The sequence below is a fragment of the Rhamphochromis sp. 'chilingali' genome (genome assembly GCF_963969265.1).
Source record: "Rhamphochromis sp. 'chilingali' genome assembly, chromosome: 15".
NCBI classification, from domain to species: Eukaryota; Metazoa; Chordata; class Actinopteri; order Cichliformes; family Cichlidae; genus Rhamphochromis; species Rhamphochromis sp. 'chilingali'.
This window is the reverse complement of record NC_137942.1, coordinates 7,586,158-7,729,333: the sequence shown is the minus strand read 5'-3', so window position 1 is coordinate 7,729,333 and position 143,176 is coordinate 7,586,158. Positions and strand designations below refer to the sequence as shown.

The following is a 143,176-nucleotide window of genomic DNA, read 5'->3' as shown; positions in this document are numbered from 1 at the left end:
AAACTGTTGTCACTGACACTGGTTTTCACAAGTGTTCTGGAGCCCATTCAGTGATTTCCACTACAGTGCCATCCCCATTTCAATACAGTATTGGTGTTAAAGCCTTGTCCTTTACATAGAATAAAGATTTCTCTGGGTTCTTTTACTGATATTATGTAACATAGATGATGAAATCCCTACATTCTGCAGTTTGACAATGAAAAGGGCATTCTTTAACAATTTCCCAATGCGGTTTCTTACAGAATGTTGAACCATTCCTTATCTTTAATTCTGAAAAATTAAGCCTCTCTCATGGTTATTGACCTGTTATCAATAAACTTTAATAGCTATGGGGATTTCTTTTCTAGCTTTATAGAAATTCGTTCTGCCTTTTGTTCTCTTGTCTGAACTCTTCTGAAACATATTGCTGTCACCACAGATGAGCATATTTTGAAAAAGTAATAATTTTACAGTTTCAAATTTTCAATATGTAATATTTTGTCAAATGAAGAATACGGCTTAAATGATTTGAAACTGCGACATTTTAGATTTCATTACATTTTACAGTCCCTCTTCTTCTTCTGTTTCCTCTCAACAAGTTGAGTCTTCAGTGGAAATTGAGTTGTAGACATGTTCTACATAAGCATGTTTGTGTTTACTGCATACAGATCTATAGAGAGAAAGACACGTATAAATCCACAAATACACAGAGAACACCAAATTACCAAAACTCATCTGAGAAAACTCATCTAAGACAGATGCGTCGCAGCTTAAAGTAAGGGTTTTTTCTAAGCGTGAGGAGTTTTGGTCCTGACAATTATGGCAAAAAATGTCCTGAGTAGTGGGCCAGACAGAAGTGACCTTTTATAATGCAGAGGCAGACAAAGCAGGATGAAGAGAGAGGAGGTGGGCAGCCGTCTAAACACACTCCAGCCTTTGCGTCATATTGGAGTGTGTGCTTAGGGCTACATAGGTCTGATTAGGAATGGATCGGTGACTTTTTCCGTACCAATAAACCAAGCATGTCCACATTTTCTCTCTCGCTCACTTGGTTTTTTTCTCCTTCCTCTTCTTCTTCTGTTTCCTCTCAACAAGCTGCACTTTTTGTTTGTGCTCTGAGTGACTCACCTCTGCCAGGTAACTGACAACATATATTGGACACCAGTGAGCCCATTAGCATTCTGAAGCATCACCACCGGAACAGTTACATGACGTCAGCGTCTCTGTGGAAACTCATTCGGGGATAAGGGTCAGATTCACATTGTGCCGCAACCATATTAAAATTCCTTCTGTCAGGTTGTCAGAGAACACACTTTGAATAATGTTGTGTGTCTCTCAATCTGTTTGCTGTTCCCATAATAGCTATCATTTACAATCAACATTGTTGTTCTGTGCTGCTGCTGCTGATAAATAGTCTGAAACACCTGCAGGGCACATGTATAGGAAGAGAAATCCAACCGCGGTGAGAGGTGACAAAACACCTCACTGACTCGCTAATGTGTGTTTAATTGTCCAAACCAGCCTGAAAGCTCATATGAGCAGGAGGACGGATTTCGGCCTGAGATTAGTTCTGTTCTGTGATACATGAGTGGACAAGGGTTTTATTACGCCGTACTCACCCCTACTGAGTGATTGAGACACTTTTTTCCAGAGACAATAAATAATCACAGCCTCGTTTTCCTAGCGCTGGGATAGCTTATTTTCATATGCAGAGACATTGTAGCGTGAAGACCTATGGACACAAAACTCAACTTTATTTCTTACAGATGAATTCATTATCTCTATGGACTAATGTATTTTTCTTTTGCTTTCTGTTTGTCTATATTAGCATCTGGACAGATGGCATCAACTGGGACATTCATGAGGGATTATAATCCGTCCAGTATCCATGGCCAAGAGAGTGGACATTAGCAAAGGTGGGCTAGTGCAGACTGGCCAGCACACCGCTGTCTTGCCGCTAAGTTGGCTAACAATGCTAACAAAGGAGTTATCCTCAGTGACAGACTCTACAGTTACACTCAGGACCAAACAGGATGAAAGGCCTCACACCAACCAGGCTGAGGACATTGCATTTCCATTGAAGTAAGCTCCCTCCTCTTCTTCCTGTGATATACACAGCATGGTGGGACAGATAAGGGCGCCTCCTCTTCATGGATGCTCAGCGACCAATGAGTGGCAGCATTCGCACCAATCCAGGCCTGCAAGGATTGGATTAGTTGATTCAGGGTTGATGTGTGAGGTCTGCATGAGTGTGTGTATGGGGCCCACAAAGGTATAGTATTGAAAAAAGAATAACTTCAGAAGTGTTTAAATCCAAATTTTGCAAGTGACTGGTTTTTTTCTGTACCTCAGTAAAAAATTCCCTCAAACGCCATCAGTATTTTTTTAAATGCTGTGTGTTATGTTTTCTCCATTGTTAAATTGCAGAAATGTGCTCTGAATGGTTACATCTGCTATGCGTGGCTCATGTTTCTATTACATATCAATGTTGGTGGAATAACAGCAATAATAATTGTGTGTTCAAATCACAAGATATGCGGTTAAATTGGTTTTAAATCACATCATCTGCACTTTTGTTAACGTCAGCATAATTTCACCACACACATCTTCCACAACAAAAGCCACAACCACTTCATCCCTAGTTTAAACATCATTGAAGATTATATTTGATTGGTTGACAATACTTGTATTTAGCTATGTGACTATGTGCTGCAGGGTTCAGCAGCTGCCTTATCTATCTTAATTATATCTGTCTCTCTCTGGGGGTGGGGGGGGGGGGGGGGGTGCCTTTTTTTTGTGGCTGTATATGAAAGACTGTTTTAACCTTGAAGATAATAAAATTTAAATTTAAACTTAGACAATATCATCATAAGGACTGCTGAATGCAATGCCATTTTTCTTGCATATTAAATATCAAAATTAATTAGCACTTACTACTGAAGAGGGCAACAACAAGGACAAAAGTTTTATTTCCAACTTTCTGCTATGCCTTAATATTGCTGTTCTTTTTCCAACATAATTTATTGACAAGCTTCATGGCAGAAATATAGTGAGCTGATTACACTATTGATCAGACATTTTCATTTTATCTACCTGTGGAAGTGGAAAAACAAAATAGCCCTACCAGTGTCTCTAAACTACTAAGCAGCTTTGTAGTGCATTAGATTGAAGGCCAATAAGACTAAAGGTGGATTATGTAAAACTGTTTGTTAAGCAACAGCTTAAAGTTTAACAGTTTAAAACATTTGAGAAAATAATGACTGGTCTTTTATTTCAATCTGGTTTCATTATTTTCTGGCTATATTCCTTCACTGTGTGTGGATAACAAGTTGAGAGGAAACTGGAGCAAGAGTGTTCTTCTTGACAAGTCAAAGTATTTGTGTTTAGTATTTGTATTTTCGTCACATATGGGCTCAATTAAATCTGGACTTCACTGTCGCTTGATTTTTTTCACATTTTGTCCCAATTTCTTTTAGCACTGATTGTTGTTTACACAGCTGTTGTTTACTTGGATTTTTAAATATATTTGTTGATGATGATAATGCAACAGCATATGCTCGTATCTAATTCAGTCATCATACACTTACATTTGAAAAATTTTTGTGCTGAAGAATACCTCAAACAGTTACAGGCACCATTGGCGAGCAGGAGTAAAAGTAGACCCAGCCAATTAGATCTTATGCTCTTATTCTGCTTTTTACATCGCTTACAACGGACCCTACCCCAGTAGATGACACTGAAGACTAGAGGCTGAAATCCTGTAACTCCTACAACAGAAAATCATGCTGGTTGGTTGTTGGATAATTTCTATGCTGCTGCACAACATCTGAAGAAGGAAGACATCACCATGTCCATGTGCCGCAGAAATTAAAGAAAAACAAGAAACCCCACCCATTTTTTTTTCTTTTTACATCTGGCACCTTTAACATTTTCCCTTTCATAACTACTAGACATAAAAATGCTGCAAACTTTAAAATCCACTTATAAGTAAATTCCATTCATTGTGCGACTCGCATGTGGGACATAGTCCACTTTCTATAGTAAACATTCTGCGTACCCTTGTGCAGTATGTGAGTCAGAGGGTGTGACAGCTTAAGGCCCTAAAGAAAAACATGTGCAAGCTTTTGTAATGTGTTTTCTTGTTATGTATTCTCTGCTTTTGCTCACCATAAGCATCTCTGCTGATCCTCACTATAGATTTTAATCAGCCCCAAAATTACTTTTATGCTCTGATTATATTTTCTACATGAGCTGGCTGACTAAACTATGAAAATAAAGCAATTATAAGAAGATATTGATCTCTTTCAGGTGAAACTGAAGCAGTGTAGCAGTGATAGGTGAATGATCTTACTCCATTTGACAGAATTAAATAGATATTGCTCTCCCCATCCTTAGAGATTGACAGTGACATGGCCTTTATTAATGCACTAAACCCCTAGCTGCTCCACTCAAGCTGCTCGGTGGCCAAACAGTGAACAGCTTAAAGGGCATCTCCCTAATGTGTCACTATGTAAATGGGAAACACCCTGCAGCAAATATGACAATTCCAACCTGGAGTGGCTGGTGGGGGGGTGGGGGGGTTGTGTTGGGATTTATTGACCCACTCAAGCTGACACAAACAGACGAGAGACTATTTAAATAAACTGTTCACCTGCATTGTTGCACTACACGCAGGCATAAACTGATAAACTGCAGTAGTATCTGTGCTAGCCAGCTGTCTGTCATCCTGAGTAACATTTACATCCTGAGTCTGGAACATTTGAAGGTGTGTGTGCTCAAAGAGTAATTAGTGCTTGCCAGCATATAGTGTGATGAAGGTAATCTTGGCCCACCTAGATGTTTTTATGTTTTGTCTTGGCCTCTCTGCAGTTTCCATATAGACCAAATCTGAGAGTCGATGCTCCAGAGAGCTCAGTCACATTTAGATAGTTACAGCGGGAGAAGTGAGGTGATCACCTTCTTTGAGTTCCCAAGTGCATTTAACATGATTCACCTGCAGCTACTGAGAGAGAAACTGCAGGAAATGTCAGTAAAAACATCCAACATCATGCACTACTGACTACCTGACAGAAAGGCCACAGTATGAGATGGGCCAATGCTCTGTCTGATTTGGAGATGTGCAGTACAGGAGCTCCACAAGGGACTCTGCTGTCTCCATTCATGTTCACCTTGTACATCTCAGACTCTCAGTACAATTCTCAGTCACGCCACCTACTCTGATTATTCTGCAATGGTTGGATAGATAAGGAGTACAGAGAACGAGGGGATGATATTATGGAGTAGCCTTGGAGGAATCATCTGCTTCTGAAAATAAAACCAGAGAGATAATGATTGAAATGGACACCAGCATGACCTGTGTTTTTACTGGGAGGGGATGCTGACATAGTGAAGTAAGTAACCATAACTGCATGCCAACTGCATGCCAACATCAACCACAGGTTGAACAGGAAGATTAATACAAATGAGCAGGTGCATGAGGTTATGTGTTTGGCAAAGTGTGTGGTGAAAAATGATGGAGATCAGTCAGCTGTGGCGAGTGCAGTGGTCTGTTGAGGGAGCACCATTGGAGTTGGTGATACCAACAAACGAAATAAAGCTGATTAGGAAGGCTGGCTCTGTGACTGGCTGCAGATTGGTCAGGTTTGAAGCTGGTGGTCACTAAACAAACTGTTATTCATCGCGACTGATCCTGACCACCTTCTCTAACAATTACTGGACAGCAAAGTGGAAAAGGTTCTCTGACAGACTAATTCATCACAGCTGCCATGAGAGATATAGCCTATGGTATTTCTCATTTTCATTCATTCATTTTCATATTTTTTTTTACTATACTAACCATGTTGATATGGCATCTTTGGCTAATGAGAAGAGGTTAGACCATTCTTTAGTATATAGAGCATTTTTTTTTATTTTTGCAAGCAGTTCTGAGCCTGGTTTTCTGTCTTGAACTCTTGGTTAGTATCCATAAGTTTTATACCCCACCCTCCACCCTGTGAACCTGGATTGGATAAGCAGAAAAGAATAGATGCTTCCTAATGTGACTTTTTTGCAGAGTTATCTTTGTATTATTTCCTGTTTTACTTTAATAGTTGTTTCTTGTCCATTGCTTTTAGCTATATTTCCCTCCTGGTCTCATTGTATAGATTTAATTTAGCTGTGTCTCGATGCCCTTCTGTTTCCACCCTCCCTTTGTGTATCAATAGCCCTGCCTTCTATTTAATATTTGTCGCTCAGCTGTTGTACTTTCCAGTGTGTTTACCTTGTGTACTCCTGTGATTGCTTTGGGTTTCACTTGGCTTGTTTTTGGACTTTGTGTTTTCTTCAATAGCCTAATAAAATGTCTTGCTTTTTATTAATTAAGTTTCTCTTCTGTGTCTTCCATCTGTGTCATGATATTGCAATCTCTGAGAGAAATGTTTTGGTCAAAAAAATAAAGTTGTTCTGTAAACTGCTGCTGGAGCTCTGACCCCATTAGACTTTATGCTCTTTGCTCTGGAATTAGGTGAATTTGTGCCAGAAACCTCTAGTCTGTTTCTGCGGCCTTTGCCAATGAAAAATAAAAATTAAAAATTAAAAAAAAGAGTAAAGCTAATAATGATGGTACTAGCTTAAAAGAAATTAACTGAATCGTGTATCAAAGGTCTACAATTTTCTCTAAGGGGCACTAATTAAAGACATTTGGATGCAATTGGAGTAACACTAAGTAGCTGTTGGGTTATTTCACAGGATAATCGAAAGTTTTGACCTCCTGGCATTCCTCTTCTAGGATTCTGTTGAGACTTTCATGGCAATTTATCAAATAGTTACAGAGATATATGTCTAACTTTTAGTCCACCTATTGAGAAGAACACAGCCCACATCAGCTGGCCATGAATTTCTTGATAAACTCTCCAAATTTGTTTTTCATAGTCATGGATAAAAGCTGGTTTATTCTCCATTGATGCCCTCCTTGATGTCTCTCAGTCTGTGGACTCCAATTTAAAAACTCAAGCAGTGGATACTGAATATCATTGCCAAACCTTCCCATCTTTTTCATCTTATCAGACCTCCTCTTGCACAGCTCAGTCACACAAACAACACACACACAATCTCTAATCCCTCTGGGAAATTTGTGCTCACCCACCTGAGAACCGGTGATGGAAAAACATTACCCACAAAATATCAATTACTCCTATCAGGCAATCTGTCCCTGTTTTACTTTTGATGTTGAAAGGCATTAAATTTTTTTCTCTGTAATATCAGTCTTGTCCCAGATGTAAATTCAGACAAATACAGATAAAGACATATACACACACACAAACACACAGGCAAACTATTTGAAAGCGCACACTCACACATTTTAATTAGCAGCACTTTAGTGCAGAAAGCACTAAACCGTAGGCTAATTAATCTCCACAGTCTGCGTTTTCGCTGCGAAACCACCTTAGGGAGGGGTCCAGGTTTGCCCCTACGTTAAGGAGTTTATCTGCTGGGAAACAGGAAACAATAAAGTTGAAAATATTATAAGGCAACAAGGGAAAGGCCATCAGATTAATATGCTGTTAAAAGTATTTGCTTATGCAGTACACTGATGGTCAAGTCCCGTGCCATGAATGTGGAATGTCAACTATCTCTGCTGGCTTTCTGTGTGTGTCTGTTTTGTGTGAATATGTGTATGAGCGTGTGTGTGTGTGCAGGTTATGTGTGAGTTCAGCTTGGTCACATACTGCTTCTCATTACAAATCCTCTCATGACTGTATGCAATTTGTGCCTCTGCTCTGTAGCCTTTTATCAGCAGGCAGGCCAAGTACCATCTCTCTCTGTCTCCTTTGGTCTCCATCATCCCTCCTCAGTGCATATTTGTCAATCACTCTGTTTCTTTCTCTCTCGCTCGCTCTCTCTCTTTCTCATGCTGACATTTCTGTGGACCTAAAGTGCAAATTGTAGTAATTAGCCAAGAACATCTACAATTGTTTGTTTCCTGGGCGAATGACGTCAGTTCTGGCCATTTGAGGATAAGATGACTGGATTCTCTGTGCTCGTCGGAGCTGCTTGGAATATCGGAAAAGAGAAGAGAAACTCAAGAATGCAAAATCAGAGCATGAACCCACAAAGGTACTTCTAATCCTCCTGGCGTCTCAGCGGTAAAGGGCAAATGGCTGATCAGATTGCTGAAATTAAGGCTAGACATCCTGCAGTAATAAACCTGAGTGTGAGTGGGAGTAGATTGTCAAGATAAACTGCAATGGCAGTCTAATTTCACAAACAAAGCAGCAGTTGATTTGCCTTCATCCAGATGACATGTACAGGCTGTATTAATGTATGGATGGCTGCCTTTTTTTGATGGATATGCAGGTTGATGGGGAAATGTGGGCCAGTGCAACTGAGATGATTTTGCCCAGTGCCTCCACCATACCCACAACCCCTCCCCCATTAAACACACACACCCAAACACAGATAGACACACATCGGCACCATAATACTAATCCTCTTAAGTGTCAGTCTGAACTGTAGGGGCACAACAGGTCTTGTGCCCCCACTGTGTGTGCTGGCCTTATTTCCATTGCTCATTTCCTGCCCTGGGCAACACCTTTCTGCAGCTATTCTGTGACTCTTGTGTCCATCCAACAATGCCCCACTTCTATTTTTTCTGCTCTATTTCTCTAATATTTAAAAATGAGATATTTACTTCCTTGGGGGCTTGAAATGTGGGCAGTTCTAAGCGAGCACCTTTGTGGGGCATCAAAGTGGCTTTACTAAAATCTTCGCCTTAAACACAAATTTGCCTCAACAGAGATACTAATAACTCAAAAGTATACAAAATAGCAGTAATTCAGTAAGGACCACTTTAGTCAAAAGAAGTGTCATTTTCATCTACAGGTATTGGTAATATTTGGTAGTATTGCTGTTTTCTGGGACCCCCACACAGAGTTGAGCAGACATCAACAACAACAGACATGCCATATCAGACACAGCACAGATATTGGGTTAAGATAGGTTGAAAAGTGTTTTGCAGATGGAGCAGCAGCTCTGGGTCATCTAAAGCAACTAACAGTGATGAGATCTGCCAATAGGATCTGTAGAGAGGTATGAATTTAGCCAGCAGCAAAGTCTGGGGCAGAGCCCAGCTGTCACTGACTGACGTACGGGGATTACAGAATTTGGTGCGTCTAAACTGCGGTAACGGTACATTCAATTTTACTGTTTTTGAAAAAAATCATGATCTGAGGGCAATTTAACCAAAGAGGAATGTTTCACTTCAAAATAGGTATTGTGTGTGTAGCTGAAATGTATTTTTTTTTAAATAGCCTGACCCCTGGCAAGACATTATCACTTTGAATACTCAAAATATTTTTGCGACCCAATCCTTTAGCACTTCCCCCACACACCTTACACTTTTTTTGTTTTTACGTCTTGGCTTGTTTCTCTTATTATCTAATCCAGCTTCTCTGACATTCACTCCGTCTGTGGAGCTCATCTTGTCTATTGTTTAATGTCTAACAGGGAAACAACAGCTGTTATAAAGGCAAAGCTTTTACTTGCTGCTTGAATGATGTGACTTACAGGCTTATCGACTCTCACCTCCACCTAAGAATTGTTATAATACAATGGCTTCTCAAGACTGCAGGTCTTGCTGCCAGAAATGAACTGACCAGCTGACTTTTATAGGAACAAACTATAGAAAAAAAACCCAAAAACTTTAAAGTATCTGGAGTCCCAGCATCAGCTGGATGCTCTCTGTTGATTGAAGAACTCACGCATCATCTCACCTAAAGCTTCTGAAACAGTATTGAGTCAGTCATTTAAACAACAGCACATCAGTGCTCTGGTGCTGATGCAGTGCAGTTCAATTTTATTTGTGCCAGCTGAGAGGTCTTCATAGTGTGAACAACACCTTGAAGGACTGACTCACTCCCCTGGCTGCAATGTTGTTTATCTTGCAGGGCAACATGAGAGCACAGAGACGGCATTAACACAAGAAATGGGCAGTTAGCTTACAAATGTCATTTCTGAAGGCTGGAAGAGGAAAGCACGTGGAAGTGTTTAACTACGCAAAAATTCAGCACTCTGAATGATTTATTTGTTCCATTGTGATGAGCATACAGTCTAAGATTTGCGATGGCATTTAAATAACAAAGATCAGGAAAGAAACTTCAGCCAAAAATGATATTTTCCCCAATACAGGCAGGCTCTTGCTTTATTTTAGAGTTTAGTCAAAGTACAACAAAATAGCCCTAACATTTTACCACTTATCTTCCACAAAGAAACATATTTAAAGTAGCAACAATAGCATTCATTACAGTGAATCCAATTGGCATGAATGTAGCTGACGAGGAAAATGCTGTTAAATGAGCAAAATAAAATCAGATACTTTGCTTCTAAAATGCACTTGTGGTAGTTATGCTCGCACACACCTTCATGGTTCTTCACTCAGTCTTAAAAAAATCTAATTTTAAGCTCTTAATTTGCCATCATTCACTAGAATTCCTTTCCAGCATTACCGTACATACAGGTTTTTCTCATCCATGGCAACAGGAAGCAGTGTCAGGCAGAAAAGTTAAACAACGACTCCGCATGTCTGCTGGACAACACTGCCTTTGTTTCATCTCCAGACATTCTGCTTCAACATGGTTCCGCGCACTCTCCGTCAATACGCCGCCGTGCCATCCCTGTTATTAGAGCCGTTTCAGGAAATTAATTCCACTTTAATTCCAGGGACTAGACAGCACATCCACTATCACAGCTTCCTCATGTCCAGAGGCTTAGTCCAATTTGCCATAATTTCAAAACAAGACAAATATGTAAACAGCTTATAAAGTATGCACACACGCAACAAAAAGGAAAGAAATCCAAAGCATTTGTTTCCACAGTGCAGTGTTTCTTTTTTCTCACTCCTCTGCAGTGCAAAAAAGGAAAATACGAGAAAAAAAAGCATCAAATAATAAATAGACTTTCTCTTTCATATATATATTTCTGTGTTTATACATATATATATATATATTTGTAATGATAGGTCTCTACATGAGCACACAGCTCTTGGCCCGGTCCTTCCTCATGGCCGGGGCCTGGTCTATTTGCTCAGTCCGACCCGGCAGAGGTGGAAGGGGCAGTTGCGAGACTCGTTTCAGGCCTCTGCGGGAGCTGCTGCGTTTTAGCTGCGGCTTGTGCGGCCGTCGCACTGACGCCAAGGTGGTGATGTGGAACACATCCCGAACACTGTTTTCAGAAACCTTGGAGGTGCACTCCACATACGCCACCGCTCCCATCTGACGAGCTATCGTGCTTCCCTGGAACATGGAGACGGGCAAAGAAGAAATGAAAAAGGAAGCAAAGCTAAATTTGAAAGTACAAGAAGAAGAAGACAGGGGAAACACGCATCATTTTAACAATCAGAAATCATATGGTGTAAATCCTCTTAACATTCATTGTCCTCTCGTGATTTTGAGTACTTGTGCATTCTTCTTTTTTTTGTATGTGAAATCCTGAATATCTCTCAACAGTGGCTTTTCATTAGTTTCCTCAGGCTTTAAGAGGTCGTGTAAGACATAAGTTTCCTTCATGTCCTTTTTCAGTGTTTCAAAAAGAAAATTAAATATCCCCATATGCACTCCATCCTTCATTGTTTCTTGGCACAAGCAGACACTATAGCTCAACAGCAGAAAACTAAATGTCCCCCAAAAAAGAGGCAGCAATTCTGAGATATAGATGTTGATCTAAACTGATGACTGAAAGCCAGCGATCTGAACATGTCTGTAGATAAATGAATTTCCTCCAACTGAAGCATGAATAATGTAGATGCTGACTCCTCAGTCTGCAGTAAAACAAAAGGATGGGAATCCGCTGGGCCAGTTTTGATATGGTCTATGAGGCTATTTACAGGGAAGACATTCACACTAGGTACCAGAGCTTACCCCTGAGTAAACTTACAATAACTGAGTTATTTGAAATTGTAAATTGTTTGCTCGTGATCAAATCAGACACAAATTTAATTTGAAAACCCCTGAGCCCCTGCCTTCATTACAGTACTACATATCCTCATCTGTTGTTTAATGATCAGAGTTTAAAGCTGTTTTCACACAGGATCAGCACATGCCAAGGATCTAACAGATGAGACAGAACTGCATTTCCCATGACCCCTACAACTGCATGTTCTCCAGCACAGAGAAAGCTTTTCATCTCAAGTGGAAGTGGTTTGATTTTCATCACAGCTGCACTGAGGCGTGTATAAGAAGCAATGAAGGCCTCATTAGGTGAAACAGCAGATTTAGATTCCAGGGTGGCGGTGGGAGGGGAAAGAGGTAGATTGTAGTGACAAGTGGAAATGCTCGATCGAATCTCGGGCAGATTAGTGTGGAAATGTCTGGAGTTCACCCAGTGGTCATTCGCAAGGCGACTTCTCAGCTCTGTTGGAATTCAATTTAAAGATCAGCAACAGGATAGCAACACAGGCTATTAGATTAGAGCACCGAAATGTTTATTGTGCACAGCCTTGGCATCTGCCATGTGACACACATTTTCTGGGCATATTAGAGAGGCAAACAGTAGGTGTCTCAAACCAAAAGAGAGACTGAGAAGGACCATGACAAATGTTTTCTATGGTTCTAGCCAGTAAATGGTCCCAGCTATTTTACATTACCTCCGTGGTTTGTCACTCTTCTTTTGTTTATGTGTCTTATTTATATGACCTGTCTGTTTTTTTCAGTTGCTGAGTTTTTTTAGAAACAGCATGCTTTTAGCCTCCAGTAAGCTCTTAGACAGTAGCGGGAAAAAGGCTCCTTTGTTTTGAGGGCTTTTGTATGGTGGTGAAAAAAGCCCCTCCACTTTTTGTATGTCGAACACAGGAGAGCACACAAATTGAACACACTGAAAGCTGATTAAAATTCACAGATTTACAGAGCAGTTTATCATCCCCTCCCTCTTTTCCCCCATCCCCTTGGCTTAGAGGTCACGGCAGCATGTGATAAAAGGACTCACTCATTTATCATTGTCCATTTTCTATTCATCCTGCATTTTGAAAATCTGTAAATCTGCATGAATATTTCATTTCAGGGGGAAAAAAATGTTTCCCTAGACATAAACTAGACTAACCACTTGTGCTTCTTCCGCAGCCCTTGCCATAAGCAACATTACATTCCCTGTCAGCAAATTTTGGCCAAAACGCCAACCCCAGCAACATGTCCCCGAGGGGTTTAATGCTGTTCTAATAGCAGTCATGTGGTATTTTATTGTGTTGCATGAGCCTTTTCTCACACTCCTTTCCTGTGGGACCGCAAAAGAGAGGTAATGCCTCTGCTGATACAACACAGAAAAATCTCATTTTATCGCTTTATTGCTTTCTAATTTCTTTTCCACATCTGTTTTCAAATCTGTCTGTCTTCCCAGGGCACCTTGCAAGTCTCAATCTTATTATTTATCTCACTCCATTCTCCTCTAATATCCATCATCTGCTAGCTCTCACCTGCTCGTGGGTGACAGGGATGAGGCGCTGTTTGGAGAGTTCCCTCAGGGTGTTGACGTCTGTCCTCATGTCCAGCTTACAGCCCACCAGCACCACCTTGGCATTTGGACAAAACTCTTGCGTCTCTCCTTGCCACTGCAGGAACGTGAGCCGACAGAGAAAAACTGAAAGACACTCTTGATTATGTCAAACATGAGCACTGAGCGCTGAGCTGCCTTTGCTGAAGTACAGAGATGACCTTTTGGCTACTCAGACACTGGATACCTGAGTTTGAGGGAGATTAATGCTCTCTTGCTAAAAGACATTTGTTCAGCTTAGCAAACACAGCAAAAACAAATGCATAACTTTGGTGTGTTTTTTTGTGGGAATTTAAGTCCAGCCTTCAAAGGGTTGGGGATTTTGGTTCCCAGTGACCTTTCTTATGTCATTTTGTTCTCAGCAAATTACTCAATGTAATTCAGTAAAGACTTTTTAACTTGACTAATCCATTCATCCATTGATGTCTGTTCTCTTTATTTTTTGTCAACAAAGCCATTCATCAGTCAGCAAAACTAAATATTTTGTTCCAGTCATTTGTCAACCACAAATGCCGGAGGTTGTGTTAAGCTTCTGCTGGATACCGCTGTATGATGAATATGATTTTTTGTTTTACTTTTGTTTGAGATAAACAAACATTTTTGAAGACAATCCCCTTGGTAATTGTACCAGGTGGAATGAAAAAGTTCAACTATTCTGCCAGTAAACATCAAGCATCCTACTTTCTTTGAATTTGTCGTCACCACTTCCAGCATGGCTGCTATTTTCAGATATTGCTCCTTTTAAGTCCCTTTTTGTGCGCTGAATCCCCTCACTGTGTCAAAATGTCAACTCTTCAGCTTTCATTTCTTTTTGCAGTAGAGGACAAAGTTGCGGGAAGCCAAATCTGGCAAGCAGTGTGGATGAGCGATTATTGTGTTGGTGTCGCCAAAAAAACTTATCACTGTTCTGTGTGCTGGTGCACAATGACACAGTGACGAACCCCACAGTTCATATGCTCTTCTTCAGACACCTGAGAACATTGAGAGTCTGACCCAGGGAAATTAATTTACAGCGCACAATTCCGAAAATCTCAAAATTAAAAAAGGAAAAATAAAACAATGTACATTCTTTTAGTTTGTACATCTGGCCTTTATGAACTGCCTTTTGGCTTGGACACTGCAGATATGCAGATCTCATCAACAGGGAATATCCTCCACATGAAAGTCAGTTGAGTTTGATGTTTGATTTCCTCTCAAGTTTGGGCTCCATGGTAAAATCTCATATGAATAAAAGGGCAAAACAGCAGCAGTGCTGGAAGTGTTTCAGAGGTCTACAAACAGAAGACCTTAACGGTGCAATGTGCCAAATTTAAATTGGGTATGTTTGGGGTTTTTTGCATTTTTTGTTTTATTTTTTAAATGGGCAGATTTGTGAAATTTTACGAAAGCAGCTCATTATTGGCATTTTCAGCGCAAAACAGACAACTAATTAATCTTAAGTGTGATGGAAAGGGGTGATAACTGTAGAGATTTATTTAAAGTTACATTCATTGTGGGTACATTTTACATTTTCAATTGTTTAATTAATGAATTGTCAGACTGTTAAAAAATTCATAAAACAAAACAAAAAGGACGGGAATGGAAAAATCTTGGCATAAAATCTGTAAATTATCATGAGTAAGAAGCTAAAACTAGAAATATTTGGCAGTTTTGCTTGAAAAATGGCTCAAAGATGAAGTGATCAGCAAAAAAGCCACAGATTAACTGGTGCTGTCAACCATCCAGGATTAATCAAGTAATTATTTTACCTCTAATCAGATTAAAGAGACTTCCTGTTTTTTTATGATACAAGGCAATGTTCACTATTTTACTGCAACAGCTATAGGGCCACGTACTGTGACTTTTTCACTCGTGCCAGCTTAGTTTGGACGTCTGTGTGGTGTGTTATACTTTCCTTACTCAGTCTCCATCAACAAAATCTATTTCAGGTTCTGTTCCGAAAAGGTTGAGCAGTCTTCCTTCTAAAATCACCCTGAGATTAAATGTCACTACTGAAACTCAGCTGAACCAACACAGTCTCCTCCTGGCAGCACAAATACATGACAGCACTGAAATATTCCGCATGCCATGTGCAGAATGTCAGGGTGTCCATTCATCCCTTGTACTGAAAACAACCTCTGACCTTTCAGGCACATCCCCATTCTGTCAATGACATCCAATCAAAACCTTTGATTGTTTAACCCTCTTTCCTCCCCCAGCTGTCGTCTAGAAATATTGGTGACCCCCCCCCCCTAGCTCCTGGAGGTCAAGAGTCTAATTTAGGATGGTGATTGTGCAACAGGTTTTCCATGTGCGCCTGAGTTTCAGGGATTATTGGGATGACAACTAGGGGGCAGGGGTCATGGCAGCCCCCTGCCAAGTGATGCATGGGAAAAGCTAAAGCTGAGGAGCAGTGCTGCTTCCCCTGTTGACAGATTCCACGGAGGCTGGAGAGATATTGGCGGGTTAAAGAAATGGCGTCCCGGGTTAGATCTACAAAAGTCTGCAGGGGCATTTTAGCAGCTCCCTTCAGACCACTAAACACGTCAACAGACCAGCCATGGGAACTGTCTTCAGCTCACAAGGGGTGCAGTTCAAAGGCAAACTCACACACACATGGCTTCAAGATGAGACACCACTAAAAGGCACAGGTCTGCTTTTCGTGATACACATGCATGCAAACAGACCCATTAAGTTGGGTATAATTACACCATGGGTGTTTCACTATACTATGTGGGCACACAATCTGCCACTGGCTGTAAAAACACGTCCAAAACCACATTTGATGACGCCACCCGGCTATTACACCCATCCCAACTGCACTGTTCCCAGCCATTAGCCACCTTGCAAATGTTAACAGACACCAACAAGTGAAGTATTCAGCATAAAACTCAGATTTTATATTTTAAATGTTCACAGAAAGTCTGTTTCTAACACTCCTCAACATTCTCTGAAATGTCTTCTCTGATATGTCTGGTGTGTCTAATATGCGTATCTGATATTCCTCTTGAACCCACCCGGCTGCAAGCCCTCTTAGTTCATTCTTCGCATTGACCTTCTATTGCTTGCAGGGACACGGGTCAAGTATCCATGGACGTTTTGATGAGATAAAGGAAAGCGAGACTTTAACCTCAGTGCTGATTTGCTCCATTGTTAAGCCGTGAAAAGCTGCTGGCACAGAAATCTAAGTCGATACAAGATGCTGATCAGGAAAAAGTGAATTGAATTGGTTTTTCGTTGGTTCTCCACTTTCACTGCGATATTAAATGCTGATCCAAAGTATTGAGAGGGGGAGTAAAAAATACTGACCTTCTTTATGACACTGTCCAAAGTCTCTGGACGGCTGATGTCGAAACAGATAAGCACTGCATCTGAATCAGGATACGCCAACGGCCTCACATTATCGTAATAAGAAGAACCTGTGAACACACAATAACATATGGTGTAAGGTCATGGTGTCTTTGGGGAAATTCCTAACTGTTTTTAACCTGATTTAACCCTGCAAGACTCTGCATCCCAACCATATGGCCTACTCTGTCAATTAGAAGCATACTGCACACCCCCGGAAAGTGATCCAAAGGTCATTAATACATGAATAACCCATTAAAGCAGGCGGTGTGGCACACACATCGACATGCTGCAGCTCGAACACACTCTCCAGATGTAAATGAACCTTGATCTTAGCAGTTATGTGCACATATTTGTGCATCTTTTTCTCTTGGGCTTCCACACAGCTGTGCCTCTTCTGTCACAGTACTTCAGGAGGAATGTTAAAGAGTTAGTCATAGCAGCACACACACACATACACACGCATACACACAAAGGTGAATTATAGTGGCTTGAGAATTGGAGGACTGGTACATACGATCCATAATCATCTTGAAACGACAGCGAATGCCAGCACAAAGGCCAAACTAAAGGTTGAACCCCTTAATTCTCTCATCTCATCCCTCTTTCTGTCTCACTTGCAAATGGTCCTTGATTTAAAATCTTCCATTTTCTTTTAGACTCTATGAGATTCACATGCGCTCACACGCTTCTCACCACTCTTGCTTTTCAATTTTGTACCTTGATCAAATTTGAGGGCAGAGTGGCGCCTCTGTACTTCCACAAGTTGCTCACTTCCACAGTTCCTGCTCTCTTGCAGCTCTCATTAGGAGGCTTGTAAAAATATCTGGGCTCTCGTGGATGTGTGGCTGCGGCCACGGGCACCCTCCCTCCTACCGTCAGAAGCTGCTGTAGACCTTATGTTCTGCATAAATTTCAAGCCTCCATAACTCAAAGGTTTGTCACATTGTGCATCAAATTTGCCAAAATTAGCTAATCACATTACACCGTAAATAAATATTAAACGCTTTGGAAGATTAAACATATGATTTAGGTTCATACAAGCTGATGATTTTTAATATTTATACAAAACCAAAGTTTATGTTTGTTTGGTGTGTCTGTGCTTCATACCAAACCTGACCTGCCACACAATAAACAGACTGTTAGAGCTGCATGCTTTAGTCTGGTGTTCTGCACAAAAGCACTACACCCCGCATCACTATGTTCTCTTTGTTAATGATGGAATGAGTATGTGACAATAGCTGCACGCGGCCCGCAACCCCATCATTCAGCTTGCTTTCCTGTAGTGACCTGCTCATTGCTCTTTGAGAACAATGCAACAGGCTGCCTGTCACATCCTCACAAGCTGGAATGGTTTTGTTTAGTGACATTTGTTTGTCACTAAAAATCCATATTAACATCAAACGCTTAAAAAAATGACCTGAAATATCAATTAAATCAGAGAAAAAACAAGTATGCTTTGTTTACAGTGGCTTCAGATTTCTCTTGGTTTAACACTACTGACTTTGATATCATTGTTTATACAAATTGCTACCCCCTACAGCTGGCAATAATACATATTACCACATTCTCACAGTGTGGTGACTAGATAGTGCGTTTCAAAATAGCATTCAATTAATTTTTATAAAATCTTGCTCACCACATGCACACAACCATTAATCTGCTGGCTGACTCTTTAACACATGAATGATGCTTGTCAAAAGAAGATTATTGTTTCCATTTACAGTAATTTGTAGTTCTTATATGGCCCTGTTTAGGACCTCCCTGCCCTTCTGAATAGTTGGAGGTGGGAGGAGGAACAGTAGGAACCCAGCACAGACAAATAGAGGTGGGTTGCAAGTGAGCTTTCAAGTGGATTGTAACCACAAGTAGACTACAGCAGCTTAAATAACCAGTAATACATGTGTTTTGTTTTGTTTTTTAAATTTGATGCATAGAAACCAAGTTTAGCTGCAGCACTGCACTTCTGAGCTAATGGCATGTTTGATCAGCTTTGCACATCCTCATGCACCTGGACATAGAACAGAAGACACAAATAATACATTAAATCTAAATTAGGAATGCTCTCAAGCAGCAACACCACAACAATTGAACTCTGCAAAATCCTTAAGGATGCTGGGCAAAATACATTTAACAAAATTCCTTTGCTAACTTTAAAATATTTATGTTGCAATTTCAGTGCAATATACAGGAAAGAAAAAGTAATTTTAGCCTACACCTTGCAGGGCATTATCAGGAATTCATAGTCTCCTCTTCATCTTATTAACACAATATTGCTACAGTTCTGTATTGCTGAGAGAGCAGGATTAACACAAGCACACACAACCACATCCCCAGAAAAGGATGCCAAGTCCGACACTCAGCAAAGCTCACTTTGTAAGACAGCAAGCTGTGATGGGTAGCGGTCACACATGAGGTGCTGTAGCTGCTGAAGTCAGTCTTTAGTATGTATCGCAGTGCAGCAGACCTGTACTAAGGTTAGAGATGAAGAAGAAATGAGACACCCCTGTGGGGGTGGAGTAGGGACAAAAAAGATTTAATGAGTTTGATGCCGGAGCTAGGGCGTGTAGCGGTTTTTTGCAACAGAGAGAGAGAGTAGCAACCACGGGATTAAAGCAAAATCAAGATGAAGAGAAAAAGACGTCAGATGAAGCAAAGTTGAGACAACAGTACTAGTTTGACTCAACATGTAATTAGAAGCTGAAATGAGGCCATTGGGATCAATTTGTCAGTCCCAAAGATCAAAATGATTGACAGGTCATGGTCACGGCAGGGCTTGTCACAGCACAGCAATTCAGAGCTCCTCTGCCCTGAATGACAGGAAAGCTACCTCAGCACTTTTGCAAAGTCGGGGAAAAAAAGTCCTCTGAGGGAGCGGAGAAAAGTGCTGTGTTTAAAAGAAGCCGAGCAGGCACAAATAAAAACCAATCAACATAACAATCAAGAGCACGAGGGGAAAAAAAGGGAGAAAGCATTTTCTCCTGCCATTTCTCCAACAAAAAGACATGACCAGAGATAAAAGAGGATGTCACTGAGGGTAGGGTTGGAGTGGGTGTTTGGGTAGGTAATGAAAGCACTGGACTCGGCAGGACAGATCAAATAAAGAGGTATGAGAGCTCTGGCTGGGTTGGCTATTGGTGAAGTTGGCCTGTGCCCATTCACTGTGAGGTGGAACAAAAGGTCAATTGAATTTCAGACATAGGCAGCATGAGATGGATGGGCCAGATGAGTGTGGGAGGGGAGCGTAGCCTGGCAGGAACCACTAAAAATCATCACGCCTGGCAAGAAGCGGGGCCCTGCCACGCCGTGCCAAGGACAGGCATAAAACACCCCTCACAAAACCTCCTTAAACATTAGCATTAGCCTAGCATTAGCCTAATTTAGTACAGGAGATCTCTCACAGTGGAAAGTGGATTTCTGCATTTATATCCACAGGACTAATTAGTGCAAAGCCACACTGCAGAACCACACAAGAGGTTGCACCTAAACATAATGACAGAGTTAGGAGGAAAGCAGTCCTTGTCTGCCGTCACTTGAGCTTCATCAAAGGCCAGAAATGTCCCAGAGGATGCTGAGGCGGACAGGAACTTAGTGGAGCGCTAATGTACAGTAATAAGACTTGAGGGTTTGCGGTATGACTTCATTTATGCCTCCTGTCCCTTGACACATCGACTCTCCTGTAGGGACAATCTATCTGAGACATGACAGCTCTCTATCTGCTCATTCAAAAGCTCTTCTGTGAAAAACTCATTTTCTGATAGAGCTGAGAAGAAAAGAAAAATCACAATAACACACAAACAGAACATGTAACAGGGCAGAGTCTTTGGGAATCCAACACTTCAAAAAACCTTATATTTTTCAATACATTAATCTGTAATATCACAGCAGGAATGATCTCCTTTCTGTTTTTGTTGCATGCTTATTTCAGGCGCAGCTAAAAAGCCAACCATTATGAGCGTGTGTGTGTGTGTGTGTGGGGGGGGGGGGGGGGGGGGGGGGGGCTTTGCCTCTAAGCTCTCTGATGTGTTCATGCACATATGGCAGGTAGTCAACAGCAACTAAGAGCCTCATTAGGCCATATAGAAATCCTGAAAAACACCCATGCAGACAAAGGCAGGGTAACGAACACCCTCCCAAATGTGACCAAATCGCCAAATTAGCGAAAACGGGATCTTTTTTCTTCTCCTTCAGCTGTTTTCCTCTTGAAATCCACCTTCAGTGTGAAGGGAAAACATTTTAAGTCGCGGTGGCAGAGTATCTTAGCAACCTGGGGGATGCAAATGGCTTCATTGCGAGGCCTTAGAAAGGAAGAAAGAAAGAAGAGAGCAGGAGACTGAAGACACTTCAGTGCATTGCTGATTAGAGGTGACTAAAAGGAGAGTTGGTGCTCCAACCTTTAAGAGGTTGAGAAGACTTTCAAACACTGAAGCTCCAAGCTGTGTTGTGATTTCTTCTCAATTAAGGCTCAGCTCAAATAGAAGTAAACATACAGCTGCCAAGACACCCTTTGAGAGGAAGTAGTTACTCTGACCTAATGTAGCCTACTACTGTACAAGACAGCGTGTGTTTTATGTGAATGTAAGCCTGCGTTCTTTTGAAGTCCACATCTTGAAGCCATACAGGTGCACATCGAGCCACTGACCTTATCTAAACTGTCATGCAAAAAAATCTAACCAGTAGATAAAAGTACGACATATATTGCAAATTCGAGATTTTTTTTTCACTTTTAATATCATCTGGTTTTTCATAAATACATATTCAGAAGTACTGACAAGCAAGTTTGGATAATTTATGTTACATTTTTGATAGAGCCCGACCAGTATAGGATTTTTAGACCGATATCAATGCCGATATTTGGTGATACAAAAATCCAATATTCTGATATATCAGCCAGTATTTTTATTCCCTATTATTCAGATACACAAAGCAAACTGGTTCCTGAACAATTTTTATGTGTATTTATTTAGTCTTTTTTTTCCCAGGTGGATATTGTGTTTGTAGCATTCCAAACACATCACCAAAGAGGGAAGCTGCAGAGTGCCCTCTTGTGAATAAACTATGCAATGTCAACACTCCTAACACGATTGGCTGTTTCTCTGGTCTTTAATTTTCTGCAATTATCAGCAATTATAAAGGATACTACTAATTTATCAGTAAATAACTGATATTGGCCAATAATATTGACCTGCCAATAAATACTTCTAATTTTTACTCCTACATGATATGTTTCCCATGTCATACTGGGGAAAGCTAACATGTCCCTGCTTCAGCTATTTAATTCATCACTGACAAGGTTACGCTGGTTTGTGCAGTGCTAAATTGTCATTTCATAATAATGCTGTTTAAAGAGAAAGATAACATTTTGGGAAAAAAAGCAAAGAGATTATGTTTGCAATCTTATCCGTCCATCAAAGAGGCATCAGATTATTACCAATCTAAATTTGCAACAACACACAACACATTACAGCCAAAGCAATCAAGACCCATCTTTGAATGATAAGAACAGAAACTGCTGCAACAAGAGTGCTGCAGCTGTAACAGGCAGAATTTGCTAAGGAAACATGTGGTCACACCAGTTATCGGCTTGATTTTGCATTTATCTGTTTACTTTCTTAGTTTTAATTACAAGTTTAACACACATTTATAACATTATTTTTAAAAACTTTGCATCTCACTGTTCTTGCTTAAAAATCTTTGTAATTTTAGTTTGATGAATCCATGCAAAAATGTGTAAAAATATCACATTGTGATTTAACACAATGTTACTGTGCCAGCCTATTTCTTCACCAGGTGAAATAACTTTTACTTCTGTGCCTCCAATTTCAAAAACAGACTACCTCGTGTGAAAGAGTTGTTTTTCACGTGGACTAGTGTAAATTCATCTGCATGTTCAGAGTTTCATGCCATGATTTCATACTCATTCATACATGAAAAATCATTCATTTCTTATCACCTACAACTAATTCATAAGTACCTATATGTAATTCATTAATAGTCAAAGAGAAATTAGCTATGTTTAATTTTAGCTTTTAAATATATTGTAGAGACTTGACCTTGTGCGTATCCCATCAAAATGTTGAAAGTGTCTAAAAAATATTGGACCTGAAAGCTAATACTGCAATTGCAACATTCATATTACGCCACGACATGAAATCTTTGCCAGATTTTGTGCAATATCTTAATTCGACTATTTACAGCTCAGACATACTTGACATACACTTTATATGAGAAGCTTGAGGCAATGAATTCCTAAATGAAAACGAAATGTAATGAAGTGAAAAAGATGGAACACATGTAAGCCAATGAACTGCAGCTATTCTTACATAAATTTTAACACTTTTCTGGTCTTACTGACCACTCTCCACCACATTCACGTTTTTTTATTCATTGCATACACCTCTTTCTTATCACACACACACACACAAACACACACACATCCTAGGGAGTTTTGGCATTCAGTATATTGACAGTTTGTCGTGCAACCCGGAAAAGCTAAGGATCGAATCACTGACCTCCTGCTTGGCTGATGACCTGCTCCATCTTTGGAGCCACAGCCACCAAAAACAAGAAAAATAATAATCCTGTAATTACCAAACCCCGGCTGGCCTGAACTCTGATCTATGCTTACATCTTTTGCTGCTCTTTCAGGTTGACATATATTACACACACACACACACTTCTCACACACAGGTAAAGCTACCGATTTGTAATAGAGATGGCTGTGTCAAGTTTTCAAAAGCATTAGTGCACAGCCAGGACAGTGGAGGTGACACTGGGTTAAATGGCCATTAACCTTGCATGTCTGCAGCCTATACGCAGAAGATATTGATCAAAGCCCCCACACTTTCCCTGTGGAGGAAGTGCAGCCTTTGGAGAGCATAAAGCACCTTCCACAGATCTGCTCTGAGCTCTGCTGCCAAGGAGTTAATACCTGTGTCTGTCATCCAATCGAAGATTGAAAAGAAGGGCCAGCCAAAGTACTGACAGCGCAGGCTGGAGACAGAGCAGCATTACTGTCTGTCTCCTGGTTGCCCCAGGGGTATAGAGATAGAATACTGTGTCCCCTTTCAGCTTCTCCTCACCCCTACTCCTTGCTTCACACACAGACACACTTTCATTCCATCACAGTAACAGCTATGCATTTCATCTCCTGTGTCTGTGGTTCAACTTGTGTTTTTCTTTTAAAGATCACTATGCTTCTTTGTCTCTCACTTCATCTTTTGATATATTAAAAAAACAACACACCAGATGTGTCAGTACTTTGGTTTTCCCCTGTGAACTGTTTGAGAAATAGGTGACTGGTGTGGGAGTCTACATTGGGCTACTCTTAAACCTTTGGGGATCTTTGTGTGTTTAGATGTTATAATATAAAAACTCCCAAGCGTTTGTTTGTGTGAGGAACTCAAGTAGCTGTGAATGACTTCTGGTTATGTACAGGAGGCACGCACACACCCAGTTTTCATCTTTTTTATAGTCTCCAGGCTTACCCCAATCATCGAGGTTCATCTGCTTCAATAGAAGCAGCAGACTGGTGGGTCCAAATCCACCAAATCCAAATAAAAAAATAAAAAAAACAGACCAGAATTAAAGGACAACAAATACCATCTTCATAACAGTTTTTTGTTTTTGCTTTTTTTTTTTTTCCATGCACAGTCATTTTGCAGCTCAAACAAAAATCTGGTTTAAATATCTCCGACATAGATCCATCTTTTTGTTTTGCTTTTGTCGGCTCAACTTCAGATAGAGAAGAATCTTAGAGGAGGAGTAATTTTTCACAAGGATCATTAGCTTGTAGGATTGCAATTTTAAACCCTGATTTTTAAAAAAGGACTTAAAAATGAGATAAAACAAAATAAAACATTAGTTATAAAATTAAATCAGTGATTTTCTGACCAAAATATAGAAAACTATTTGAGAAGAAGAAAATAAAATCGATGTAATGTTGCCATACTGTGTACATTTTAACTACATGGTTAAAAATCTTCTGCAAATTTGGGAATTTAAAAGATAATTTCACAGTCGCTCAGCACGATAATTTTTTTGTTGTTGTCCCATTTGGTTCTTTAGCCGTCAGAATTGTTGTCTGAAGGCCAACAAGGATACCCAATGGATTTACTTTGCCAAGTGGATCATCACGGCCTTGCCGTATTGGTCCATTTGATCGACCTTTTTTGTTATTATTTATTTTATTTTATTTTCAGTTGTTACAGACGGGACAGACATGACTAGGGGATAGGAAAGGGAGAAGGAAAGATGAAGGAAAAGAAAAACAGAGAGAAAGAGGAACAGTGAGAAAGGGCACTTAAAAAGAGAGAGAGAAAAAAAACTCCCAGATCACCTGTTGAGAGAAAAAGAAGAGAAAACAAGCAAAAAAAGAGAGCAACATAATAAACATAACACCATCGCATTAATCTAGCTAAGTGTAAACAGCAGTAAATATTGAATGTTGTGGAGCAGCACGCAGGATAGACAGCGCACAATGTGCTTTGAGGTAGCAGCCAAGAAAGGTGTAGTTTATGTCTATGGACAGTGAACACCTGTGAGCACACCTGTGTGGATCAGCGCACTTGTATTCAAAAGGTTTCACCATGTAACGGTCTTCTAGAGGGTGTAGGGAGCCATAGCCCCGTCCAACCAGGGCATGAAGCAGGCATGGAGGAGATCCAGACCCCAGACATCCAGAGGCCCCAGAGTGCGAGAGCCCAAGCACTCTGGGGCTCAGCACGATACTTAATAGATAACCTGCTTATTTAATACCTGCTAATTTAATCAAGTTTGTCAACACACACAGCTCGACCACAAATCCACCCATTCATCCAGGAAATGAAACTCAACACCAAGCCCTATGCTGCACATAAATAAAAGAGGCATTTATCCTTGCAGATTATACACACTAGTTTAAACTTAGTGGCAAAGACCAGGGCTGATCTACCCAGCAGGTGGATTCTGACATGGGCTGGTGGGGCAGCAGCTGTCTACCAGGCTTCACCTCTCCTTAATTCCAGTCACAGAACTCAAACCGCCTACTGGGACTGTGGTGTTAAAGCCTTTTGGAGCATATTTAATGCAATTTTTATGGCTTGCCGTGTGGAGGATTGTGTTCCCAGTACAGTTGTAGTGAGTGATTGTAAATTACTGAGCACTAATTAGCAGGTATTTATGTTTGTTAGCCAAGTCTACCCTATCATCCACACACGTTCACTTCTGACCATGCAAACATGATGGTGCCAAAATGCTAATGCTGAGGCTTCTAAAACCAGTGTGTGACATTATGGTGGGTATGTCCATCTTTCTTTTTTTATACAGTCATCACTTGACTCAAGGTTAAAAATGGTTTGAAAAAAGTTGGCTTAAACCCCAGTGGCTGCAGTTTTCCGAGTCTGTACCACCTTAACACCACCATCTGGTGAGGACGGAGAATGTGTTTTGTTTTGTTTTAAAGCGCCAATTCTGACAGTCTGTGAAAACTCTCCAAGTCGTTTCAAGTTATCTGCCAACGCTGCCAGCATCACCCACTGACACCCAATTCTTTGAGCACTGGGGACTGCCATGCCACAATGAAATCTGCTTTGAAAAGCTCTCAGCCCTGCTCAAATATCACCTCTCTCTCTCTTACACGCACACACATACACAGTATTCAAATTCATGTCTTTATATTCCTTTTCACCTGTAAAAAAGGAGTGATCACATCCTTTATTCCCACTCCCCTACACCTTTGAGTTTCATACTCTCCGTTCGGAATTTGTACCCAGTCTGGAAGCTTTTCATTAAAACTTGTAATAACACTGACTGCGGCTTCTCTGTCCACAGCTGTCAGTCTGATAAGAAAGCAGAGGTGAGAATATTCAGTCAGCAGCTACAACCACATATATATGAAAGGAAAACTTGAGTGAAAAAGGGGGATCCTCTGCTCCACTTCCTCTGCTGCACAGCCATGCAAGCGCATCTCTATCATTCAGCTATCTATGCACCCCCGCCACCCCAGCTCCCCGCTCTGCAACCCCCACGGGAGGCCAACAGATAGACAAGACACTACTTCAAGTGCAATTTCACATCCACAAAAGTTGCAGCAGTGAGAAAAAGAGCGGGCTGGATCTTGTTTATAAATAAAGTCATTCATAAATGATGGCATCTGTCAAGTGTGCGTGAGTGAGGTGCAGGTGAGAGGTGAAGGATGGAGGTGAAATATGGCCTCTCTCTGTGTATCCCCTTACGCTCGGATGGGTTCCAGACAGATGCTGAGAGGGTTTTGCTCCTCTGGAGGTGGAGGGCCATCAGGACTGAGAGTTAGCTTTATGAGAAGCAGAACGAGTCAGTGTGGCTGTTTGAAGTGAATTGATCAAAGCTGGGGCGGAATCGGGTACAGTTGCAGTCAGCAGAGTGGAGTGGACTGGGTGAAAACACACAGAGCCATGGTTCTCTGGGTGGCTTTCCCATCTGACTGAATGACAGAGGAATTCACTGCTGCTCCTGCCGCTGCTGCAGCTTGAAAAGGAGCAAGCGTCTGATTCAGTGTCAGGGTGGATTAGTTTGTGTCCCACATGAACAGTGCTGGAGGGGTATTAGATATTACTGTAATGCTATTACTTCTCCAGGTTACACAGTGATTTTTTTTTTTTAGTCATTACATTTTTTAAATAAAACATGCACTCCTACTTTGTTTTATATTACATTCTTGTGAGACATTTAATTAAAACCTGCATAAATATGTATTAAGCGTAATTAATTTTTACTGTTACCGGGTAAGATTAAACAAGCACAATTCGCAGCCCAAAAAAGTTTTAATAGAATTATCATCTGTTGTGTATTTGTTAAATTAATGATTAAGAAGAACATAATTTCCTCTATGAGAATATATAATGGGCAAAATGATGCTTTTAACCAAGCTTAATGGCCAAAGCATATTTGGGCAATAATAATGTAGCTACAATATATAAGCTTACATTTTAAACTAAGAAAGCTGCAGCTCACCTGGTCATCTTAATATGCCCTTCAAGTAACTTATATATGATCAATAATTTCTTGGTGTGTCACTGGATTCTTTTGTGTGGGCAGACACTTAGAACGAGTGATGGAGGACATTAAAAAGACATTTTTACTTCCCTTTTTGTAGTCACTCACCATCTCTTTAAGGATAATGCCGACACAGCCAATCACCCTCTGGAAAAGACTGAGGTGCACAGACTGAGGGGGTGCAGCGAAGTATAAGACAAGACATCAATGTGTATGTGCTGCTGATGAGGGGAGTAGGTAGAGTGCATTATGATGACATAAAGGTGCTTTATGATTGTATAAATATTTAAGCACCAACCGCTAGTACTGAATCTACTTTACTAAGTGGATTGGGTAATATTATTAGGTAATACTAGTAATATTCTTATTATTGGTGCTGTTTTTTACGCTGGCTGGCCACTTATACATGACTTATAACACAGCGTTGGATCCTCTTTATGGCATAAATTCAGCAAGCTGTCAGAAACATTCCTCAGAGAATTTGGTCCATGTTGACCTGATCGTCTTAGTTAAAGCAAATTTATCATCCTTGACGTCACTCTCCCATTCCACCACATCCAATAGCTACTCTATCGAAGTGAGATCTGGTCACTGTGGAAGCTGTTTAGTACAGTTAGTTCGCTGTCATGTATAAGAAACCAGTTTGAGATCATTTGTGACATGGCATGTTATCCTGCTGGAAGCATACATGAGAACATGGGTACACTGTGTCATAAAAGGTAGAGATGGTCAGCAACAACAAAGACAATGTTTTTCCAGTGTTCTCTTGTCCGATTTTGCTGACCCTGTGTAACTTGTACCTTCAGTTTCCTGTTCTTAGGTGACAGAAATGACATCAAGTGTCATCTTCTGCTGTTGTAGCCCATCTGGTTCAAGGTTTGATGCGTTGTGTGTTCAAAGATCCTCTTTTGCATACTTTGGTTATAATGAGTGTTTATTTGAGTTATTGCTGATTTCCTGTTATCTGGAAGTATTCTGGCCATTCTCCTCTGACCTCTGGCATAAACAGGGCATTCTCACTCAGAACACTCACTGGACATTTTCTCTTTTTCAAACAGTTCTCTGTAAATCCTCAAGACTGTGTGAGAAAATCCCAGTAGATTTCAGAAATCCTTAGACCAGCCTGTCAACCATGCCACAATCAAAGTCACTTAAACCATCTTTCGTCCTCATTCTGATGTTCAGTTTGAACTTCAACAGGTCATTGTGAAATTGTCTACATACCTAGAACCATTGGTTGTTGGGGTGTCATTGGCTGATTAGATATTTGTGTTAAAGAGCAGTTGAACAGGTACACCTAATAATGTGAGTGTAATTTTACCTTGTTTAAGTAATACAATAAAGCCTTTGTAAGAATCATTTTGAAAGTGTGTTTGGAGAGTTGATTTTTAGAGATACAATTGTTGGAATGGGGTTAAAGGAAGAGGTACAGTATATCTGTATCATTTACATCCTTTTAATTCAGGTCAGTGAAGGTTACAGAATTGCAGAGTTAACAGAATCAACTGATACAAGCACTGCAATAAATTCATAATGACTCTTTCATATTGTCATATGTATGTATAGACAACTGTTTGGAGAGGTTACAGCAGTTTGAAAAAAAAGTGGCATTTGTGTGTCAAGGACCAAGGAATGGGACAGATCCCCAAAGACAAGCCTTAAAACACAAAGCCCACAAATGTGGGAAAAGCACAGATGTATACCTCTCCTTTTTTGCTCCTTCTGTTTCCTTTCTCTAGATGTCAATCTAGTGAACACTTCCTGCTCTCACAACCTGCTCTCATGGTAAACACACCCACTATTCTTTCTAGTCACTTCAAGCCCTCATTCCCCCAACCTCTTTGAGTACTGATTGAGGCAGCAGATGCACTTTTCAGCCTCATTGTGCCCCAGCTGCTGCCTGTGCGTCCTTCGACAGCACCCATTATGTCTCTGGTCAGCTGAGAAACATTAAGATTAAAGTGTCAACGCTGTAGCTATTCCCATCGTCACTCGATCACACGATATCCATGACTCGTTTCTTTTTTTCTATGTATTGTGTGCTTTCTTTTAAAAAACACAAATATCAGAAAGAGTATCAGAAAACTAATCTTAATTTAGTTAAATCTGCTATTGCTGCTATCAAATTGCAGTATAAAAATAATGGAACAATATGATAGGCACCACACACAGCAATGAACTTTATGAGATTTTCAGTCTGTCTGCAAAGCTCCAGACACAGTCACATAGCCTAAATAACAGACATTTCCCTTAGAAGCTGGTACAGATCAAAAATAGAGACAGAAGCAGTGCGTCTTAAAGCAGATAACTCATAAATTGGAAGGGAAATGGCATCTCACTAATTAAGAAAATTTTCATTTAGCCTGGAAGAAGAATTAGTTGCTCTATATAAAAAAAGCCTTCCATAAACCTAGGACATCTCACTATTCATCACTGATTGAAAACAACAACAACCCTAGGTTTCTTTAAGCACTGTAGCCGGGCTGACAAAAAGTCTGAGTTCAGTTTAGCCAAGCATTCCTTTAACCTTAACTAGTAATGACTTAAGGAATTTCTTCACAAATAAAACTTTAACCATTAGAGAAAGAATGCTCATAACCACCCCAGACATATCATTATGTAGAGGTATTTTCAATACAACTGATATTTTTTTAGATTCTCTCTCCAATTCATTTTTTTGAGTTAAGGTTTGCAATTACTTCCTCCAAACCATCAACATATCAATCAGATTCCATTCCTGCAAGACGGCTCAAAGAAGTCCTACCATTAATTAAGTAATGCTTCAATCTTAAATATGATCAATCTATCTCTATAACTGGGCTACGTACCACAGGCCGTAATTAAACCATTACTTAAAGAGCCATCACTTGACCCAGCTGTCTCAGCTAATTATAGGTCAATCTCCAACCTTCCTTTAATCTCACAAATTCTTGAAAGAGTAGTGATAAAACAGTCAACTGAGTTTCCATCAGATTTCAGAGCTCATCACAGTACAGAAACAGCTTTAGTGACAGTTGACTCATCTCTGTGCAGGATTCAGTACCATTCACCATAATATTTTTACAGAGTTTCGAGCATGCGATGTTAAGTAGTGTTTAACCCTTGTGTGGTGTTCGTATTTTTGTTACTCAGCCAGTGTTCATGGGTCTGGTGGACCCGCTAGAGTTTTGGCTTTCCAAATTAACACTATCAAACAATTTTATGTTAAATTACTCAACAGATGTTTACTTCATCCCAATTACAAGACATATGAACAGCAAACATGGTTAATTTTTTCCCTTTACCTTTGTTAGATCACATTTATGAATTAATGTGCTTCTCGTTTTTCTTTTATATAAAATGTTATAAATAAATCAGTTATAATCAAGTGGAGTGAGTGGAAAGACACAACACATTTACACGTGAAAAAATAATTAATTGTTTAATTTTTCTTTTGAAAAAAACTGAACACGGGTCTCACAGACCCGAACACCATACAAGGGTTAAGTTACTTCGCTGCAGTGGTTTCTATCATATCTATTTTAGAGACTCCAGTTCGTTCTTGTAAATGGAGAGGCAGTAGTCTCACACACTAAGGTTAACTGTGGATTTCCACGGTTCTGTGCTAAGACCAATTCTGTTTACATTATACATGTTTCCCCTAGGCAGTAACATTATATGGCATAGCCTTTTCATTGCTATGCAGATGATACCGAGCTTTATCCATGAAGCCAGAAGTTACACAACAATTAGTTAAACTGCAGAAATGTCTTAAAGGCATAAAGTCCTGGATGGCCTCTAATTTCCTAAATTCAGATAAAACAGAGGTTACTGTATCTTTTTACTGTGTTTAACCAGATACTTACTTCTGGAAGGCATTACCTTGGCCTCTGTGAGGAATCTTGGAGTCATTTCTAACCAGGATATTTCCTCCAGTGTGTATATTAAACAATTATGTGGGACTGTTTTCTTGCATTTACACAGTACCTCAAAAATTTGAAAAATCGTGTCTCAGACTGATGCTGTTCATGCATTTTTTTTACTTCTAGGCTGGATTATTATAATCAGGTTGTCCTAAAAACTCCCTAAAAAGCCTTCAGTTGATCAAAAACGCTGCAGCAAGAGTATTGACAGGGAGTAGAAAGAGAGAGTATTTTTCTCCTATATTGGTTTCTCTTCACTGGCTCTCTGTTAACCCTAGAATTGAATTTAAAATCCTTCTCCTAACACACAAAGCCTTGAATAATCAGGCACCATCGTATCTTAAAGACATCGTATTACCATATCTTCCCATTAAAGGACTTTGCTCTCAGACTGCAGGCCTATAATATTTAAAAGTAGAATGGAAAGAAGAGCATACCTCTCTTTTTGAATGAGTTTACCGTTAAGGCTGGATCAGGTGACCCTGAACCCTCCCACACTATATTACAACAGGCTTGGGGCTAGGCAGGAGGCTTTACATAATGGACCTTGTTTCACCTCTTTTCACTCACCATGTGTTTATACAGCACTCTGCATTTAATCATGAGTTATTATTAATCTCTGACTCTCTTCCTCAGTCTGTGTTTTGTCCTGTCTTCCACCCCTCATCCCCAACCAGGCATGGTCTCTCCCTCAGCCTGGTTCTCCCAGAGGTTTCTTCCTGTTAAAAGGGAGTTTTTCCTTCCCACTGTTGCCAAGTGCTTCCTCATACGGGGTCGTCTGATTGATGTGGATTTCCCTTTTTCTTTGCTCGGCCTTTACCACTGAATTGTATTTCATTGAGAGCTAATGGATAACTCTGAACAAAGACTACTGCTGTTGCAGTTTGCAATCATGATGCACTAGGCGGCACGATTTGTTTGTGCTGCCCAAGTGTGGTTCAGTTAATCGGATATTGAGGTTTCAAGTTAAATAAAGTCACAGGATGCACATCTAGGCTGACCTGGGAAACAAAATTAAATTGTTTTTTACAAAAACATTTCATTTGCCGCATCTAACAAAGGTGTCAAATGCATTTTCTTTTCAAATAAAATAGCTGTACCTGCTCATTGTCTTCTTTACTGCCCTCACTGCCTTCAACTTTCAATCGACAGAATAGCAATAACCAGTAATAGGAAATGTGTTTTGCCTGTGTCCTCTTATGCATACACAAGTATTAGGAAAGAAGGACAACAAACACATTTAAGCATTTCTTCATATTATCAATCACCTGTTTGTATATTACCTTTTATCCAGGTTGTTACAGTTTAAAGTGCTTCACAGAAGACTGATAAGACAATAATTAGACATAAGAAATAAAACATCTTACCACTAGTTGTGAAAAACTACAAAGAACAGGCCTATTTATAAGTCATGATATGTGGACTACCTGTACATATACATTTTAAATAACCTGTAATATTAGTTATATGCCTTGTCATATGGTTTAGGCAATATTAATAAATATGCTATGTGATATTTTTTGTACTCGATATAATCTTTTTTAAAAATGCTTATTTATAGGTCTTATCACTTATAAGTATTGTCTAACATTACCAGTTCTATCAACCACTGAAAATAATATGCATCAACACTATTAATATTAATATATTCTCATGTTGCACTCCTCGTCCCTTTGATTCTGTGTCATTTTTAGTAAAAACAGCTGCAATCAAAATTTGATTACTTTTTGTGCATCTGTCATTATAATAGCTTAAGCCTTTTCTGTCAGTAGCACAGCGTGGCAAGACTTAAGAGTCCGTATGAACTCATCAAAAGCTTTAAGACTCTAAAAGACTTCTTTTAATTCTATCCAGTGAATGTTCAGTGCCTAATAACTTATCACTGTACTTAGTTAATATGTCATTGTATAAATGTGCTAAGTAAAAGCCATATGCAGCCTATCAGCAGTGTGCAGTACTGTTCAGCAGTGGACATACTATTTAAGCAGATTATACACTTTTGCCTGGTGCTCCACATTAAGCTGACAGTTCACGGAGGCTGAGATGCGGTGAAGGAACGTGTGCTGATGAGTCTTAGCTTATAGCTGTATCCATGGGCACATTTACAGGTTCCTCTCACTGAAGAAGGTCATAAGGACTCGGATGCTACAGCCTCTGGGACCTGCCAGAAGTGCTGGGCAGATGGGCATTTGGACAACTCGAGGTGCTTTTGTATGCATGTAAAAATGGGTAGGAATATGTAAGCACATGTAGTACAGAACATCAGTTTGCACTCTGTGTGTGTGTGTGTGTGTGTGTGTGTGTGTGTGTGTGTGTGTGTGTGTGTGTGTGTGTGTGTGTGTGTGTGTGTGTGTGTATCAAAGTTTCACTGAGAGAGCAGACATTTTGTGTGGTAATTACAGCCTGTTTGTTCCATCAGTGTGCCTGGCTGCCTTCATGCAGCATTTCTGCACACCTCTTGCTTAACACATTCCTAACTGCTAGTGACCCCAACGCAGTGATGTCTTGACTAATGGGCAGTCAGAGATGGAGAACATCGACAGCTGAACAAAAAGAGGGGGGATAAACCGATAGTACACAGATAAAGATGCATGAATTCAACTCTTCACTTGTTCTCTTTTAGCTTCCTTAATCTTCTCCCACACCTCCTTTAATGTAAAGAGAGCCATTGATTATTGATTCCTTGATACAATCTAACTATAATTCACAAAGTACTGCTTGCCTGCTCCAGAATAAAGGCATCCAGCCCAGAAGCCAGGAGTGCCAGCTGTCTTGAAGCGATTGTTTACAAACCCACTCACAAAGTCATGGTGCAATGGAGTGAAGCACTATGCACAAGGCCATCATTTTTCAAAAAGTTTAGGGGTAGAGTTTGTTCTAAAAGACGAAGAAGAAAAAGGAAGCAAAGATTAGTCTAAATTTCTCTCAGTTATTTACAACACGAGGTAGACCTACCTCTCTATTTCTAAGATATAGTATTATAATTAACAGGGTTTTTGTTTGTTTTGCAGGTTTATCTGCTAACTTTATTACCAAAAAGACTGCAGGCTCATCCCAAAATTAAAATCATGTGGTTGACATAAAGGGACCAGAAGATACATTCTGTTATCATGCTCAGGAAGCCCTAAAGGACTGAGTGATAGACCCTCCTCCAAAAATATCCTCACAGGCATTTCAGTATCTGTGTATGGAGACTGTCAAAGGGCTTTACCTTACACCAGAAAGTGTCTTGAGGCAGCTGTTGTTATGAAATGGCATTCTATAAATAAAACTCAATTAAATAGAATTGACTTGGAGGTACAAAGACCAAAATCTATTTACAAGCTTTGCAAAATTCCAACAGTCACAAATCTAGTATTTTTCCCCAAACCGTGCCAATCGTGCTTCCATGAAAATAAAAATAGCCAGTAAGCTTGAAATGTGGATTCTTTTCTACAAAAAAAATATCCAGAGTTACACCTGAGATGAATTGTTATGCTTTATCTAGAGTCTGCAGCCAACATCATTATCCTGAAAAAACAGAAACATAGACAGATGTTGACATTGTTTATAGACCATTTTAACATACATAAATAAACAGAATTTTTAAGCCATTTACATTTATGTACATCTGAGTTCTGTCTCATCTGTTACACGGTTGGACTGTTACAACTATTGCCTCTCTGTCCCTGATGTCAGTATGATAAACCCATTGATGCCAGTGCTTCAGTGCGTTCAAGGACTACCTCGAACCGTCATTGAGGTAAGGTGCACAACATCAGTTAAACTTTAATTTTGGAACAATTTAAACATAGAAAATGACAAAAAAAACATCAGCAGATGGTTGTTCAGAGTTTAAATGTTTGCCGAGTAGCTCTTTGATGTCTTACTTAGGCACTGAGGTGCTCTGCTAAACACTATAATGCTTACAAAGTCAAAATGAATGTCTTTGTAGTAAGCTTAAACGCTGTCTATCTTGATCATCCTGCTAACTGAGACAAAAAAGTATTAGTCTTAAACTAATCTCTCTAACTAAGGGCATGAGTTTGAGATATTAAACTAAGTACTTTCATCTGATCCCTTATTTCCCAAGTGTTTAACACAGCACATGGAGCTAATGCAGGACTCAAATTGGATGCCCTTCCTGACACAACCACTTGCTTGCGGTCCTCTGATGCTGGATTTGTGCCTCCTCCTTGTGCCAAAGTGGGCATCTGTTGCATGCAAGTTGATTGTGTTAACCACTACACCCTGCAACCATCAGTTTGAGATATAAAACTGAAAGTCATGTTAACGTCATTCAGTATAAATCAAGGGATCATCAGTGGATCCTAGGGATTCATCCACCAAGGATGGTGCGTGCCTTTGTTGAAGTAATCCAAATTAGTCACCTGGATGAAAGTAGAATACTTACCAAAATGCCAGCTGATGACTTATCACGCCCTAAAAAGTAACAATTTGTTACTTTTCTTGTCTCACATGTTAGTAAACTGAATATCTGAGAAAAACCAAATAGTCTTTTCCGCTAGCCAAGTGGCCAGTGGACCAGCAACAGCTAGTTCTTGGGCTCTTCCGGTGTAGCCAGTGAACATCCAGGTTACAGCTTCTTTTTAAATCAGTTTTTCACAAATGCAAATAAATTTAAAACAACTAACAAAACAGTGAATGGTAGTTTTAAAGCTTGATGGGTCACCAGAACATGGAATAAAGACAGGCTATTAATGGGGGAAAAAAAACCAAAAATCTGATCTTTTACTCTAGATTCTACAATATTAAGGAAATATCTGATCATAGGAATGAACTATTTTGTAACCATTTCTATAACTTCTTTAAAAATTGAAATAATATAAAAGATAATTGTCGCATTGTATGCTGTTTGTGAGCAAAAACTTGTGTGTGAAACCAGACTTTTTAAACTTCTTCAACAATTGTTTGTTTAATTAGAGACACAAACGGTTATTTCAGGTTACAGTATTTCACCAGCCTTGCACTTCTTCTGTTTACTCATTACCTGAAACTGTCAAGCTGGAACAGGTTCCCAGTGCAGGTGAGTGCCTTCCAGCTTTCTGTGCATCATCAAAACCTGTTTTCGTTTAGGCAGCTATTGCCCTGGGCTGGTTCAGCAAAGAGTATGAACAACTTGTGAACAGCGTTTGAAATGATGTCGTCATCCTCCCATCAGGGTGTTGACAAAAATAAACAAAAGGTGCATTTACAGTCTGCAGCTACTTTCCAACAAGTCCAATGACCTATAGAGCAACTAAAATTGGAACTTGTTCAGAGGAAAGTGAAGAAATCTAAGAATTTATGTATTTAAATATTTAATGTTGAGTCCTGCAGTGGTAATTCAGAGAGGGCGAGCTGAAAGACTATACAAGCCAAGAGCAGACAAAGTTATCTCTAGTGATCAGCATAGTCCCTACTCAGATAATATCAGGTCTGATAGAACATTCTGAGCATCCTCCACCTCCAGTGAGCCGTAGGTTTGGGTGCAGAGGAGACTCCGTTGATTTTATATCTGCTCTGCGTTGTGATTGTAGTTCATTCATTGTCCATTAAATATTAATCAAGCGGAAAGTGTTGAGGAATGCAAAACCCACTGAACACGGAATGTTTTCACAGGCCACTGGATGTCCTACCAGTCCACTGCACTAAGTATGTGGAGTTTAAAGAGCATAAAGACACCAGGAATGTTGGAAGGTTGGTATGAGAGGAGGGAGACAGCCAGACTGTGACTAAGGAAGCGCTGGCACTGGGAGTGGTGTTACACACTTGTTAGTGTCTCTCAAGTCAAAAACAATCACACCTCTGACTGTGAAAACACACGGAAGCTTTTTAATGAGAACGCGCACAACTTCAACTGTGGAATACTCATTAGAGGCTAGGGGCTCGGAAGCTCATAAGAGTGGTAATTTAATTTAAGAGTCTGTTATCCAGGTGTAGATTAACAATCTGTGACATTTTCATACAGATAAGTTCCTGCTTCCTGTCTTCTCTGCAGAGCACTGCTTCAAACTGAAACAAGTTCAACAAAGCTTTTATACATTTTGTTGTGAACAGCCAGAGTCAGGCAGGTCTGTTGCAGGAAAAAACATCCTCCACAGCACTGCAAGTGATGTGCTTCAGTGTTCCCAGCAGCGACAGAACTTTGTTGGAAATAAACAGAGAAAGAACAATGTGCTTGGAATCGGAAACTATAGACAACATTGCTGATCCGACACAGAAAAATCAACAGAAGCTCAGAAATTTCATTTACTGAACTCCTCAGGTTAAAAGTGATGAAGATAGGATCTGAATGACAAGCGAGCTCGAGGAAGTAAGTTGCAAAATAACACCACAGCATGAGCGATTAGTACTAAAGATGTCAGCAAAAGAAGAAAGGAAAACAAGATGCCTGTGGACTGCCACTTAAAAGTGTTGGGCTTCACGTGAGAATCAGGTCAGTACATAATTGTGTGGATGCTTTAAGCATCCACACTCTTGAGTTCCTCTTGGGACTTCCGTACACTTTTTGGCACTTAACTACTTCCACAATTTTCAGCCGATTTTCACCGTTCAAATTTTAAAATATTCTGCTATTTCTGCTAATTCCTGCTATGTCTTTTGGTATTTTTCACTATTATACTTTTTAAAATATTAAGCTTAATTTGTCCCATTGAAATGAATGGGAAACTTCTGCAATTCGGCTAAAATTTGCTTGTTTCTGAAACTTAACTACTTCCTCATATTTTCACGTAGAACAACCATTCAAACTTTAAAATGTTCTCAAATTATTGGGCTATTCAGGTATGATTCAGCTTTTTCAAATCTTTTACCGTTTTACCTTTATGCCTCTTAAAGTTTTCAGTTGCAAAATTGTGATTTTTCACAAAATACATGCGTTGTCATGGTTGCTATGCACTTGGCTTCCAGTGTGCCACTGAAGGTTTTGCAGTCTTCTCTTCATGTCCGAACAACTTCTTGCTACTTGCTCAATCTTCACTCAACTTCCACAAATTATACATCAAAACATAGGTATTTTTGCTGGGTTTCCGAAAATGTCACTATCATTGTTGTGGTATTCATAGAACTTTCGCAAATCTCCTCAGACCAACACAATGTCGGAAAACTCTCCATATAAAGTCAATGGAGAGTTTGTTCAAAATCACCGCTGCATTTCTGTAATGAGAGGCATATTCGAATCGTCATATCTCCTTAACGAAGCAAAGTTAAGACATGAGGCTTGTCCCGGTATATCTTCAGACACTCGTGACGCTCACAATTCAAGAATTTCTTTCTCACGTATTACCGTTCTGAAATGAGTTGGACTTGTTTGAGGGTAGGAAATTCGTCCGTCGCTCAGATTTCTTCAGATTTCAAACCCTGGAAATGAACCACTTTTTTCTCTCGTCATAACTTTTTGTTGGATTTCCACAGAGACCTGAAAATTTCCATGACTATTCACCAAAGCCTGCTGTCTCTTACGGTGAAAGAATGATATTGATACTCCAAATAGATTTCGAGTTACAAAGCGTTGTTTGAGGGCAAGTCAAGCCAGTTTTTGCTTCGCTCTACTCAGTTATGGTGCATTAGAAGTCAAATATCTTTAATAATTCACATTTTAATGATAAATTGCCAACACTGGAAGATTCCCCCATCTCTTCTGAACAAAACGGTGTAAGAATGACCGCTCTAGCCCCTACGGTTAGGAAATTATGGTCATTTGTTTGAGGGGAGTCGTCACTATGAGAAATAGGCTGCAATAATCCTGTGCCTCTCTGTGCTGCATGTGTAAATAGATGCACCTGTTTTGGCGGGAAAAAGTACACAGGCTCTCTGATTGGTGGATTCAAATTCAGCAGCTCCCAGGCTGACCTAGAAACTTACTTCTCTCTCCCTGTGCATTTTTTTGCTGATTTTTTCATTTAACAAGTATATTTGAGGGACCCTCAGCATGTTCAGCATTTTTTCAGCTGTCCATTTTGCTTTTCCAATTTTTCTGTTTAACTTATTACTATTGTGCTAAATCATACTATTTCTGCTATTTTATAAGATTTGTGCAAAATATAATATTTCTGCCAAATATAGTATTTCTGATTATTTATAGTTTTTCTACTAAATCATAGTACAGTATTTCTGCTTTTTATAGGATTTGTGCTAAAACATAGTATTTCTACTAAATGTAGTATTTATGCTTAATCATACTATTTCTGCTTTTCATAGAATTTGTGCCTAATATAGTATTTCTGCTAAATTACAGTATTTATGCTTTTTATACTATTTGTGCTAAAACATAGTATTTCTACTAAATGTATTTATGCTTAATCATACTATTTCTGCTTTTGATAGGATTTGTGCCTAATATAGTATTTCTGCTTTTTATAGGATTTTTGCTCAAACATAATATTTCTACTAAATGTAGTGTTTATGCTTAATCATACTATTTCTGCTTTTTATAGGATTTGTGCTTAATATAGTATTTCTGCTAAATTATAGTATTTCTGCTTTTTATAGTATTTGTGCTAAAACATAGTATTTCTACTAAATGTAGTATTTATGCTTAATCATAGTATTTCTATATATTTCTGCCAGGTCCCCAGGCAGCCAATCCTCTGTGAGGACTGAGCCATTCAAATTTTCAAATCAGGGCCTGCACGGCTTCCCAGCCAATCATATATGTGTCCTGAGGCATTCAAATTTGCATATTGGGGCCTTCATGGCTTCTAAGCCAGCCAATCATATCTGAGGGCTGAGGAATTCAAATCCACAAATCAGGGCCTGCACGGCTTCCCAGCCAGCCAATCATATATGTGGTCTGAGGCATTGAAATTTGCATATTGGGGAATTCGTGGCTTCTAAGTCAACAAGTCATCCATGTCATATATCTCTAAAAATTCATATTTTAATGATAAATTGTCAACACTTGAAGATTCCCCCATCTCTTCTGAACAAAACGGTGTAAGAATGACCGCTCTAGCCCCTACGGTTAGGAAATTATGGTCATTTGTTTGAGGGGAGTCGTCATTATGAGAAATAGACTGCAATCCGGTTGTTCAGTGATGACGCGATGAATCCTACTTCCGGGTCTAAAGTAGTCTGCGTTTAATATGGCATTTGTGTTGTTAACATGTTTAATGTTATGTATTTTCTTCTATTTGATCTCAAAAAGCTCCTAAAACAGTCAGCGATCACTGTTGACCTCCCTCGGCTTTTATTACCGCTAATCATTTATTTAAGCTCAGTTTTTAAAACCTTAGGATGTAACTACAGCCCAGCCCATGCAGCAGTATATGAATGACTAACCTCGTATTGTGGATGGATTATCTCAGTTGTTCTCCTGGCTGAAGTTTGGTCCGTTTACAGCATCCTGCCATGCAATTACATTTGTTCCTGACCACCGAGAACACTCACGGTAACTTTTATCAAGTGGAAAAAAAGTTAGCTTGTTTATATTATGCTAACATAGCTGTGTCGCTAGCGGTCACGTAGCACATCATTATATACCAGCTAGCCAAACTTCAGTAACCCTACAAACGTCACTGCTGTTTAGCTTTCTGTCTTCATTTATGTTGGAAGTGATAACAGAGCTGTACGTTTTAATTTGTTTCCAAAACCCCGCAGTCAGGACATGCTATATTGTATTTAGATAGAAGCTAGCGAGCTAACTCCCTGCTAACTTCTAACTCCGTTAAATGTCATAAATTCTGTTTTCATGGATGCCTGGATGTTAAACTCAATTGTTACACCTGGTAGAGCAGAACGCTGATCATTTTATTAAAGATGAAAGACTTTAGACAGTTTTTCAACTCACAGTAATGCCATAGTGATCGTTTGATATATGGACCTGCAGCGGAGTTTAGACCCAGACACGGCTAGTGACGTCAGACTGAACAACCGGATAATCCTGTGTCTCTCTGTGCTGCGTGTGTAAATAGATGCACCTGTTTTGGCGGGAAAAAGTGTACAGGCTCTCTGATTGGTGGATTCAAATTCAGCAGCTCCCAGGCTGACTGAGCTAGAAACTTACTTCTCTCTCCCTGTGTGTGTGTGTGTGTGTGTGTGTGTGTGTGTGTGTGTGTGTGTGTGTGTGTGTGTGTGTGTGTGTGTGACAGAGAGAGAGAGAGAGAGAGAGAGAGAGAGAGAGAGAGAGAGAGAGAGAGAGAGAGAGAGAGAGAAGGCCTTTTAATGGGATGATATCATTCTAAGATTCAAATTCAATATATTTGGACTGGTTGACTGAATTGGATCTTGTGTGTGTGTCTCTCTGTGCATGTGTGTTTCCTTATGTGTACATATTTCTGATTGTGTGGCTGTTATATATTTTTTTTGCTGATTTTTTTCATTTTACAAGTATATTTGAGGGACCCTCAGCATGTTCAGCATTTCTTCAGCTGTCCATTTTGCTTTTCCAATTTTTCTGTTTAACTTATTACTATTGTGCTAAATCATACTATTTCTGCTATTTTATAAGATTTGTGCTTAATATACTATTTCTGCTTTTAATAGGATTTGTGCTTAATATACTATTTCTGCTTTTTATAGGATTTGTGCTTAATATAGTATTTCTGCTAAATGTAGTATTTATGCTTAATCATACTATTTCTATATATTTCTGCCAGGCAGCCAATCCTCTGTGCGGACTCAGACACATATCACATATCAGGGCCTGCACGGCTTCCCAGCCAGCCAATCATGTCTGAGGTCTTCCGTTTCCTCTCTCGTCATATCTCAGCGACGGTTGTACAAAGAGCAATGAAAATCGCAGTCAAAGTACACCAAAGTCCGCTGATTCACCCAGTACAAGAATTATGCCTCTAGTCCACCTAGTTTTTGAGTTACACAACGTTTTGTAACTCCAAAAAACGGCGTTTTTCGCCTCTCACCGGGATCTAATTCTGACTGCTCATCACCCTGTTTTTCAAAACGGCTCCTCTCTTTCCCAGCGGCGCAGTTGGTAATGACACGGGTCTGCAAGCCAAAGATCGTGGGTTTGATTCCACCTTGGTCAACATGTTTTTTTCCCTACAAATTAATACACTGTCACAGACCAGTAATTCATATTCATCATTTATTACAATTCTGCAAACTTTTATGATTTTACCAGCTTTTCTAATATGGACCTCACATTCTTAACACTCCATGGCACAAATACTCTTCCCTTTAGGCTCTGTGTATGTGTGTGTGTGTGTATCAATATTTCTCCCATTTTAAAGTATTACTCCTCCATAATTGTATTTCTGTTAAATCAAAGTACTTTTACTACATCTTAGTACTTCTGCTCAATCATAGTATTTCTGCTAAATCATTGTTATTATGCTATATTGTAGTATTTCTGCTCAATCATACTATTTCTACTATATTATATTTTTCTTTCTAAATATAGCATTTCTGCTATATAATTGTATTTCTGCTATGTTATAATATTTGTGCTAAACCAGAGTATTTGTGCTGTATCATAGTATTTCTGCCAAATTATAATATTTGTGCTAAAACATAGTCTTAATTTAAAATTACAATATTCATAGTTCATCACAGTGTCTCTGGTAAATCACAGTATTTCTGCTATGTTGTACTATTTTTCTAAATCATAGTGTTTCTGTAATGCTTAAGTATTTTTGTCTAAATATATTCTTTCTGTTATCTTATACTATTTCTCCTAAATTCTTGTATTTTTGAGAAGTTATGTTTCTGGTAAGTTACAATATTTCTGCTAAGTTCTGCTATGCTATTGTATTTCTGCCAAGTATTATGTTTCCTCTAAGATATTGCAGTTCTGCTAAATTATTCCATTTTAGCAAAGTTCCTTTGCTTCTGCAAAGTTTTTACAATTTCTGCAACTTTTCAGCTTTTTCAGCTACTTTTTGCATACAGCTTCAGCTTTAAAGCATCCACACTGCATTTTCGCAGGAAATGCAAATTTTTCTAGTTATAATAAAGGTCAATCAAATGGACCAATATAGCAAGGCCATGATGATCCACTTGGCAAAGTAAATCCACTTGGCATCTTTCTTGGCCTTCAGACAACAATTCTGATGGCTAAAGATCCAAACAGGACAGGCAGGAAAAAAAAAAGAATCAGGTCAGGCATTAGAGAGACAGCTGTGAAGAGAAACACAAACAGACAAGAAGGTACTGCTGTGGGAACTTTGGGAAAACCCGACTTGTCATGAATTGGACTTTTTGAGAAACAGCATGCACACCTCTCACTGAAGTATTACTCTCAGGCCAAAGCTACAAGAAATCTTTCTCAGGCACCTTTACCATAATGGGAAGAGAGGATGAGTGCCTCATTGCCTCAGGCTCAGTAAAAGCTCCTGACTCGCTGACTACCAAAGAGGCCCACGAGCATCAACAGTTATCACTAACGATCTCTGATAAGTTATCACCGACCCACGCTGACATTTTGACCACTTGACAGCTTATGTTGCTTTTAAAATAAATTAAAAAACAGATACAGCACTGCTGAAACCGACTACACCATCTATCACCATGTCATGTAACATGGACACACATTTATCCAAATATAGTGTGTTTATTTTCTCTTTTTATTTTCTCTTCTGAATTCCATTCAATCACCGTCTAATTGATTTAATTCTCCAGATGGTCTAGAGCCGAATGCAGGGAAGAATACAAAGTACAGCTGAAGGTTGCCCTCTGATTCCCATAAGCTGTCTGACCTCCTTGTTTCTGCTTAATACGTCTTAAAATACCCATATGTTTAGGGAGTTCTATAAAAATTGCACATGAACAAACGTACAGATTTACAGGGAGTGACGACCTCAATTAGATAAACAGCTTACCTTTGTTCTCACCCATCCTGCAAAGATGAGACCTAGTAGAAGAACTGAAATTATGGTGACCACGTGAATCAGTGGTTGACTTCCATGCAAGAGTGAACGCTGGGAGCATTTCTAAATGATTATATCCATTTATCCTTACTGGAGAAATGTGAAACAGGCGAGAAGCAAGTTGTTTAAATAGCCTCGCCTCAAACGGCAATCAATAATGTTTTGTGAACTGAGCCCGGCCACAGCGTGCAGACTACAGCAGCAATTAAAAGGGAGACAAAAGTTTATGAGAAGAGGCTGAAAGTGAGACAATAATGCGTGTATAAATGGAGTGGAAAAAATTGGAGCGCAACGCGAAAATTGATTGATGCAAACAGGTCAAAATGAAAATGTTCAGTGGATTGTAGTTGCACCTGTACAGATAACAGCATGTGTTTACCAGCTATTGGTCTTTCATTATCTGTTCCCTTTAAGGTCAGCTTTGTCAAGAACACTTGCAAGAGCCTCACAGAGTAAATTCACAGGTCAAAGTTCACCAAAGATGACTGTACGCCAGGCATGTCAAGACATTTTATAGCACTGATCACTGTGATTTTACTTAAATTAACTGATAAAGTCTGAAATACTTGATCAATGATAAATGATAAATGACTGTGTGACCCAAGAGAGTCCCAAGAGTCTCTGCACTGAACTGCTGGCGACGGTGCTTATGGTACATGAAAGAAAATTAAAGCAGAGCATGAGAATGGGAGCCGTAGGCGGAGAGAGGGTGAAGCAATAAAATACTCAGACTCAAATAAAGGAACGATGGGAGACATGCTATTCTTTTCAGATGAAAGCCTTTTCCATCTAAGTGTGAGCCAATTATTTTTCTTGTTGAGAGAAAATATGAACATCTGTGTTTGCCGTGAATCAGTGAATAATGGCAGACCACCAAGGACCTCTGAATGTGCACACACACAGAAGCACATAGGCAAACAACCACACATGCACACACACATTTGCCCTGTGGGCTGGGTGACGTCATGTTTGTTGTAGGGTGGGCGGCTCCTGATTGAAGATTAACGTCTAAAACTGCCAAAGGTGCTTTAGGCGTTTAAAGATGGACAGAAGCACAACATTCCCACATTAGACTCTTACAGCTGAGAGATAAGGAACTCTTCTAAGTTGTAGCCCTGGGCCTGAGAGGGCCTGGAACCCCTGACTGACAGGCTCAAGCAGATTTACTCTCTGGAGCTGACATGAGGTTCAAGAAAAAACAACATTCTTTGGCTGACTGGTCTTGTAACATAAAAATGCTCTCATAGTCTCTCCCAAGACAGTTTTAGGTTTGGGAATGTTTATGGTAACATAAAAGAATTCCCTCTGGAAGGATCCCATACAGACTGCTATAACTACTGAGCCATGTCACCGGTCAGATAACTGGCAGGAGCCTCTGGCATGAGAAGACTGTGACATGCAGCATCTCAGATCCACATAGCTGTAAATCTAACCACACTGACAAGACAGGGATAGATCCTGGCTTCCCATGCAGGAGTCCTACAGCCTGGTCATACACCACTAAAATAAAGATGATTTGTTTTCAGAGAAAGTTCCACTGTGATTCAACAACACTCCCGACATGTGGATTCCTTTCTATGGAACAATAACACTTATACACTGATATCACTGATGCTGTTATTCAGAACATATCAGCATGTTCAAATTAGACATTTTTAATGACTGAAAAAATTAAAGTTAGAAATAGAGCAGGGTGATATGATCAAAAATATTTATCACGATATACATTTGAAAATTTGCGATAATGATATAACTGACTATATAATTGACACTAGACAAAACTCCACAACTTTATTAATGCAAAAAAAAAAACATCAATGTATTTTCACTTAAACAAGAAGCTGTTTTTTGCATTAAAGTTATATAAAAATTTAACAGTGCAAATTCCTTGCTGACAGTTTAACCAAAAGGCATTTCCAGTGGAAATTGGCCGACATATCCTCAGCATAACCATGTATAATATCCAGAAATCTTAAAAAGAGGTTATACACACACAATACGGTAATATTATGTTGAAGCACAGTACGTATCACTCAGCGAGGCTCCTGCCTACTATAGTTGTAATGCTCCGACAATCCATCAAGCAGTGCAGCTTCGTAGCTTAGCAAAGTCGTACTAAAACATTTGACAGATTTTCGAGCGCTGTGTACATAAAATCATTTCGAGGTGAGTAAACACAACCAGAATTCATACATAAGGCACACGGGATTATAAGGGGCTCTGTCGATTTTCAGAAAAATCAAAGGATTGATTTTAAGTGTGCCGTATTTTCCAAAAAACACGGTAATAACGACAGCCGCTAGCATGCTCTACCAAAAATAGTGCTTTGTTGTGTATCTGACAGACAAAAGCTAAACCAGTTCCACACCACTGAAGTTGCAGCATTTTTACAAACCAATTCTGGTTCATCCGTTTCGTTCAACGTTCCGTTTTCGCCCTTCTCATTCTCTGTCACCGCAGTGCTTTTTCCGCCATGTGCATATGAAAACAAAGGCACTGCGCATGTGTGTTTTACCCATATTCTATCACGATATTTCATTTTCTTATCGTTGCCCAACATTATACCGGTATTACCGTGAACGGTATGATATGGCCCTTAGAAAGCCCCTGAAAGTAATGAATGTGTATGGAGTTGAAAATAAACGTAATTAATTAATTTCGCACAGGGTTGAGGAATGAAGTCCATTCATGAATTATTTGTCAGCAAATTACTTAATAAAATATCCAAAGGAAACAAAACTTTATATAAATCTTGATCGGATGTCTGAAAATGTGTAAAATGGGGAAACTTAATCAAACGAGCAGACAAAGATTAGCCCAGTACTAGCCAGTATGTCAGCCAACTGCTGCATCCATCTAAATCTGAGGAAAGCTCTTAAATGGTTATAGCTGTTACGGGTCCCTTCAGGCCCATCCTGTCTGAATTATCCACGCCATAACCCCTTTCACCTCCCCACAGTTGCCTGACCCTGAGCCAGATCATGAGAAGAGGCAGCCACACACAGTGGACAACTCATGAAAGAATGCACACACAAGACACAGAGAGACATGGCTGGCACCAAAGTTTCCAGCACTAGCAGATGTCCTGAGTTAAAAAACAAACAAACAAACAAACAAACAAAACCGTCTAAAAACAAAAGGCATCTCGAGTTGGCTAGGTCAAAGCAATTTGTCAAAGAGATGACTGCTGAAAAAGTTGGAGAGGGAGTTGGAGGCAGTGCCACCCTGTCGCACCCAGGGACAGACACCACGGCAGGGCTAGGAGACGACTGATTTAATGTCAGCCTCTAAGACACAGCACAGACAGAGACGTGAAATAGTCTTACCTGACGTGTCCCACATATTCAGTTCAATCCGGTGCTTCTCTATTTCAAAACTGGCTGTGTAGTTTTCAAACACTGTGGGCACATAGTTCTGAAAATAAAAGATTTATTTTAGTTACCCGATGAAAAGGGGCATAATAAGCCTCTGTTTATAGTGACTGTGATTAGACTGCTGAGAGTATGACATTTGAAACGATGCAGCTGACAAATACAATAAAGGCAGACACATTTCACAGCTGGGCTGCCTCAAATGCTTTCGGGGATATTATGTTTAGAAACACAGCAAAGACAAAGCCTTAAAGTTTTGTAGTCTGTATTGGAGACACTACAGTTCATTTAGTCATTTTACAGTCCTTTATTTCATGTCTGCGCTAAGGTTCTTTCTCCTTCTCTTCTTTGAGCATTAGTGTGTTTAGACAGGTGGATGTAACCTGCCGGATTAGTGCTGAAACTGAGCTGCCGAGTAGAGCGTTACATTTAAATGACGGTGCTGTAGTTATTCATAAACTCCGCGGTTCCCTCCTCTACAGAAAGACCGAAGTTTCGACTTTTTTTTAATAGCTGGACCTACCTCTGGGTAGCAGTCCTTGGCAAAAACGTGCAGGAGCGCAGTTTTCCCACATTGCGTATCCCCGACCACCACAATCTTGCAACGGCTCCCTAGACTGTCCATGGTTTGTCCGTCAGACGTGTATTCTTGACACGGAAAGGTGTTGCATCCAGCATCCGATAAGAGGCGCAGCGGAATTCAACACTTTGAAGAAAAATTAGCAAATACATGCGCAGAGCCGGTGCGCTTTATCCAGCTTCTGCTGTCCGACGCGCAGTGCCCCGGTCCCACTGACACACTCCGTCTGACACTCCGCTCCCGTAACTGCGAGCAGGACGCACACAGCCCACCCTGGAAACTCCGCTACTTTGGTTACTGGCCACGCCTTCCTCATTTTCACATATGAGCCACATCGTTCACATGTTGTATGCTGCTCTTATTATTATTAGAAATTAAGGTCCAACTATACAAATGGCTCACAGGGTTTGTTTTTCTCTTGTATGATTTCACTGAAAAAGCGACCCAGTGTTCATGGAAACCAATCAGTGCTATTTTATGCCTGTAGTGATTGTATTCTGTTGCATCAGAAACCTAATTAAGTCCACAAAAATGATATCACTAGGGTTATGACTAACACTACTAGACTACAGCTAATTATCTCAAAGTTAATAAGGACTCAGTATCATGTCTTTATTAACTTAACTGTGTCATATTTCATGATGAAACGCGTTTAACATAAAATTGGAGCATCTGCTTAAATCTGCCTTTTCCCTTTTTAAAAAAAAGGCCTATTTAGTATAAAATGAATAAATACGTAATAAGAAAAATTCAAAGCCTGCTCAGTAACGTTTTGTGATGGGTTTTGACTTACTGACCAGCTACAGGGGAGGAATTATACTTTTTGCTAATAAATTATTGTAAATAGGCTTAAACTTATGGATGTGTTTATCATCATTTTAAATATAGAGCTATAACTATAATGTGAAAAAGTTAAAGGGGTAAATTCCAATTTCCCATTAAGATTTACATGGTCTTATTAGCCCTAATGTGTCTTTGAGAATATACATTATTAAATGTTTGTTATGTAATATTTTTTAAATGGAGGGATAGCTGTTTGTCTTATGATAATTACCAAATGTAAAACCTTATTTCACTGTTGGCAAAGCTGCATAAATGCTCAGGACATTGTGCCCCTCGATTTAATGCCAACGTGACCTTTTAATGGTGATACAATAAATGCAGCATACCATGATAAAATAGTCCATCAAATTAAGTAGTTGGAGGTGAATGGGCTGTTTTATGGCTCTTGCAGCCCTTCAATTAGTTGATATCCCTTAGAAGTGCGTGCCCCGCAGGGGAGTTAATGTTTTTGTGAATGAGATAATGAAATGACGCGGTACCACGTGCCAAGACACAGCGCTTGACTCAACTCTGGTTGTTTGAAGACCGACACCGCCTCCTTGTGGACGAAAAAAAGTGTCAGCTCATATAAATGTGGGCTATACAACAGCAGTGACCCCAAGTCATAAGCGTATAAACCAGGGGTGTCAAACTCAAATACACAGTGGGCCAAAATTCAAAACTGGAACAAAGTCGCGGGCTAACGCTAATATTTATTGAAAAAAAAAATCTTCCTCTAGATATAAGAATGAATCTTTTCTTATGGACTCAAACAAGTTTTGCTGAAAAACTGAATATGGAACAAGCAAAGCTTAATACTAAACAATATATATATTAGCTGTATAATACCAGTAGGTCAGCTCTAATAGTAATTTGGTATGGCTTCGCGGGCCAAATGTAATTGGGCTGCAGGCCAAATTTGGCCCGCGGGCCAGAGTTTGACACCTATGGTATAAGCCAATACAAGTTACCTGAAACTTAATCAATCAATCACACTTTATTTGTTTAGCATCTTTAATGCAGGTTAGTGCAGTTCAAAATGCTTCAAAGATTAAGGACAAGCCAACAAGAGATTAGACATATCAAGAATTAAGAAAACAAAAATATGCAGCAATAAGCAACTTTAAACTACTCAAAGAGTTTGTTTGTATTAATGAGAGAAATAAATCCGAATAGGACTATGAGCAGACAGATGCCTCTGTTCAGTAAGTTTTTCTAATCCTGGATGTAGATTTTTAAAAAAAGTTCATTGAAGCACTTTAGAATATCACATTTTTCACCTAAATTACCTGAATCTTTAAGAGCTGACATCTCGTCTGTGGTTACATCGCTGTACAAAGTTTTATTATTTTCCAAAAGGAGTTGGGATCATTACGGTGTTCAGTGGTTTTTGAGGTAGAATTCTGATTAGGCCTTTTTTAATTAAAGAGGTTTAAGAGTTTCCGAGCTGTCTAAAAATCAGCCAGTGTGCCTCAGATTTAGCTTTTCTGGCCCAGGTGGCATCTCTCTCTGTGAGGAGATGGAACAGAAAAAAAAAATAAGGATTGTCTCAGCTTTTTTCTCTAAATTTGTGAGAGGGCACATGTTTATCTATAATTTTGATAAAAGCATCATAAAAGTATTTTTACACTGGGTCTACATCAGTAAACCTAGTGTGGTAGCTAGGTAGATTCTATTCTAGTCACAGCCTGTAAAACGTGGGAGAAAAAAATCAAGGAAATGCTTACAATCGTATTTAAAATATTAACTATTTAACTATTTGTGGTCTTGATTATGAGGGCTTTGACTGTCTGACTGTAGCTACCACTCAGTGTTTAACGATATCATTTGCAAAAATACCAATACCGGATAAATTGAAACATCAGTACCAATTACTCAATCAAATCTTATTTTCTATAGCACATTTGATGAATCTTAGTGCAGTTCAGTGCTTCACAGATGACTAATAGGCCAATAATTAAAACTGCAGAAAAAAATTAATAAAATTACAATGATTTGCAGTGATAAGCAATTATATAAATTAATTAAAGAGATTAAAAATCAGACATAAGTCTTAATAATAAATACATCTGGGGAAGATTAGAATATAGAATACAGTAATATAGAGATAATACTGATATATTTTAAAGGTGGAAGTAAGTGCTGAAAAAACAAGGCTCTAAACCATATGAAAAGCTCAAAAAATGTAATCTGGGTAAATTCAGAGTATCTTTGCTTTTGTCAGATGATCTGTTTGGTTACCTTGTATCCATCTTTTGTTGATATTGCTTTTTGTGCAATATTTTCATTTCCTGTCTTGCTTTACCATCGTTTTTGTTCATTTTGCCTTCCTCTGCATTCTACATTGGATAACTCGCTTATGCACACCTGAGCTAAATATTAACATTTGTGTTACCGTGTTTCATTATGTATCATACCACAACAATATGTTGAAAGTATTCTGCCAGGGTTTATATGTTATCTTGGTTACAGGCCTTCTGTAACTGTTTGCTCTAACTTTACCAGTCTAACATTTGAGTGTGTGTGAGTGTGTGTGTGTGTGTGTGTGTGTGTGTGTGTGTGTGTGTGTGTGTGTGTGTGTGTGTGTGTGTGTGTGTGTGTGTGTGTGTGTGTGCTTTTGTTTGGGATGTCATGGAATGAATCAGTGTTTTGTCTAAACATAACAAAAAAAACAAAGGATCCATTTCAAAATGTCTCTTTAGGCAATTTGTTACAGACTGGGGGTTTTTTGCAAAATTACGATTTGATGCCCTTTTTTTTTAGTTGAATCTATAAAAAATGAGAAAGATAATACAATTCGACAGTTTTGCACCACCAAGGCAATTCCCCAAGAGCTATTAGCTGAAAACTTAGAACATCTCTGCATAGTGTGCAAATCGTCCTTAAGAAACTGAGGAAACTCGACAAATAAGGAATAAAAGAAGAAGTGGCAGGCCTAAAAAACTATCTACAGCATTTCAAAAGTATCTAAATCTCATGTCCTAGAAACAGGAAAGAATTCAGCAAAGACCAAACACAGGACCTGAGAGATGCATGTGGCTCTTCAGTTTTCAGAAGCCTCATTAGAAATGGTGTCAATAGACGAGTGGATGTCAGGAAGCCATTCCTAAGGAAGAGAAACAGGAAGAAAGGTTGAAATATGCCAACATACACAGGAACTGGATTGAAAATTAGTGACATCAGGCCTTACGGTCTTATCAATCCATATTTGAACATTTTCATTCAACTTATCATCAATATGTATGAAAGAAGTCCGGAGAAAGGTAAAACTGTGATTGTCTACGATTATCTGTAAAACATGGTCCTCTTTCATAGTTTGGGGCTATAATTTAGCAGTGCTATTAAAAGCATACCTGAACAGAAAAACAAACAATGGATTGGCTTTCCGAGAGCTTGGACCTCATCTTGAGAGAGAACAGAGCAAAAGACATCCAACATCCAAAGAACAGCTTTGAATGTCCCTCAAGAGGCCTGGAGAACTATTCTTGAAAAAAGAAATGATGAGAAAGAGAGTTCAGGCTGTGCTGAAGAATAAAGATGCTCATACCAAATATTGACTTTCAAACTTGTTGGAATTGTACAATTTGTTTTGCCCTGTGTACTATGTATATTTATTTCAATTAATTTGAGTGAAATGAATCTTTAAAAAAGTAAATGCTGTTGGAGTCATTAGAGCAGCAGGTGGCAGTATTCATTCATTTTTAAAGCAGGCTTTTGTTTTGTTTTACTCGGGGAACAAAGACCTGTAGCATGCAGAAATTTAGGATGTTTTCAAGATCATTATCAGTTTAAGAAAACTTGTGTACATTATAATAACTATATCTAAAGATTTCATGGAGTTTAATTTTACTTAAACAGCATACCTCTGTTAAGGGACCTGGAGACCTGGTTTGTTAAAATAGCTGAACACGAGGGAAACAATACCTCACACAAGAAAAAGAGACAGCCTTACTCTGCAGAATGCACAAACCACTCACATTACCCACATTGCATTTATTTGCATAAAAGTGTTTGTAGTAAAAAGTGGGAGATTTGCATTCACCGTAATGTTGACGGTTCAGTCTGCTTTACCTGCCATTGCCAGTTTATCATTATGACTGTGCTGAATACTGCTAAATGCTAAGAGATGCTTGACAGTCTACTCAGCCAGCAAATTCATTACACCCATGGATTAATAGTGCAGATATGGCAGTGGATCATTCGACACCAAACTATAACCAATTTTTGGAAATGCCCAGTGGGTGATCATCTTATTTCCAAGCTTTCAGTTTCTGTAAATGTGCCAAGTACAACTGATTGAGACTGAAGGCTTTACAGTGAAATTATTACAGTCTGCATTTTATTTCAAACCCAACATAAAAACTGAACCGTGTTGCCTTTTTGCTTTGAAATACTCGCATTTCGAACCTCCCTCCAGGTCAGCCTTTGTGGCAGTTGTACCTGTAATGCTAAGATCAAAAAGTTTTGGGTGGATCTAATGGATTAAGGCACACACATACACTTTTTAGCACAATTAGCTTCTTAACCTCCTCCCGTCACAGAAATTGCACAGATCATAGGTCTGTCACGGAGATTCTGATTCTTGGGGTTTGAACTGGTCAAGATAAAATCTTAAATAGTGAAAAGAATTTTACTCTTCAAGTCCCTGAAGAGAATCGATATGATACAGCCAGAGTAGGATAAATTCAAAGTAACAGTTTAACTTTTCACAATCCACAGTCAAAAATAGTTGCCTATGAACCTTATCTTAATGATAGGGTTCATAAGCAAAAAGGGCTGAAACCACAGATTAAGCAAGAAGCCAGTTCTGAAAATGATTTCCTCCTCAAGGATAATGTAACCAAACCATACAGGAAAAAAAACTACCTTTGTTTTATTAACAAGGTAAAAACATTCACCAATAAGCTGATAAGTCACCATAGCCACACAGCTGTATTCATTTCATACATTTGCAGTAATAATTCATGCTGACAGCCACGTAGAGGGTTTAAGTGAGCTCTCATTGATTTTTTTTTCTCATAGATTTGTTGTTAGTCCCACAATTTGCCCAGTTTTAATGGAAATGAAAATATGTGTGTGTTTGTAGTTCACACACACACATCCTCGGTGACTAGCCAGACTCCCTGCAGACTCGGTCTATTATTTCCTGGCAGTGTGGTGACACAGTACTTTATTCAGGCTGAATTACACCACCGAGCAACATAGTGCATTCAGTAACCTACTTAGACAATAGAGAAAGTCTCCACACTACACCAGGTGTCCAGTACATCTTTGGTCCTACTTTCCTTTAATTGCAAGCCTATTCTGTGATGGACATGTTTTCGAAGCCCCTTTGTCGCTGCTACATGAAGCCATTTTCCTGACTTGTCATAGTTAAAGTGAAGAAAGGCCTCTCAGATGTGAGAAACCTGAACATAGCGATGTACAGAGTGGCTCAGTGCTGTTGGGAAACAATAGACATCTGCCTTATAACATTGTGTCAAAGTGACAGATCAATAATGCCTGCATCCTACATCATTACACTGCTGTGGGATATTGATTGCTGAGTTTGTGCTGAGTGGCACTTTACAGCCACAAGGTGTCTCACCACTCCTCTTGTGGTCACAGCTCTCTGAACACTGGGCTAGGCCCTCAACTCTAAAGGCATTGAGCTGATGAGTGGAAATGTTTCTGTTTGGGACAAAATATAAGCAGCTACGTGTGCTACTTGCTGTATGTTTTTGTTCGCAACAAGCTTCTAAAAAATTCTAAAATTATACAGCGAATAATATTCACAGTAAAGCTGGGAATGTTATGAGTGCCAGTGTTCCACTTTTGGAAGAGTCATCCTGCCCCGTGGCTCTGGATCCTCCTTTCTGTGGAAGGATAACACAAAGCAGGTTATATCGTTTCATCAAACACTGGCTTGACCTCAACACAAGCTCATATTTTTTTCTGAGCTGTCTGTGCAGGGAAGTTACAACAATGAGCAGTAAGCAGGTCCAAAGTTCCTGCAAATCCTACTGCAGAATAGGCAGCATAAACAGACGTTTCCTGTGGCTCCTGGTGTTCCACAAACCTCACTGTTAAACAGGCTGCAGTAAACAGCCAACACATTCCTGCTAAAAGAAATATTAAATAAACATGTTTATATAATTCAGTGCCTAAAATGAAAAGCCTACTGAGTCTATGGTGGTATTTTTGTGTCACATGGTGTAGTTAATCTTGTATTAATCTTTAACTGCAGCTTTCTTTGAAGTGCTTTTCTATTTTTAAAGCTACTTTTTCCTTTAACCACAGCACCTTAATATTCTTAAGAGGATTGGAAGGAATAGCAGGCTTGAACGTTTTTCCAAGGATTGCTTTACTTGCCTTTCAGTCTTAATTGACATTTTTTGTAAATCATCCCTCTGCTTAATGCAATATAGGCTCATTCTATAGTCAAAGACAGACAGCCAAATCCACCCAGTCATACAAGCCAATCCCCAAGCTTCATCAGCACTCCGTGTTTTCCAGACTGCCTATGTCTCGTCCCACTCACACTCTCTGTCAGAGCGCGGCGTTGACAACCACTGGCCACTGATCAGCCCACTTTGCACGGGTCGCGTCTCCATGCTAGACTGCTGAAAAAGGAGCTCTGTCCCTCACATTTTCTTTTACTTGCAAGTCAAGCATCTGACTGAAAGCAGCAAGCCCGTCCACGGCAACAAAAGCACAAGAAGTCAAAAAAACCTCCAAGTGATTTTCTAGGCTCATCACTGTCTGCACAATGTCTGGAGAAGACGCACCTGCTCAGCAGCAAAACGCCGTGGACCAAAAGCAGGAAACCAAACCTACCGAGGAGCCCAAAACCGAGCCACCCAAGACGGAGTCCCCACCCGCCGCCGCCGCAGAGGCAGCGGCCACCCCGGCGGCGACCACCGAGAAGGTCCCTGAAGAGGAGACCTTCACCTACCGCGCTCTGGTGCTCACCGGCTACGGGGGGTATGATAAAGTCAAGCTGCAGGTGAAGAAAGGCAAGCCGACACTCAAGGCTGGTGAGGTCCTGGTTCGGGTCAAGGCATGCGGACTGAACTTCGCCGACTTGATGGCCAGACAGGGGCTGTACGACCGGCTGCCGTCCCCGCCGGTTACCCCGGGAATGGAGTGCTCCGGGGTGGTGGAGGCTGTAGGGGAGGAAGTAACAGACAGAAAAGTAAGCACAAACTAGCTGTTGCCTTTTCTTTCTTTTACTGTGTCATATTAAAACAAGCACAGCAAGTTTTTTTTATGTTTTGGTGATATGTATTTCATTCAGTTTGGGGCCGAACTGTTACATCTGGGCATGGGCGTGTCAGGCTTTTCTCCCTTCACTGGAAAAAAGTAGCGGTCGGGTTTCCATTTCCACGATTAAATTAATTTAACGTCATCAATCGATTGCAGGGCAATTCATCCAAAATACGGGGATAATATAAATCGGCTTTTTGGTTTAATATTGAGCTAATGTGGTTTCACATCCATTCATTCACTTCTGCGTAGAAAGCAGATGGCACTTGTTGTCTTAACGTGAAAAGCAATAAAGCATGTCAGTGTGCTCATGTTGATTTTTCATCTCTTTTGAAGAAGCCAAAAGTGTGTTAATGAGGCAAGTTGTGCACAATGCGGCCAACAGAGGCGTCGCCCCTCTTGTCTCCCCGGTTTTCGAATTGCGCTACCAGTGCGCACTTAGATTGAGCAACTTCAAGTACAAACTAGTTGCTGAGATTGAGAAGGATTCTCTGTTCACACCAAACATTCATGTTGAAAGTCTAAATCTATATAAACACATGTAATCTGTGGGATGCCTTCCATCCTTGCTGCACCTACGCTATGCTGCGCTTTGATGTGCGCCATGGTGCGGCGTGTTGCGTCAAGTTAGCTGGAGACACCGTGGACAAGACCGGAAATGAGTGTGTTCTGCCTTCAGAATTAAAGCTACTAACGCGTTCATGTGTTTATTAGCCTATCATATTTTGTTAAGAAAAAGAAGGAAGCAGTTAGGTGTAAGAAAACGAGCACTTTTGATGGAAAATTATTTAAAAGAGTGGCTAATGGGTATACAAACATGGCTCTACTTGCAAAATGTTAGGCTAATTAATAGGCATTTTATTTTGGAGAATATGGAACGCTGTCACAGTAAATATTATGACTTGACACCGGTGGCGGAGACCGAAGTCACCGAAGCCTTTTGTTACCGGGAGCGACGATGGCGCACACACGAATGGAAAGGGCGAGGCGCGACGCAACAGACAGCATGGTGTGAGAAACTGAATCAGTCGCACTATGTTCCAACAGATATCGAATCATATGTCCTGTGCTCAGAGATCTCTTTAACCCAGTGTTTCAACATCAAAAGTTCAAACCAGTGCGCTCTCAGACAATTAAGTAAATTAAACAGAATATTGAAGCCCCTTCCACCTTGATTGTCATCCACAAAGAACGATGCGTTGTGATGGCAGCAGGATTATTGGTGTCTGTCTTAAATTGCACGATGAGCCATATGAATCTATGTCTTGTCTCCTAGCAGCATGGCATCACCACGGTAACGCCTTTTAAAGGTTTTTAAACAAACAAAAAAAAGAACCCAAGCGTTACAAAGCAGCCAATGATGACTCACGCTGCTTGTTGTACTAGTACCAGATTTTCTCACATCGTCCAGTTAATATCTGTGGACAACACCATGTGATGCAAGTGCAGAATCAGTCCATCTGACAGGGAGTGGCACATATGTCTGTAAGGTGTGGATCCCTAGATGGATGGCTAATCTATTGCAGGATAACAGTAATAGGGTTAATTAAATGATTGGTGATGGGTGAACTTACAGCAGCCAGACATCATAGAAAGCGAAGACCCCTGTGTTTCAAGAATACTTCATTGCTCCTTTCCACATTGTCAGGGATGTTGATTTGATTTAAAGGTCACAAAGCACACATAGAAACACACAGCCTATCGATACGCTCCTACATCCCCTTGCGGCCTTTAGCTTATAGAATTAGAAGACAATCTTCCTAATGGATAGAGATCACTGCAATCTTTTGGCAGCTGACTCACATGGAATGTGCTGACCCCTGATGGCACAGAATTTTTGGGAGGCTCATCACCCACTGCTGCATTATTTGTCTGCCCTGTATCTCTCCCAGATAGACATATGCACACAAAGACATTCAACAGTGGGAGTGTCTGAGTGTCTTTCTTCCCATATATAATACATAAAGGCAATAAATTTATTGCTTCTTAATTAAATAAAGTAAGATAAACAGTGGTTAAGTAGAGTGCAATCCGTTTTATTTCATATTTCCAAAACATTGATATAGCATATTAGATATGCAATGCTTTAGGTTAATTTTTGAAATGCATGAGAACTGCTTTAAAATACAGAAAACTGTGTACAGTAGTGTTTTTGAGTCTTTTTAATGCTTCTACACTTTCTCCCCCCTTTGGCGAGTGCAAAGACTCGTGGGATTCTAAATTTCTCACTTCAAAGCATGACTTTAAAAGTGTTGTTGTGTTTAAACAGGTGGTTTTGTATTTAGACTCTGTTGCCGGTGTGTGAATGGGTTTTTGGTGTTTGTCTGGCCAAAGAGAGAGTTAAGGTTTATCTAGTTATGGGCCACCCTGACTAAGACACCCATAGCAATTAATGACATCTGGTCAGGATTCATCTTCAGGAAGTTTGTTAAAATGCTGAATAGGACAGTATTCACATACACATGTGGTGCAAGAAGTAGGGGAATTGCAAGAACACTGATGTCCTGTTATAAGAAACTTAAGTAAGGAAATGCAGCAAGGACATGTAATTATTCATTAAAGTAATAAACTGTGAAGTTATAGTTTAGAGCTCTCAGCTCTTTATTGTAGTTTACTAAAATTCTTGAAGTATAGATAAAGGCTATTAAACATTTTTAGATTATGTTCAAAGATTAAGCAATATTTGTTTTGAAACTCAAATCAGTACATGGATCAAACAGTCCCGTACGCTGGTTTTTCCTCTATCTTGACCTCCTTTTATTGATTTTTTTTCTCCTCCATTGTCTATCAGTAACTTTCCCTTCAAAGAACTATAAGTTGACTGAAGTATTACAGGAGTTGAGTCACCTGAAATAACCCTAGCAAGCAAATGTGGGGAAAAGTAAAACACTGAGTAAGATCAGAAAAATCATGAATCACCCTGAAGCTCCCGTGACACTAAACATCAGCGTTTTTTTTTAATGTTTTGTTTTTTGTTTGTTTTTTTTACATCAGACCAGCTTTAAAAATGTTCTCCCTCGGTGAGGATCTCGCCCATATGTTCTCAATTATCTCCCTGGCCCACATTGTCAGTCTGGTATTTCCTCCATCAATCCTCCCCTGCCTTTATCTATAGCTTTTTTCCCTTTCATATAAGCTCTTAATTCTGTCTATGACCGCTGGGCTATCGGCGACTTGCTCTGTCGTGCTGCCTTCACTTATTCTGGCCTTGTAACAGTTGCTGGCTTTCTAAAGAACAGCTTTCTCTATTGTCTTCTTGAGCTTGTAACGCGTGCTTTCCTTTCTCTTCTGGAAATTTCTAAAGGTGAACAACTAGACTTTCTTAATTCATCTGAGGGGAAAAAAGATGATGGATAAAATATAGAGATGCAGCAAGTGAGTGCAAAAAGCAAAAAACAGCTTGCAGACCATCACGTAGTTTGCTGGATGGGAGCTGGGTGTGGCCTTAACACCATACAAACTCCATGTTGAACCTAACGCCTACTGATGCAGCAGAAATATGTATGCTTTAATTTTATTCACAGGAGTCACAAGAGCTGTGTGGGTGTTATGTTTAGCCTTTATCTTTCGCCTGAACCTGACTTTGTTCAAACTTTCTTTTTTTTTAAACTTGATAATTTTTTTGCCTACATCATCAAAGCTCCAAGCCACAAAGCAGCTGACTAGGAGGCTTGCATACCCCAAAATTGAATCACTATCTGATTAAGTCCATTCATATACAATGTCTTTGTTCAAGGTGCCTGCACTCCTCACCCTAACTACATCTGATGCAGCATGAAGGCAGAGAAAGGAAGTGCAAGAAGAGGCTATGCGTTTGTCACACTGTGAAGATGTTGTAACAGAAGTGTCACAAGGCTGGTTTATTTGGCCTTGAATGTTCCTACGCAGCTTCTGTGTGACTGACAGTAACTCACATGCTTTACATGGGCATGGAAGAATGGCTGCAAATGCATTTGTGAGTCATGTTTGTTTCCTGTAAACGCCTGAACTCCCCCGCGTATCGATTTGTACCACACTGCACCCCCAATTAAATCACAGAGGTTGATGAATTTGAAGATCCCAGCGGTAAGAAAAGACAAGGAGATGGAAATGTGAGAGAGCTGTCAGCAAGCCAAGGGAAGTAGCCCGTGGTAAAAAAGTGATAGTATACTCTGAAATATACCAAACGACTCAGCCTTTAGACAGAAAGATGAGGGTATGAAAAGAGAGAGAGATCTCTCTAATTGGAATGGATAGACAGCGAGGCGCATGGCTCCCTCCAGACCATTAGAGAAGCCCGGGTGGAGAGGGTTTGTTCCCAGGAGGCGAGAGCTTGTCTTATGCTCAGCCATGGGGAAGAATCTGGCAGGGACTGTGATGGTGGAGAGAAGCCAGGGGAGAAGATGGGCCCCATTGTCCTGTCTCACTGATGAGGAAGAGGTGATACGGGACACTCCTCACAAGGGAAAGAAGAAAAAGGATGGTTAAGACAGAAAGAGACAACGGAGGATGAAGAACTGGTGATGAAAGAGGGGATGTCAAAGAAGTCACAGACAGGATGAGACGCGGGACTGGAGAAGGGGAAGGAAGACATTCTATAGTTATAAGAGGAAAAGGAGTCAGGAAGTGAAAGAGAAAGAAGGGAAGAGAAAAAGTGGGGAGAGTGGAAACGAGGTGGGAGGGTGAGCTATGTCAGGAGCTGTGGTTAGGGGGGAGGAAGAAAACAGGAAAAGATTTATAATGCTACAGTTGTCGTTGTTTCTTGTGTCCCTCGACTAAGTTCTCCTGATTGGTTAGTTAGCCCGCTGGGGGGGGGGGGGGGGGGGGGTAATATCATGGCTAATTGTGGCTTTTGCGAATTGGAGGATCCTGCTTTGATAAGGATAGTCTGAGAGCGGTAAAAGGACAAGATGGTGATTAGGATATGAAACACACATTGCACCTGGGACCAAAGTTGTTCTAAACCAGTACACTGGCAAAATTATTAAATGCTTCTCACATGTTTTCTCATATTAAGAGCCAAGAGGGCACTTATGATGTAGTGATTGTTTGGTTTTTTCCCCTTCTTGAGTGTTATTTCCTGATCGCATTTAATACTTTAATTCTTTCTCATGTTTTAATACGATGCATGTTGGTTTTTAAAGCTAACAAAATCTTCGTGCAAGCAGTTAACAACTTCAAATCTTTTTTTTCTTCTTTTTCTTTAACTGCATCACTGTTTTTCTTCCTTTATAAACTCGGCGCAGCTCTGGTTACTATTCTTATTCTGCTCTAGTTTATCGCTTTCCTTCTTTGCTTCCACACTTTAAAAGCAAAGTGTTTGAGTTTGGTGACCGAGGTGGCCGCATGTTTGTGTGTGTTGCTATAAGATAAAAATAAACCTTAGTCTAATTATTTCTGTTCTGTGGATTGCATCATTCACACTGCACTAAGGACTATGAGACAAAGATAGCAGGAGATGAACAGACCAGCGCCTCCAGCAGTGAAATGGGTTCATCTCAAGAACTCAGTCGGTTAAAGTATTGCAGAATTTAGACCTTATTTAAGAAAATTGTTTAAAAATCTGTTATACATACATTATTGTAATGTGTCACTCTGCAGTTGATACAATATTGACCCAGAGACAGAAAGGAGAGGTTTTTCCCTGGCTTACATCATTGTAAGGTGGTCCACGGGATTCAGATATATTTTAGTGGGAAACAGATATCTTACTGATTTTCCAGTGCTTTAGGACTTTGGTGTCAATCTTTTTTGTCAGGTGGGATGAACTCAAAAATCCCCTCATCGACACTACTCATCAATAATGCGAATGTGTTCAATTAAATGAATTTTAAATGGGATCTTATTTTAATTCTGCATGTTCCAGTCATTTGTAGAGCTGCAAGTTGCACTGGAAAACTTGTAACCATTTCAGTGATTTATCCATTCATTTTAGCCTACATTCCATTCATCTATACCTTTAGTTTGCTGTTTAAAGTATTGTCCATGATGCTAATTCACTCACTTGTTTTCTCTGCATCCATAATCTCTAATTATTTTTAATGCAGATTCGTTAAGAAAATAAATTGTTCACGTGTTAACTTAATATGTGCATGTAATGTAATCAGACCGTCTATAATAACTATTCATTTACCCCCTAACAAGCTCTGGCCCCCGGGTTACAAGAACTGAATTTACAATTTCTTTCCACCCATGTCTTGCTGTGCTCTTTGTTTCAGGTTGGTGATAAGGTTATGGTGCTGAACCGCTTTGGGCTGTGGCAGGAGGTAGCAGTGGTGCCAGCAAACCACACCTTCCTAATCCCAGAGGGGATGAGTTTTGAGGAGGCAGCAGCCCTGCCTGTCAACTACATCACCGCCTACATGATGCTGTTTGACTTTGGCAACCTGCGACCCAACCAGAGCGTGCTCGTCCATGCGGCTGCAGGTAAAAACTAAGCAGAAACCAGTTTTCAAAAATATAGAGAAATTTTTATGCCCATGTGGAACACACAGACTCCTTGTTTTCTGCTAGGCATAGGTTGAAGATACATTGATAAAAGGGATTGTTACTTCAACCACTGTGCTTGCAGCTTTGAATAATTGCCTGCATTCCAAAAAGGTCATATGTAAATAAATGTAATCCTACAGCTATTTGTCAGTTTCATCTTAGTTTGCACCATCTCTGTGATTGTGAACTGTGTTTATATCAACCTCTTTAATAGAGTTAAAGAGACCATTTTACAGTTCATCAGAAGAACACAAATCAAAGATACAAAGCTGGTATTACAGACTAAAGAAAACACCCTTTGGCACTTTCACTTCTTGACTTTCTCCTTCTCTGCGTGCCCTGTTTATGCATTTTTCTTTATGAATTATAGCCAATGGAAAAGGTCCCAGACTTCATCTGTATGAGATATGGCTCAGTGTTTTACTCTCTCTAGGACTCCACTAATATAAGAGCACCTGCCACCTGGAGTGTAAACGGTCAACGTTCAGAGCGAGTGGGTGGGAGGGAGAGAGATGGGGATTGAGGGAGTAAAAGCACCTGTTTTGGGGTGTGATCCACAAAGCTTGAGAGCATTTAATTCTGCTCTGTTTACACAATCAGGCCAGCTGGAGAGAACTGAAGAACACTAGCCAAAATAAGACGCTCTCTCATTCTCCCTTCCCCTTTTCTGCTGTCTACCACTGCACATTTCTCACTTTTTGTCTTATTCCCACTTTAATTGTGTAGAGGGAGCAAGAAAGGGGTCCCTCAGCTTTGGGAGCAGTTTGTGGGTGAGGATTGCTAAGAAACCTGACTGCCAGGTGAATGCATCCCTTGACATTAACACTGAAAAAAGAATGAATTTGTAAACTAAACTGCGATATGCCCCGAGCTGAATGACAGCTAACGTGCTCATAGTTGTGGAACTGGTTGTCTACAGAGGAATCCCAAATGTTTGCATTAATCATATCATCTAGTTGATGCAATTCATCCCTGTGAATACAAAAACTGTATGGCCCAAGGGTTCCTGTGCAGAGTGTGTTGTCGATGAGAGGAATGCTGTGTGGTGTGGTGTAAGACACATTTCCCTGCTGGTTTGGTTGATGCGGCATCTCTGGTTTCTCAGGGCAGGCTGCCAATCCTGGCTCGCCAGCTGTCCGGACATCAGGATTGTAAAAGCACATTGCTGAGGCTATGACAAAAATATTTGCTGAACAGTCTTGCCAGTGCTCTGTCATTCCTTGCATGTGTAAATAATCATTGCAAATAGTGTACGTCCTGCTGCACCGCTCTAAAAGCTAGCAGTGTGTATATTAGTAGTGCCTTTTCTGAATAAGGTGTTAGAGCGTGAGAGCTGCGTGCATCCTTCTCTTAACATCATCATCGGCTGCGTGGCTCAAAGTGCGTGTGTGTGTGTGTGCGTGTGTGTGTGCGTGTGTGCGTGCGTGTGTGTGTGTGTGTGTGTGTGTCCCACCCTGAGTCTGTCAAAATTGTTCCTGATGTTCTCTGATTAGTGTGATCAAAGGTGTCTGCTGTGACAGGGTCAAAGAGAGATGGGGGTGGGGTAAGACTGAGTGTCTACAGACCTATCTGCGCTGTTCTTTCAAGTCTGTTTTCCAATAACAAGAAGGAGATTAAAGCCAGGGGTGCTTATGTTCCTTACAAAATGTATTCCACCATTCCAGTGCAACTGGTTATTTCAAATTAAGACCTAACAGGCTTGTCTTTCAACCATCAATGGAAACCGGAGTAACCAAGAGAACTCTCACAGACACAGGGAGAACACACAAACACCATGCAAAAAGCCACAAGCCAGCAGGCTTATGGATTCAAACACAGGACCTTCTTGCTGTGAGGTAACCGTGCAAACCACGGCACCGCTGTGCTCTTCCGCTCAGACAGTAATGAAACTGAACAATTTGCTGTATGTAAGTGTGCGGAAGCTGAAATTTCTGGCCCAGAGTAAGAGAGTGCGTATTCAAAAAGCTTGTCTATTTTTATAAATATATAAAAAATAAAAAGTGGTATCAAAAGTATGCTAGTACATATTAGTCTAAAGCCTTTTACTAAATGAAAGTTTAGCTTGCACAAAAAGACTTGTTGCTTTTATGTCATTCATGTTATTGTAAATGAAATTTCTATAATTTCTGACAGAAAAAGAAAGTGATCTGATGATCATGGGAAACTTTCAGTACTTTCTAACATGTTTATAGACAAAACAATTACCACTTTGTTTTTAGATAATAAACAACTTAACTGCTAACACAGGCATTGCTTCTAGCTTTATAGTAAAGTAATCTAAGGCGATGGTTCCCTTTTTTGGCTAACACTGAAGCAATGTTTACCTGTGACCCCTTTTTGCAGTCCATGATTAAGCACATCACATGATTGAGTTCTGAGCACATCACAACTCAAATATCCCTGGTTTCATTTTGACATGGAGGGGGCAGGGGTTATGACTCTTAGTTGGACTTTCCATATTGTTCATACTCACAAGGCACTCTTATTATGTGTAGTAACTTTGAGAAGATTTATCTTTTATAACATCATTTGTTAGTGCTGGTGTTTGTTATCATCTGTTTCCACAGGTAAAATTAATCGATATGCAATTCCAAGGTACATGCATCTTTTATCCTATGAAGTTATGACACAATAGTGAGTTACAGCTAAACCTTTCTCACAGCTCCACCCATTTGACTAGCATAAATAGGCAAAGGGATTTACATTAGACTCATTAGACTGTCTCAAAATTTTGCAATTGCTGGGTGCATGTGGAAGTGCACCCAAACAAACAACACTGATCTTGTGTGTAAGACATGTCTGCATAACACCACGTTCTTGCAACATTTGTTTATGTTGAGCAAAGATAATATAGTGAGCTTTAAGATGAGATTAACTGGGCCACATAACCCAGGAGTAGCACAGGCAGTGATTGGTTTTTCAACCTCAGTGACAAAGTACAGTTGTAACTACGATATAAACTGGTTATTTTTTCTTTTTATTGAAGGCCAAGATCGACAGCTTTTTACCACATAGACTCTCTGTTTGAGTAATTTTCTTCATTCCTCACCTTCATGTCTTTCTAGTAAATTCTTTGACTCTGACTGACTGTTTTTCTTTCTTTCTTTTTTTTTCTTATAAGAATCTAATCCGCTAATTAATCGCTTTGGAAAATGATTAATTAAATTATATTTAAAGCGTCCCTGAAGGTCCTAAAACCTTTAGTTGAACAATAATTCCTAATAATGAACATCTAATCATATCATTTTTGACAGATTTGGGAGTTTTTCTTATATAAAGGTTACTAACATTGATGTATATCATAGTTTGGATAAGAAGAATAAAATGCAAAAAAAATCTTTAAGTCAGGGGACAAGTAGCAGAGTCCTGGAAGACCAACAGAAGAGGGATCTCCTCTTCTAGAATGGATTTACAATATAGAGAAAATTATGTCATTAAAAAAAAGTTGGTCCCTTTCAAGAAATAATCTGGCTCTTAAATGGTTAACTTGTAATTGTTCCACTTTATTTTAAGACCTGATGAATGAGCTGAAGAAATACTGGTAGGTATACTGGTAGGTTTGTATACTTTCGGATGGAGGAATTTTTTATGCTATTCTAACTCACTATATGTTTATTATAATGACATGAGGGTCATTCTAATTGTTAAACTGTGCATGTGAAATTTCACAGAATCCATCCATTCTCAGCTTCTTATCCTTTTCGGGGTGGCGGGGGAGATGGAGCCTATCCCAGCTATCTTGGACGAGAGGCTGGGCACACCCTGGACAGGTCACTAGTCTGTCGCAGGGCTAACACACAGATGCAGACAACCATTTAGACTCACATTCACATCTATGGGCAATTTAGAGTTTCCAATTAACTTATCCCCACTAATTGCATGTCTTTGAAAGAAAAAGACATCCAAGTAACCGGAGTAACCAGAGAGAACCCATGTGAACATGGGGAGAACATGCAAACTCCACACAGAAAGACCCTGGCCTGATGGTGGAGCTGAACTCAGGACCTTCTTGCTGTGAGGCAACATTGCTAACCACCGTGCCACCATATTTCAAGATTTAAAGATCGTATGAAACTGAAGTAAAGGTTACCGGTAATGTCAGAAATAATAACATAACCCTTCGCAGCTGGTTGCTTTGAATCAGTGGCTTCTAAAAAAAATTTGCCAGGTCTCACTTCAAAAGCTGGAAAAAAGTTCACACCACACATGTCAAAAAGTTTTATCATTCTGTAGAAATAAAAAGGATTCAACAAGTATTTCAGTGTAATGAAGGCCAGCACTTATTTTTTTATATTTTGGCCTCTATTTTCCCTATAAAAATAATTTATTCATTAGTTTTACTCCAAATTTCTCCCAGGTCATTTTCAACCTCATTTTGTGAAAAGTTGCATTAATGGTGGTGATAAATTTTAATACTCTTGCTGATGGAAAGCAGTGACAGATGTTCATGGGAATAACCTGCTGAACTCTGTTGTGAGCGTCTTCAGGGATGGATGCTTTTGTGTCTCCATGTTTTCTGGTAATGTCACATCAGCATGAAGAGCAACATTTCCTCAAATGTATGGTGACCTTAACCCATCAGGATCAGGTGACCAGATAGGAATGCCTGCCTGGTGTTTAGACTCTGTCTGTCAGTCAGGCCTTTATGTGCATGTAAGTAAACTCTGGTGAATAGTCCTCAGCTGCTTCTCTCGTGGGTCCGCTCCTGTCCTTTCTCTCCAAACAATGGCTTTTTGTATTTCCTCCCATCGTGCCTCTCTACTCCACTGCGTTTCACATCTGCATCCTCCGTTGTCCTCCTCCGCCTCCGGCACTCCGTGACCTCTGCTCCCTCTGCTTGACCTCTCCATATCCGTGCTCTAGTCTTCGTCATCGGGGAACGTACGCACGTTTCCCCTTTTGTTTTCCCCAGAGGGCTTGGGTGGGGACGAAGTTTAGCGGCATTAGGATGCATCTCGTGGGTTTTTCACTGTACCCAGCCAACTGCCTTTCCTCTGACCTCTCCCTGAACTGGCCCTAATGTTTATGAACCCTGGCCAGTCGTCGCCCCCCCCACCACACCCACACTACACATTCCTGCATACATATGGGGCTCCACTGCTTCCAAACATGACGTCTACCTCTGTTTTATTTATGACTGACTGCGGTCCAGCATTAGGTGTCACGCATTGTGTTGGAGATGTAGAATGCATAATAAGAATTAGGTGGCGCTGTAGGGGAGGATTCTGCTTCTGTGCTTCAGCCATGTCCCCCATGAATGCCTGGATTTCCAGCTCAATCTTTCACTGCTTAAAAAAAAAATACTCTGCACACTAATAGCACTGTAAGGTGCTTTCGTCTCCATCATATGTTATCAATTATCTCGGCTCATAAAGTTTGAGGTTCGTGTTTTGGATTTTATTTTTCTCAGCGACCAATTATGGTGGCTGCTGCAGCTGCATCTTCCTGGAGTGTATAGGATAGCCTTACGCCAGGGTTACACTGAGGATTAGCTGGCAAGAGTTGAAGTGAGAGGCTTCCAGCTGCTGTATGTTGGTGAAATACACTCTTGACTGTGATGGGGGACAGCAGTCACAGCTGAGGAGTTAAATCCTTGTTAATGGTAATCTGTAGAGCTGATGGTCCTGGAAGTAATTTCTACTCATGTAAATTTCAGCTTGAAAGCATGCTTTTAATCTCCATTGCGCCGTGTGAATTGTGAAAGCAATAATGAAACAACTGAAAGTTTCTTAGACCATTTTTTACCTTTGAATCCCTCATGCCTCTGCAAACAACTAATGTGAAGGGATGTTATTTTTAACTGCTTTCATACTTGTCCTGCTTTAGAAGCAGCTGTCGGACAGTTCTCTACATAGCACATTGAAAGGACTTGGGGAACTTGGGTATCTGAAATAATTACAACTTTTCCTTTTTTGTGGGGGGGGTTCTATATGCACCTCAGTATTGCAAGTGTACTGTCAGTGATCTCTGAATGCTTAGTGAGTGAAACAGGTGGCTGGATCTCTCGGGTTTGGTAAATGAGAACCATATCCTGGTATAGATCTTCATGACTGCTGTCAAACCTTCAGGCAATGCCTAAGGCATATGTGTAAGCCACCAGTGCGCAGTTGACTGCAGATGGGACTGGCAAAATGTGTGTTGTTGTTTTTTTTGTTTTTTTTTGTTTTGGGTTTTTTTGGGGGGGATGTTGTATGATTCCAAGAAAGATTCTTATTTCAGTGTAATTTTCTCCTCCCAGGACTCCCTCACAGATTACTGTTCTCATTAATTATTTACCAGCTAACAAAGTCCCTTGCTGTTTAAGCATTAGCTCATGCGTACTTACATCTCTGGCTCTCACAGATTTGTTGCTCCTTGGAGTGATTACAAAAGTCTGTGTCTTTATAAATGATTTCCCTTCCTCTTCTTTCCAGTCTGTGTGCACAGGAGGTCGTACCCTAGTTTAGCAAATGCTAATTCACTCTGACCACTAAGCGGGAATCTGGGCTGCGTGGTTGAACCGTCTCTGCGTTCCCTGGGCCTGGCATTGCCGGCAGGCAGATCAGCTGCACAGATAGGAAAGAGAAACCAGGGCAACCTCCAACCTAACCCACCAATCACGTTGCTTGTTCGCGCTCTCATTGCTGTAGCCGTTGACAAATGACCCCATCTACCCTCATCCCAACCACCACATACAGTCACAGGTGTATGTGAAACCTTTTTCAGGACACCTGTTTGTGTGATCGTATCTGTATCTGTGTGGCAAAACAGAATAAGTGCACACCAGCTTGTGTTTCATTTTGCGACAAGAAAAGAAGGTTATGTCTATACCTTTACATGCATATTATTATTTGGTCTGTGCTGTGACTGTTTTTGTTAGTGCTACGTGAGAATCATTACTCAGGAAATTACAGGGGCCACCATCACATATGTGCAAGGGATGTTTTTTTGTTTTTTTTTTTTAAATTCACTCACAGTAACTAAAAGTGGATTTCCTGTATGAAACACAGAATTTCAACATTAGAGAGAGCACATTAAACTGCTCTTCAAGCCCACAGTGCAAGTACACACACTAGAACAGTCATTCCAGAAAACACAGAGTTTGTATAATGTAGTATAATACCTCAAAAGTACACATTAACAACAGCCAGCCACAGCTCCTTTTGTCATTACAGGAGTTGTATCTGAAGTCAATTATAGAGCTGAAAAGAACAGCAAGAATCTCAACAAGTTTATTTGGTTCAACTTGTTGAGATTGTAACCCTGCCATGGTGACTCTGGGTAACAAGAGATTCCTGTATTTCATTCTTTGTTAGCCACTAATGATAGGTTAAGGAGGACATGAGTCCTTCTGTGAAGAAATCCCAGAAAAAGAAACAAGGACCAGGGACTAGTCATCTTCTGGTGTTGACAGTAACCGTACGGCCTCCATCCGTCCCCATACTAACACCTGAAATCACAGACTGACTCATACAATTGAGTAACACCGTGACGTGTAAGATGATCTTCATTTGGGCAAGTAACACAAAACGCTGACAAGGATATGGCTTTAAAGTTGATTGACGCTCGACGTGGATATTTCATTTATTTTTATAAATCTGAAAAATATTTCTCATGTCCCCACCCTCCCCTGCTGGTGAACTCTGGGTGTGGAGCAATAATAGTGGCCTCAGTGTCAGTTTGGATTCCACTGTGTTTTGGGGAAAATTCCTCTTCACTCCTAACTCATATTGTGGAAGCCAAGTGCAATTTGTGCCAGAATGTTAGAATGTACGGATTCAGGGAAAGACAAAAACCCTACTGTTTATCCAGCTTCTCCGGAGAGGGAAGAACACAACAGATAGGTGGATGCTTTTTGACATTTCCTAATCGCCGAGTGTAAACAATTCAATTGAATCTTCAGGAGAAGAAATGTAATTAGCAACAAAAATGTACTTAAGCTGCTTTTTGCTTCCCTGAGCAAATGGATCAGTGTTTGTGGCTGGTTCTAAATTAACATGAATTCACACTCTGCTCCTGCCAAGAAACATTATTTTAGTTAAAAGAAATAGATATAAAGGGAAGACTTATAATTCAGGAACACAAGCAAAAGCACTAGGTTAATAAGAGGTTAATATTTTAATCTTGGCATATTTGTGAAGATTAGCAGATACCAGCAGCCATTAAGAGCTGTTCAAAGCTATGGCCCCACTCCTCTCTCCTTTGTGATCTGTGCATGTATCAATGTGTGTGTGTATTTGCGAATCGAGATGGGGTGCAATAAGGGGTTCTGGCACAGCTCAGGAGTCTTGTGATGGAGGATCAGGAGTTTGTTCTCATGGGATTCAGAAACAGGTACCGTTCTCCTCATTGGCCACAATGTTTCTTTGACTGGAAACATTTGTAACCAGCCAATATGAACTAATTTTGTCTTCTCTCGTTATCAAAATATGGGTGTACAATATCATTAAAACAGACACTTATTGCTACGTTTTCCCCTCACTATGTATTACTGCAACAGAAGGGGGAAAAAGCCATTGACTAAAAACAGCTCTTAAACCTCCCACATGACAGGCGATGCATATTCAACAATTTCTCACTTTGTCTGCCTTCCCCTCTACCTCACGTAAACTGTCGCGTGTGCACTAGTGCAAAAACTCAAGTCAAGCAGGCATGTTTGCGCTGTGTTCGAATGTGTGGAAACATGCATGCAGCTTTGTGATGAACTGTTTGTTATCACATATTAATTATAACGTAAGATATGATACTAATGACAAACTTGCCCAAAGCAAGAGCAGTTATTGAAACAAAATGGCTCCCTCTGCTCAGTCATTGTCGGCAATTTGGCCGAGGTTTCCTTGGCAACGCAAACTTGGTTTCTCACTGAGGACAAGGAGAGACGGTGCTGTTATAACGCAGCCGTGACGGCACTCACATCCAACAGCAACAGCCTCGATTTTGTTTTCTCGTCAGTTGTACCCTCGGTGTCAGCAGGCGTGATTATAGTAACGAAGAGCGGCTGATTCATCTCTCCTGGACTCGGGCTCTTACATCAACAAAACAACACAATACATTTCTTTCTTTACACTGAAATGAAGGTTTGTGAAGGAAGCAAATTAAAATGATTTGGATTTGTCTTTACAAGTTTTTTGACCCTTTTTTGAACCCTGTGAAAGATTCAAATCTAACAGAAAATGAGATCAGAATCATTGCTGTGAACCATGAAGTGTTTGTTTTAAGTCTTTTGAACTGACTAAAGGAATTATTGTGATTTTAAATATGCCGTTCGCTATGCCGTTTTTTTTTTTTTTCTTTAAAAGACGCTCCTTGAATGATTTTGGTGACTGTGTATCAAAAAACAGTTTATTGTTCACTTTCATTTTTACTTCATGTCCAGCAGCAAGAGCTTTGATTCTCATACCCTTCAATAACGTTGGTGTCAGTAGGCTTGATAACACCAATGCAGAGTGATTGATTCACCTCTCCTGGTCGAAGGCTGTCAAATTAAAATCACAAAATAAAAAGAATTTCTTGTCGTCACATTGAAAATAAGGCTTTTGAAGCAGTTGAATTTTAAAAAATTCGGCTTTTATTTCCTGGTTCTTTCTCCTCTATAACACATTTTAGTTACAAAACTTTCATTTATTTTTAACACGGGAGTAAAAGCAAACCTTTTTTTTTTTTCATGCTGGTAAGAGAATGGGGCCTAATCCTATCATTAAATCTTGGTTCAGTTTATTTATTTTTTGCTGTTTTTATGCAATAGTGCATCCGCAGAGAGGAACTGCTGAGACGTTGCTCTGAAAAGACTGGTTCACTGGCTCAGAATAATCTTTACGTTTATATGAAGGGACCAGAGGTGCATCAGTGTCATCTGATGCACAACATTCGCTCTGTGCATCACAAAAGAAACGAAAATTCCAACGTTATCGAAAGCACTGAAAACAACACATCCCACGGCATGTTCAAAACACTTTGCTACTGTGTGCATTTTATCACTGTATGTAAAGATAACTTATTGACAACAATCAATTCCACAAGTCTAATCTTTTGCACAAGGGCAATCAAATGTGTGCTTCTCATGCATGTCTCTGTCTTCCTGTCTTTAAGATGATCTTGCTCTTGATCTTCCATAGTCTACTAAATATTTAAGTGTAGATGTCTATGTAAGCATGCAAATTATTCATCTACTCCAAACCTTTCTAGCAGACAGGCAGCCCAACTATGCAATTAAAAATTTGTTATTTAAATATGTTTTGCTTTACTCTCTGATTCAGATAAGATGCACTCTTTACTTGGTCAGGCATGAATGACCTTTATGGATGCCTTTCAGTTCAAGTCCTCAAGTCAGGCCCTATTTCAAACAAGCCACTGCTTATCAGTAACCTATTACTTCTTGCGCTGGCTGCCTTTGCAAACACTGGCAGAGGCTTTTGCCACAACTATGTACACACTTTGGAATACAGCACACAAAAAACACAGATATCCAAAACATCCAATCTGTCTTTAAAGTCTTGGACAGTGGAGCCCTTTTTGTTTTCAGCTGACATGATCATAAGGAACTATTTCATTTGTAATCCAACTGTCATTTTCCAAATGGTGGGGAAAAAAAGACTTGAGCTACTTTTTTTTTTTTTTTTTTTTTTTTTTTTGACTTTGGAATTTTTGACAGGTTGTTTCAAATAAGAGAACCAGAAATTCGATGTCATTTGAGCTACAATGGCTACTTTCTCCAGACCTGGATGTGTGTGGGTGTCTATTCACCCCAGGCCAGCTGGGTTAATGTGATTGTGTTTAATGCGCTCCTTACATACCCCTGAGCAAAACACATTCACACTGATATTGACTTGCTTGTTTGGGAGAATTAATAATTAAAATCACATTTACCTGCCATAAGTATGTGTAGAATGGAAATTCCTAGATGCTTGTGTTGAGGTATGTTTTGTTCAGGGTGTTGCCTTGAAAGATTAAGTTGGTTATAAATCCATGCCAAATAGAGTTTGCACTAGAATTCATTACAAATCGTGTTTTTTTTTTTTTTTGTTTTTTTTTTTGTTTTTTTTTTTGCAGTTCATGATTTCACACATCAAATTAACTCTTGTCTTCCTTCAGGTGGTGTGGGGATTGCAGCTACTCAGCTGTGCAAGACAGTGAAGGATGTGACTGTGTTTGGCACTGCTTCAGCCAGTAAACATGAGACCATCACCCAGGGTGGAGTTACGCATGCCATTGACTATCGCACCAAGGACTATGTGGAGGAAGTCCGCAAGATCAGTCCAAAAGGTAAGAAAATTAGCCATATGCACTGTTAAAGCTGCCTAAATTCATATTGAGACTGTTTCATATTTGAAACTGAAACAATCTGAAATTCAGATTGATATTTTCCCCTGGCAAGAACCAGTACTGTGTGGCTGCAAACACTGAGATGATACATTTTCAACCACATTGTCTTTCTCGACAGAGCTGGCTGCAATGTGCACTAGACGGATAGCATGTAGGGAGTCATTTTCCCTACCCAGCAAACTCATTTCACTAAACAGTGACTGTTTGGATTCTCACTGCCACCAACAACGTATCCACACAGTTTTATGTAGATGGACTCGCCAAGATGAGCACAAAAGAATTCAGCTTTTCAGTAAAATGAAACAATGTTCAGTTCCTGTTTCTCCTTCCAACTACTGCTGTGATCCTAGCAGGATGGAGACTGTTATTATGCTGGTGGCTCATTTCATAGTCCCCTCTTCAGGCCGTCTCTGTTCTTTGTAACATAGAGTTAGACAGACAGGCATTACAGAGACAGATAGCGAGAACTGACACTTTGGACACAATGTATCTAATTAGAAGCCTGGATCAATGTGCAGTCCTGCTCTCTACCTTTCCCTCTGTGTCTTTGGCTGCCTGTCAATTTATGTGTGCTGTGGTCAAGGCGGAGTCCTGCTGTGAGCCTCCCACAATCAATAAAAGCAGGGTTTAATAGAGCAAGGAGGGGTAGCCCAATTTGAGGAGTCCCCTCTGGCGGAAAGGAGCATCATTAGGCCTGAGCTTATATAGTTCACCATTAATAAGCCACAAAGAAACCTTCATAGTTAGATTGCCATCCTTTACCATCTGTTCAGAGGGTAGGTTATTATTCTATCCTCCAAGGAATGGACAGCAACAGAAAGTCATTGTATCCCTCTGGTCTGATCAGTGACAAGAATGAAAGAACATCAAACAAGCAGGCCCTTACTCGACTCTTCTTCTTACGTCTCTTGGAATATATGGGCTCGTCTCTGTGCAAACATGGTGCGACTTGGCCACACTTGCTACTCCCAGTGAACTCTGCCATGCAGAGGTGGCTGCTGAGGAGACTTGGCAGGCTGTTCTCTCTGAATTCACACCAGTGATGACTGTCCCTTTCTTCTCTATTCTGCTCCAGGGATGGACATAATACTGGACCCTCTTGGAGGATCAGATACCCATAAGGCCTACAACCTGCTGAAGCCTATGGGCAAACTTATTACCTATGGTAAGTAGAAAAACAAGGCCAATGCTTGAGAGTCAGTTGGTAATTTTCACGAGACAGCCATCCACAACATTGCTTTGGAAGAACAGGCCAATAATTTGGGCTGTAATTTTTTAACTATACTATTAAGTGGCCACTTTTTTTTTTTCTTTTTTTTTCTAAAACTTAAGGTCTAAACCAAAATGTTGGCCATTATAATTGTTGGTGACCTTATTATAGCGTCATGTAACATTAGTAGGAATGCTAAGGCTTCAATTTACTGCTTCATTTTTTTTAACTGCAACTCTACAGCTTGAAATAAAGCACATCAACAAAAGACAATATACCCAATATAAGACCGATGATGTCAAACCTTTAATTTGTAGCAGACTAGTAGAGTGGTGGGCAGAATAGAGGCCCATGTCATCGGCATGCTGCATGTCATTCGTGGGAAGCCCTTTACACTAGCTGTGTTGAGATGCCAAACTCGAACCAGTATACATGCAGTGGGTGGGGTCGGCATCCATGGAGAACAGGGTGCTCCCTTTGCATGTTGCTCAGAAACCTACTACCCAGCATGGTGCCCTCCACCCTCGCCCATTCATCCATGTCACCCCCACAAAACCCTCCAGCTCCACCCCACCATCCTCTCCCTCAGCTTCTTTTCCAGCTTATCAGAAGTATGCATAGCCGAACAATGAGTGTTTTATGCGCAAGAAACCTGGAATGTGTCTGAATGTAGCAGACTGGGTCCCTCTTTCTGTCAGAGCATGCTTTGTGTCCCCTGTTTCCCTTGAGAAAAGCTCACACAGTGAGGCCATAGGCTACATGAACGCAGGATGAGGGGGAATAGGGATGTGTTGACAGTGACAGCTGAAGTGCTAAAGAGGTTTTTTTTTTAGGGTGGAAGGTGTAGGTGAGAGTTTGAGGACTGAGGGGAGACAGAAGGGAAACAACAAACTCGATATAACAAGGTGCAGCACTTGACGCTTGACAGAGATATTCAATTTACAGTGACGTAAAACAGCCAAAACGGCAAATCTCCACACTAAATGACCAGTTAAAAAGAAACATTTGTGATCTTTTTGTGTACATTACTTGACAAAAAATTACCTGTCGTCCAATTTTCTGCTCATTTTTTAATACATTAATAGAGTGGGTCTTTCACCACTAAGATGAAAATAGGTTATCAGGAAATGAAAATAGGTTATCAGGTGGGTAAAGCTGTTGCAGATGAAAAAAAACTGAGAAAATTGGTGGGGGACTGGGAAATTTCATAATTGAATCTCATGGCAAAATTTTGTCCTGGAGAAAATACTGTATTATTACTACCACAAAGAAGATTTAGACTATTTTGGCAGGCGTGCATGCATGTTTCTGTCTGTGGAAAAATAAGTATTAATCCTCACCACTGAGGATGAGAAGTTGAGATCAAAACTGAGGTGTAGTTTGAAAATGGGTGTGGTCTAACAAAAGAGTGCAGAATAAAGGGTTCCAGTTCCTTCCCCATCTATTTACAACTCCCCATATTATATATCTTAATATCTATAGACATATAAATTTGCCAGCCTCAATAACAGTTCAATGGTAGGAGCCAACACAAAGAGTTTTGAGTAGTCTGTGTTTCATGAATTTAAGGTAGTCACAAAACCTTTGACTGCAGGTATGTAGCTGGCCTGCTCTAAGTTAGTTTCTAGTTGAAAGTCTTTCTTAAGCTTTTTATTCCAGTGATAAGCGATTTAAGCTCTTACTTTTTCTGCCAGGAGCGGCTAACATGCTGGCAGGACAAAAGAAGAACCTGCTTGCTGTGGCAAAGAACTGGTACCACCAGTTCTCCATCCACACACTCAGCTTGATTCAGGGAAACAAGTCGGTGTGTGGCTTCCACCTTGGCTACCTAGATGGGGAGACAGAGCTCATCACCGAGGCAATGAATACCATTCTGGATTTCTACAAGGACGGCAAAATCAAACCCCGCATTGACTCTACTTGGCATCTTGAGCAGGTTTGTGTCTCTGTGCTTGCCTATTTATGCCAGTAATTACTATTAGTCTCATGTGGATTATGTCTTGGTGGATTACGTTCTTTATTCTCACATAAAATAAATTTATAAGTAGAGGCTATGATCGGTTAAATACTATGAGATTATATCATTGTTATTTTTTTTGTTTTTTGAAATTTTGCTTAAAGTGGTCAGTGTAGTTGAGTAGATTAGGTCATTGCAGGGACTATTACAGTGTAGCCTTAGAATTTTTGACATTACATTAATTTAGTATAAATGTAATGGCTTGTATTTATTTAGTTCATTTGTTAATCTAAATTCTATTTTAGATGAATTTCTGCTAATCTTTACAATTTAGCAGAAATTCATCAAATTTTTTTCAAAACTTATATTAATAATAGAAAATCTTCTGTATTTTACAAGATATATGCAGTAGTTTTCCTTTTTAGCTGAATTTGCCACTAAACAGTTTCCATTTCATGTCCTTTATATCTTTTTTTTTTTTTTTTGTAAGACCAGATGATTTATCACAACACTGGTGCATTTACACCTCTAATATATATGCTTATTGACTCACATTTACAACCCCCCCCTTTCTTAAAATGGATGTGAATGCCAGGTGGGCCTGTGTCTGTTTATGCATTTGGTGGTAGGATCTGCAGAAGCTGGGTGTGGCCGTGATTCAATAGGCCTCCCATTCAACAGCCAAAGTTTGTGCAGAAGAAGCGCTCTGTCTCAGTCAGACAGACACTCAGATTGTTGCTGACAAAATTAACGCTGCTAACAGATATGAATAGAGATGGTGTGAAAAACACAGATAGACGGAGAGAGAGAGAGTCAGAGGCTGATATCTTCTGTTGTCAAAGTCAGTATTTTGGCTGTGTGACTGGGACCGGAGAGAAACACCCGCTGCCTTTCTCCGCCATCTGACGCTCTTTCTCTGCCTCTCCATCTGTCTGCTCTTTCTATCAGATTCTTTTTCTCTGTCTTTAGGTTATTGACTCCCTCTCTGTCTCTCTCTGTCTCGCTGTATTCTCTCCTTCTCCCTCCTCACAGTGTATCTTTTTTGCTCTTTCTCTCTTGTTGCTATGGTGACATCCTTTAGTCAGCGTGTGCCTCTGTCTTAGGGAGGGGCCCTGATGTATGAGAAAGAGACTTGGAAGGAGAGTGGAAATACACAGAAGAGAAGGTATAATCTCTGTCTGGCTTGGAGCAAGTTTTTGGACAAAGTCTGCAAACATGGGTTAGATTTACATGAAGCCTAATGATTCTGAAAGGTTTAAAAGCTCCATACAAAGAAATATGAAACGGCTGAAACTGACTGAAATTTAAAATGGTTGCATAGGGTGGGACCTTTTCATAAACTGATCAGAATTTAAAAAGAAATTATAGCACATAAATGATTCCTTTTTTTTTTTCTAAACAAAGGTTGTAAACACTTTTTACGATTTTGTAAAAATGGTGGTTTGAGCTGAATTGGCCCTACGTGGAGTTTGATTTTAAAGAAGATAATAATGGAAACTGCTTCAGATCAGAGAGCTGCTCCAACACCCATCAAAGGGATAAGAACTTTCACAAGAACTTAATACTAGGAGAAACCAGTTGGATCATTACTCGTACTTGGCATGAAGCAGGTTATGGTCTGCTTTGAATGCCTTCTCGCTTCTGGTAATACGCCTGTAGGAAACTTGACAACCACTCATTTGCTGTACATTCACTCTACTTTTGGCTACGTCATCTTACAATGGCACAGTGAAATATCACAGGACCAGGGAGCTGGCAGGTCAAATTCCGATTAATGTCCAATCCAACTCTCCAATGTTCTTTCCTGGGTAATGCCTGTAAAAATTCAGGGCTGCAGTTTGAGTGAAAATGACTCTGTTTATTACTCTTATGCATGTTACACTGTCCCAGTTTAGTGTTTGTGCATCCATGCATGTAAAACTCAGACCATATTAAATCACATTCCATGTAAACAGCTGACCTGAAATCTTCAGTCAGAAGATGTAACCGTAGCCAGTCACACTTCTGCTAGTAGAAGTAAAAGCTGTGGGTTAATAGGGTTATGTTTTAGTGTACTTTTCAAACGCAGGCACCAAGGCAGAAGATGCATTGCAGAGTATATAATTAAGTTAATTAATTTACAGATGGAGGGAGAAGACCATTAAAGTTAAGGTTTGGGGCAAAGAAATCGATACAGCTTAGTATCCTGATATTTTATGTGGCAATTACGTGGCGATACAGGGAATCCATTTATTTTATTAGATAAATAAAAATACTCTGGGAAAACGATGAACAAGAGGGCTCACCTCATGCGCCACCATCCCGTGATCATGCAACCCGAGCAAATTTACATTTAATCGGCTCAGCAAACTAATGGCTCAGTCATACAAGTTAAAATTGTCCAGAGCTTGGAGGTGTTACGGCCAGTGATCGTGATTACACAGGTCACTTGATAGGAGGCAACCTTTCTGCAAACAGTTGCTGTCAGACTTGGACTGACTGCAATCACTCTGTGGTTGTCAAAGGTTTCATATATTTGCTTAAATAATTTATAAATGCGAACGCACAACTTGAGAGAACTCGACTCAAATGGCTGCCAGGTTGTAACCAGGTTAAACTCATATAGAACAGGTTGCTGAGTTCAAATGTCAATTTATTTCTGGAGAAGAAAAATTAGGGGATTTTTATGATAATTTATCACTGTTAATAACAACAACTTGACCACATGGCAACATTTATGACAGGTTTTAGTGACACTGTTGGTTTGCTTCAGTCTCATTTTGCAGCAAAAAATAAATAACTGAACTGAAAAAACTTTTATCTTATTGGATAAAAATTTCCAAACAGGAGGAGAAAAGAAGGGGAGTCGCCGACAGAAATGGGGAGGGAAAAGTCACAAAGACTAAGTAAAACAGGTCTAAAAGTACATAAAGTAGAGCAGGATGGCAATCAACAGGCGAGGGGAAAAAGGCAAATCAGACCATAAAAATATTGGAAAAAATAATAAAGGCACGAAATAAAATGGACACATACACAACAGAAACTTACAAATAAGAGGAGTTAACTGAAAAAAAGAGACATGGAAAAACTAATGACACAGCAGACCATGACAGATAGTTGATCGATTTTTATGACCTCGGTTGAAATGCCACATCTTGACCCCATTCATCACATCCCATCCCCCCCACTGTCACTCTTTGTTTTTCCTCCAGTAATCAATGAACATGCTAGGACCATGTTTTTTGTAAATTAGACTGTTCCTTCCTTTCCTGTAGTTCCTCAGGATTCATTATCTACATCTGCACCGATTTCCAAGAAGATAATGGTCATGTAAGTAGCCACAAATAGCACACCCTTATCAAGATGCCTGGGAGTGAGAGAGGTTGGCAGATCTTAGAGAGTGAAGCCTAGAAGTCGGTGGAGTCGTTAAAAGGAGGCAGTCTGTGACTTTCATTCACATCGAAGATGATTCTTATAATTCCTGGACTCACCCCTCCCTTTCTTTCATTGTCTGTTCTTCATTTGTGGGATACCAGTTGCTCCCTCCGCCTCCTCCTCTCCCTTTCCCATGTGTCTAAGTCGTCAGGGCCACGTTTCAGCCAGGCTTTACGTTGCTAGGAGATGGCCCTGTTGCCGTGGCATTGGTCGTTAGGTGGTCTGCCTGCCTCGCGCAAATAGCGAGATTTGAGGAAGGAGGGAGGGAGATGTGATGGAGACGGGAACAGACAGTGAACAGAGCCCAGTGGTCAAGAGGAGGGTGGGGCCAGTCTGGCTGGGATTCTCCACTCATCATTATGATGAAGGAGCAGTAGGACCAACATCACCCATCCATCAATATGGAAAGGGGAGCCTGAGGGTTGTAATCTCATCTGTCCCCAACGTGAAATATTTAGTTTTTGGAAAGAAAATCTCATAAATATCAGATTTGCCACTTCATACTTCTTCTTTTTTCTAATCATTTTAACCCAATAAGCACCTCAATAGGACGGTGTAACATTTTTCCAGGCCAACCTTTCAATAAGAATGACATGCCAAATTCTACAGTACCACATATTTTGGTCACTATAATCCTGTTCATTCTAGCCAGCAAAGAAATCTCTTCTTAAAAGAAATTTTACTTGAAGTGATGGAGCATAAAATCCTCAATCCTTGGTCTTAGGAAAGAAAATCAGTTCTTAAGTTTAGGCTTAACGCTTCAGCAATCTGAATTACACAATACTTTGAAAGTTTTACTGCAAAATGTATTTTTAGTGGAAAGTTTCCTTGCACAATATTTCCAAGCTGAGCTGTAGTAGAACCATCAGCTATTATGAAGCTGATGAATGTTTATAAATGTAGATTACATTTTAAAAAGCAATACCTAAGTTGTCATCAGTTGAAAGCCAGTGGCTTCAAGTTTGCATTTCAGCAAAGTATTCCCTCTTTTGCTTTAAACACAAACTACTTACTTCCATGTAATCAACACTCCGTCTTCTTGAGGAAATCTGTTACTTCCTTCCTAATGCGTAGTGATTAAAACATCTTAATATTGTGGGGGGATGTCTGTTATTTGATAGAATGGGTGAATTTGATAAAATGAAGCAAAAAGTGATTTTGATTTTAGTTGGCCCATCATTAAAACATTCACTATTTTTATATTTAAGACACACTAATATTAAATAATGCATGTTTGAAGTGTTCATTATTCCCTCCATTTGCTCCGTTATCCTGTTACCACTTCTTATTTGCTGTGTACTGCTGCAACAATCTAATTTCCCCTCAAAGATTATTAAAGTCTCATCTAAACAAATATAATTTCTCATATACTGCATATTAAAGTCATATTTGAAGAGCAAGCTTGCAATATTTGTTTCCAGGCTGTGGTGTCAAGAAGGGAAATTGGAGGCAGATAATGTAAAGAAACACATATTGCTGTGGAAATGTTTTTGGAGGGATGATACTAGCTTCTTCTGTCTCAAAGAGAACTGTTTAAAAGCTTCCCTTTGCTCCTTTTCGCTATTTGCTCTTTCATCTCGCCTTAAATAATCAGCTTCTCCCTCTCTCCTCCAGGTGGGTGATGCCATGAGAAAGATGCAGGAAAGGAACAACATTGGCAAAGTGATCCTCACTACAGAGCCGATGCCCGAGGAAGAGAAGAAGGAGGAGACCAAGAAGGAGGATAAGAAAGAGGATAAGAAGAAAGAGGATAAGAAGAAGGATGACAAGAAGAAGGACGATGCCAAGAAGGAGGAGAAGAAGGATGACAAGAAGGATGACAAGAAGGATGACAAGAAGAAGGAGGAGCCCAAGAAGGAGGAGAAGAAGGAAGAGGAGAAGAAGGAAGAACCCAAGAAGGAGGAGAAGTGAGAGGGTTGAATGGATGGATAGTCAAGCAGACCAGCAGGGAGTTTGTGTCTTGGGATCTCGGGTGTGGTGTGGGATTGTGGAGATGGATTTGGCAATTTAGATGGATGGGGTGGGGTTGGGGGGGGAAGTAAGAATGGGAATGGGTTAGAAGGATGGATTAGAAAATGATCACAGCATTGTCAGTCTTTCACATCCCCTCTCCATCACCTTTTGGGTCCACAATGACAGCGATTACTCAGACCTGGCTCCACCCACCTCCCCCTCCCTTCCTTTTCTTGCATTTATGTCTTAAAGATTCTGATCACATCGAAGCTCCGAACCTATCTTCCTCTCTGACATTGAGTGGAAACGGCCAAAAAAAAAACAAAAAAAAAAACATAACGATAATGGCAGAGACAGAAGGACCATGGAGGATTGTGGGTACGGTCCAGGCCTGGGGCAAATTACTGTTTCCCTGACAACAATGATCCCCACTCTCACACCGGCCCCACCCTCGACCCCGTGCCCCTCTGCACCTCAACTCCCACTGTGCTAAATTGTTCTGCTCTGACTTCCACCTGCCACCTCTGCTTCCCCATCCCCTCACTGTGCTGAGTCCCCACCCTGCCCCCACTCCACACACACACCTCCCACACCACCGCCCCTGCCCACCCACCTTCAGGCCGGACCCACAGACAGGCACAAAGACGGGCAGTAAAATGAGAGAACCACACCCACCCACACGTTGCTCTCAGTGTCCAACGCTTAGTTATGTCACCAAGGATGAGTCAGAGATGCCTGTGATTGGCTGGTGCACCTCCTCTGGAGATATTTGCATCATGGCTTTTATCATGATGTTTTATGGCTCAGACAATAGTGTTAATACTGCAAGACCTAACCCTGGTTGTCATTTATGTGGACTTAGCTTGAAGCTTGTATCGGTGTTCATATAAAGCAAGGCGAAACCTCTTAACAGTGCATTCGTTCCCACCAAATTAAGTGAAGCTAATATAGAATCTGCAGTTTTGCACTAGCCTGAATATGAATTTGCCTCATAATGAGCCTTTCAGTCCAACGTTGAATAGAGAGGCAGAAATCATTGCTCAGCTTCCTTCTCCTTAGTTACAGATTTTTCTAGCTGACCAACTGTTGGCAAGAAGTGCACAGTGCCAATTAAGGGAGAATTTGTTTCTGTTTAAACAAGTACACACACAAACATAGTGTGATGAATGAAGCACTGTCATGTTGAGATAGCGAATCGTCTGAAATGAGCAAGTTAAGAAGGTGAATACCAGTTTAGTTTTTAGTTCACTCTGGATAAGGCTTTCTTCCTCCTCACTCCTCCTTGAGGAATTCCATGGCTCCTTTCACAGCGACCACTCGCCTGTCGATCATTCTGACCTGAGAGAGGAGAATTCACTTCAAGCTGGCGTACATACTTTGTCTGTCTCTCTCTCTCTCTCTCTCTCTCTCTCTCTCTCTCTCTCTCTCTCTCTCTCTCTCTCTCTCTCTCTCTCTCTCTCTCTCTCTCTCTCTCTCTCTCTCTCTCTCTCTCTCTCTCTCTCTCTCTCCCCCCCTCTTGCCACTTCCCTCTCTATGGTCGGCATAGCAACAGGCGTCAGGCTCGTCAGAGATGGCACTGTGGTTTGTTTCTCCCCCTCTCCCAGAGTCTCTCCTTTCTGCTTTCTTAGTCTACATTTGCCAACAGTTGGTGCTGTCGACACGTACTTCAACAGGTGTAAAATGTATTGAGAATGAGGAGCTGAAGGCTTAGGCCTTTAAGACTCTATATAGAGAGAGCGATGTCTGCCTCCTCTTGAATATGATGAAATTGGACAGCACTTGCTTTAAGGTGGTCAAACTATTTTCCTCAAACTACACATGACACTGTGCAAAAGGAAGAGTGAATCTGCCCATGACAAGAAGCTCATGCTCACAACCAAGTGGTTAGATTAATAGCTTCCTACTTTGCACAGCCAGCTGCACTCTTCTTTTAGTCGGTAGGCGTAGTTGGGTAAAAGGAGAAAAAGTTCCTCAATGAAGCTGTTCTCAAGTTTTGTGGATTTGTTTGCATAACTGGGCCATGATTCCTGGAAAAAGATACTGCTGCTGAGCTGTTCAGATGCATTTCATTTGAGCACCTGAGGCAAGTGCCATATAGTTTCACTGTGTTCAAGAGAAGTTAGACACCTTTACAGCCGGTCTCTTGAAAACTGGACACTGAGACCATCTAAATAGAAAAGTGGCACTACGGGTCAGAGAAAAGACATTTGTTTCTTTTCATTTTTTTGGAGAGTGAATTATCCCTTCAAGGCCAGTCCTTCATATTTCATTGCACCAAATCCTTCACGTCTGAGTCAATCTACTTTAAACCTTGACTATTTATCCACCTGCCCGCCTCACTGCCTGTCTGTGAGTCTGGCCTCTGTGTCAAGACTCAGATGGTGACTAGTGACTTTGTAAAAAACAAAAAAAACAAAAAAATGTTTCCGAAAAAAAGTTGTTGTGTTAGCATGAGTGGCCTCCCTCATGTGCTGTGTGTGGTGTGCCATTATGTGTGAAGATGTGCGTGTGTCCTCAGGTCATTTGTCAGGTTTTAAAAGCACCCCCCCCCCCCCCCCCCCAACTCCTACCAGACGTTCCCTCCTTACACTACTCTGCTACAGTACGATGTAGCTCTGAAACCAACCAACCAACACATCTTACTCTATCTCTCCCTCCTGTCTGATAAGAGGCCTGTATTATGAGGACAGTTGGTATTAGTATTTTGCACTCTGCTCGCTGATCTTAATGCACTTGCAAGCATGGCGGTCTCACTCCAGTCCAGCACAGGCTTTGATTTTGCTCCAGGTTTGCAGCCCATTTCCCATCATGCGCTCCCACTGTATCTGCTAAAGCTCACTGAAAGCACAGGTGGCACACACACACACACAGAAACACACAAACTCATGCAAAAGTCCCCTCATTTTCAGCTTGCCAACTTCTCCTGGGTGGCAGCTAAAATCAAAGCATTCATCCATCCTTGACTGTGGGAAGTAAAACGTGGAGCAGGTCCGAGCGACGTGGGCTGGAGTGCGACCGGCACGCTGGTGTGGGGAGTGATTGTGTCCTGTCAGCCTCTGGTTAGTGTTCTGTTCTAATCTGCTGGGCTCCCTTTGTGAACCTGTGGACGGTGCTTCTGTTCCGAGTGCCATGTGAGAAACAAACGCTTCAGTTTTGAAATGAGAAAAAAAAAAAAGATGTTTTACTTACTATGTTATTTTGATTTACCTTTATATTTTTGTTCGTTTGTTTGTTTTTTGTTATCCAAGGGTTTAAAGTTCAAAGCTCATACTCTTATGTGGGGACTTGCCAACCTGCACTCCTCTTTAAATGTGATGAAGTCTTTCTGTTGGTTTAAACCATGTGTGCCAAATTGTATGTATATTCCTCTGTCCATGCTTTGAATATTAACAGTGCATAAAAAAAAATATGAAGAAAATTCTGTTGTTGGATGCATTTCCGTCAACCTTGAAGAAAAGAGGAAAAAAAAGAAAAATTCACACAAGTTGTCACATTGTGTCAGATTTATATCCCAAAATGCTCACAGGTGCTGACAGAATTTTGCTGCAGTTTATAAAAGGTTTAACACAATCTGTATTTGGTGATTGGTTGTAGTCTTGCTGAAGCATAGGCCTGCATTGTGCCTCTCTCCTTACCTCAATCTGAGATGTATTTAGTAAATGCTTTTCGCTGTGTTTTACCAGGTCTCACATCATATCAGCCCCAATAGGATGATTCCCTCTGTTGGTTTACAGCTATAACATCAGTATTACAGTGAAGAGGAACAAAACATGGTGGATTTAAGACTCAAAACTCCACCGCACCAAAAGACGGTCGTAAATCTGCAAATTTCCCCCAGCTCCAAAGCTCTGTGCTATTCCTCTCTATGGATTTCTTTTCTTTCAGTTTGTTTCCAAAATGGTTTGTATAACAAGTGAGGGACCAGATGTTTTTTACACAGCTGTGCAGGGAAGCCAGTACTGTAACACAGCTGAGCACAGCCTCTGCTTATTGGCTAATCATAGCTCAGTTCTGGCCTGCCCCAGACACAACATTTCCGCTTTGCAGTTGATCTCAGTTCACTCAAGGATTATTAAGAGTCATTCCTCTTTTCCTGTGCTGCATCTGCAAAACCTCTTGGCCGGTGCAACAGTTGCAGTCCAGCAGCCAGCCAAAAACTCCTCTCCATATCAGCCTCTTCCTTCTGCATACACATTCAAAGAAAATAGAGCATTACTTTGACATCTGGAATTTGAAATTGCATGCATTCATCTGCATGTGGAAAACAGATTAAAATCCCTTTTCTTTTTTCTTTCAACATTTTCCCCGGGGTACTTTTGAACTGAGATGCCTTTGACATGAACTCAATCAGCGGGGTGGGTGTTTCGCGTCTTGAATTCGGGTTCAAGTGGATCCGTCGGTTAAAGTAAAACCCACCCCTTCCTACTGTGGCCTGCAGCCTGAGAGCTTTTCCACCGTGGTGAAGCTGAATTGTAATCTCATCTTGAAATGGTTTCCCAGTCATTCCAGACACTTATGCAAGAGTACTTAACAACTCAGAAATGCAAGGGAGGAACAAAAAAAAAAAGTATTTCAAAGTTTTCCAAAAAAATTAAAGTGTTTTGTTTTTTTGAACATTTTAGATTTGATTATACTGTCACTCATAGTTTTAGATCTAAAGAAAGTGAGTACAGTGAGTGTTGTATTTCCAGCAGCTACTTTTCTATCCGTCTTGGCTTGAAGCTGTAGTCCCTCACACCCACCCACCGTTTGCTTTGTGGTGATTTAGTTCTTCTATATGGTTTCTCAGGTCATTCCAAACAGCAGTTTTCCCTATGTAGGAACCCACTTAAATCTCAATTTACTAACACACACATCATTGTTTCACTGAGTTAACTGCACAAACTGTCACACCGATTTTCCTTCACAGTACTCACATTTTAAGTAAGCTTTAGTGTTCTAAGTCAAAAAAGGGAGGATGAAAGTGGCTTAGTTCCACATTCAGAGCCACTGTGTTCGCTACACTACAAACTCAAACGACCACATCTGCCTGCAGCTATTATCCTTAGAAGTCGTTTTTGAGATATTGCAATGCAGCTGCATTGCAGAGATGCTAAGGAAGTACAACCTGGCTGGGCGTGTCATGTACAGTACTAGAATGCATGTTTAGTCAACAACAACAACAACAACAACAACAACAACAAAATAAGGCATGTGTGTATGTACCGTTCTGTGTCTTTCACATTAGTTTAGTAGTCATGTAGTTGTGTGGTGTGTGTGAGAGAGGAGAATGCCAGCCTGCTGCCCCCCTGCGTCACCTGAGACCCTTCAGCATGGGAACCTCCATGGCAAGCTGGTACATTTACAAGACATCTTAACCTATCTCTGGGAATGCTTCAGAAACCCACTTCACATCCATCCTACTACACACCTGTCAGTGACCGCTGGTAACTTTCTACAAGGCATACCCAACAGGTTGATTTCTATATTTCCTATACTCTGTCCTTTCTTGTCTTGTTTTGGACAAGAAAGGACAGAAACTCTGTCCTTTCTTTTTTTTTTTTTTCCCCCTTCTTTGTTTTTAAATGGTTGCAAACACACTTTCTCGTCTCAACTTTGTTTTTTAAACCCTTTGAATTGATGCTGCTTCTGTGCTTGACTCTGGGTTTACTGCGTGGTGCCATGTTCTCCACATGGCCTTTAGAGCTTGTAACGCTTCAGTGTGTAATGTTACCATATGCCTTACATGTTTTCCAGGACTAATAAAAAAAAGCATAATAAAAAAAGACAGGAAATGTGCTTTTTTTATTTCTGTGCCCAGAAGCAAAGACAGATTTTTGACAATTAATTTATTAAATTCAGAATATTTTACAAATTACTGTCTGTTGTTCCTAAACTAAATGATGACTACAATCACACAGTGCGGTGCAAATTATTTGGTCTATACAGTACTGTGCATATTGAAGACTTTAATATTCATTTGTTCTGCAAAATAACCTGAAACGGTATTTTAAAAAAATTGTCATGTGAAATACTATAGGCCCTTCACTCTTGAACAACTTGTTAAAAGAAAATTGGTAAAGGACGTTACAAAATTAAAATTCAGTCTTCAATGACTCCATTATTTAAAAGAGACTACAATTAAAGGATGGTCAGATATCAACATCTCACTATAACAAAGTGTGATTGTCAACTAATCAAAACCGCAAAACAGTGCTGTAAACACAAAGATCGCCAATATACTGCTATTTTTATATATAAAACAAGGAAGAAATACATTTTTTACATGTTTTAATCATGGGGCTTTTCTGTTGATTCCTCAATTCCAAGGGAGGTCAAGACCTCAGACAAGCGCGTCAAGTAAGTGGAATCTGGGTACCCATTCCTGAGAGAGACAAAGAGAACATTGTTCAGGTCAGGTCCATGGACTGACTATGACCTTTAATTCTGCAGCTCTCTCAGACATCCTCGCTGGCCTCACTCACCCTGATTTGCCTCCCTGTAAGCTGGTCTTGTGTGGGATGCCGTCCCAGGTCACCCTTGCATCTGTCCCTTTGCCTGTCACTGTGAAGGTGAGTCCCTGCCTGAAGGCTTTCTCCAGCCTGGGCAGCAGCTTCTTTGTCGGCTGACAGTCTGGAAAGTAGGCTTCAAATAGCCCTCCCTTAAATGGTTTTCCAGGAGATGGATGCCCATCCTGATAAAACGCAACACAAAGAGCGCAGTCATGAACAAGGTCTCGGTATTGCAGTGTATAAGCTGAAAGGCAGCCTATAGCTGCATGCTATTTTGCAGGAGAAGGTCAGAATTGTAACTGCAGCCTATTTTATTTTAACAACAAAATAATGAATACTGGCTGATATCTGCAGATCTCAGCCGATCAAGAAACACACATATATGAACTCATAGCAACAATGTGAATCAGAATATGCCTCTGAAGTTTAGCTAATTCTTTCTTGACACCCTGTAGGAGTCAACTAAAACACAGGTAAAAGACAAACTAATGCTTAAAATTAGAGAAATCATAACTCAGAGCTTTAATATGTCTGCACACACCTGATGTGTAACAAGGGCTCTGTACAGAATTGAACTATTTATAACGGATTTAAGAAAAGGTCCTAACTGAGCAGCCTTTCTTATTCTGTCTCATTTGTAGTCTCTGAAATGAAAGCTTAGAAGGTGCGCCAGTGTAATTTCTCATTCAGATAAAGCACAACAAAATATCAGCGAGAAATGTTTTTAAGCCACTCACCGCTTGGATACCATCAGGAATGCTGTAAGTGATCTTGATAGTACAGAACTTGTTGTAACCTGGCAAAGTGATGTTTAGTTTAGATTTTACAATTTTGCCCAGGATGCCCCGAGGTTTCTGCTCCGTCTCATGACAAACTCTGCAGCGGACATGTACCGTGTCCAAGCACTTTGAGCAAAAAGTAGTTCCACATTTTGTTCTCTGCACAGATATCCCAGTTTCTCCACAAACACAGATGTTCCCCAGCCTCTCCTGGCCTGGTTTGGCTTCCCCTGGGGTGTTCTGGATCTCTGCTTCTTCTTGACCTACACTGCCTATCTGCGTAGCAGGTAAGGTGGTCCCTTTCTCAGTGCGGGTTAATGTTGATCCGACACCATTCAGACCCCTCACACTATCATTTCCTGGTGTAGACTGACTGACAAATGACTTAGCCTTCTGTCCATCCATCTCCATTGGATCTATAGGCTTGACTTTCTCCTTAATGACATGATCTTGCCTTGCCAGACCAATAGATCCACTCACAATCTCCCTCCCACCAAAGTCACTTCTGTAGGTTGTCCTCCATTCCCGACTCCTACTTGTACCATCAGCATTGCCTGGTTGGCTCTCTCTAATCACCTGAGAGTTACTGTTAAAGTGCAAGCTAGTGCTTTTATCTTCATTCATTTGAAAAGAAGTTGGGGAATATTGGTATTTGTCAGGTATTTGAGCCGAGTCTCCAGAAAATACTTCCCGCAGGGTAGCACCTACCTGGGAACACAACTGCCGTGGACCAAGAAGATATAAGCTCTTGGCTAATATCTCGATAGTAACCTTCTTAAAGCGGCTCCGCACTTCAGAACAACAAGCTTGTAAGGTTTCATCTGCTTTGTCAGTGATACCCAGTTCAGACAAGGACACCTCCTGCACAGAGAAGTCTGAACTAACTGAGTCAACCAGCTTCTGCAAACCTAGATGACATGAAGTCACTTTGGATGAGTTTGCTCCTCTTATGGTAACAGTCAGCTCATGACTACCTAAGCTGCTCTCTTTTAACTGGACATCAGAAGCTAGATCTTCCACTCGGTAGCTGTATGATTCTTTTATATGTTTCCACATTATCCTGGATACTGTAAGATCTGCAGTATAGACTTCCTGCTTGTCCCTTCCTGTTTGGGTACTGAAGCTAGAAGACCTGCCCCTGGCTCTGACTGTGGACTTGCTGCTATCTTCTTGACTCTTCTGACTCATAACTTGAGCCTTCTGCTGAGGCGTTCCTGAGAAACTACTGGCTCGCTTCAAGGTGGATCTGGATCCAGCAGACTGAGGTGCAGGACTTCCTGACAAACTGGACTGTGTACCACTAAAAGGGGATGATGAATTCTTAGGTCGAGCATCTGTTAAATCTGGATTCAAAGAGGTTCTATTTTGAAGCGAGGAAGATGCCAAACTAGATCCAGTCTTGAACAAAATGTCTCCTCCTGTGTTTTGGGGTACTGCTCTGGAAACTGCCTCACCAGAAGTCCCTGCTGTTTCTGAGAGTACATCATACCCTAACATTGGCCCTTGGCGTGTTTGTCTGCTGGGAGATGAGTTTGTTCGTAAAGTGAAGTCAGCTGGTCGACTGCTTAACGCAGCTAGCCCAGAATCCTTAAACCGGGCAGCTAATTTATACCTTCTGGCTCCTTCAGCTCTTCGTTCATCTTCCTCTGACTTCAGCATCTCATCTAGCTTATCATCCCCCGATGCTACAGTGGAGGGTGTGGGGAGAGTGAATCTCTCCTCATCAGTCTGAGGGTATAAACTTGAACCATATGAGGGAAATCTCAGGAGACTAGCTACATCTTCCTTTTTATCTCGCTGGTTAACATTGTCCAGGAGAAGAAACTGCTTGGCCTCTGACACATCACTACTGCTTCCAATAATATAAATATTTTTTTCATCTTCATTCAGAATAAGTTTGGGAAGTCTGACACTTAAGTTCTCAATTGCCCTTTGCAGGCCTCCACTGGGGTGCAGGATAGCTTTGGGCAGCTGGGATCGACGGATTTTGGCCTCAATGTCCTCATGAAGCTGACTTATAGCCTTTCTGGCTATCTTCAAGCGCTCCTCCTCTAGACCATCCTCCCCAACTGCTGCTGTAACATGCAGAAACAGAGTGGTCAAACCCTGACTTGTTACATCCACCACTTCAACCCCATACTGCTTCAGGATATGCTGGTATTCCTTCCGGCAGTGTTTCTGTAGGTACTGAAACATGTCTCCATCCATAATTAGTGAGAAATCATCCGCAGAGGTTGTAGAATGCTGCAAAGCAGCTCCATCTGCCTGACCAGTGTCCTCCCAGGTATAACCACCAGGTGTCAGGTCTCTTTCTGAACTTAAACTGTAGTTGTCAGTTGGCCTGTCAATGTGATTTTTTTCTTTGTTGTCTCTTTGCTTGTTGGCTTTTCTGCTCTGATCTTCTGACTCCTGTGTATAATGCTTCTGTGCTTTTTGAACAGACCGGAAACCACTGGAAGTAGGCTGACTCAAGTCTTTTGAGTTTTCTGCTGAGTTTGAGCCTCCAGGATGACCCAGTAGTTGTGCCAAAGCTGCCTGCACTGTGGAGTAAGAGCCAAATATTGTAGAGCATTTCTCAGTAGCAGTATAGTTGATCTGGACATCGTGGTGGCTCTGAAGAAGGCTTGTCAATGCCATGATTCCCCCTGGAAGCTTGCTGTAGTCAATTGTTGCTGATAAGCTTAAGACGACCTATGATGATGAGAAAAAGAAAAGAGAAAAACAAATTAATTACTAATAATTTTACACTGTATCTGTTGAAATTGTGCAGAGCAGCAGCTAAATCTACCTGATCTGGAGCGAAATCTTCACAATGCTCAGTTACCGTGAGCTTATACTTCTTCCCATCCACATCCAGAACGTGTAGCCTGTGGTGAATAACTCTCTGTGCCACTGTGCGAGAGGGGTCATCAGAGAGAAATCAATCACAGTCTGTGAAGCATCCTGACTAAGTGTTTCTACAACTGGCCACTCCATTGACTTCAATGCCAACATTCCAGTTTAGTGTAAATCACTGGTGGCAGCAGACAGTGTAGTACAGTGTATTACTTTTGTAAATGAATGCCATCTTTGGTTGGTTTACAGTTGTTTAGTGTTAATACAGTCAGTATAATATGTAACTAATCCGCCCTATTTTCCTTCGGGATTAATAAAGTATTCTGATTCTGATTAATGAACAGTATTTTTGCAATGAAAGACCACTGACACAGAACATTTAGTTATTCAGACAGTAATCACTCTGATCTACACAGCAGATGAGGAGACGTGAACATACACTGAACCTACTGACCTCCGCTGTCCTCGAAGGTGATGAGAGCAGCCAGAGGCGTTGCCTTGAGGAAGGTGACAGAGTCTACTTCCCCTCCTCCATTTCTTTTTCTAAGGAAGTAAATCAATAGCTTGTCTTTCAGTGTGTTATCCTCGATGTCTGTGGGCAGTCCACACACCTTCACAGTCCTGCCTGGTTCTGCCATCTGCTGGAAGAAACACAATCACTGTTGCTGTGAGAAGGAAAACTCTCGAAGCTGAATGCAAGGCTAAACACTAAAATGTTTTCATTCTGCATTAATGGTGAACATGAAAATCAAAATGATGGCTAAAATTTAGAACATGACATCTCTCAGTGAAAGACCCCACAACTGTGAATAGGAATTGAAACATATTTGATAGTCCAACTCCCTCTGTTGGGGGTTACCAGGAAAGTACATCAACACAGAAAACTATCCTCAGTTTCCATCAACAGAGAATATTTTTCATTAAATTGTAGGGAAAAAATGTCTAGACACTTTGCAGCTGGTTATTTGAAGCAACAGCAGGCTAACACCAAAAAAATATATCATTGTAATGTCAAAACTACTGAGATATCCAGACTGCTATGTGGAAACGAAAGACTAGAAAACGCGTAGACTTCGTGTATTGCGTACATGTTTGTCCAATATCAACAGGAGTGTAAATTTCGTGTGTAAAATTGTACCAGTGAGGTTAACGCCCCTTACTCCCCTTCTTCCTGCTTCCCACGACTAGTCTGTAACTAACTGACAAATAATAAGCTGCTCTAAAATGCCTTTTTTAAACCAGATGTTGCTTGTAATACACGGCAGATGTTACTGGATTCAAAGTTGCCAACACCTGTGCTAATTGTAAAATAAATCTGATCAAATTAATAAAAAAAATTAATTCAACTTGCGAAAAAGAAGCGCTTTTGTGTGCTCGTGTCTACACGATGTGAAAACACATCTGCGAGCGTTAAGAAAAGCCACACTGCAGCCAGACGACTGTCAAGGAAGTAGAGAAAATCAAAAACATCTCGACTGCCAATCTTCTTAGCGCATATCGACAGATCTTCTATTTGCGCCCGAGGCAGTTACGGTGTGTCGCATTCTTTGGATATCTTTCAGATTTGCAATCATCACTGACCTTAAAACGCTTCCACGACCGTTTCTTGCTTTCTTTCAAAGATCGTCACTCTTTACGAGCAATGGAAGAAAAGTGAAACTACCGGTTGTGCGATTTTTCTTCCCCGCGCTAGGGGGCGACAAAGTGTCATGTGAGTCGGTGCGTGCAGAAGTTTGCGGGTCTATTATCTGTATCATACAAATTCCCAAACTGTTCCTTTATACGTGGTTATTATTATGATTAATATTAGTAGTAGTAGTAGTATTTGTTTGTTTGTTTATTTGTTTCTTCTTTCATCTGCCTTTTTTAGGGGTGGCTACGGTGGTTCATCTGCCATCTCAATCTGTCAGCACGATTTTTTGGGCTCAATTTGTGAAAATAAATTAATTAATTAATGTATAAAAATACAGGAAAGGTTCTGGTAGCCCACTGTCCAGATTTTCAAGTAATTATAAAACTGAAAGTTCTTGTTAATTCATAGAAAAAGTAGTTTTTTTTATTTTGCTGTTGACTCATTGTAAAAAAACTGAAACAAGAACTGTCATTTCTTTGAAAATCTAATACTTAATTACATTAATGTAGTATGAAAATGACATGGTCTTTATCAGTAGAAAGAACTGTAAGATTTGTGAAAATGCAGGTAAAAGTCCAAAATTTATGTCCTCCTTCAAGTTTGCCAAATCAGTCTAAGGGGGCAGATTGGAGTAAGGCCCCCGGGCCTTACATTTGACACATTTGACGCTCTGGAGCATACCTCTTACCTCTCTTTTCCAGTTACACCCTACTCTTATACTAGTATTCCTACTACTACTACTACTACTACTACTACTACTACTAATAATAATAATAATAATAATAATAATAATAATAATAATAATAATAATAATAATAATAATAGTCTGACCTCCCTGACATCCTCTAGTTACAACAAGAGCCAAAACGTTATTGTCTAAGGAATGTAAAATACAGTCTTGAGTCTGAGTCTTAGTAACCAGTATACTGATGCTATGTAGCAATATGTGTTCTGTTTTCTACATTTTAATCAGTATAAGCCAAGAGCGGATGATAATAATGTATTTTAATTATATTTAGGCGAGCCGCAGTCAGTAGGTGGCAGTAATTAGTTTGAATACTGACTAAGTCATAGAAGAAGAAGACTGTTTTGTTACGTCCAATCAGATGCTTTGTTGCTTCATCCAGTGCGCAGGCGCTGTGTAGCAGATATTTCATGTGCTGTACGTCGTGTCCGGTGGAGGTCACAGACATCCGAGCAAAGTGAGGTAAGTTATGACATACGTTATGTGTGTGACAGTAAAATTACTTAACTTTTTATCGAAATGTCATTGTATTAGCCATTGGAAGTGAAACGGAGAGACGTTTTATGTGCTATTTACAAGACAGGTAGTGTTACAAGATTAAACGAACACGAGCGACCACTTTGCATCAGCGTGGGATAACATGCGTGCAGTCACCCGGCGTGCAACTTGGATTTACCTGTCGCACGCTTTTTAATCGTTTTACGTATCTTATTGTCTTATCTGTAGTATTGCATCGGCCTTAAATCTAAGCTGCGGTGCTCTGTTTAGTTATATGTGCTTGCAAGATGTCTCAGTTCAGTTAGTAGATAAGCTAATGCTAGCTAGTTAGCCAAATTAGCTAACAACCACAGCCTTGGTGTCAGTCCAGCTCAAGGCCAAAGCCAACTGTTATTTGAAAGAGGGGATTTAGCCTGGATTTCCAAGGTCCGTCACAGGATTATGGTGCATTGCGTAGGTGTAGAGGTGGAGATGTGTAGAAAGACATTCAAAGTGTTTTCATTGTCACCAGGTTGCTGTCATGGCCAAGTTATTTGAGTCCATTGGGAAGTTGGGGCTTGCCCTCGCCATCGGTGGAGGTGTCGTGAACTCAGCCCTTTTCAACGGTGAGTCCTAGAAAGATCCATGGTCTAATGGAATTTTACATGTATAGGAAAACATGCTCAGTCATCAAGCATAAAAATGATTCATTTGGTAAAAATATATATTTTGTATAAACCACATTTCCGAAAGAATTCAAGAGGTTTGGGAAGGCAGCAAAAGCTAATGAATAGCTAGCTACCTGATAGTGTTGCATGCAGATGAGAAAAGCAGTTGTTTTAGTTTTACGAACATATGTTATTCTGAAGTGAGATTTTGGTATTACACTTAGGGTTACACTTAACCTCTTTTGCTAATTTAGGATGCCTTTGGTCTACTCTGTGTAGCACCTATATTAGTTGCCTTTGTTTGGTTAAGCTGATGAATTCATCAGCATTCCAGATCATAAACGAGAAAAACTGACCTTGAATTTATTCCTATTTATTCTATTTATCCCTTTTGTATACTCTTTATTTATATATGTCTCTGTATTTATATATGTGTATATATGGTATTCTGCTCACGTTCTGTAACTTCTGTTGGTGCTGTGCTATTTGGAAACTGAATTTCCCAGAGGAATCCACCCGAGGGATTAATAAAGTTCTATCTTATCTCTTAATAAAAATAAAATTAAAAAATAAATTTTTCATGTTAAACTATTTTTTCTATATGTGATTCTCTGTCCTCCTCGTTGCAGTTGATGCAGGTCACCGGGCTGTGATCTTTGACAGGTTTCGAGGTGTTCAAGATGTTGTTGTTGGTGAGGGAACCCACTTCCTCATCCCCTGGGTTCAGAAACCTGTCATCTTTGATTGCCGCTCCCGTCCACGCAATGTGCCTGTTATCACAGGCAGCAAAGGTATGCAAGCACTCCAAGGAACTTTAGTTTCTGCAAATTAAGTGTTTGTCAAACTAAGAAGGCTTAGCTTTGTGGTGTGGCGAAGACTTGAATTAGCCACTCTTAAATGTTTAGTTTTTCTAACATTAAAAGACATGTAGAGGGTATGTCAGATGTTTTTGAACACTTAAATTTTCTAGTTGTTACTGAAATTTATATAACTCGGTGTATGCTGAAATAAAGTGTACAACAGTAACAAAAACATTTAGAATTAAAAAATAATAAATTAAAAAATCATGGAGTGCCATATTCTAAATTTGAGACACTCTTCAGATGAATCTTGCCATTCCTTCTACAGTGGCAGTGTAGCCAGATTTTTCCCTAGAACTGCGTGCTTTGCTCTTACAAGTTGTTTTGATTTCAACCCAGAATGCTGTGAAGTGGAATTAATGGGTTAGCAAGTTCTGTCTGATGGCTCAATTTTTAACTGGCTAGAATGCCATGGCAACTCTGCACTGAGATCTAAAATGTTCTAAAAGACATTATCATCAGTTTGTTCTAGCTGAAGTTATATTTTGTAAGAGCAATAAAGAGTCTTAACTGAGCAAATATGTTCATACACAAACCTCTTGAGCTGTGTCTTAGTAATATGAACAAAGAAAACCCATTGTTACAGTTGTGTGTGTTGTGTTGCATTCTAATGTAAATGCAGTAAAAAAAAAAAAAAAAAAAGAAGAAAGAAAGAAAGAAGAACCACCAACAGAAAGAAAGAAAAAAAAATATTCATATGGTAAAATAAGAATAGCCGTGGGGGCTTTCCATTAAGAATTCAAAAGTCTCTAAAGGGCATTACAAAGTGATGAATACTTTGACCACCTGTCAGTATTGTTTGCATTCTCACAAACCATGGTTATTTAAGTTTTGAGATCATGATGGTTTTGAGATCTATTATTCGACGTCACACTTGGGGTTGACCTACTTTTTAAATCTATCATCAGTTGTTTGTTGCACACTTGTTTGGTTAAGTTGGTGACTGTGTTTTCACAAGGTATGTGCTTATAGGGCTTTATAAATGTTTTTTTTTATACTTTGTCCTGATTTATGGCAAAGTCTCTTTCATTTGATTTGGTCAAGAACTTAAGTGTTTTCAACTTGGCCTTGATTTGCTTAAATGGCCTAAATGGACTTTCTGAATGTACAGAATTAAATGGCAATGTTAAGTTTATTTATTTATTTGGTGAATTCATGACTACAATCATTCTAGTTCTTAGCTGTAGCATTAAAAAGCATTTATAGCTTAATGTCACATACGCCTCTTGACCACTGTTCCCTCTAAGCTGAGCCCGTGAGCAATCGTGCACTGCTGACACAGTCTACGCGCACAGAAAATCAGCGAAATAAAATAAATACATGTATTTACTTTCATTCCAATTCAGGCTGGATTTTTTTTTTTTTTTTTTTTTTTTGTGCACAGCGCAGATTTTCTGTGTGGGGAGACCATGTTAGCAGTGCGCGATTGCTCACGTACTCAGCTTAGAGCGAACATTGCTCTTGACTAAACTAGGTACATTTTGTACAGAAGAAAAGTGAAATGATGCACTCCCCCCTTCTAGTGTTGCGCACACACACAGCCTGATGAAGAAAGTCTGCCATGATATAAGTTCACAGCCGCTGCATTATTGGTTTTTCCTGGAATTGTAGGTTTTGTTGAACTAGCTAATACAAAGAAAACATTCAATTGTGTTGAATGTCCTTTGTAGTTTTGGCCTCAGTGCATCCCAAAACAGCTGAGGGAATTTAAATCTGGAGACTAAACTTCCTGCCATGTTCTACCTTTTATTTATTTGATTCAGTTGCCCCCCCCCCCCCCCCCCCCCCCCCCCCCCCCCCCACTATTCTGATAGCTATATTATTGCCCTTATAATGTGTCAGAGGTTACTGTAACATGATTCATTGCAATGCTGCTTTTGTGTTATTTAAACTGTCACAGGTTTGATTTAAAAATGTGGAAAAATAGGAATGTTTGAACCCACAACTCTCATTTGATTTGATAACTGTGTAAACATTCCCAAAGGAGGAACTTGTTTGTTTGTATTTTACACAGAAAATTTTAGTCCATGAACACAAACACTTGTTTTAATGTGTAGGCCAATGTATACAGTGTGATTAAGGTCTGAACCATTCACCCTACAGATCTGCAGAACGTTAACATCACGTTGCGTATCCTCTTCCGGCCGGTGACAAACCAGCTGCCACGCATCTTTACCAGTATTGGTGAGGATTATGATGAGAGGGTGCTGCCATCTATCACCACAGAGGTCTTAAAGGCTGTAGTGGTGAGTAACAATCCATTAAAGGCCAAACAAATTGGCTGAATGTATAATGAACAGAGTCAAAAAGCGCTTAATGTTTCTCTCTCTCAGGCTAGGTTTGATGCTAGTGAGCTCATCACTCAGAGAGAGCTTGTGTCCAGGCAGGTCAGTGAGGACCTCACAGAAAGAGCCTCCACCTTCGGCCTAATCTTGGATGATGTTTCACTGGTATGAAGTTGATGGAAAATTATGCAGCATTGTTTTATACTATCCTTGGGTTGTGTGTTTAACTGCAGTAACCTGCTGTATTGTGTTCTTTCAGACACACTTGACCTTTGGCAAGGAATTCACAGAGGCTGTTGAGATGAAACAGGTGGCCCAGCAAGAGGCAGAGAGAGCCCGTTTCGTTGTAGAAAAGGTACTTCTAACATTGCATGTAATCCCTGTACTATGAGCGCATTCTAAAACTGTGCATACAGCTTTATCGTTTTCATTTTATCATTTTAGGCAGAGCAACAGAAGCAGGCAGCCATCATTTCAGCAGAGGGAGATTCTCAGGCTGCTTTACTCATTGCCAACTCTCTGATGGAGGCTGGTGATGGTCTGGTAGAGCTCCGTAAGCTGGAAGCCGCTGAAGACATCGCCTTTCAGCTGTCACGCTCCCGCAATGTCACTTACCTGCCCTCCGGACAGGGCACATTGCTTCAGTTGCCCCAGTGATAATGTCACACCCATGTCTACCACCTCCCCTCACTGTCTCCAGCCATTACATAGGCCATGGACGTGGTGGTTGGAGGATTCAATAAAGGATTCTCCCAACATCACACACATTCCTCCCACTATTTCTCTAACCAAATCAGGACTGGGCTCCGCTGATGGCAGTATGGTGGGAGACAAAGTGAGAGACCTATGATGGTTAAATTTATGAAGTCCTTTTATGTAAGGAAGTGAAGGGGTTTATTACTCTGTGATAACCTAAAATATATATATAGTACTCTGTTTTGAGAATTGTCAGTGCAGTAAATTCTGTCAAGATTCAAGTTATGTCAAAGTGAAAGCACTTAATGAGTGGAAAGCAACAGTCACTTGTACATCAAAGAAAACATGTGATTTCTTTAAACAATAAATGTGAATGGTAAATGCCATTCTGTTGTGCTTGGAAATTTCATCAAATTGTGTTTCTGTTTTGAAATCTAAATGAATTGTCAATCTTTCTGATGACTGCAAGGTATGTGTCTTGACATTGTTTATTCATTTGGCTTCAGTCATTCAGGCTTACTAGAGAATTTTATTTTAATTTTTTTAAATGTCTGCCGCCTTCTTTCAGATACCTTTGTCACACTGATGTTACTCCGAATCAATTGGAATATGCTTAGCAAGTGGTACAGGATGGTACTTGATTCTTTTCTTTGCTATCTTCAGTTTGTATGGAAAAAAAATCTAAGCCCCGTGTTGCAGAAAAGAATGAGTTATTAAATCGCCTTTCTGCCACTCAATTGTCAGTCTTTTTGGCCAAGGCACAGAGATGTTTTACACAGGCATAACTGTCACTGGGGTGGGGGGTGGCATTTATTTTGTCTTGCTTTAAGAAAATAAAAGGTACACCATTTTAAAAAAAACTATATACTAAAAAAAGTGTTTCAAACTGGAAGGAATAGTATTTTTTTAATTAAAGGGAAGATTTATTTTGTATTGACAAAAGTAAACTATGAAGATAATTTGATTCTTTAGAATGAGACATAGTTTCGACACTTTTTTTTTTCTCCTGTGTTCTTTATATACATCCATGCATTTTTTTTTAAATGTTTTAATATCGCAGAAATATGTAGTTCAGTCATTTTTCCGAGAGTCTTCATGGAAATAAACTGGAGGACTTGAGTCAATTAAAACAACTGTTACCAAAAAAAACCCCGAATTAAAATAGAAAAGATATTAAAGTTTAAGAGTCTGTGATAAAAACTGATTGCATTTATTGTAGTTTTAGAATTTTTCCTCTGGGAGGATTAAACGGCCATCGGGGTCTTCTCATTATGATTTCATCAATCAAGGATTTAAGCTCAGCACGTGCGCGCGCGCCGTGCCCTGTCTGCTTTGGAGGGGAGACGAAAAGAATCCAGACCAGACAAGCTGCCGCGCGCCCATCCAGACAGCGGCCTGGATGCCTGGGATGAGCGCGGGACGACGGTAGTACACGCGAGAGCTTGGCCGGGCCACGTAGCGGGGTTGAGGACACCGGTGCGCAGATATCTCCGCAGTCTATAGCGGACATAAACAAATAAGCGCCCACATTTTGCACACAAAGACCAGTGGCAGTGGCCCGTCTAAATGCATATCCGTGAATGAAAAGAGAGCGAGAGAGAGGGAGGGAGAAATGCGTGTGCAACCCTGAATCTGTGCAACTCTGATTGCACGAACGCAAGAAGAAGGTCGCCCTGACGGAGGTAAGCCAGCAAACCGACAACAAAATATCGCTGTTTTAGTTGATTTTAAGCACTTACATGTGTGACACGCATGACAGCTGTCGGAAACGGCAGCCGTGGTTCGCCGGTAGTGCGGGGCCGAAGCTACGGTGAGAGCAGTCTGCGAGCCCGGCTAGCGCTGACTTTATGACAGTGTCGAGTTGAGTGGGTTTACCAGTAGAGCAGTCTGGGTTTTGTTGAGAAAGCGGCATTTTTCATACTGCACCACAGCAAGAGAGAAACACTGATGACAAAGCATGACATCAGCTTTTCGTTTAGCTTCACGAGGGTCCAAAAACTGTCAGACTTTCCCTTCGGAGTGCAGCATCGAAATTAAATGTATCGTTAATGCTAAATATTGACGTTAACGCTAGCTTTGAGCTAACTAGCACCAACCTGGGCGGTTTATGATTTTTTTTTTTTTTTAAAAGTGAAACTACTCTTTTGTTGGAAGCTACTGCCTGTCTGCAAACACCAGCCTTTAGATTGTAGTGCTTGTGTATTAGTATGACTGTTATCCAAATGAAGTGACCTTAACTGCACTAAAACATCTAATGGCTGCACCTTGAGCTAATGTAGCCAAGTTAGCTTGTCATGTGTGTGCAGGTTAGTACCTATGGACTACTGCTAGCTAGCTAAGTAGCCTAAGTTGGCCTGGCCTGCACAACGTTACTGTTCGTTGTACAATGTTGCCTTTTTGTTTTAACCCTTTCTTTGCTTCGAACACACTGCAGCGTTAACAGCAAGTCTTGTAGCTGAATACGCTGCATCCAACCCGACGAAAACAAATTCATATGCGCATGTGATTTACTTCGTTTTGATGCATATGAAGCCCTTTTTTATTATAGTCACGTTTCGGTGTGTTTTCACAGTCTAAATCAGTGTCAAAGTAAGTGCTAAAGGCTACCATGTTTTCTTTCCTTATCCATAATAGAGATATCCCAGAAGTAAACAGCTCAGCAGTGTCTCCTAAAAAGCTGGTGTGGAAGAGATGGGAGCTGACATATTCCTTGACCACTTCGTGTAGTGCCTCAAATGATATGTGCTATATCAAAAACCCTAGGTACTGCTCTCTGACCTCGATTATGGGTTTGAGGGCCAAATACCTACCGAGGCATGGAGCACCCCTGTAGTGCACCACACAGTGAGCTGGTTAAGGTCTTATGAGTTTGGACAGAGTCAAGAATGTGAACCTTCACAAGGTCCTCCACAAGCTGCAAAAGGGAAAGCTCATTAAAGTCTAGACTCAAGAGGGTGCATGGATTTGAGTAGCACTGCTGCATAGTACGAAGCAAACGTGACACATTTTGACTTCAAAGGTCTCCTCTGCTTAACTGTCAAAGTTTAGCCAAGTACTTGTCAGCATGTGTACTATTTAATGCTGATGGGTTTTAAGTGTTGTATGCTGCCGTTGCAGTTACACTCCCATCCTGTGTCATACAAATATCTTAAGCCACAGTAGCATCTATCCGGTATGTGACTGGCTTTGTGGCTTACATATGAAATGAGTTCTGGCTTCTCTGAAACGTGATTGAGGACAGCTATGAATTGGCCATTGCTGAAAAAACTTTGATTTCTCTGCAACTTTTGCTGAGCATTAGTAATTCTCTGGCTGACAGGTCATTTCAGTAATCCAGACATTCATTGATGCTCTTTTTCTTTTTTTTTGCATCAGGGTACAAAGTTCATCTTTGAAAGCTGTTAAAGCTTCAATAGGCAGTCGCAAAACGATCTACATTTCTAAAAGTTTGACCTCCCTATCCTACAAGGTGAATGTGTAAACTAATTACTCGTGATATTGAGAAGTCTGCGCTCTGCTTGATTCCCACATCAAAGGACTGCATTATTTCACAGAGAGTGAAACCCCAAAATGACTCATCGTTGATAATGATAAGCAATAGAAGGGTTATACTCAACAAGGTTGTATAACCACACTGTTTATGTGCTTTTTTATTTTTATTTTAAAAATGATCTTTTTAATCAGTTTTATATTGGTATAGTAATAAATTGGCTGTGTTGTTGTGCAAGCATGCCTTTTTTTCAAACGAGAATGTAAACCAGCATAATTGCATGTTTAGGCGTGGGGGTTCTCTTGCAGTTTATATTGCTCTGTCATCTAGACACAGGATAATCTATTAGGCTTTGTGTCTAGGACTACCATGTGAGTTAAGTTGCTCTGTCAGTGCCGAGCTTGCCCTCCCCTTGTGGTCTTAATGCTCTCAGAGCTCCTGTCCAATTCTCAGAAAGGATCAGAGTCAGCCTACACAGGAAGGCAGGTGTGCCTTATATGTGCATACCCAAAGTCTACATAAATGGCTTACTTTTTTGCATGCAAAATGAGGTAGAACCAACTGATTAATCTCTGGCTTAAAAAATTGCTTTAGTTCATCTTATCTCTGCCTTCACTGCAACATGCTTATCTACAGAGGATCAAATTCACCAGATATACGCACCAAGTCTTGAGGTGAAAAGACAATCTTTGGGAAAACGACCAGTGAATTAGAAAGAAAATGTTAAATAAGATGGCTTTAGCTCACATTAAGTTTGGATCACCAAAGTTTCATAGCCTATTTTTAATTAATCTGGTTTTATTCAAGATTATTTTCAGCAGGTGCAGCTTCTGTTGCCAGGTAGGATTAAATCAGTGGTAGTAAATGTAAGACACCACAAATTACACCAACAGTTTAACTGACAAATAATGATCTGGTTAAGCCTCAGAGAACTCATTATGATTAATATTTGATCACGGTAAAATAATTAGGCTTATGCCTTAATTACAAAGTGTGACCCATCGTTTCAGCTGCATTTCCCATTATTTGCACAGTAATGCTCCTTTTTCTGGCATTTACAGAAACTCTTTTCTAATGGTGACTTTAAATTAAACATCAGAACAAAGTAGAGTTCATGGGTGGAGTGGGGGTGTGTGTGAATGTGAAAGTACCTGTTAGCCTGTTTGTGATTTCTTTGTAGACGGTGGTGTGTCAGTTCTTGAAATTTAAGCATAAGATGTTTGTGAAGATTCTGAGGAGAGGATGTTTGCTGTCTCCTGGAAAGGAAATGTAATTTTTGTTTATTGCATGGGGGGAGGTTTTCTAGCGAGCAAACCGCCCTGGTGCACACTCAAAATGGTTTGTAGGGTGTAGGGTTGTTCGAGGTCAGCAACCTGTCATCCAGGGTCAGTTCCAGGATTACATTTACACCAAAGCCAACATCATACATAAGTAATACATTACTCTTTGATTCAATGTTTTTTGAGCTGTTACTTGCATGAGCACAGTGATAATACTGTTTGTTACAAGAAGTGCACTACTTCGGTTTCACTGAAAGGTTGACATACAGTTTCCTGTGGTTGTATTTGCAATACAAGCTCCTAAGCTGTGGTTACACTATACTCTCCAACAGTCAATGGGAGGTTTGTGCATGTGTGATGTTGAAGAAGATCTTGTGTTGTTTAATCAGTGTGCTTTAGAACTTGAATCTGGCTTTTGCTTTCTGAGAAGTATTTCTGTAAATGGTCTCTAACCACCACTGGAACACAGTTAGGACTGAGTGAGTACCAATTTATTTATTAAGTTTCAGATTGTTGGTAGTTTACAGTGATTGCATCTGTGTTTGTGCATAGACAACCGATGTTGTTTAACAAACAGGCTGTTTTCTGCTCTAGCATTGACATCGATCAGATCGTCTTTAAGAAGATATGTTACATATTTTCACTACTGAGAAGAAGTTGTGACTTGTTGCACTTTAGTTGATCTAAATATGTCCTTATTGCAAGCATGAATGTTGATGTGTCACTCTATAAAGCAAACTGTCTCTGCTTTATAATGAGGTGTTTCAGTTGTGGTTTAGAAATATTTAGACTGCTCATTTGTTGAAATTGAATTCACTCGCATTCATGTGTGAAAGCTGTGGTTTCCACTCCTACACACAACACTGAAACATTTGTGGCCAAGTGTGGCACTCACTGTTCAGAACTTGACAATATGGCTGTAGTTTCAGGTCACACGGAACACTCTCATCTATATTATTCTGTTTCTTTGTCTTATCTCATAGGTAATGCACAACAAATGGCTGTTCAAGCAAGACGCAGAGGTCCTTACAGCATTTCCGTTTTTGGTATTCAGCTCATCTTTACCTGCTCTGCTGTTTGAAGACTGGCGCTCTGCAGGGCAGCAGCCTGCAGCTCAACAGCTGGAGGGGATAATTTTAAATGTTGAGAATCAACGTTAAGACTTTGGTTTTGCTTTCTGATTCTTAAGCACATGGTACAAAAGTTGGAACTGATTGTATGTCTATACAGCTGCAGTTCTTTGCTTGGACAGCATGGATGCTCTCTTTGAATCCGGTTGACTGTCTCTCACCTCATCCCCTCCTTCCTGTCTTTTCAGTAGAAGGAGGGTGGGGGATTAGTGTGGTGTCCCCTGCCTCTCCTTGTAGGATAGGCTAGTCTACCTAGTTACCACCGCTGTTACTCTTTTCCGTTGCCCTGTGCTCCTACTAACTGTACCCCCTCCATACCTTCTCCCTCTTCATGAAATCCTGTCAAAGCCTCAAGGAAGAGGTTTCCATCCCTAGTCTTGGCGGGATGTCACAGGAGGAAGGACGCAGGGCACCGGTGTCCCAGTCCTACTTTCACTCTCCTAACCCAGACCTGGACTTGACAGGAAAGATTTATAAGAGGGAGGTTGGTGGCAAGCCTTATTCTGTGTTAGTGGACAATAAAATGGCAGCCAAGACATCCATGGGAGATCAGAACATTGGTCAACACCAACATCAGCAGTATTTCAGAGAAGGGGGGGCTGGGCAGGAGGTGGGGATACAGGGGTCCCAGGCAGGCAATGATGGATCCTCTGATGATACTGAAGATGATGATGAAGATGAGGAGGAAGAAGAGGGTGAGGATGGTGAGGAGAGTTTCAAGCGTGAGCAAATCATTGTGGAGGTCAACCTGAACAACCAGACACTTCATGTATCCAAAGGGGACAATAAAACTGGAACCACAGTAGATGACTCTGAAAGAGCTGGAAGTGATGATGATGACGATGAAGAGGAGGAGGAAGAAGAGGAGGAGGAGGAAGATGAGAGCCCTGAGGAGGATGAGGAGGAAGATGAGGAGGAAGATGATGTTGAAAGTCAAAGAACGCGGTCAAAGAGAACCCGTCGAGGGTCTAGTAGTGCAGCTGCTTCCAGCCAGCCACGGAGGAAAAGTCTGCGAACAGCTCTGGGTGCTACCCCTGCTGGAATGACCACCAGAGGGCGACGGAAACGCACAGAGCCTCCAAAGAGCAAAGGCAGGTCAGCTAGGTCAGCTCCCTCCTCTTCTCCTACTGTACCATCAGGAGGGAAAGCAGAGGTGGAGGAGAAGGAGATGCTGGCATGTGAAAAATGTCCTCGAGTATTCAACACACGCTGGTACCTGGAGAAGCACATGAATGTTACACACAGACGAATGCAGATCTGTGACAAGTGCGGCAAGAAGTTTGTCTTGGAGAGTGAGCTAGCCTTGCACCAGCAGACTGATTGTGAGAAGAACATTCAGGTAATCCAAACCTTTATCTGATATTTGTGTAGTTACTCTTGTAAATGTTATTCTGGAGAAAGAGGTTTAATATATTCTTACGTATAAAGATGTTTAGATAAATTAGAACAAGACTTTCCTCTAAGCCATGAGACTTGTGCACCTGTACTACAGCCTTATCTGATGCTCCAACCCCAGGCTCCTCTTTGACACCTGCGGACACAAATTCTTATGTATTAGTAATTATAATATTGTATTTTTCTGCATATATTTAACTATATTTCTGGCAGGTTTCAGTTTATTTCTAAATTACATTTGAACTGAAATCAGTCATATTTAACTGATTAGAATTTGTAGTCATGTATTTAAAAAAAAAAAAAAAATAGGGGAAAAAAATATATATATATCCATCCATCCACCCATCCAATGTAACTGTAGTATTAAGTCAGGATGCAGTTTTCTGCCACTAAAGGTGGCTGCTTGTTCAAGAAAGGAAAAAAAAAAAAAAGGCAAATGATATGTAGTTATGTTTTTTTACAGAATTAACTGTAAATCATTTAGTGGAAGTAATGACCAAAAAATGACTTGGCTTTAAAGTGAGTTATTGTGGTATGTGAAAGCAATCACTTTGTTTAAAACTTTTTAATGTGACCAAACTTGTTACCTGATGACTATGATACCCTCTTGGTTGATGTTGGCATTTATTTTGTTAGAAAATCTAAAGGCAACATTTGACACTTTAAAAAGTTCAATTTTCAAAGAGAAAACAGTGATTGCTAAAAGTTTCAGTAACTTGCTAGCAGCAGCAGATTCGGAGCTCTCTCAGCTCATTTATGTGGCAGTTTGAATGTAGCGGCAGCTGAGAACTGAAAGTGGGTTTTCAGCTGTTAGCTCACAGGAGAAGAGTGTGGCTTTTTAATAACTAAGGTGGCCAACAGTCATTTCACGGGGGATGCAGCTTTCAAGGTGCTTCATGCTAGTGATTTTATGCAGCCATTATACAACATTCATCACTCACTAATTAAAACAGATATCAGTTATGAAATATGCAGAAAGGTCAGTAAAAAGCACATATAACAAGAAATTTAATTTAGCTGAATTAGATATTCCTGAATTCCAGAAGTGTTCGACTTGTCACATTAGCCATGATATTAACCTTGAAATTCTGCAGTATTTCTGTAGCTTTCTTTCTTCTTTTGATATTCATTAAGTTTTGAAAAACGTCTAAAGTTGTCATGGACTGCTATATTAAAAATTCTACCTAGACAATGGTAATTAGAAGTTATTACCATGAAAGTAAAAGCACACAAAAAATGCCATAACATTTTATCTCCTGAAACATAACTTAAGCTGCGGTGTGCTTTGAATGTTTTGAGGGCCATATTGTTTTCAGCCACCACAACAATACAGCTGTAGGAGTTTGTGTTGAATTTACTTCATAAGCTATTGATAACAACATCGTCATGGTTTGTGGTAAAATAGCACAGAAGATTTCTGTCAAATATGCAATCTAAAAATACTAATTGTATTTTGTTTGAAAAGTCATGTGTGCATTACTGGTAATGCTTAAGCAATATTTTAGATACAGGACATCTGAAACTGACGTTATTTAGATCAGCCATCTATTATCAAAAATATTTCAGTGAAAGAAGGTGCATTGTGGTTTTACTTCTCTAAAATTGAAAAAGGCGACTCAGCATCTGAATCCCCAAGGGTTATACAGCTGTTTTTAGCAGCTTTATTTAGCCCTTGGTTTGTTCTGCTTGATTTGCATCTGCAGTTTAAAGAAAATGTTATTTGAGCAGCTTCCTCTGAGCCACCCGAAACAGTTTGAAACAATTACAGGGTATAAAGAAACCTGTTCTCACGTCATGGAGATATAATATGTGTAATTGTGCAACTGTTTCTTTTTTTCTGTTTCTTTTTTGTTTGTTTTCCCCCCTTATTTTTTGTCCTTGAAGCAACTCTCAAATGAGTAATTTCTGTGCATGTGTACTAACAATCTAATTTAAAAGGCTCTGAATTATGAAGTTCAGTTTTTCCACTTTCATGTTTTCTGTCAGCTTTTCTGATAACCAGAGAGAACAGTAGTTATATTACAATATAAAACAAAGGGAAATTAGGAATCTTTTAAACATGTCTATACAACCATTTGTACTATGGCAAAATGTGGATCTTTTTTGAGTAGGCTGACGTTAAAACACGAACATCTGTATATAAACACACTTGTGATGCTACCAGCAGTACCGGTGGCAGCTGTGAAAGAGCTCCAGGGTGAGATGTAAGAGTATGTGCACACAACTGGTTCCACAGTGTTTCATTTTATTATTTGATTGATTTTTGTTAACATGGAAAAAAGGAACGCGTTGTTGGAAATGATTCACATGATATCTTGGCAATCACATGCTAAAAGGCAGCTGGAAGAAACTGTATTTTTTTTTTTTTTTTTTTTTTTTTTTTTTTTTGGCCACTTTGTTTGTGTGGATACTTTTTCACAGTTCATCTGGTTGTTATCTTGTCACGCTGCAAGATATTTTATTTTAGGGAGACAACAGCCTAATCATAAAACTCATGCTAGACAGAAATTACTGCAACGCCCAGTTTGATGTTTGGTCATGGCCAAACATCAATGTATAGTACTTGTCTGCAACTGTCCAAGTACCACTGATTTATACTTTGAAATTAAAATGGTCTTTTGATCGGGTTGCATTATGTTCGATATGATTTAAGAAGGAAGTATTACTATTGAAGTTTTTTGTTGTTGTTGTTGTTTTTTAAATCAAGAGTAATGATTTAGTTATGATGATTTGGCCGCTTCCGTTTTTACTTTGATGGTAGGATTTAGAGGGATTTCAGCAAGATAAACCCTTGCTGACTTTTTTTGCCCAGCAGAGGGCGCTGGAGTATAATAAAAGAATTCTGGCTGATCAAAACAAAATGCTTAAAATTAATATTTTTTTTGTCTTCTCTTTATACATTTTTGTTGTTATTGTTCTTCAGTGTGTTTCCTGCAGCAAGTCTTTTAAGAAGCTCTGGTCATTGCATGAGCACATCAAAATTGTGCATGGCTATGCAGAAAAGAAGTTCTCATGTGAAATCTGTGAGAAAAAATTCTACACTATGGCTCACGTCCGAAAGCACATGGTTGGTAAGTTGCGGCTGCTGTCTGTTACTGTGATATCTAGAAGTGTGAGACACCACATGGCTTTCAATTAAATAATATTCACCTGTACAAGATCCATTTTTTTTCTTATAGATACTCAGCATAGTGTCTTTAGTGACAACATGCTGCCTTTTCTTTTTAAATATTGTGAAATGTAAATTCTTTTGTATGATCATGTCTCATCATAGCATTTATTCAAGCAATACCAATTTAGTTAAAACTTTAATTTGATTAGTTTGTTATGATTTAGCCATGTCACTTGCATTTTTTTCTCTTAAATCCAGCTCATACGAAGGACATGCCATTCACCTGTGAAACGTGTGGGAAGTCATTTAAGCGCAGTATGTCTTTGAAAGTTCACTCACTCCAGCACTCTGGAGAGAAGCCCTTTCGTTGTGAGGTAAGATGTCTAACAATAGACTTCAAACAGTGACCGAATCAGTATTTCCCCTACATAAACCATCCAAGTATATTTGGGTGTTATTATTTTTTGTTTGTTTGAGAGAACAATGCATCCACAGTCAGTTTACTTGTGGACAATCCTTTGACCTATATATATAAACTTCAGGGTCTGGGCTTTTCCATCTCCTGTTTTCCTCCAGTCTCCTGTTGTGGACTAGAGCTTATGGCTGTTGTCCTCCCACTCTGGAGATCCTGTGAGCTGAAGGGCTGTTGCAACCAGAACCTGTTTAGGGTGGAGAACAGATTCATGTGCCACTATAGCAAACTCATGGAGGCCTCAGAGGAGTATGGCTGCAGATGGTAGACCAGCAGTTCATCTGCATAATAAGAGACTTAGATGCAGCATTTCTAAGTTATTTATTTGTAGCACATAAAACTTAAAGGGTATTATTTGCTCATTGACTTATTTATTCACTTAATCCAGTGCTTTTGTGTCCCAGTCCCCACCACAACTAAAGTTTAAAACTGTGGTAAAACTTAAGAGGAAATAGATTATTGCTAATCCATGTATCTAGAGGATTTATGTACCTTAGGCACAGATTTCGTTGGTTGGCCTTCTTTGAGTTCCTACTTGTTATGGGGAAAAAAAAAAAAAAATTTAAATCACATCGGGGCGATCATGGCTCAAGAGTTGGGAGTTCGCCTTGTAATCGGAAGGTTGCCGGTTCGAGCCCCGGCTCCTCGGTCGTTGTGTCCTTGGGCAAGACACTTCACCCGTTGCCTACTGGTGGCGTCAGAGGGCCCGGTGGCGCCAGTGTCCGGCAGCCTCGCCTCTGTCAGTGCGCCCCAGGGTGGCTGTGGCTACAATGTAGCTTGCCATCACCAGTGTGTGAATGTGTGTGTGACTGGGTGGATGACAGGTTGTGTAAAGCGCTTTGGGGTCATTAGGGACTAGAAAAGCGCTATACAAATACAGGCCATTTTATTTTTACAATTTCACAGGGTTTTGTTGCAGTTGAAATATTTGCGTTAAAGATCATTTACATAACATGGAGGGCATATAATAGTGGTGGTTTAATTTACATACTGTCTTCAAATACCCTTGAACAAATAAAATTATATAAGGATGAAAGTGCAGTGGCTTTAGAAATTTTTATATAAGCAAACATTTAAATTTCACCACCCCCCTTCTTATTTATTTTTGGTGTGAATTTTACTGTGGATTTTATTTATTTTAATTCAATTATATGTTTTAAACTAGTTTGATCACTTGAATGGAGTGACAGAATTTTTTTTTGTGTGCTGTAAAAGCAGACTTACACCAGTAAGTTTCAGCTAGGAGACATCTGTGTCCTGTGGTTTGTGAATAACCTAAAATAGTCAGTGTCTTCCAGATGTTGACTGTGCACTGTGTGTTTTGCATTCAGTGGACAATGTTCTACAGAGGAGCTGAAGCCAGACCATGTCAAATATTAGAAAACCACACAGGAACACAGTTCACCTATTAACTGAAGCGTTAAATAGCTGAAGGAATAAATGTTCAATGTATGCATGTGACGTCTGTGAGAGAAGCGTTTTGTTATGTTGTGTGACGTGATCGTTGCTTTGTTTTGTTTTCCCTGTTCAGCTGGGTTGGGTACAGTTGAAACAGTGTTTTACTTCAGCCAAAGACCTTTACATTCCCCAACTGTTTAAATGGGGGTCAAACCAGAACTATGTATGGAGGTGGAGTTACTCTAATCAGATGTTTGAGGTCGTCATCAAATATTCAACTTTATCCTTAATAAGTATATAGGCTGTTTATAGAAGCAGCTTTTCTTTTTCTTTCTTTTCTTCCCTTACTGACATTTATTTGGTCAGGTGGTGCCACATTAAGATTATGAATACTTCACTTCAAGAAAACCCTGACCAGGAAAGAAAACAGATTGCAAATACAGTGTTGCTCCATGCACCAAAATAACCTGAGCAGTGGTGCTGGATTGTGGAACTAACTGCGTTTCTTAAGCGTGATGCGTCATAAAGCAGTCCCTACACAGCAGTGTACACATAACTCTAAATAATGCCACACAACAGTTATATTTAACAACAACAACAGTTATGAAAATGTTAAATAATAACATTGACATTTTCACAAAATTATCATTTGGGACAAAACAAGGAAGCAGCCAAAAGCAATAAGTGATTTATTGTCAGAGCTGAAGCAGCTTTTGTCACATCAAAAGCTGTTTTATGATTGAACAATGTTACAGTTCTGTCTTAAACCCTTACTGATTTACTTGGGTTACGGTTGTCAAAATAAACATTTCACTTCTAAACTATTTTCACATTAGAAAATGCAGAAAGAGTAGCGCATGATAAATGTTTTATCTAAATCAGATTGTCAATTACTGTGTGTCAGCAAGTGTGCTTTTTTTTTTGTGTGTGTGTGTGTGCATGCTGTTGTACTGTGTGTGTGTGTGTGTGTGTGTGTGTGTGTGTGTGTGGACATGTTATCTGAACGCATCTGTTGTTTCTGCTGTAGAACTGTGATGAACGGTTCCAATACAAGTACCAGCTGCGCTCCCACATGAGCATTCACATCGGACACAAGCAGTTCATGTGCCAGTGGTGTGGCAAAGACTTCAACATGAAACAGTACTTTGATGAGCACATGAAGACACACACAGGTGAGAAACAAGTGTGGGTCTTTTAAGTTCCATAAGTGTTCTGGGAAAATCACACATGCCAATCAGGCCAGTGTCCTTTGGGATAATCCATATGGCTGAAACCTATGGACTTTCTGCAAAAATATGAGTGTCAGTATTAACCTGCTTTTTAAATGCAGGAAACCAATTCTAGTTTCAGAGCCCTTTTTAAGTGGTGAGGCATTTCTATGAAATCAGGAAGCTTTATAGAAAACTCATCACTTTGTTTGTAGAAACTGAACGAGGCTGCACTCAAATATAGTACCCTAGTTGTAGTTTCTCCACAGCAGGAGATTCCAGTTTCAAATAATGTAATGTCTCCACTGTGGATTCTTCAATAATGTCACTAACTGGTTACACACAACCCTCAAGTCTGATATATGTAAACAGTATTTTATTTTTTTTTTGGCATTGATCATAATCTATATAAAAATAAAACTCCCTTTTTTTTCTTTTTTTTTTAATTTACATTTCTTTTTCTGCAGTCAACTAAAACAAAGAAATGACTACTCAGCAGATACTTGCTACTTTAGTCGACAAATGTCTTGCCCTTTTGTTTTCCATGTTTGCATAGTTTCCTCCCAGCTTCTATTTAAATGCAGTCGTGCAGAAGCAAATTACAAAGACCAAGTTGGCCCAGCTGTTGAGGGGAAAATTACATTTCATACAGACCAGTTGTTTCCTAAATCTTTTTTGTCCTTTGCTTGACGGTTACAGCACTTTGTACTCTTATTGAAATATAACAAAAGTCTCAAATGACTATAGATTTATTTTACTTTATAAATCTAAAGTTTATCAAGCATTTACCATCCTTCATTGGCCTGCTTTACCAGCCACCCAGTCACCATACTCATCCTAAAAAAAGAATCAGATGGGGAGTTGCCAACAGGAACATTATAGTGGTAAGAGCAGGAGACTTTGCCCAGAATTTTTAATGAGAGGGATGTTCACATCAAAGAGGAGCCTTGCATATACTGTGGCTTATAATGACTACCCAAACACATGCTGTATTACACCCCTTTGATTTTCTGTCTCTGCTGCATTGCTATTTCTAAGACCACTGCTAAGCAGTGATGCTTGTATGTCCTTCACTGTTTTTCACCAGCCGTGCCTGTCGTGGGTGGACACACTGCACTCCATAGGCTCTCACAGTTCTATTTGTGATGTGTAATTATGCTACCCTCTCCTCTCCTTGCTGCTACCAACCAATTTAACCTCATCCAGGAGGAGACACACCCAGTCATGCTCTGTAATAGGAAGCATACACTTTCAACACCCAAAGTTTGGTTCACTGCATACAGATTTTTTTTTCCATGTGAATTCTCATGAGTGAATGTAAGGTAACAGTTACAGAAGACTAGCACATTAACTGTCACCTTTTGATATTCATTTAGTGTGGAGGAGCTTCACACATAACATGCAAGAATAAGGCATTTAGAGAGCCCTTCAGCAGCCTGTTAATAGATGGCTGTGTGGGTGGTAGCAGGCACATTCAGTGGCTCCATGGAGGGAGGTTAATGAGAGCGACAATCCAACGGAGCTGTTGTTGTTCACTTTCACATCTCCTCTGCTCAAAGTGTGAATTGTAATAGCTTCCTGCGGAGTGGGTGGGTTGACAGCAAAAACTTATTTACATATTTAAAAGAGAACTGTTGCTCTCTGCAGAGGGAAATGGTTAAAGGGGAGGGGGGAGGACAGTTAACTTTGTTGAATATTTAACACTTTCTAACCCTCACTTTTGACACCGAATGATTTTATTGTAATGCATTTTTTCCCCCTGTGCTCCATTCTTCTTGTTAATTGCTAAAAACTGTTCTTTTTTTTTTTTTTCCTCATTCAGTGTTGTTGTTTTTTTATGAATCTATGCAGGGGAGAAGCCTTTCATTTGTGAGATCTGTGGGAAGAGCTTCACCAGCCGACCCAACATGAAACGCCACCGCCGCACCCACACAGGCGAGAAGCCCTATCCCTGCGAGGTGTGCGGCCAACGCTTCCGCTTCTCCAACATGCTCAAAGCACACAAAGAGAAGTGTTTCCGGGTCACCAGCCCCGTTGTTCTGCAGACTAGCGGCCCACCTGTGCCTGTCCGGATCTTTTCCAACACCTTCTCATCTTCCTCAACCTCTGGCCCTGGGCCCTCAACTGCCACCCTGGCCACCACCTCAGCAACCATGGGCCTCAACCCAACAGGAGGGTCTATTCCTCCTCAAGGCACTGTGGGGCACACATTTTCCCATGTGCCACTCCACTCAGCGCCCTCTCACCATCATCCCCACCCCTCATCAACCCAGCAGCACCTCTCAAGCACACCCCAACATGCCCAACCTCACCCCCACCACCACCTAGCAGTGCCCCCTGTCTCCCACCTCCCCCCACCTCCAGCTCTTTTTAAGAGTGAGCCCCTAAACCACTGTGGGCACGAAGACAGCAGCTACCTGCACCACATGGCCCCTCCCGATAAGGGCCCCGGAGCCCCGCAGCACCACTGAACTGTGCTGCTGGTCTGTAGGCCAGCACCAAACCGCGCCTTGTTCCACGTCTTCTCATAGTCCTGCCTCAGTTTTTTAGTTTCAAGGCCCCCAAAGCCATGTCTACAGAGAAGGCGTAGCGTGACCAGCACCATTACTCAGTATGTGTCTACACAGGAGACTTCAGGCACTGAAATCAAATGTGTGTTTTATAAGTGCTCAGAGTCCAATAAACAGCACTGTAATTACGTGCTTTTGTTTAAAACATTTGTGTATATAGTGCAAGTAAAACACAATGCATTACACAGTTGTGCTAACTGTTATGAGTACTTATCTTTTTCCTATTAGAAAAGGATGAGATGGATCGTGAAAAATGTGGTTGAAGCTCTTTCTGTGTGGACATAAAGCAAAGGTGCTCCTGTCGAACAGATTCATGTAACTCAAACTAAACTTTACACACCCCTGTGTGTTCTGAAGATACAGACTTATGTACCCTCAGTGTACACATCATGTAACACCTCTACTTTAATATCCTGCTCAACTGACAAATATTTTCTTCAACAATTTCTTCTACAGAAAACAATTTTAGTGCAAGTTCTCAGTCTGTACATTATTTTCATCAAAAGCTGCTGATGGAAGTCGTCTCATGTATTACCTGGGCTTCACTGATCAAAAGATCAGTGTCACTGATTTCTCCTTATGTCAACTTGACCATAGGGTTGCACATTGGTCAGGGCTTGAGCTTTCTGTGCAGGTCCTCCCCATAGCAATACTGCACCTGTCCTCCTAGTTGTACTGCAGAGCCTTGGGGCCCCACAGAAACGTTTAATGAATGTTGTAACTGGTTCTACCTGAGCCTTTCTCTGTCTTAAGGTCAAGTCCTGGCGTTTCTGTCAGAGGGGCAACAGAAGTTGTGCAAGATGCAGTGCCATAGGTTACAGTAAGGAAGGGGGGAGGAACTTTGTAAAAGGACATTTGGTCAAAAGATTTTGTAAGTGGTTAATTGAATCTGGACTTAGTCTGAGATTCATTACATGATAAAATGGTGCTTTCCATTCCAGTACATGAAATGTTTCTTTTGTTTTTGCTTTTTTCTTAATTTTCAGAAGTATGAACTACATAATAGCATTGTATTGTCATACAGAACATGTCTTGCCAGTTGAACTTTTCTACTGCGCATCCAAGGTTTGACTAGATATTTTGCGATCAAGACAACTCTAGTTATGCAGGACATTGCCTAGGCGCGCACACACTCATTCCTCACACTTTTTCAAGCACACGCATACACACAAAAGACCACATGGTCACTGATTTATTTACTTTAATCAGTGCTGCCTCAGCTTTCAATACTGTTGGCCAACAGAAGCTTTTAGATAACGGATGACTGTCGAGTACTGCCACTGTGAGGGGCCAACCACGTGGCCCCATCAGGATATATCCCACCTCCCTTCGCTGCTGTCGATGATACGGGTTATCATGTTAAAGGTCAATTGACACACACACAGTATACACAACTGGGACCTTTACTCATCAAAGTTCTTAATGGGAAATTATGCATATTCCTCTCAGCCTATATTCCACGGTTTGGTGTGGGGTGGCGTTACTTTTTTATTTTCTTTTGTACTTTGATCGTACTGACATACTTTGATCCACACAGGCAAATGCATGTCTAAAGTTGCTGAAAGTTGCCTACGCAGAATGATGGCCGATAACTCATATGTATGTTTTTTTTGTTTTTGTTTTTTATTTTTGTTTGGGTTTTTTTTTTTATTTAATTTTAATGTCTTCTGCTCAGTTTTAAGCTAATGAATGCTTCTGTCATGTAGATATACTGTTATTAGCACATGATAGGAAATGACAGGATAAGAAGCAGTGGTCATACAACTTCTAATACTTGGAATTCTTGTATAGATAAGCATATGTTTGATCAAATCAGCTAAAGAAATTACATTTATTAATGTAATAGCCAACAGTGTGAATGTTACTTGTGTAAAAGAAGAAAAAGGTTGGCTTGCGTTGGAATGAATTTGGGATTGCTTGGTTTTCCCCTTCATCCAGTCTGATCGTGTGTTTAGAGTGTCTGTGTGCAAGTGTGTATGAGTGCATGCAGTCTGTGTCTGTCTGATTGTCCCCAGTGCTCTTGTACCAAAAGCTGCTTTTACACAGTGTGCCCCAATGTACGCCTATTTTGGGATACCTGACCTGAACAATAGCAGTAAATCTACCACGACCCTCTTTGTGTCATTCTAATGGTGTTCAGTCTGAAGTGGTTAAGCTCCATTGTTTAGTCTCTTTTTGGATTTGAGACCTGCAATTATCCTGCCATTTCTGTGGGTCTTAATACTGCTGCATTATTTGCTTATCATCCTGTCCCCTCTGGTTCACTGCTGTGATTCAGCATTTTGCAGTATGGATTTTTGTCTTTTTTTTTTTTCTTTCTTTTTTTAAAAAGCCTTTTCACTTGTGTGTATTCTCTGCACTTTACTGCTGCGTGGGTGAGGCGCAGGGAAGGGAGGGAGGGGTGGGACTGACAATGCATTGTGGAACAGAGAGCAGTTGTGGCTGCACGGGAAAGGGCGGAGATGGAGGTGATTACTTTGAGTGGATGTTTTTTAGGCAAGGAAAGGAGGAGAATCCCAGGTGGAGGTGGGTAGTGTGAATTGGACCATGGCAAAATAAAGAACATTTTCTTTCAGTGTCTGCTCAAATCAAATCATTGAAATACACTTTTTGTTTTCTCCAGTATGGGCTCCCTTTAACGTGAAAGGGATGTTCCTCCTGCTTTGGCGACTTTACACTAGCCCCTCCACGCACTTCTTTGTTTTTATCAGTTCATGGAGTTTTCCCCCTTTTCTGTGTCATGTCTTGTTTTCTCGGTTTGCAGAATGATTCTCCTCCTCCTTTCTTTGTTATATAGAATGCACTTTCTACTAAATTTCTTGGGTAGTTAAGGAAAAATAACATTGTATATTCTTTAAAGATGTTTTAAAAAATCAATATACTTTTCCCCTTTGTATTTTTAACCACTTAATGTAGCATTGCGTATTTTATTATTGTATCTGGTACAAAATGTGCAGCTTTATGTCCTGGTTTGACGTCTCTTTTTTTTTTCTTTTTTTTTTTTTTGTATGTTATCTGGGGATTGAGGAGAAGTTGGGGGGGGGGGGAAGTTGGGCCTTTTTTGATAATGTACATTTAACTGACTGCTAACTTTAAAAGTAAAAACAAGTAGCCATGATTATTACATCTGAGTTTGTTTGTTTTGCTTTGCTGGATGCAGATGGTTATGAAATGCAGCAGGTCTGTTTAACTTTCATACCTTACTTTCCTGAAAAGTGTAGCTTGCTGCCACTGCGGCTCTTACTCTACTATTTTTAGGTTCACTGGGTTCTTGGCACAACATGTTACCTAACAATGGCTGCGGGCTACACATGACCCTCAGGGTTCAACAACAGCTTTGCTTTGCTGAGCATTTATTTGACAAGAGAAGTTTTAGATCCTCTTCTTTGTGAGCACTTCCTGTTCACTTTAAAGTCACAGCAGGCTTTATTGTATTTGAGGGCAGTGATCTTGACAGTCAAGTACCCACATTGTACCTCTTAGATATGCAAATGCACCTTGAGGCCATATAACTACTTACATAGATTACAAGAGTGTGTTTAAAATCGACTTCTTGGATATCTCTTGTTGCATCTCAGCCAGGTTTATTCATGCATTAACAGCGTGCACCTCCACTGATGTCACATTAAGGCATTTATTGTTGCTAGAATACCTCCTAAAATGCTGTGTATCCTCCATCACCATAGGAGGTTTTAAGTGGTGCACCAATGAGTCACATAATCCTATAAGGTAGCAGAGCGGGCTGATGGGTAGAGAAAAGTGTGAGTGACTCACTGTTGGTGAGTGGGTGGTCAGGTACCAAGGCTCACTCCATGAGCAGGGGAGATAATAACACACCGTCTGTACATCTCCATTCCCATTTGGGCTTCAAAATAGTCGGCCTCCCCAGCTGTTAGTCATTACGCCTTGCGGTGTTGAGGAGGGAGGAGGCCCCCCCTCCGTCTGTCAGCAGGCAGATAAAGAGAGGAGGGCTTCATGCCATGTTTTTGTAGGCAAGTGTGCACCGCTCTGAAACTTGCAGTGCGGTTCATTAATCAGTATACTTGCAGGGTTTTATCTAGACTGCTGTCTCATGGAGAAACAAGCAGGCAACACAAACTCCCTTGCTGCGATGCTAATGTTTCCCTGTAGTTAATAAACGAAAACACAACACTGCTCTCAGATGTGAAATGATTTCGTTCCAGTCATCCTCACAAATGTCTCGCATGTGGTACTTTGCCCCCGTTCCCTGTGCCGCCTTTGCAACAGAGTACTTATTGGCCGGAAATCCAGATCATCCTGGATGAGGGAAGGTGCTTGTTCTCTTTGTAAGAACATGAGAGAGCATTAAAACTGTTCTGTTTTAAGTGAATGTGGCTGAGTTACTTTAGCAAATTCAGATGAGATGGGGTTATTCAGATGTTATCCCTGATTCTCCACTCCAAATTGGAATTACACAAAGACGTATAAATGGGAAAACTTGAGAGCTTGACCTTGTCCCATTGACCTCCCACTGCTACCAGAAGTGCTTATTCTCCACAACTTTTCTTTTTTTTCGGTAAATGCTCCATTGTGTGGATGTGGCTATGCCACGTTTGGAGCCATGTATAAATACTAATGGGCTACATTTACGAGACTGGCGCACATTTCTTCTATGGTTATATTCAAGGAACGGACTATTTACTCTCGATGGGTTTTTCTTCTTCCTTCCTCCCTCCCCCTACTCCCACAATCCCCTCCCCCCTCCACCTTTTTATATCGTGAACGCGCGCAATAGGCTGCTATTAAATGGGCGGACTCGGAGGCGCGGTCACGTTCAGAGCGGCTCCGGTGGGTTTGAGTGGCACATAAAAGTGCGCGAGCCACCGGCCGACCGGCGGAACTCTACCTCTCCTCTATGAGACCGGATCGGAGCTGACTGACACCGGGGATCGGAACCAGAGCCGGTGACTCATCTGTTATTATTATTATTATTAGTAGTAGTAGTATTTTAAACCTCAATCCAGCGCACATCGCCTTGACTGCATGATGTTTGTGCTGCTGTTATGTAAAACAAAACCCTTCTAGATTAGCAGCTTGATAAGTAGCCATGGCTTTTCTTACTAATCAGTAAGCTTTTTTTATTATTATTTAAAGAAAAGTCTAAAATCCCTATTAATAGTTGTTTTGTTTTTTTTATGTGTGCTTTGAGCTCTCTGACCTTTTTTCGGCATTTGTCTGCCTTTTAAGTTTGTCCCGTACTGCGTTTCCACTGATTCAGCATTCATTGTATTTTTCTTCCCATAAAGGAACAAACCAGCTACAGTTTGAAGTCAACTGGTTTGATCTGGACATCCACTGTAGACATCCGGGAAAATCCAAGGTAAGCACACGTCCTGTGAAAAAGTTGAATAGGGCTGACCTGCCCGGATATGTAATCTGTAGCTTATCGTTTTGCTTGCTGCATAAGTGAGTCTTACCTTGTTTTTCGCTCTTCTACACAATACTTGACCCCCCCCCCCCCCCCCCTCCACAAATCCATAATTTGCTGCCGCCTCTTGTCTGACACAGTTGTTGGTTGGCTGCTTTATATTATATTTATAGATTTTTTTCGTGCCTTTTCATTGAAATTATATTATTGCTATGAAATCTATATTTGACTTCTTTGCCTCCACCCAAACCCCCACACCCTCCTTTATTGCATTGATGTTTCCCAGAAGGTCACCCTCCACCTCACCGCGGCCCATTGCGTGGGATGCTGGAGAGCAGAAGAGCGGGGGTGGAGATTTGATGCCACTTGGCAATATTAAAAGTTGTGGCGTAGTAAATCATGGGGGATTCAATCTTCAACTGCTGTTATGTCCCACCCCATCCCCCAGGCGAGGAGGAACCCCAGAGACCCAGGCGCTCAGAGATCATGGCCTCCCACCCAGCTCACATCTCCCCTGACAAGCGCTTCCTGATCTTCTTTGACTTCGACGAGACCATCGTGGATGAAACCAGCGATGACATGGTCGTGCAGGCCGTCCCGGGTCAGCACCTCCCTGGGTGGCTGACGGACACTTATCAGCCCGGCCGCTACAACGAATACATGCAGCGGGTGCTGGCCTACCTGGCGGAGCAGGGGGTCACCGAGAGCGACATACGCAGCGTCATGGAGAAGATACCGGCCACACCCGGCATGCTCACCCTCTTCCAGTTCCTCCGCAACCGGCCCGCGAAGGACTTTGAGGTGATACTGGTGTCCGACGCCAACACTTACTTCATAGAGTGCTGGCTCCGGCGCGTCGGGGCCCGCCAGCTGTTCCACCGGATCTTTTCGAACCCCGCGACCTTCAACAAGGACGGGCGGCTGGTGCTGCGGCCCTTCCACTCTCACGACTGCCCCCGGTGCCCAGACAACATGTGCAAGCAGGTGATCGTCAAGGACTACGTGGCCCGCAGGACGCAGGAGCGGGGGCGCCCGTACCAGAGAATCTTCTACGTCGGGGACGGAGCTAATGACTTCTGCCCCGCGCTCTCCCTCGGTCCCCGCGACGTGGCCTTCCCGCGGAGGGACTTCCCCATGCACCGGCTGATCACCGAGACCCACGAAGCCCAGCCAGGGGAGTTCAAGGCTGTCACGGTGCCTTGGGTGAGCGCGGAGGATGTGGTGCAGCGGCTCCGGAAACTGGTGGCAGATTAAAGGGCCACACACTTAGAGAGTGTAACACAGAGGGGGGGTAATCAAGGGGCCAGCTGACACTTTAAGTCATATTCTCAGGTAAAATATTCCCAGAAATTGTTGTGCACGGCAATAAGATATTTGTACCATCTGCAAGGGTCATTGTGTCTATCTGGCAACCAAGACGTGCCTCAGTCCAGAATCTCACGTTTTTGTTCCCCAGCCCTGAAATAGAAACCCGGTTTAATCATTAGACATCAAGACCTCAGCTGTTACCCAAAGTGGGGAATCAAATGTAATGATATAAGCATATTACAGCATATTTCAGTATAACTATAAAGTTTGAGAGCATCTGATTAAATATCCTTCAGTGTGGAACATGGAGTGATCGTAAATGTTAAAGTGGGTCAGTGGTGTGAGGAATCACTGCAGCAGTCAATAAAAATCTTATAAATAACATGACAAATATATCAACCAACTGACTTGAGTGCTCCCGAATAGCAGTTATAACTGTTTTATTACAAACTGCACATTTTTGAATATGCAACATTAAATCCATTAAATAAAATTCAGACTTACACTGCCATGTGATGGCAAAGGGCATTGAAACTGACCAAACAGTATTTTCTACGTTCCCCAGACACTACCTTCTGTCTAATTGAGAACTGTATGAATGACCGTGTATCAAGAGTGTGTGTTTATGTTTATCAGTCTGTCTTTATTGTGTAGGCTTCGCCTACTGAAACTATCAACACCAGCAGGAATAAAGCCATCGACTGAAACTGTGTCTGTGCACTTTTTATTACATTGCCAGAATCCACGAGCAGCAGCGAACGCCCCCCATATCGTTCATAACGGCGGGACATAGTGTCACATTTTCTGTTGCAACGCTGACAACTGCTAGGATATCCCTCGTCTGAAATTTTTAGACTGCTTTAACTCCCATCACAAACTCACACGCACCCACAATTTGCATGCCATAACAATTACAAAGTCATTTGAAAGAGACTGCAATTAAAAACGGGCTTGAAATGACACCTGAAAGCTACATTAAAACACAAACCAATGATTTTTTTTCCAGAATGACGTCTTATACGTTGATATTTGTTTAAAAAAAGTATTTTCATCCTTTATTAGAAGGCATGCCTGACTTTTAGTGTATAAAAATATTACAAAATGTCTTTACTTTCATCTCCTTTATCTCCTCACGAGCATATTCATTGCTGTCTAGTGTCCTCTTGTGGCTAAAGGGTGTAACTGCATACGCGATGTTGTTAAGGTCTTCATTCAGGTCACCGATTAAGATTTATGTCTACAACACGGTAACGTTTACATTTTCCGAGTCTTTCGGCTAATATATTCTAAAAGCAGTTATCAAAATAACTCTAAAAATAGAGGAAGTTGTAGTTGCATATGAGGATCACCTGAGGGCAACAATTGCACACGGACGTCAGTGAAGATATAAAAAAATAAAAACAAATCATTACATAAATGCTCTGTGAGTACACACGTTTTATTTTGCAGCAAGTGTCATTTGTGGATGGTGAAGCGATTTAGCAATGAACCCTTCGTTTTGAAAACGTGTGCAGTAGTGGCTTTGTAGCCCAAATGGGGGAAGTAGTGAGCTTTGACATTCATTGTTAACCGCCTTCACATTAAACAGCCGAAGAAGAAAACCGGAAGCGTCTGGTGCGCATGGCGCTCTTTGAATAATATTTTCTCCTCTGCTTATAAACACAACTCTCGGTTTGCTCGAAATCGATAATTAAGTTATTCCCACAGGATACAGGTACGTGTATTTAGCAGCATGCAGCACTGAGTTATCTTTAACTAAAATCTCTGAACAACAACAACGTAACTCAAACGTCGCTTTCAAGCCATTCATTTCTGTGCTTGTTAGCCGGCTAGCACGGTCGTCTTAGGATCGCTAGTGCAGTAATAGAAGAGCTGCTTATGTCAAACGGAAACGTCTTAGTCAAGATGCATTTTCTGTGCTGATTATCTGTGGACCGAAAACTCGAGTGAACTTGATAAAAGTAACTGAACTGCGACCCTGCATGCTATGCAGCGGTTAGCGTTAGCATTCGCTTTAGCGGTGACTTACAGTGACATATACTTTCTCATGAATGTTAACCGCCACTGGCAGACAGAAAACAAGCTAAAGCTAACTTATATTAAAAGTACATTTCATTTTCCAGTGAAGCATTAAAGTGAAGAAGTTACTGATGTGTTATTGATGACTCAGTGACACGTTGCGTTTTGGCTAACTTTAAACAGCAATAAGATACGTTATACATTTTAAATATCTCGTCTTTTCCCCCTCTCATATATATATATATATATTTCTGCTGAAACGTTATGCGTTTTGTATGCTACAGTGGATCGTATTTATTAAATTAACTTTGCCACCAGATTCACTTGCTCATTGATATATCAACCCCTCATTTAGTTCTCTGCGATATGGAGGCTGATTTGTATGACGAGTTTGGGAACTACATCGGTCCAGAGCTGGACTCTGACGACGATGATGATGACCTGGATGCAGAGGACAGAGACGTCGACGAGGTATGCTTAACACTCAAGAACCAGCAGTAATTACCAGGTAGTACCGAAGTTCGTGTTTGCAGTGTATACATGAGTTTGTGGTATTTACAATTTGCAGGGTGATGAAGATGACGAGGATGAGCCAGCGGATGCTGATGATGATGTCCCTGGCATGGAGGTGGTCCTGCATGAGGACAAGAAGTACTATCCTACAGCAGAGGAGGTCTATGGGCCTGAAGTGGAAACTATTGTACAGGAGGAAGATACACAACCACTTACAGGTAGGGCTGCTTAAATTGATCTAAAGATGGAAAAAAAAAAACCTTGTTGACCAAAATCCAAGGTTTCTACATACAGAAAAGAGGTTTTTGCCTTCTCTCAACAGAAAATTACCAGCACCATGACTAACATTATTATAAATGTAAAGTCGGCATTATTTTAAAAATGGGCTTTAATTTAGTCAAAAATAAAAAAAAATGATAGGAAAATGCTTAGACTTCTGTCAAGTAACAGATGCTCATGGCTTTAACTTTATGAGGACCAATCATGCTTACATGTGTAGTCACTAACGAGAAACCCCGAAGGTCTTGTCATCTTGGTCGAGCTGAACTTAACAGTGAATTTGGGTTTGTTAGGAAGCAGCATAAGTGGAAGAACATAGATGGATGAAAACAGGCGCAATAGTACACTGGGCAAAATTAAAGGAAAATGTAAATGTTTTGAAAACCCACAGATTCCCTCTCTGTATTTTCAGATACATTTTAACAGTAGACTGGATTTTTCTGTACTGTAAACATAGTCAAGGAGTGCAGTCTTAAAAATGCTTCTTTTCATAATCCTGTACACAATATTGTCTTTTTACTCCTTCCAGAGCCGATCATCAAGCCTGTGAAGAACAAGCAGTTCACCCTGATGGAACAGGAGTTGCCTGCCACAGTTTACGATATGGAGTAAGAAATTTTCAAGTGTTTCGTTGCATCTGAAAATGCAATTCAGCGTTTCACAGACTGATCTCGTGTAATATTCTTTACACATTAGTCCATCTACATGCATTTACAGTGTGTCTTTAGCAAGCAGCATTAACCCTCTTCTCCCTCGCCAGATTTCTCGCAGATCTGATGGACGGGCCAGAGCTGATTCGTAACGTCACCCTCTGCGGTCACCTTCACCACGGCAAGGTTAGAGTCTGCCTTATTCCTGCTCCGGGCTCAGGCTTCTTTAAATATGCTCTTCCAGTCGTGGTCCTCCTCCAGCATGTAGCCAAGCGAACATGTGTTCCTAAGATGAAAAATTGAACAGATTTGGAACATTTTGGAGCATATGCTAATAACATGGCTGCACTTTAGAGCCGTCTGTGGCTCACGGGAATCTAATGAATGTGTTTATTCCATTCAGACCTGTTTTGTGGATTGCCTGATTGAGCAGACACACCCAGAAATCAGGAAGAGAGATGATGTGGATGTGAGTGTTGTGTACAATAATTCAAAATGTTTGCAGTCTGTTATACATAAATTCTGTATATGACGGCTGAGACCAACATGATCTGTTTTACTTTTTCAGCTCCGGTACACAGACATCCTCTTTACCGAACAAGAGGTGAGTGGCTTGGTTTAACTGCTGTAATGCTACATAGCATTCATTACTAAATAATTCTATCAATATTTATAAGTATCCAGAGTCTATTTAGCCTGAATATCTTCTTTAGAAGACTGTATTGATGTTTTCCTTGCTTTTGCCTGATCCATGTTTTTATAGAGAGGGGTTGGCATCAAAAGTACCCCTGTCACAATGGTCCTGCCTGACTCCAGAGGAAAATCCTACCTTTTCAATATAATGGATACACCAGGTATTGTATTCACACTGGATCCTTTAGTTGTTAGATGCATATTTTGAGGTTTTATAGAATGAGCTAAAAGTTGCTGACAAAAAACATAAAAACTAACAAGTCTACTTTTGTGCTTGTCCTCCCATAGGCCACGTGAATTTCTCTGACGAGGTCACATCTAGCATCCGCCTCTCAGATGGCGTTGTCCTCTTCATAGATGCAGCAGAAGGAGTGAGTCAACTCCTATTTGCGGTTCTCCCAAACCAACACCATCTATATCTTTTTATGTCATTATACGTGTGTTCTTCAGCTGCCCATAGATCTCACAGATATTTGTGTATCTCTGCCCAGGTGATGCTGAACACAGAGCGTCTCATCAAGCATGCAGTTCAGGAGCGAATGGCGATCACCATCTGCATCAACAAGGTTGATCGTCTCATTCTGGAGCTCAAACTGCCGCCCACAGATGCTTATTATAAACTTCGCCACATTGTAGATGAGGTCAATGGTTTGCTGAGGTAATACTGGGAACCCCTCGCTAACAGTGTCTGAAGTGTTTTATGTGATTTTTTTTTTCCCCCCCAAAGGAAATTACCATAAAACTATTTGTTAATAATAAATATTATTGTCTTGGTGTATGTTAAGTTACTACGTTTAAATATTTTCTAATATGATATCTTGGTGGTATGAGGTAGTGTGAAGCTTGCTAGCACTGCACTGCTGACAATAGCAGGATTCTTTATTTTGTCAGGCGGTAAACATGGTCGCAGCAAGAATTTCTTTTAAAGGAAAGCCACATTAATCTGGAACTGACCACCCAGTGACACTGGTTGCTGATTGGCTATTTCTCTTCCCTCTCAGCACATATTCTACAGATGAGAACTTGGTGGTGTCTCCTCTCCTTGGAAATGTCTGCTTTGCCAGCTCTCAGTACAGCATCTGTTTCACCCTGGGGTCCTTTGCAAAGATCTACTCAGATACCTATGGTGAGATGACTTTTGGGCTTATAAAGTAGTGAAATCAGTGCTTCACTACAGCAGTATTAATATATTGCTGTTTTTAACCATAAAGCTTTGTCTGAATATAGAACCATGTGTATTTCTGCTATTTTGACCCAATTTAATTCATTTAAAACATGTAAATGCATAAGAAACATGGCATCCTTATACAGTTTATCTATTTCAGTTTTTATGTGTTGTTTATGTTTTGTTAAATGAACCTTTTTTGTTTACATAGCATAGTTGATGGATTAAATAATTTCTGGTTTCTAAAGTACATTCGATAAGCTAAAACCATAAGATTACAAAATACTCTGAAGTTAGGGGGCTTTTAGGTTGTAAATCTAACAAGTGCTTATGGCTTTTACTGAAAGCTGATGTATAATATATCGTTTTGATATTTTTCTGTCTTGAAAAATAATCTTAACACACGTGATTTTGATTTTTAAAATGGTTCAGGAAGCCTGAAAAACAAATGTCAGAACTGAAGAATCTTAGTTCAGTCTGGGGGCTTCAAAGCTTCGACTTTCATGTGACCAGCCCTACAAAAAGCCATGACTTTATTTCATACACTGCACAGTATCCTCTTACCCTTTCTCTCTCTGTTTGTAGGTGACATCAACTATAATGAGTTTGCCAAGAGGCTCTGGGGAGATATTTATTTCAACCCCAAAACGTGAGTAGCTAATGTGGATACGCAGCTACGCTCTTAATACACCATTACTATTATTACTACTACAGCAGTTTTCTCCTCTTCCTAATTCAGTCGCAAGTTCACGAAAAAAGCTCCCAGTAGTAACTCCCAGCGCAGCTTTGTGGAATTTGTTCTGGAGCCTCTCTACAAGATCCTCTCACAGGTTCGATGCATTTAACGTCTTATTTATTTATTTATTTATTTTTTTAACATATGCACAACCAGGTAGCTCGGTACATTCTGGCTGCAGGAAGGGTGGGATGAACTCGCAAAGCTCTGTGTGTAATCCTTACCTAAATCCTCTTTGTGCCTAGGTGGTTGGGGATGTGGACACGTCTCTCCCTCGAGTTTTGGATGAGCTTGGTATCCATCTGACTAAGGAGGAGCTGAAGCTGAACATTAGACCCTTGCTGAGGCTCGTCTGTAATCGCTTCTTTGGAGAGTTCACTGGTATTGCCCGATTTATTTATTTTGTTTTGTTTATATATATATATATATATATATTATTATTTCTTTCTTTTTTCAACTTAAAATACTATACAGGCTTGTATGCTTGGCTGCGTAATCAATAAAGTAGTAATAATACTATAGACTATTAGCTTGTCTGTATTTTGTAGCTGTAATCTGTAGATTAATGGTCATTCTTTAGAAAATCTGAGTCTCATATCTCCAGTACATCAAATATTGAAATCTTGGCGCTTTTCTTGCAGGCTTTGTAGACATGTGCGTGCAACACATTCCTTCACCACAAGAGGGTGCTAGGAACAAGATCGAGCACACCTACACCGGAGGTCTTGACTCAGACTTGGGGGAAGTCATGGCAGAGTGTGATCCTGATGTAAGTTTAATGGAAGGTCAGGTTTGTTGTGTGCTGAGAAGATGCAGCAGTTAATTACTAAAGGTGGCAGTCTCCTTCCAGTGGAATTCTTTCAGGTCTGATGCAAAAAAAGTCAAAGGGCTCCTTGAATTGCTTGAAAAACACAAATTGTTAATTGATACCTTTACTAAAAGTTATGTTCCAGTGGTTAAAACTTTCCACTTCTTCATCATTCCTCTTATGTTCTCATGTCTGTCGTCCTCAGGGTCCTCTGATGTGCCACACCACTAAGATGTACAGTACAGAGGATGGCGTTCAGTTCCATGCTTTCGGTCGGGTGCTGAGTGGGACCATTCAGGCAGGTCAGCCCGTCAAGGTCTTGGGAGAGAACTACACACTTGAAGATGAGGAGGACTCTCAGGTCTGCACTGTGGGGCGTCTCTGGATTTCTGTGGCCAGGTATACTTTTAAAGCTTGAATTCTTTGTTTTGTCACAAATCAGGGATTGGTTATTAAAATTTCAGTTCATCCCACTATTTTAGGTATCAGATTGAAGTGAATCGAGTGCCCGCCGGCAACTGGGTTCTCATTGAGGGCTGTGACCAGCCGATCGTCAAGACCGCCACAATCACAGAGCCCAGAGGGAACGAAGAGGTGGGAGATCGGCAGAAAAATATGCCCAACGTCTTAGAAAAATAAAAAAAGAGTCAAATCCAGATTCTCATGTTTTTTTTAACTCTGCCTTTTAGGCTCAGATTTTTAGGCCGTTGAAGTTCAACACAGCATCAGTCATCAAGATCGCAGTGGAGCCAGTGAATCCATCAGAGCTGCCCAAAATGCTCGACGGACTGAGGAAGGTTAACAAGAGCTATCCTTCTCTCACCACAAAGGTATGACATCACACATATTTCAATAGTTTTCTTCTTTTCTTTTTTTTTTAAATAACAGCCTGAGCCTGTTATTTTAAAGTCAGTATGTTTTAAAAGATTTCAGTGTAGTTTTACCTTTGAAAGGACAAACATTGGAAGTGTCACTGCTCCAGACTGTAATCTAAACAACAGTTAAATGAATTGACTGGTGTGTTTGTCTTTCAGGTGGAGGAGTCTGGAGAGCATGTCATCCTGGGGACAGGAGAGCTTTACTTGGACTGCGTCATGCACGACTTGAGGAAGATGTACTCTGAAATCGACATTAAAGTAATTTTTCCTCCGCATTGCTTTACTAATGATGTACAACTTGTGGCATTTATTTCACGTCTCGTAATGACAACTTTAGGGACCACGAGAATTAGTAAGAAAATTTAAATGATGAGATTTAGTTTTTGCTGCAATTTCCCTGAAAGTTATTAGGCTGTAGCTGGAATGTTAGTCTGTTAAAGGGGAGGAAACGGTGTGTTATCCACTCCGCTGCCAACCCAGATGTGCTTTGATGTTTTTGAAGAAGTTTTTTATTTTGTGGTTTTTATTTACTTTTTTGGTAGAAAAATGAAACATTGCTTTCTATTTGTAATTTCGCTCCTCGTCCCCCTCAGGTTGCCGACCCTGTTGTGACTTTCTGTGAAACGGTTGTGGAGACATCGTCCCTGAAGTGCTTTGCTGAGACGCCTAATAAAAAGTACGTGTCGAGGGTAATATTTTTAGATCTTATCCAAACAAACAACAGCATGAGGGCAGTCTGGGATAGATTATTAATATAATTTAGAGCACCCGGCTCTAAAATAATTTTCTTTTTAAGTTTTAAAGTTTCAAATCTAATGCATGCTGTTTTGCAGTTTGTAGTGTTTGATGTTGAGAAGTTAAATATGTGCACTGTTCAGAGTGTTTCAGTCAGTCTTTCCCTTGAGCTGAGTGTCTCTCCAACCCATAATTAGTGATTGATAGATGTATGATATGATTGACAGGAATAAGATCACCATGATTGCCGAGCCCTTGGAGAAGGGGCTGGCCGAGGACATCGAGAATGAAGTAGTGCAGATATCTTGGAACAGGTAGGTGAAGACATTACTCTTATCCTCACACGTATAGAAGATAGAATGAACTAAAATTATGTAATTTACTTTTTTATTTTAGACGTGTTAATTTCTTCCTTTTCCTTCTAATATGATACCAGGGTTATAAAATACTTAATACTTCAGCGCCATCCTGACCAATATTTTATTTTCATTTATCTTATTGTAAAAGTCTACAGTCAAGCGGCGCTTCACAAATCTAAATAGTTTACAACATGGAAACTGCTGGCAACACTCAAGAAACAGAAACAGATCAAATTTAGATTTTCCAGAAAAGACCTAAAAAGGAAAGAAATGCCCAGTTGATTAATGGTTTGGGGTTTTTTTTATTTGTAAATGAAAGTAAAATGAACTCATGCCAGAATGGTGGGCACATAGAATGAAAAAGGAAGGAAAGAAAGGGTTCATGATCCAAACAATACCACATTATCTATCAAACGCAGTGAAGGCAGTGTTATGTTAGCGGAATGCATGGCATCCAGAGGCACTGGGTCACCGATTGCTACTGATTTTGTGACTGCAGCAAGAAGTAGCAAGATGTTTTTAAGTTATAGAACTATAGTTTCTGCTCACATTCAGTTAAATACTGCAAAACTAATTTGAACATTACAAGAAAAGATGCAGAAAAACGCATTGGAGCAGCTTTTTAAGGTAAAAGACATGCACGTGTTCTTAGATGGCTAACTCGGTCACCTGACCTCAATACGGCCGAGTATGATTTTGGTTTTTTTTTTTTGTATATATATTTTTATTGAAGGAAAAAAAAAGGACTTGTTACAATAAGGTGCATTGCTATTATTTAGTCGTCGTCGTCCCCCCCCCCCCAAAAACAAAGAGAGAGGAAAAAAAAGAAGAAGACTTTTTCTTAGTCCTTTTGTTTTACATTCAGATAGCGAAGAAATGAACTCGGTGGCTTGACAGTACATATTATGAAGTTGAGGGTCAACCTGACATTGTACGATACATGGGAGATACACCAATTCAGGGCTGGTCTTACCTAAATTCAGGGCGGATGGGGGACACAAAGCTAATCCATTTATTCCATATTTTGTAGAATTTGTCTTTTCGAATTTTTAAAAAGAATGTCAATTTTTCCATTTCAAATATTTCAAAAAACACATTAAACCAATCCTCAAGTGTTAGCGGAGTTGGATTTAACCACTTTCTGGTTATTGGTTTTTTGCTGGCCACTAATAGTGCTTGTAAGAGCTTTGTGTCCCCTCCCGAGCCAGCAACCAAGCCCAAGTACAAATTTACAAATTTATCTTAAAAACCTCACACAGAGTTTTATGAATTCCCAGCCAGTAATTTTTTAAGTTAGGGCAGTCCCAAAAGATATAGTAATGATGTGCCTCTTCTGATCCACATCTTCTCCAGCATTCCGCTGTCCCATTTTTATATTTAGATCTATATATCTATTTATTTAGATTACTGAAGCCAAAACTAAAAGCACAAGGCCAGGAAAAGCATCTCAAGAGAGAGAACTATTTTTTTGTGCCAGACTTTATACAATCAATGCTGGTATTTTACATTAAGGTATTAAAAATAATCCATGCATTTAAAATTTGGACAAACATTTTACAGTTGGTTCTATTGGTTTGTCGATTTTTCTAGCGCTTGCACAAATGAAGGGACACTGTATTAACAAAAAAAACCTCAATGGTCAATGAAAGTCTATATTTTAGTCACATCTTAATTGCCTCTTATGTTTCTTTTTCTTTAAAATGTATTACTGGTATTCAAGACTATTGGGTGAAGGAAATGTGAAATACAAAAGCAGCTACTGTCACCAATATATCTATTTAAAGTGTATATAAACAACTTTCTGTATTTTAACATTAAGGCAATATGAAGAACAAACGTCTGTGCATTATGAATGTATGTCTTCATTTTTTTTAAAAATCCTTCATGCTATATTGATCAAGTCACTTACAGTAATTGAATCATTCACTAAAAGCATGGATGAATTTCTTCCTCTCTCTGACATGATTACATGCATGAGTGTGTATGGTGCTCGAGAGAGGCTTCTAGTCAGTACATGTCTGAGCTCATTGGTACCCAGCAGAGCCAGCATGGGATACTCTTCCTCTTCCATTAACCCCTTTACCCCCCAGCGAGCCAATATCTTTAATGTTACACAGTTGCACAGTGGTGCAGCCCTCTTTTCAACTGGGCTCTGTTCTTTTCTCATGACAGGAAGAAGCTGGGAGAGTTTTTCCAGACCAAGTACGACTGGGATTTGCTGGCTGCCAGATCTATTTGGGCCTTCGGACCAGACACTACAGGACCAAACATTCTTGTAGACGACACACTGCCTTCTGAGGTGAGGTTTTAATTCAGCCATGCAGCTCAGTCACAACAGTGTGTGCGCCTGTTTGTCTATGCAAAGATTTAATGCTAGACGCTTTTTCCTACTTGAGCACAGACTCTTCAAAACAAAATAAAACTCTTTGACAGTTTAAAAAAGCATCCAAAAACATAACAGAAAATGGGGCTTTTAAAAGCACAAAATTCAAATTGTTTTTATGCAAAAGAATTTGTCATTTGAAAAGCTGAAACCCTGTGAGTATTTGGCAGTTTGACTTTTTTCAGTCTTGCCGAAATTCATGCATTAACAATAGAAACCCAGAGGAGCATACTTGCACCAAATCTCAAAATCCCCCATATTCATATGAACATCTGGATCTGAATTAGTTTGTGATACTTCAAGGTGATGACACTATTTCTTCACTTTTCAAATTAACATTTGTGTATATGAGACATATGGTCTCGTTTTTGCTCGATTCCAATCGGGAATTTCAATCACTTCTAAACTGGTCCAAGGTCCACATCTGGTTTAAAAAAAAAATCATGCAAATGAGCACAGTTTTTTGAGTAGCTTAGAGACCGACAAACTGAACCAATCAGAACTTGTTGGCAGTGCTCTTAAACCAGGGGTCTCAAACTCCAGTTCTCGAGAGCCGCTGTCCTGAAAACTTTTCCATGTGTCCCTGTTGCAACTCACCTGAATACAGTTAGCAGGTTATTAGCAAGACTCTATAGAACTTGACTGCATGCTGAGGTGGCAATTCAGCCATTTGATTCATGTTACAGCAGCTCATGAGTGAATGAACACGGTGCAATAAAAGAACTTTTGGAAGTACATTTTTCCAAACACTTACATTTACTTAAATTGACTTGAGTAGGGTTTGGGGTTGCCACTTAAGCATGCAGTCAAGTTTTGTTCTCTCTGAATGACCTACTAATTTATTCAGGTGTGTTGCAACAGGGACACATGGAAAACTTTCAGGACACTGGCCCTCGAGGAGTGGAGGTTGAGATCCCTGCCTTAAACTATGCCGTTATATGAAATTTGTGACAGTAGTTTAGTTATCGATGATTCATTTTAATTTTTATTCTATAAGATCAAAAAAATACATTTCAAAGAAACAAAAGTTTAGAACATCCACTCTTGGCTAGCTGTGCTTAGTTTCTACCCGTCAAATCATACAAGGATATTGAACTGTCAAGGTTTTAGCCAATCCTCCATCAACTTGTGTTTCACCTACAGGTGGACAAAGCACTGCTTGGTTCAGTCAAAGACAGTATTGTGCAAGGCTTCCAGTGGGGCACCAGGGAAGGACCTCTGTGTGACGAACGTAAGTTCTCTCTTTGATCCCCGCACCACTGAAACACGCTGCTTCTATGGAGAAAATCTTTGTTTTGTTTGGATTGCATCTGGTGCTGGAATTTCCTCCTAACCTTGTAGAAACTGTACTCTGTCAAAATGTGCCTTTCCTCATCAGTGTTATTTAACCATAATCGTGTGTTTTGCTGCCTTCAGCCATCAGAAATGTCAAGTTCAAGATCCTGGACGCGGTCATAGCTCAGGAGCCTCTCCACAGAGGAGGAGGTCAGGTCATCCCAACAGCAAGGAGAGTGGTGTACTCTGCTTTCCTCATGGTGAGCTCATTCTTCCCCCGATCCCCATTCTTCTCATCTGCCATTAGCTTCTCCAGTTTTTCCTTTCACCTGCACTTTCTTTAATGTTCCATTACCTTGATTAGAGTATGGATCTTTGCTGATGTGCGGTCTTTTTAATTGCAGTGTGATAATATTTCTCTTTCATGATGTTGGCTTCTTTCCTCATCTTCTTTGGCTTGTATGCTGCTGTTTTCATAAATCTGTCAGTCAGCTGTACATGCCATTGCCGTATTTTTAATTTTTTTTTCTCCAGGCTTTTGTCCTTGCTTTAATGTATACTGTCCCTTATGTCTCAGGCCACTCCGAGGTTGATGGAGCCATATTACTTTGTAGAGGTTCAGGCTCCAGCTGATTGTGTGTCTGCAGTTTACACAGTGCTGGCTCGAAGGAGGTTTGTCTGTTTTCATTATATATCGATGTAGGGTTTAGTGCAAAGCAGTGCAAATATTAGTAAATACAAATTCCTTCTGCTTTTTAATTATTGGTGTCGTGTTTGTCATTAATCAGGGGTCACGTCACCCAGGATGCACCAATTCCAGGCTCTCCGCTCTACACAATTAAGGCTTTCATCCCAGCCATCGACTCGTTCGGCTTTGAGACAGACCTTCGCACGCACACACAGGGTCAGGCCTTTGCTCTGTCTGTGTTCCACCACTGGCAGGTAAGATTTAAAGACATTAACTTGCTTTCCAGCTCATGTTTGTTCAGTAAAGTCAGTAACAACATCAGTGAAAATCCAGGTGGAAATGCTAAGAAAACGCAGACATTCAAGGAGCTTTGGAGACGTCTAGAGGTGTCAGACTTACACATGGAGTTTGGTATGCGCTGTACTTTAATACAAGTAAAGAAAAAGCTTAGATTCATTGAGAATGAAATAATGGCCAACCCTCACCTGCTTGCACCTGAGGAGCGGAATAAGATTTTATCAAAAGAGACAAAAAAAACCCACCCCAAAGATACGGTTAATTTGTGAATTTCATAGTGAATATTCACTAAACGACAGCGTGATTTTTGGTTCGTCTGCTGAAACCCATGCACTTACTTGCACGGACAAACTCTGACACCACATAAAATTATGGCAGCTTGTGCAGCAGAGTGACCCACGTCGTGCACATGTCTGCCACTCTGGTTAAAACGCTTTTGATGTGGAGTAGAGGGGAGTGTTGAGTCATTACGTTTTAAGTATAACGTGGCTGTCCGGGTATCTTTCTGCACATGTCTGACATGTGTTTGTGTCTGCACTCTGCAGAGCTGTGTCAGGGAAAATTAACTCTACTTAGTGTAGATTAATACTTTGCTGCTCTGAAATTAATCTGAAAGAAAAAAGGATTATCCTGGATGGAAATATTAAGTATTTTTATACTCCTAAGTTTTGTTTTATCCTCTTGAGGTGAAAATGAAAGTGTGACAAGAAGCTAGGCATGAATTATTTATTCATAAGCTTGTTGAAATACTGTAAAAAGATGTATTATAGGTACACTGATCCTTTGGGACATGAAAAATAAATGAAACCCACTGATGACAAATGCACACAGGGTTTTTTTTTTCCTCCCTCGTAACTTATTTCAGTCAACTTGTTAGGTTCCAAAGTATTGTGTGTAGTTTTTTTCCCTGAGAATATAAATTACCCTTCATGTTTTAGGGCAGTTACCAACTCAGATTTCCCCTGGGAAAATTCCTAATTTTATTTTCATTTTTAAAACTGCAGCAGAAATATTTTGATATTTTGCAATTATGTGAACCAGTGTGATGAATTATTTCCACCTAGCTCAGTTGTAGAGTGTTTGGAGAAACCCTCCCTCAAAAAACAAGGGAAGTCCCCCCCAGCAGACTTCCAAGATGAAGTACCAATCACCATGACCACCTATCCTTTAATGACTCTTCAAAAGGCAGCCTCTCTTTCTGTAACCGATACAATCAACAGTATGAATGTTCACTGCTGACTAGTCCTGCCAGCACATATAGATTCAGCTGTCCCAGATAATAAGAATATAGCACAGTGAGCTATGCTGTTTGCCACATTTAACTCAAGAGGCTATATTGTGCCTCCCTCATTAGTTTGATCATGTAGTGCCAGTATTGGCATGCTATCAGTGCGCTGCTGACTTATTCTTGTTCGAGGCTCCCATCCATCTGTTGATTAGGCTTCAGCCATGCTATTGATGATATTTTTCCCCTTTTCCTCTACTTTTAATCTCTCCTCGAGGCTGAGAAAGTCTTAGTTACTTGCCTCACACTACTTACTTCAGATTCAAGCTTTCCTCTTCTTCCTGGATTTAAGAACTGTATCACATCTCACTAAAAACTTTCAAAGGTTATCCAATGAGTTAGTGGATTTAATAAATTGTTTAAAAACCTTCAAACTAATTTCTTCTGACTCAACTTGTTAACAAGACGCTGATGCCATGTCGGTCACAGACGAAAAGAGTGACAGCACTTTCACGTTGCGCTTTCCATCATGTTGATGGACGCACCCCTGACTCAGTAACAAAGGGACAGACTTGCAACTGAATCAGATATTTAATGAAATGCCCACTCAGCTTGTTAATGCTCTGAGTTTGATGTGCTTCGCGTTGTCAGATTATTTCACAGATTGTGCACAGTTGAGTAAAAAGGGGAAGAATTGCCATGTTGACCAGTCACAGCTGCCATTTGCTCTTTCTCTCTTTATTTTTCACCATGACGATCGTGTTTGTCTTTCAGATTGTGCCCGGTGACCCTTTAGATAAGAGCATTGTGATCAGGCCCCTCGAGCCTCAGCCTGCCCCCCATCTAGCCAGAGAGTTCATGATCAAGACCCGAAGACGCAAAGTGAGCCTTTTGACCACTTGTTCATCGATACTTCTATAAAATGTGCTTGTAAATTGTCTTATTTTCTTTATGCTATCTAATTATTTTTTGGGTTCTCCGAAGGGCCTGAGCGAGGATGTGAGCATCAGCAAGTTCTTCGACGACCCTATGTTGTTGGAGCTGGCCAAACAAGACGTGGTGCTCAACTATCCCATGTGAGATCACAGCATTCACTGCAAACTCCAGCAACACCACCAAGACCTCTGCTGCTCAATGAACAGCAAATCCTGCTTGTTTTAGAAGTTATGGGGTATAATGTTGCTACACCTTACCCATTGCAGAGCAGCTGTAGTTGTCAAACATCGCAGAAGTTTGTTGCTTCATCAATCTCTTGTATTTTTATTTTTTATATGTACAAACTGTCATTGTTTTTGTAGAGGAAAAAGAGACATATGGTGTTCGATCTAGCGTATGTCTAAATAAAAGTTTGTAAGCCAAAGGTTGAGATGTCTGGTTCTTTCTAGTGCTGCAATCTTTTAACTTAATTTTACATTTCAAAGTCAACGTATGGGTGTATTGGATTTGAAACACCTGGATGGGAATCTTCAGTGTTTGTGTCTGTGGGTGAAAATGTTGCTTAGTTGGACTTTTTGCTGATGGCTTGAGTGAGCGGTGCGTGTCTGTCTGGAACTCAGTGTGGGCAGTGACTGATAGGTTGTGGGATGATTTGAGGCAGCCAGGAAGGAAGCAAAGGTTAGGGTCACATGACCAAATAAAAGGGGGAACAAAGGAATGATGGAGCATATCAAAGGAGACAGATGTCATTGGATTAAATGTTTGGTCTTCCTTCATCTTGAGTGTGTGCTGTAAACTTAAAAGGCCTGGAAGTGACACAACCCAACAAATGACTTCTTCCTATGGATGTAGTTTCAATGGTGTGTAGAGAATGTGGAGTGGCTCAGGTAATTTCAGGTAATTAGACGAAGGGGTAGGGTTATCCAAATTTGTGTCAGGCTAATCAGCAGTACATTTACAGTGAAATAAAATTGGCCCGCTGTGTAACTTTTCTGTAGCTGTGAAGTTGTGTGAATTCAAATTTAACAGGAAGGAGCTAAGAATGTAAAATGAACAATGCCAGGATTTTTTTTTAAAGGTGTCAATAACTTATATAATGCTGTCATATAAAATCCACTTTAATGATGTGATTGGGTTTTTAAGGATGCTTCATAAATCATAAATCCATATATAATAGTTTCTAAAGGCCTTGGTTATGAGTTTTCAGTTGCCCAAGTATATTAAGAGCTCATCTATAGGCAGGATAAAATTTGGCAAACAATACAAACTGCCTTCTCAACTGATGGGATCACCAGAAGTCAGTTTATGTAACTTACAGAGTATAGCATTACTTAAATGCAGGTTTGATATTTTTGGGGGGGTTTTGTATGGGAATTGTTTTCCAAAAGTTTGGTGGTTCAGTATCCCAAATAACTCCTTCTGAAAAATCCAATAAAAGCATGAAGAACTGCCTGCAACTCAGCATTTAGGAGACCGTCTTTTTGAGCAGTTTAAAGTTACACAATGAGTGATCCTCCAGCCAAATCAGCAGCAGAGAAGTGGATAATGCTGCAGGAGCAGTTTGAGAGGCACCATCTGCTGTGAAACTTGATTTCAAACTGACCACAGCCACTGCTCTTGGTGAAAGATGAAACTTTCAAGCCTGTAGGGTGTAAGCATTTGAACACAAAACCTATATACTGAGTACATTATCACTCTAAAGAGCAGCTTTTAACTTCACTTCAGGACACATTGGTTGGCGTATCTTGTCACACCTTCGGAGCACAGCAGTGTCTGAACAGCTCGGTCCTTCATCACTCACCACTGACAATCCCTCAAACAGTCCTGGAGGTGATGGAGATTGGGAAGGTTAGCCCTGGAATAGGAAGAGTTGAAAATGGCAAGCTACTTTTGACATTTGGACTGAATGTCAATCCTGTTCAGGGTGACAAGTGATTTTTGTGTATTTATTTATTTTTGGCAAATGTGGGTAGATAGCAGGGGTGGGGTGGGGGTTTCTCTGCCCTTTACAAATGCTTCAGGGAAGGAGAATTGAAAGGAATTGGATATTTGTGAACAAGAACTCACTAATATGAGCAGCGAAGCTTCCTTTCTCATTGATGTATTTAGATGCAGGTTCTGTCAGAGGTTTACATCCAGTTACCTCTGTTCTAAAAGAATATGATCAACTCTGCGCATTTGTTAAGTAAGCGTGCACTCAGACACGGTCCCATCACTCCTCCCTTATGTGCTGGCGTGAGATCGTGCCTGGCCCTGGGCGCAGAGACGGATGGCAGCAGTTCTTGCCGGTCTGAACACAAGGCCCCGGAGCAGTCATTACAATCTGTGGTCCCTGTGCTAAATATAGACAGGAGCAAGGTTCTGCCGTGGTATAGGGCCAACTAGGGGCACTCTCCTCCTCCTCAGTCAGGCCTTTTCCTTTGCATCTTCATCTGATTTAAACATCTCATCAATCACCCTTTCCCACAGTTTGTCCGTCCTCTGCTCTTACTTTTTTATTCGTGCTTTCCTTTCTCACTGCAACTACACACCTCTCAGGCTCTGCCATGTGTCTATGACTCAATCACACTTGTCTCTTCCTGCTAACATCATGAGCGAATCTCTCCCTCTGGATTATCCGGCACAACGTGGACAGCTATAGGCACTGAGAGTCCAGGCAGACAGTTTCATAATAAGAATCTGTTTATAGCGAAGATGTAGCCACAATTATCTACTCGCTGAAGGAAGATGATGAAGGTTGAGTCAGCCTCCAAACAATGTCATGACTACAGCAACTACAAAGAAGGCAAAAAAGAAAAAAAAACTATACAAAGTGAAGCAAAACAAACAACGAGTACTTTCAGACTGGATGTCTTGCTGCTTTGTTGAGGCCTTTCATACGTCTGCACCCGGGGCCTGCTTTCTCATAAGTAAAAAAGGCCGTCGATCTGAACGATGTTTCCAAACCTTCCCAGAATATATCCTATTGCTCCTCCTTTCATATCTACCTTCCAGCAGATCCATGAAAATCTGAGGTAGGGGATTTGATCTGGCACACAAAGAAACACATGACTGTGTGACTCCTGCACCCGCGGGCACCCAAAGAACCAACAGTACTGATTCATTTCCTATCAGGGGATCCAGAGGTTAGTTCATGCCAGAGTTTAGCTCACATACTCATTGAGGCTGCACATGCATGGGTGCCTGCAGAATCAGAGAGGGTGGATGGACTCGTGAGCCACCCCGCCTTTAGAACAATGAAGCTGCAACCTCAAAGCTGCTAGCTGTCTCAATTTGCCAAATGAACCATATGTGTTCCCATGCTTGAGGCCTTCTAAACAAGCAGATTGAGACCAGACGTGGGCCCTCACTCAGTGGTGCGATTGAGATGGTAATGAATGGTAGAACACCTTGAAGTGATCCAAATCATTTCACGAATTACTCATCTGTAAGCCCCTTTTCACTGTAAGGAATCGAAGAACCCTGATCCCTTCAGTCACTTCCTTGGATATCGTTTTTGTTTTTTGCCCTTCTCCCCCGTCCCTCTTCTCAGCTGTTTTTCTTTCCCTCTTTCTTTCTTTCTCCCCTTCTTTCCCCCAGTCAAGTCTGTCCCGTATTCAGCAAGTGAAAATAAAATAAACAATAAAAGGTGAATCAAATGGACCATTACGGCAAGGCTGGGATGGTCAATTTGGTAAAGTAAATCCGTTGGGCATCTTTCTTCGGCTTTAGACAATAATTCTGATGGCAAAAGAGCCAAACGGGACAGGCAAAAAAAAAAAAAAAAGGATATCATTTGCAGCCCAATAATTATTCATTGTTTTTTGTCAATGGTTAAATTAATTAACCTAGTTTTTTTTCCCATATAAAAAGCCAAGTACGTCAAATTGACACTTTATTTGTTCTTTATGGATTTGGACCACAAACGAAACTACACCAGACTAGACCAAGACTAATCTTGCTAAATAAAGACAGTTTTAACTTTGCATTTCTTTCTTTATTTTTTAGGGGTTTTTTTTGTATTTCTCCAGTTTGCTTTTATGGGAAGAGAAGTGTCCCCCATTTGCTCTGAATTAAATTTCCTCTTGACTGCTGTAAATATTTTTATAATGTAAACAAAACATTTTTTTAGCAAAACATTACAAACATTCTGAGCATGTTTTGAAATTTTTTGATTTTATTTTTAGATTTATTTCATAAAATGTCTTCTTTCAGACTAGCTGAAAGAAAATTCACATCTACACTCACCGGCCTCTTTATTAGTAACGCCTTGCTACTACTTGCTCTGTTGGATCCTCCTTTGCCTTCAGAACCGCCGTTATTCTTTGTGGTATAGATTCACCGAGGTGCTGGAAACATCAAGAGATTCTGGTTCATTTTGACATCATAGCATCACAGTTCTGCTTTAGGTTTGTTGATTGCACATCCATGATGGGAATCCTCCTTCCTGTCACATCCCTAAAGTAGCTTATTT

At 40.4% G+C, this 143,176-nt stretch overlaps 7 protein-coding genes across 10 annotated transcripts; 5 read left to right on the top strand and 2 right to left on the bottom strand.

Annotated features, from left to right (window-relative positions):
* Positions 1-10,123: 10,123 nt before the first annotated feature.
* Positions 10,124-48,753, bottom strand: rnd2 (Rho family GTPase 2). The gene is made up of 5 exons (XM_080906138.1): positions 48,437-48,753; positions 47,869-47,956; positions 16,783-16,892; positions 13,418-13,552; positions 10,124-11,246 (listed from the first exon to the last, which is right to left on the bottom strand). The coding sequence occupies exons 1-5, from the start codon at positions 48,536-48,538 to the stop codon at positions 10,977-10,979; spliced, it is 705 nt and encodes a 234-aa protein (XP_080762264.1). The 5' UTR covers positions 48,539-48,753; the 3' UTR covers positions 10,124-10,976.
* A 7,091-nt stretch (positions 48,754-55,844) lies between these two features.
* Positions 55,845-84,339, top strand: vat1 (vesicle amine transport 1). Its single transcript, XM_080905328.1, has 6 exons — positions 55,845-56,489; positions 62,758-62,965; positions 74,099-74,269; positions 75,405-75,494; positions 77,234-77,475; positions 82,525-84,339. The coding sequence occupies exons 1-6, from the start codon at positions 56,064-56,066 to the stop codon at positions 82,819-82,821; spliced, it is 1,434 nt and encodes a 477-aa protein (XP_080761454.1). The 5' UTR covers positions 55,845-56,063; the 3' UTR covers positions 82,822-84,339.
* Positions 84,340-88,030: 3,691 nt separating this feature from the next.
* Positions 88,031-94,862, bottom strand: LOC308411445 (uncharacterized protein). Of its 2 annotated transcripts, none has more exons than XM_080905326.1 (6): positions 94,550-94,862; positions 93,423-93,609; positions 92,922-93,025; positions 90,092-92,824; positions 89,328-89,536; positions 88,031-89,227 (listed from the first exon to the last, which is right to left on the bottom strand). In XM_080905326.1, exons 2-6 carry the CDS (start codon positions 93,604-93,606, stop codon positions 89,134-89,136), a joined length of 3,324 nt encoding a protein of 1,107 aa, XP_080761452.1. In that variant the 5' UTR covers positions 93,607-93,609; positions 94,550-94,862; the 3' UTR covers positions 88,031-89,133. The 2 variants fall into 2 exon arrangements, with proteins under 2 accessions (XP_080761452.1, XP_080761451.1); XM_080905325.1 differs by having other exon boundaries at positions 93,423-93,606.
* An 881-nt stretch (positions 94,863-95,743) lies between these two features.
* On the top strand, positions 95,744-101,064 carry phb (prohibitin). Its single transcript, XM_080905329.1, has 7 exons — positions 95,744-95,808; positions 96,356-96,449; positions 97,121-97,282; positions 99,455-99,597; positions 99,685-99,801; positions 99,896-99,991; positions 100,081-101,064. The coding sequence occupies exons 2-7, from the start codon at positions 96,365-96,367 to the stop codon at positions 100,291-100,293; spliced, it is 816 nt and encodes a 271-aa protein (XP_080761455.1). The 5' UTR covers positions 95,744-95,808; positions 96,356-96,364; the 3' UTR covers positions 100,294-101,064.
* Positions 101,065-101,675: 611 nt separating this feature from the next.
* znf652 (zinc finger protein 652) lies at positions 101,676-119,411 on the top strand. Of its 2 annotated transcripts, none has more exons than XM_080905096.1 (6): positions 101,676-102,014; positions 106,086-107,571; positions 110,551-110,698; positions 110,998-111,113; positions 113,637-113,781; positions 115,669-119,411. In XM_080905096.1, the coding sequence occupies exons 2-6, from the start codon at positions 106,564-106,566 to the stop codon at positions 116,286-116,288; spliced, it is 2,037 nt and encodes a 678-aa protein (XP_080761222.1). In that variant the 5' UTR covers positions 101,676-102,014; positions 106,086-106,563; the 3' UTR covers positions 116,289-119,411. The 2 variants fall into 2 exon arrangements, with proteins under 2 accessions (XP_080761222.1, XP_080761223.1); XM_080905097.1 differs by lacking the exon at positions 101,676-102,014 and adding an exon at positions 102,290-102,638.
* Positions 119,412-120,989: 1,578 nt separating this feature from the next.
* phospho1 (phosphoethanolamine/phosphocholine phosphatase 1) lies at positions 120,990-123,806 on the top strand. 2 transcript variants are annotated; one of them, XM_080905585.1, is made up of 3 exons: positions 120,990-121,312; positions 121,655-121,728; positions 122,063-123,806. In XM_080905585.1, exon 3 carries the CDS (start codon positions 122,176-122,178, stop codon positions 123,028-123,030), a length of 855 nt encoding a protein of 284 aa, XP_080761711.1. In that variant the 5' UTR covers positions 120,990-121,312; positions 121,655-121,728; positions 122,063-122,175; the 3' UTR covers positions 123,031-123,806. The 2 variants fall into 2 exon arrangements, with proteins under 2 accessions (XP_080761711.1, XP_080761712.1); XM_080905586.1 differs by having other exon boundaries at positions 121,143-121,312; positions 122,225-123,806.
* An 834-nt stretch (positions 123,807-124,640) lies between these two features.
* Positions 124,641-139,147, top strand: eftud2 (elongation factor Tu GTP binding domain containing 2). Its single transcript, XM_080906202.1, has 28 exons — positions 124,641-124,798; positions 125,459-125,574; positions 125,672-125,834; positions 126,425-126,503; positions 126,656-126,731; positions 126,949-127,014; positions 127,114-127,149; positions 127,309-127,399; positions 127,527-127,609; positions 127,730-127,896; positions 128,240-128,364; positions 128,989-129,052; positions 129,143-129,233; positions 129,385-129,520; positions 129,781-129,908; positions 130,153-130,346; positions 130,430-130,541; positions 130,637-130,777; positions 130,982-131,083; positions 131,419-131,501; positions 131,788-131,874; positions 134,092-134,218; positions 135,446-135,533; positions 135,719-135,837; positions 136,155-136,249; positions 136,366-136,519; positions 138,562-138,669; positions 138,772-139,147. Exons 2-28 carry the CDS (start codon positions 125,470-125,472, stop codon positions 138,865-138,867), a joined length of 2,916 nt encoding a protein of 971 aa, XP_080762328.1. The 5' UTR covers positions 124,641-124,798; positions 125,459-125,469; the 3' UTR covers positions 138,868-139,147.
* The last annotated feature ends 4,029 nt before the right edge of the window (positions 139,148-143,176 follow it).

Bases quoted from the DNA above. Each gene is read 5' to 3' on its own strand.
- vat1 (XM_080905328.1), top strand. From the start codon at position 56,064: ATGTCTGGAGAAGACGCACCTGCTCAGCAGCAAAACGCCGTGGACCAA. The intron at 56,490-62,757 runs GTAAGCACAAAC...TCTTTGTTTCAG, and splicing joins AGGAAGTAACAGACAGAAAA to GTTGGTGATAAGGTTATGGT. The intron at 74,270-75,404 runs GTAAGAAAATTA...ATTCTGCTCCAG, and splicing joins CCGCAAGATCAGTCCAAAAG to GGATGGACATAATACTGGAC.
- eftud2 (XM_080906202.1), top strand. From the start codon at position 125,470: ATGGAGGCTGATTTGTATGACGAGTTTGGGAACTACATCGGTCCAGAG. The intron at 125,835-126,424 runs GTAGGGCTGCTT...TACTCCTTCCAG, and splicing joins AGATACACAACCACTTACAG to AGCCGATCATCAAGCCTGTG. The intron at 127,015-127,113 runs GTGAGTGTTGTG...TTACTTTTTCAG, and splicing joins GGAAGAGAGATGATGTGGAT to CTCCGGTACACAGACATCCT.
- LOC308411445 (XM_080905326.1), bottom strand. From the start codon at position 93,606: ATGGCAGAACCAGGCAGGACTGTGAAGGTGTGTGGACTGCCCACAGAC. The intron at 93,026-93,422 runs GTCAGTAGGTTC...CCTCTCGCACAG, and splicing joins CACCTTCGAGGACAGCGGAG to TGGCACAGAGAGTTATTCAC. The intron at 89,228-89,327 runs GTGAGTGAGGCC...TGTCTCTCTCAG, and splicing joins TTACAGGGAGGCAAATCAGG to GAATGGGTACCCAGATTCCA.
- znf652 (XM_080905096.1), top strand. From the start codon at position 106,564: ATGAAATCCTGTCAAAGCCTCAAGGAAGAGGTTTCCATCCCTAGTCTT. The intron at 110,699-110,997 runs GTAAGTTGCGGC...TCTTAAATCCAG, and splicing joins CGTCCGAAAGCACATGGTTG to CTCATACGAAGGACATGCCA. The intron at 113,782-115,668 runs GTGAGAAACAAG...GAATCTATGCAG, and splicing joins GCACATGAAGACACACACAG to GGGAGAAGCCTTTCATTTGT.
- phb (XM_080905329.1), top strand. From the start codon at position 96,365: ATGGCCAAGTTATTTGAGTCCATTGGGAAGTTGGGGCTTGCCCTCGCC. The intron at 96,450-97,120 runs GTGAGTCCTAGA...TCCTCGTTGCAG, and splicing joins GAACTCAGCCCTTTTCAACG to TTGATGCAGGTCACCGGGCT. The intron at 99,598-99,684 runs GTGAGTAACAAT...TCTCTCTCTCAG, and splicing joins AGGTCTTAAAGGCTGTAGTG to GCTAGGTTTGATGCTAGTGA.
- rnd2 (XM_080906138.1), bottom strand. From the start codon at position 48,538: ATGGACAGTCTAGGGAGCCGTTGCAAGATTGTGGTGGTCGGGGATACG. The intron at 47,957-48,436 runs GTAGGTCCAGCT...TTTTATTTTCAG, and splicing joins CCAAGGACTGCTACCCAGAG to AACTATGTGCCCACAGTGTT. The intron at 16,893-47,868 runs GTAAGACTATTT...GTGTGTTCACAG, and splicing joins GAATATGTGGGACACGTCAG to GTTCTTCTTATTACGATAAT.
- phospho1 (XM_080905585.1), top strand. From the start codon at position 122,176: ATGGGGGATTCAATCTTCAACTGCTGTTATGTCCCACCCCATCCCCCA.